Source organism: Sorex araneus, chromosome 4, assembly GCF_027595985.1.
Source record: "Sorex araneus isolate mSorAra2 chromosome 4, mSorAra2.pri, whole genome shotgun sequence".
Taxonomy (NCBI): domain Eukaryota; kingdom Metazoa; phylum Chordata; class Mammalia; order Eulipotyphla; family Soricidae; genus Sorex; species Sorex araneus.
In genome coordinates, this window is record NC_073305.1 from 109,994,827 (window position 1) to 110,139,005 (window position 144,179).

The following is a 144,179-nucleotide window of genomic DNA, read 5'->3' on the forward strand; positions in this document are numbered from 1 at the left end:
TAAGTCTCTGGATGTTGGCCATTGGTGGGATTACACAGTGCATGGGGCAGTTCCTGGGTGTGAACGCCTAGCTACTGGAAAATGGGAAATCTGGGCGAAAGAGGCCCAGTCCTGATGTGAGCAGAAGCAATAATATTTATATTCATAATAAGCAAATATTTACAGAGTAAATAGGAACAATAAATAGGCCATCACAGTATCTGTGGATAGGGTATTAGCAAATAGAGGTGTAGTATACTGGATAAATTTCAAAAGTAGAGGTGTCAGGATTAGCTTATAAATTTAATATGAAACATAAAGGTTAACAATAAAATTAATGATGGTGGCAAGAGTTATTACCCCCCAAAACTTGACAAAATTAGATTGCCATTTACAAAGATGGGGCAGATTGTGGAATGAATATTTTGGGGGGGGGACCCAAGATTTAATTTTAGGAGCATTAAAATAGAAATGTCTATTAATACCCAAGAAGAGATGTTGAGAAATGAGTCTATACTTCAGGAAGGAGATGGAAATCTAATGAGATATTAACATATATGTGGAATTTCATCATCAATGAAATTTTATAAACTCTAGCATATAAATATTGAAAAAGGAAGTGTAAAAAACTAAGGCACACCAACGGGCGCGTGTACTCTCAGGCTCTCCGGGCGGCTCTGTCTCACTGCCCGCATCCGGTGCTCCGGAACTGCTGTGTGTGCTGTCGGTCAAGGGCAGGCGATGGAAGGAAGAAGGCCAAACTGGTTGCTCGATCAGTTTATTTCGTTCTCTCTCTCTGCTTCTTCTGATTCTGGCCCCCCTTTGCCCCACAGTCTTAGTTTATATAGCAAATTACATAGGGCGGTGGCACAAAGGTGGGTTTAACATCAACAAATAAACAAAGAAGGCTAAGACCATTTCTTAACAAAATTTCATCTAAGGAAATATCATCTAAGGACATCCACTAAAGGGAGTGATTCCAAACAAGGGTGTGTCAGGGTATGAGCTAGTAATCTGTTTAAATAGTTACAGTAAATCTACTTCTAATATTTCTAGCAATGTCATTCTGTATGAGCACAGTAAGAGATATAAATTTTGGCTCTTCCTGAGGACATCTCACTATACAGTCCTCAGGCCAGGTTAGTCTTCCTAACCCCAGCAGGGTCCTAGTCTCGTCGTTACCTTTGGATCATGACAGCATTGTCCATGATCATGCTCTCAACTTATAGTTGAGTATTGTGGTGCTTTGGCCTGACCTATCTCGATGCCAGGGTAGCACATAACTCTCTGCTTGCCCTGGATCCATCCTGTCCCTCATTGGGACCCTGCTTTTGGGGTGCTAGAAACTGAGGGCAACTGAGTTAAGAAAGCAGATGCGCAGGAGTAAATATTATTGGAGTCAATCAACTCCCACATTACGAGCACAATATTGTCTTCCTATGTCCATACAGAAAGGACATTGCTTTCAGGTAAACTATGTTCCCTAAGGCAAGGCTAAAAGGACAAACCCCATGTTATCCTACAGGGAAGGAAGACAGATTCCTAAGTCAATGCAATATAAATAATCAGGAAGATGAGATGTCGCGCGCCGCTTCGTCCAGCGAAGAAACACGCAACTCGGAGATCCTTTTGGCTGCGATTTATTTAGGAACTTTCTCATGCGTTAGAGAAGAAATCAGGAACGGGGACGTGGAGTAAGGCGGAAAATGGGACGCATGAGGGAGAACCCTCTAGCTAGGTGACTTACCCCCTTATATACCTCTCGCTGCCTGCTTACGCCCACGTGTCTGCATCTGATAGGTTAGTTATACCTTGTGGGCGTGACAGGACATCCTGTTTTCTTACACCTTGTGGGCGTGACAGGACATCCTGTTTTCAAAGCACGGTGAAATTGACAAGAACAGGTGTTGTTTATGAAGCACGTCCTGTGGAGGCTCTCCACAATGAGATCTGACAACAAAGGAAACTGAGAGGTGGAATGGAAATTAGACAAAATGGCATCCCATATGCTGAGTGAAGGAACTGTTTTAGATCAAAAATAATGGACAGTCCTTCAAAAACTAGAAATTGAGCTTCCATATGACCCCACAATACCACTTCTGGGAATATATCCCGAGGATACAAAACAGCACAGAAGAAATGACATCTGTACCTATATATTCATTGCAGCACTGTTAACAATAGCCAAAATATGGAAACAACCCGAGTGTCCTAAAACAGATGACTGGTTAAAGAAACTTTGGTACATCTACACAATGGAATACTATGCAGCTGCTAGGAGAGATGAAGTCATGAAATTTGCTTATAAATAGATAGACATGGAAAGTATCATGCTAAGTGAAATGAGTCAGAAAGAGAGGGACAGACATAGAAAGACTGCACTCTGTGGGGTGTAGGGTAGCATCACATGAGGCTGACACCCAAGAACAGTAGATACAAGGGCCAGGGGGTTTGCTCCATAGTTGGAAGACTGCTTCACGAGTGGAGGGGAGAAGGCAGATGGAGTAGAGAAGGGATCACTAAGAAAATGATGGCTGGAGGAACCAGTTGGGATGGGAGATGCATGCCAAAAGTAGATAATGGACCAAACATGATGACCTCTCAGTGTCTGTGTTGCAAGGCATAATGCCCCAAAGTAGAGAGAGTATGGGAGTATGGGGAATGCTGTCTGCCATAGAGGCAGGGGGAGGGTGGGAAAGGGGGGGTATACCTGGGATATTGGTGGTGGGGAATGTGCACTGGTGGACGGATGGGTGTTTGATCATTGTGAGATTGTAACCCAAACATGAAAGCTTGTAACTATCTCACAGTGATTCAATAAAATTAATTTTTTTTAAAAGAATAATACTTTAGTCAGATTCTACTAAAGGGCTCAGAATGATTTAGACCAGGATGCGACCATTATACACAGAGCATGGAGTTCACCTTTCTAAAAGACAATTCATTAGACTGTCAAGGAAAAAATACAATTTTTAAGAGTTGAAATCAGGCTAGGAAAAAAAATGAAATAAAGAGCAGAGATTGATAACACTCCAAAAGAAGATGGATATGGAATGTCAGCGGGATGGACCATATAGGATCAAGGAGATGTTTTGTTATATTTTTAAAAGAAATGAAAATAATAAGCATACTCATTAAAGAGTATTTAAATTCTTTTAGGTTCCTTCTCCTTAGACTCACTAAATTAATTAATTGGTACAACTGGGAATAAACATGCAATTTACATAAAAATGACATTTTATTTATTTATTTATTTTTTATTGAATCACCATGTGGAAAGTTACAAAGCTTCCAAGCTTAAGTCTCAGTTATACAATGCTTGAACACCCATCCCTTCACCAGTGCACATGTTCCACCACCAAGGATCACAGTATACCTCCCCCCATCTCCCACCCACTAGCCCCCCCACCCCGCCTGTGTAACTGATAAATTTCACTTTACTTTCACTTTTCTTTGATTACATTCAGTATTTCAACAAAAAACTCACTATTATTGTTTGAAGTTTCTCCTCCCCAAAGTCGGACCTGCTGAAAAGGAAAAAAGGACATATTCTAAGTTAAAAAATTGTATTTCCACACTGACTCACTTTGTAAAGTTATTCATTTTGTAAAGTCTTATCTTTTTAAACAAATCTCAAAATCTATTTAAAAAATTATGATTTTAGTTTTTTTTCTTTCTTTTTTAAAAGTGGAGTAATACTTGTTTTCAAGAGTATAAATACTCATGTGTCTCAGGATACAATGTTACCATCACTAAAGTGTCAATATTGTAGGATAACATTGGTTCATCCTTTCTCCTCTGCCTTTTCTCCCTTGCCTCAGTGAGCTTAGGTTTATTGGGTTACACCCATCACAGTGCTCCTGAGGCACTCCCATTCCTCTGTGTTTATCTTCTACTTTGTGATCTGCTTCCCTTATCTGTTAATCACTTATATCCCCAAATCAGACTCTTTGACTTGTTAGGTTAGATTCTTCTAAGGACTCTGGATTTTGTATTTGTAAGTGAAATATTGCTTTTCTCTTTCATTTATTCTTTTTCATAATTTATTTTAGAGCAATGTCCTTTTCGTATAGATGAAGCAAGACAGTTAATGCTTTGCTTTTGTAACTTGGGAGCTAATTGACTCCGAATAATACTTACTCCTGGACATCTGTCATTTTACTTGACTTAAGCCTCAATTGCCCTTAATTCCTAGTACTCCCAAACAGGGTCCTGACAGAGGGACTTAGATGGACCCAAGGCAAGCTGTGAGCTACCCTTGTATTGAAAAGGGACAGGCCGGAGACGTCGGTGTGGCTCCAGCAGGAGGAGCCCCGCGCCACAGGACGCGCAGCCGGCCGGGCCGCCCAGGGGTCACTCCTGGCTCATGCACTCAGGAATTACTCCAGGCGGTGCTCGAGGGACCATATGGGATGCTGGGATTTGAACCCAGGTCAACCTCGTGCAAGGCAAATGCCCTACCCGCTATGCTATTGCTCCAGCCCCAGGAAGCAGGAGTACGTAAGCTACGTTGTGGTGATTCTTAATTTGGATTCAGTCGATGGCTACATGACTTGCCTGCGGGAGGACTCTCTGCTCTTATAGTTCCTGTCACTGAATCTGTACCAGAACAGGTTTTTGGGCCTGGCTGCCATGGCATCTCCATCGAGAAACTCACAGAACCGATGACGCTGCAAAGAGCCACTGCGACGCAGCTACAGCCCTGGCCAGCTGCACAGCATGGCCCTGAGAACAGGCCCCCATGGCACTGTGACCATCCCCCGTTCCACCAGCGACACCGACCTGGTCACCTCAGACAGCCGCTCCACACTCATGGCCAGCAGTTCCTACTATTCCATAGGACACTCGCAGGACCTGGTGATCCACTGGGATATAGAGGAGGAAGTGGATGCTGGAGACTGGATTGGCATGTACCTCATTGGTGAGTGAACATGTTTAGCCATACCCACTACATAGTCTCCTAGGCTAATGTTCTTGGAGTATTGTTTGAGTTTGTGATGCATTCTTCGCAATCTCCAGATAAACATGACTTTTCTTTTGTTATGAAGAGAGTGGGTGCAGTATCTAGACATGGAGAGATGTGTGGCCCTCACTGATGTGTCACTGTCACCAAATCACCACTGCTTTTCTTCTGCCACAATCACAGCAACTCTATGACAAGGCAAAAGAGCAATATCATTGATCTAATAAGAAAATCACTTTTGATTGCCCTATTAATGCAGTAGTTCATAAACCAGATGAATGATAAATAGCTTTTCTCATCCTCCTGTTAATTGGCACAGAATGTATAAAGACTATGTTATTTTAATGAAAGCTTGAACTAATTTACAATTATACATTTCCACTGGCCTCCTGTGTTGGCATTAAGGATTGGGTTCCCAAAAGGAGAGAGAACAAAAGGGAATTCCCTGCCTCAGAGACAGGGTGGGATAGTGGGGATGGTGGGAGGGATACTGGGAACATTGGTGGAGGTGAATGGGCACTGAAGGAAGGATGTAAATGATCACTGTACGACTGAAATGCAAACATGAAAGTTCATAAGTTTGCAACTGTACCTCACAGTGATTCACTAATAAAAAATTTAAAAAAAAAGAAAAGGGACAAGCCAAGTGCCATAAAATTTATTTATTTATTTTTAATTTTATCACCATGTGGAAAGTTACAGAGTTCTCAGGTTTATGTCTCAGTTATACCGTATTCAAACACCATCCCTTCACCAGTGCCCATATTCCACCACCAAAATCCCCGGTATACCCCCCGCCCCCCACCCCAACTGTATAACTGATGAATTTCATTTAATTTTCTCTTCACCTTGATTACGTTCCATATTTCAACACAAAACTCACTATTGTTGTGGGAGTTATACCCCCAAACAAGATAACACTAATAAGGAAGCATTTGATAATTAGTTTTCCATTAAAAGATCGTATGTTTTCAGGTTTTAGAAAAGGCCGTGCGGCTCGGATGTGTCCAGTCCCGAATCCTGGAGCCGTGTTAGTTGCTGCTCAGTGTCTCCAGGGCTCCATCTGGAGAAGGTGTGCTGGCGGCACCTCCTCCTTCTGGCTCCCCGGTGTTGCTGAAGTGCCATAAAATTTAAGAGCACAGTCATGGATAAATTCTGTCATGACCCAAAGAGAAGTGACTGGACAAGGACTCTGCTAGGGTTAGGAAGGAATAATCTGGCCTGAAGACTATAGTCTGGGATATATAATGAGATGTCCCCAGGAGAACTACTCTATAAGTTTAATATATCTATTACTTTGTCCATACAAAATGATTAGAAAGATTATTAAGTAAATTTAAGATAAGATGACCATTTAAGAGGCCGGAGCAATAGTATAGTGGGTAGGGTGTTTGTTTTGCATGATGCCCACCTGGATCCAATCCCTGGCATTCCTCTAACCCCCCACCTTTCCCAACCCCCCCCCCCCACACACACACACCCGTGCACTGCCAGGAGTAACCCAAAAAGGAGAAAAAAAAAAGATGACCTTTTAAATGGATATGAACTAAGGAAAAGAGAAATACACCCTTAGATGAAATTCTGCCCTTGAGTGGATCTCCAAGCAGGATGAGATCTTTGTCTTAGAAAAGCTTCCCCCAAAGGAAGAGTTTGACATATACTGATTGTGCTATCTGACTTGGTTGTAGTTGCAACCCCCAACCTTGGCGATTGGGCTCTTAACTAAAACTGGGAGACAGGAATAATGGGGGGCAGAGTGAGACTAGCATGAGGGACAGTAGGAGATGGGAATGAGGGGCAGGAGCACACTGGAATGGGGCGCTCAGTGAGGTTGGAATAGGGACTCAAGGAGGATGGAATAAATGGCTGGATGGACATTGGCATAACCAGCAACTGATCACCAGCCAGCTGGGGGCCCTGTTGCCTTGTTCCTTCCTTCATGTGTCTATCTGCAGCAGCTGGAGGGAGGGGGGTTGGGGGTGGAGAAGCGGCTTATGGCCACCGAATGCTCATGCATGCAACCTCACTTTTTTGAACACACATATATATCATTACACCCCCTTCCTTTGTCCCCTGCTCCCAGCCTCAGTGCTTTGTTCTAAAGATAGAGGAGCTAGAGAAGGAGTTTTTAAAAATATACTTTTAAGTTTCAAAAGTATGAGTTGCACGCAAATAAACTTCATTCACTGTAATCCTAAATCTTATTGACGACAAGAATAAGATCTTATTCTAAAATGAAATGATGCTGTCACCATGTTTCCCTTTTCCAATATTGGAGCTGAAAGATAAGCAAGTCTCACTGGATAAAGGTAAACATCTTCTCACACCTGTTACAGTAATGCTAACACACCAACTATTATAAAAGAGCTACACTGAATTAATGAGTATTCTAGCTCAGTAGAACATGGCCCTAGATTGATGTACCAATGCCTATTTGCTCAAGCTGGCACCAGTAACGTCTCCACTGTGAGACTTGTTGGCACAGCTGCGATAGGACACAGAATCCAGACCCATCTAAGTCCAAGGAAGTCCCAATACCAAGCCAGGGTTCAGCTTTGGACTGTCCCTGCTCAGTCAGTGAACACCTGTGCCCCAAAAGGAACTCCAAAGCAGCCAGGAGCCACATAAATCTCATTGGACCTGGCAGGTGTCCCATACTTCTCCTCCAATCAAACCTGAACACCCCCCCCAAAGCCCCACCCCACTCTGGGTTCTTCTAGCTGTTATTTGACGGAGCAAGCTGACCACTGCTGGTCTGTATGTTGACACAGTCTTGCCAGCTGCAGGGCCATTTCAGTCTTTGGCATGCACTGTGCTGTTTGGATTTGGCCTCCGAAGCAGCTGCCAAAGCTGTAACAGGCCACTGTGATGAGAGCAAACCAGAGGCCATGGAGCCGCCTTCTGTCTGTGTGCCTTGGACGTTGTCACTGTTAGGGTCCAGTGTCAATAGCTTCCCCCCAACGAATCTGCACAAAAAGCTCAGCCAGTAATGTAATAAACAAGCGGAGTTTATTAGCCAGATAGCTGGGGTCAAGCTTCTAGGCACGCAGGCCCAAGCAAGACCCTGAGCAAGGGAAAAGCCGCAAATTTTATAGTCAGTGCTTGCATCTGCTTACATCCCAACTCGCACATACTAATTTTAACAACAGCATGAGTAAGAATGTAAGTTTCATGATTCAGAAGAAAACATATTTTCAAATAGTACAAACAAGCTGTTACAGATAGGTAATCTAGACGTGTTTTCAGAACATTCTGGCAGCTACCCACCCTGCTTGTATCTGGGTGGCTTCTATAGACAGTGAATAGCGGTTATGAAACTATTTGCCAAGGCTGAGTTTTCAGCCCAGTTGTCCTTCCCTTGCAGATATCCAGGGGGAGAAGCGGGGATTTTAAGAAAAACCAAAAGGTTTAAGTAAAACAGGATGTGGAGCAGGAACCAGGCATGATGGAGTCGCTCCTGCCCCGCTCTGTGTCTAACATCACCACATCCCACACAGCCCTGATCACCAATTGCCCTGTCAACCCACCCAAAGGCCTCATGCTGCCACGGGACTGTCTCAGGCCTGCTCCTTCTTCCCCGTGTCCCAGGAAGCCAGCTGTCAGCAGCTGTTAGAACTCCAGGAGCAGAAACTCTGATACTGAGTAGGTGGGATAAGCAGTTGGGCTACCGTTAGGTCAAGATTCACTGTATTCTACTGACTGGCTTGCTTTGCAGATAGCACCATTTTCTGTCAAGTTTAGGCAATGCAAATCCTGTGATCTAGAACCATAGGAAGAGTTAAAGAGCTAAGGGGATGCCCATTACATGTTCTCAAGCTAGAGTGGTACTCATGTGGTGGGGCAGATTGTCACAGAAATAGTCACTCATTAGGTAAAGTCCAGCGGGAGCAAAGCAGCAACCCCGGGGCATCTCTTGGGAACTCGCCGTGACTGACCATAATGGGGATCTGAGAGAGACCCATGAGTGCACCTCACAAGCAGCAGAGCTTTTCTGAGTGTGAGGAGTTGGAGAGCGAGTACAGGGTTAAGGCACTGGCCTTGTGCCACCGACCCCAATTCGAATCCCTGGCACTACAGACCTAAGCACCGCTAGGAGTCACTCCAGAGCACAGAGCCGCGACTAACTAGCCCATGACCACAGGTGGGTTATTACCCGACCCTTCTAACACCTCTCCCCCCCACAAAATACCATACTGATGGTGAGAGATCAAGGGTTCAATTCTGTCCACTACTTCATGACTATTGCACCAGTCCATGTGAGTAGGGCATTTGCCTTGTATGAGACCAACCCAGGTTCAATTCTCTGTCCCTCTTGGAGAGGCTGGGAAGCTACTGAGAGTATCCCACCCTCACAGTAGAGCCTAGCAAGCTCCCCGTGGAGTATTCGATATACCAATACCCAAATATTTTTGATTTATTTGATTTCAGAAGCAGACATGTGTATGTTTTAAATCATCTCTGGGTGATTGCAATGTGCTTTTGAAGCTGAGAATCACTGCCTAACACTTAGGTTTTCCACCTCAAGGAGGGAAAAAAAATCATAGCTCTTTATGATTAAAAGGCTTGAAATTTGATCTAATCTCAAACATAGAGCAGAGAAAATAGCCACCTCCACCTGAAGTAATCTCCTACCATGGATCTCATCTACCACAGAGAACACACTACCATAATTTTCCTGATGTGGCAGCTCCATGCGCTGCCAGTGAATGTGGGAGAGGGTGACTTGGCATCTGTGGGCAGGATTTCTCTTCTTCCCTGACTGACTGAGTTGACAATTGCAGTCTCAGAGCAAATTGAAGTCTCAGAACCAAATTCGTTTTTCATTTTTGTTTTTTTTTTTTCCACTACATTTTGACAGTAGGTAAGGAAAAACTGGGCTATCACAATGCTTGTTCTAAATGTTGGATGGAAAGTGGGAGAGGCAACTGAAAAGAAATTAGGGTGAGCAGGAATGAGCAAAACAAATCTGAGCTGAAGCCAGATTTCTAGGGGCAAACTCATGTTTTGTTTCATTTGCTTAAGGCAGCAGTATAGTGTTGTTTACATTTCTGATCGTTTTGCCTTTTGTTTGTTTTGTTTTGGTGTTTGGACCACACCAAGAAGTACTGAGGATTCACATAGTGATGGGGCTCATACCTAGCGCTCCAGCATATTTTACATATGTTCCAGTCTTTTGAGTTATTTCCCTAACTCCTGTTTCTGTTTTTTCTAATGCTAGCAGCAGGATATATTTTCCTTTGGAGAGAAGAGTCCACAATAAGGATCTTTTCCTAAAATTCTGAAATGCACAATTTTAACCTAGATATTTGATTTTGAGGACAAACAGAAGTCTCATCAAAACAAAAATGAAGGACTGTAGTGACAGTACAGAGGATAGGGTGCTTGCCTTGCACATGGCAGAACCGGGGTTCAATATCCGGCATTTCCGATGGTGCCCTGTGCTCAGCCAGGAATGATTCCTGGTGCAGAGCCTGGAGTAAGCCCTGAGCACAGTCATGGGTGGCCTTCAAACAAAACAAAACAGAAAACCAAAAACCATCACCACCACCACGACCATCACCACCACCAACAACAAATAAAACCCTCCATAAATGAAGGAACTGAAGTTATAGCCCACAGGGCTGGGCTGGAGCATAAGCTCTTTATACAAAAGCCATGAGTTCAACCTAGGACAGCATGCATGGCCTGTTCACCCAGTATCACTGAGTGAAGCCTGCAGACCCCCAGCACTGTTAGGTCTGAGCACCATGGCATCACCAGCTGAGTGCTGGTGTCAGGTTCACATAGCCTGGCAGAGTTTTGCTGGAAGTGACCCCTCAAACTCCTGCACACTACTTGAGAGAGATCCCCAGACTAAAAGCAGCTGTAATGTCTAAAGAATTTCATCCCCATTATTTAGCAATTTTTCTGCTTCTCAAATCATTGTTAACACATATCAATGTTTTTTCTGTGAGAAAACCATTAGATGAACTGTTCAGTCTAGTCTTTCCTCTACCAGATATTTGTTTCTAAATATACTACATGTGCATACTTGGATCAATAAAGATCAATAAAGATCATACTCTTCTGCTACCTCAGACCATATTATCCTTAACAGTTTCACATCACCCCTCCATATGACATTTTTGATACTTAGTTTCCCTTTAGCGTCCTTTTTTCTAGTTTCCAGTCCCTTGATCTATCATATGTTTGCCTATGATCATATATTTAAGACGCTTTCTCCCAGCACAAATCATTTATCTTTATTGATATGCATGTATTTAAGAGCGATATACATTTGTCTATTGAGGGTGTGCTTTTAATTTACTTAAATAACATTAAACTAAAAATTGCTGTCAGAGTTTATTTTAATTGTTTCTTCTTGGGTAATTCTACATCTAAATATATGTAGTTTTTGTTTTATTTTCCCTTATGTTGAGTAATAGTCTATTATAGAAGTACTATTTTAGAAAAAGTCATCATAATTACTTTATTTTAATGGCTACATTCTAACAGTAATATACTATTGAAATTGCATTATTTGTCAGTATATACTCATCTATCTATAACACGTATTAATTTGATAATGCTGCCAAAAAATGTACTATATACCAGATGGTTTAAACTGAAATTTATTTTCTCACAGTTCTGAAAGTCCACGATCAAGATATAGGCAGGATTATTTTCCTGATGTCTTTCTCCTTAGCTTGCAGATGTATATATTCTTCATCTATTTTTTTCAAAGTCTTTCCCCTGTGTATTTATGTCCATGTCCTCATTTTCTCTTCTTTTAAAGACAGGTCACACATAGGATAGAACCCACTTTAAAGACTTCATTTTAGCTTAATTACATCTTTAAAGGTCTTATCTTCAAATACATAATCACATTCTGAAGCACCATGTGTTAGTTTTTCAACATATGAAATTGGGGTAGACACAATTTAACCTCTACCTAACTATATAACATATAAATAGCACTGTAGCACTGTTCTCACGGTGATTCAATTAAAAAAAATAGAATTGAAAGAGATATTAGTCTATGTTTAGTTCATGTAATTTCCTTAAGTATTTAAGAAGGCATTTGATTCATTCATTAAGTCACTTTTCTCTCTTGTTTCTATTTCCTCATTCATAAAACTAAAGAATTCTTAATCATCTTTTAACTTTTTTAACAAATAAAATAAAAATCATTAAAGTTATTTTCTCAAATTACATCACAAATCATACTCTTGTATTAAGCACAAATTTTACTCTTTGCATTCTTAAGTATATGTATATACATCTCCAGATTTTTTTGTTTCTCTTAAACTCTGGCTTGTAGTTCATTTGTAAGCTACTCTGTACCTTCTCAAGAAGGTATTTATCTTGGTTCTCTAGTTTTCTTTTCCTCTTTAGCTAATTTTAGTTCCATTATTCAAGTTCTTTGGAATTATGAAATTCACTTAGGAAATAACTATTGATCTCTTGTTAGAGCATGAAGGTGACTCTGGCTCATTTTTTGTTTTTATCATACTTTAAAAAACTCAACACATAAGAAATAATGTTACAAGCCTGAGCTCAAATTAGAAGTCAAACAAACAGCAGTCCATGTGCTAATAAGAATCATGATAGACATCATTCTTTAAACAATAGTAGTATAGTTTTCTATCATTAATTTTAATTTTTGCATGCTTAAATCATTTTCTTTTAGTCATTGAGCTATTAAGTTAGTATTAAAGTGTCTGAGCACTAGCCATAATTATAATTAATATGTTTTATATGAATCCGTAATAAAGCTCATGGAGGATCCTGATGTATTGAGTTTGACGCTGTTTGGCTAGGGCTTCGATGACCACTTTACTCTCAACAGAATCAAAGGCCTTCTTTAAATCGATGAACATTAAACAAAGCTGCATCTTGAACTTCACGAAACTTCAATGAGCTTGGTCACTGTGTGGATATGGTCGATCGTGCTGAATCCTTTTCGGAACCCAGCTTGCTCGCACGGTTGTCCTTCGTCTAGTGTTCTGCCTATTCTATTCAAGATGACTTGAGTGAACAACTTGTAGACGATGGAAAAATAGGCAGATTGGGCGATAGTTGCTGATGTGGTGGATGTCTCCCTTCTTGTACAACAGAACGGTCCTGCTGGTTTTCCACTGGGATAGAACCTTCCATTCAGACAGGTAGCGTGTGAAGAGCTGAGCCAGTGTATTGACAAGTACTAGCGGCAGATTCTTCAGGTATTCAGAGCTGACCTTGTCTGGACTGGGTGCTGTACGAATCTTTACCGATGAAATGGCGTGTCGAATTTCAGAAGGGAGAACATTAGGAACGACATATCCATCCTGCGGAATTTGGTATGTGGGCAGGTGGATGTGGCTATCGAAGAGATCCAGCAGAAGTTGTGAATAATCCTCTCCATTGCTCTTCTGGAAGATATGATAGGTCCATAAGGATGTCAGAGGGCAGACATCTTGGTCTTTGTAATTGACCAAGGAGAGGCGAGCATTGCAAATACTTTTTCCAGCTTCTACCACATCGGACAACACTGCTGCTCTTCTCTCTTGGAGGTCCTCCTTTATCACTTCTCTACACAACTTTGCGAGCTCAGATATTAGTTTGTGATTGCCTGAGGCTCATGCCAAACCACATTGGTGAATGAGCTTGAGTTTCTGAAGACAGGCGCCTGTTTGTGGCTTTCTCACTCTCAGCATTCTTCATGCAGTCATGGAGGTTGTGAAAGAATCGATCGATTGTATTCCTTGTCGATATTGCCAAGGATGGTATCTTCCCATTGAGTTTGCGTTCAAACTCATTACACCAGGAATTCCCCGCAAGCTGTAGTATGGATTTACCACCAGGATTTCAACACTCTATAAGGAAGTAATTATCAACTTAAAGAGAGGGGTTCAGCAAGGTGATGCCATTTCACTGAAACTCTTCAGTGCCACCCTCGAGAACGTCTTGTGCTGACTGAAATGGAAAGAAATGGAGTGAAGATCGATGGTCGGCAACTACACCACCTCTGCTTCGCTGATGACATTGTTCTGATAACACCAAACATTCGCCAAGGGCACAAATGCTGGCTAACTTCAACCTCAAGTGTGGAAAGGTCGGACTGCAGCTGAATCTCACCAACACAATGTTCATGAAAAACGAACTAGTCCCTGACGTTCCATTTTCTCTCAATGGAATGAACATCTCTGAATGCAGCAGCTATGTGTACCTGGGTCAAGAACTCAACATGAGGAACTACTTGGTGCTAGAACTGTGCAGGAGGAAGAAAGCAGCATGGAACGCCTTCAAGAGCATCGAAGTGGTTAAGAGGACGAAGAACCTCCAGCTCCAGGCATATCTTTTCGACTCCACTGTTTTTCCTGCACTAATATACGCCTCCGAGAGCTGGGTCCTAAGAAAACAGGCTGAGAATGCTATTTGGGTTTCCCAAAGAGGAATCGAAAGAGCTATGCTCGGAGTATCATGTTTCACTCAAGTGAGAGAAGGAATCCGGACTTCCAATCTCTGTCGACAGTCAAGAATCAGGGACACTGTCTCATTTGCCAAGGCATCATAAGTCAGATGGGCCGGGCACGTAATGCAATTCACAGAGGACCGCTGAACTAGAGCTGTTACGGACTGGATTCCACGGGACGTCAAAAGACTGCATGGCCTCCTACCTAGGAGATGGTCAGACTTCTTCGTCAAAACCCTGAATGAACGGTTTATGACTCTTTATCTTCCTGGATCAAGCAGGAGCCATTGGACTACATTAGCATGTGACAGGGACGAATGGAGACATTATGGGCACTCGCTTGAGCAAATCAAAGATCAACGGGATGACAAGTTATAAAAGTGATGTTTTATATGATATCCTAAAAATCTGAAAGATTTATGAGCATTCTCAAATAAGCTTGATCTTATTTTAGATCACCACACTGATCCTGCTCCAGATAAACTAAATTGAGGGGTTATCTTTATGTCAAAGGATGACAACACATTTACCAGGACTTACTTTCTATTATGTAGAGAGGGTGCAATTTTCCCTTGGTTTTGTGATCTAATTTGGTATATTTTTAAAAATCCAAGCAAGTTAGAACTAAGGAGAGAGATATGTTTCCTAGTATTTGCTATTAAATAAATAATAACAGAAGGACAAACCTTAGTCTAACGAAGAAACACTGTTTAGTTATAAACTCCTTGGGTCTTAAAAAAAGGTAGAATAAGAATCTACTCTGCAAAGTGAACCTTACATAAGTATGATCACTATAAAGGTTCAGACTTGAGTACATTTAAAGGTTTTTTTTTTTACCAAGTCTGATATTTCCAAAGTAAGGTTTCCATATACAATTCAATTTTGTGATATGGAATCCATAGTGATTTTATACTTATTTCATCTTCTTTCTCATTTTTATCTGCCATTTGGTTTGTAAAATAGGGTCTGCATTACAAATTTTTGTTTGTTTGATTTTGGGTCACACTGGGAGATGCTCACCAGGGATCTAACCCAGATCAGCTGCATGCAAAACAAGGGCCATAACCCCCTTACTATCTGTCCATTACCTATAAATTATATCTTTTCAGGAAATTTCACTATCCATGTTTTTATACTTTGCCATAGGAGCCATAGATGCCATGGAAATTTTCTGGGAACTTAATGAGAATATTCCTTAATTTCTGTGCTCTTTGCAAGGGCATTACATTAAGAAATTAAGTAAAGATGCTGATTAGGCTTCTGCTTCCAGGTAGGACATAAAGGAATGCCAAATAATTTTGCTCTCACAGTAACTATAAGAAATACCCCTAGAGCTGGAGCAATAGCAATAGCTGGGTAGGGCGTTTGCCTTGCACGCGGCTGACCCGGGTTTGATTCCCAGCATCCCATATGGTCCCCTGAGTACCACCAGTAGTTAATTTCTGAGCACAGAGTCAGGAGTAACCCTTGTGCATTGCCGGGTGTGACCCAAAAAGCAAAAAAAAAAAAACAAAAAAGAAATACCCTGACAAAATAAAAATCAAACTTTTTTATGAGGTTAGTGAAGGCCAGTGACAGTAAAAAAAAACTTGATAAACTATTCCAAAACAAACCCATGAGAGATAGGGAGCAAGGTATACTTGTCTGGCAAATAGCCACTTCCCCTGACCTTGGCTAGATTTAGCACCACAAATGGTCACCTAAACTGTGACTGCCACAGGAGTCACTGCTAACCAAGAATCAGGAATAGCTCCTGAACAATATGGTCCAACTCTCCCCATCCCATCCCTAAACGGAGCTTGGGGTGGGGTTGGGGTGGGAGAAATGAGTTTATCACAGGTAAGCAGAGAATGGCCTTGGTTTCTGTTCATTCCTGAATCTAGTGCCCTGGTGAGCTTCCAGAGGTGGATAGATTTTGTGGGGTTGAGGAAAAATAATCAGACTTTCCTTGGATGACTCACCTGGCAGACTGAACTGAGAATCTGGAGAACTCAGTAATCCAAGACTATTTGTTCTATCTTCTCTGAATAAGAAAGCAAAAGTGGTCCAATACCTGCATATCAGGGGACAGTTGTGGTCCTGTTGGACTCCTGGCCATCCAAATGAAAATCTCTTAAAGTCTGAAATTGCATGTAAATTCAAATACCAGTAAGATACAAAATAAGAAGATTCAATGTTCTTTTAGTCACAATTTTGTGATGCCCTTTATCTACATGAATGCAAAGGTATTATATGTATAAAAACACTTCATATGCAAATATATACAGCATAATATTTAATAAATATGAAGGGGTAATTAAGGATAAAGCTTTAGAGGATATACAAATGAGCACAGAGACAACCCAGTAAGTCAATAGAAATTTTAAAAGCAAGTATAAATTTGTCAAAGAATGAGTCGGAGAATGCATTTTGTGCATAAATAAGTGGATTTTTTTTCTTGATTCTTGATGAAACATGGAAAAACTATAAAACGACCAAATAAAATTCTAAAACTTAATAATGCAATTGATACAGGCAGGTAGACAAAAAAGGGCCCCTCATGGCAAAGAAATTCCTGGGAAGTAATAAAACCAATAGCCTACGGCTACAAAAACAATCCCACCTTGAGGATATGGTAACAAAGGCCTGATAAGACTTCACCTAGTGCCAAGAAACTAAAAGAAGACTGGAACACCCACTGCCCCGCCTGCCTGCCCCCCTCCCCCAAGCTCCAGAAGGAACAAAGGCCAGGAAAGGAATTTTAAAGAAGACAATCAACCATCAACCTCTCCCAACTCTACCGCCTTGGCAATCAACCACCCTAACAATGGACTCTTACCTAGGTAGAAGCCCCCCGCAAGAGATAGCTTGGGAAAACCCCTATAAAGCCACCTTGAACAACAGAAGGGCACACGTATGCTGCTCAAGCCTATGTGCTGCTTGTGTCTACATGTCCAAGCACATGTGGTGCCCAATCACATTCGTTGCCTGCATTTTCCCTCTTGAGATGTGTATTGGGACTCTCCTCTGAAGAAGCCTGTGTTTTTCTCTTGCGCAGGTTACTTACCCTCCCCTGGCTCCCGCTCCTTCCACTCCCTCAAAACCTCCAAATAAAATCTACTTCTGAAATCCCTGTCTGTGAGATAGGACAAAGACCAGAAAACCCTGTGTAAGGCCTAGATTTGGCTTTCCTTTCCTGTAAAGACCAATTCCTAGCTCCCTGGTTCCCACAGAAATTGAGTGGTGGGAATCAACTTCTGTGCTTGGAAGACCACGCGGACATCAGGTGTGGCTTGAGAGTCACCTGGTGGAGAGGGCAGGAATCTGGCTTGTGCCGCGCAGGGGCTCATTTTGTAGATTTCATCAGTCCTATCCTTCCCAGTGGGTCCCATCCCAGGGAGGCAGAAGCAGATCAGGAGAAAGTGACCCTGATAATACCTCTCCTCTCCGCCTCACATAAGCTACCCCTGGGGGCCACCAACTTCACAGCATCAGAAGTGCAAAATTTATTGAATGGGCTTAATAGCAAATTGGATATTGCATAATAAAAGATTTGTGAAGCCTAAGAATAAGTAAAAAAAAAAAATCTACACTGAAACAAAAATAAATGCATTTATTTTCTTTTTTCTTTTTCTTTTGTGGTGGCAGGGAGAAAACAGAGTTCTCCTGTATGTAAGGTTTGCTCTCCACTAAGCCACAGCCCAACACCAAGAAATGTTTTTAAAACAACAGAATATACCCCCAGTAAAGTGAGGGATATGACTTTAGTGGTAGAGCCCTTGTCTTATATTTCTGAAGCTGTTGGTCTGATTCCATTACATCACACCAGCAGGAAAAAAAAAAAAAAACAGAAAACAACCATTACTGTGAGATAATATCAAGACTCAAATATTATTGGAATCTCAGAAAAGTGTTGGGGGATGGGTCAAAAAGAAATTTAGAGTACTTTTCTCCTGACAACAAAGCAAGTACTTAACAATGGCCTCTCTCTCCTCCTGCCCTCTAATTGCTTCCCCAGTCACCTACCCCTTAGGCTATAAAGTAGTACTGTCTGTTTGAAGCATGGTTCATCCTGAATTAACTCATAATAAGCTTGCTCTTGAACACAAAGTGTAATAACCTCCAAGTCTGTGAAAGACAATGAGTCTCTCAGTTCCAATCTATTAAACTTCGGCATAATTCTAATTTTCAGTCAAAAAAAAATATCCCACTAGTATGAATTTTAGAGAACTGGAGGGAGGTAATCTTAAATACAAATATTTCATTAATCTCTTTTTGTGCTTTATTTGCAATTAAAAATTACAAAACTTAAATCATAGAGGGAAAGGAGCAGTAAAGCTGGAAGTGCTTCTTCTAATAATCTAGTCTGCCAAATTTTAATATATAATGAGATAGAAATAGCTAGATATGGAGAGGCTAGTAAAGAATGCAAAATCTATCTATGAAGTCCATAGGCCAGGTGAGTACATGGGATAAAGTTCAAACAGTACCACTTAGGCCTCTTAACTGACACAACCTTCCATTTCCTACATGGAACAAGGAATATTATGTCCCTAGTGGCGGGGTAGAGGGGAAGCTATGTGCTATTGAAGAGCTACTCTGGCATAACACCATTTCCATGGGCACTTTCTGGAACACTGATAAACAGAACAGAAGAAAAGCAGCAAAGCTAAAAGAATGTTTTACTCTTTTATAATTACAAAAGTAAATAGAAAAATTAACCTTTCATACCTACTCCATTTCCCAGCTTTCCAGATTGCTCTCTCTGATCCTTTGGCACAGTGACTTTCTAAGGTTTTTGAAATTTTCTTATTATACATTGTTTAATATAAGATATTAATATATAATATTATTTATATATTATATAATAATATATCACTATCATCATGAAAATCATTGTTATATAACTAATATCTTATATATTAATTAATACAATACTACATGTTAATATAATATGTTGATGTCATCAATAGAATTAGCTATTATTTTGGATGCTTATGTTTAATGAAAGAAAAGGTGATATTAATTCATTTGACAAATCTTTGAAAGAAATATGTTCTTGGGTGAATGAAGATAAAATAATAATAACACAAGAATAGCTTTAAAAATTGTTGAGGATAACAGCAAACCACAATGCATTAGAGATTCAGCAGTTCACCAGTAGCACCATTTTCAAAAGAAAATATAAAGAAGAGTATCAATGAGGATGTGAAAGGTTAGAGACTGAGAATTGGCATATGAAGGGTTGGGAATGAATGGATTTGACTGAATAATTATAGTGCAGTACAGATATGAAAATGAGTAAAATTAATAAGTAAAGTAAAAAGAGTCCAGCTAATAATATCATAGGAATTACTTCCTAGCAAATTCCATGTTATGTTACTTTCAACTTATTTTTGAGTAATAACTGCCTGCTTCTCATTATGAAAAACTTCTAAGGCTACAAACATTACTTTTCCTATTGGATTCTTAGGGCCCCTAAAAATAATTTTTGCTTTTTGAAAAACTAGAGTGTATCTGTTACCTTTCACTTTCAAGTTAAGATGAGAAATAACCTAAATAATTCCTTCTCCTTTCTACATTGTCTCCTATCTCCAATATTAATAAAATTGCCTCTAGATCTAAAATTAAAAGCATGCATACACATTAGCAGTTTATCATTGTGCTGGTTCTATTTTAAAAAATAGAATTACTTCACAACGAGAGAATGTGAAACTTTGAAATTTTATACTAGGTTTTTATCCAGAGAATAATCAAGATCAGTTGTCTTTTTCTCTAGGAACATTGACAATTCTGAAATTGTCAATTAATTTTCATTCAGGATAATACTTCTACTCAAGTTCCTGAATGATTCTCCATGGAGTCAAAATAAAATGTAAATTAAGCTTACAGGAGTTCCAGTGAAAAAAGAAACTTTTGAAGATGATAATCAAGTCAATTTGGACAACAGGTACATTTTGTTAAAAGCATATAAACGTGAAACCCAACATTGCTATCATTCCCTACTCCCAAGTTCCATGTTAAACAGAAAGAATTAGCAGGAAATTTGGGAAGAGTAATAAAAATCCTAAAAGACTTCCTTTCTCTTTAGGAAAATTATTAATGACCTGGAGGATGTAAAGTGATTTGAAAAGAGAAACTTGCTGTGTACCAGCTGGTGCTGGAGTCAACAAATTACAACATTCACTTGATATCTCACTAGATACACATGCATGAACAAGACGGGCTTCCACACTTCACAATTAGACTTTTAAATTATCTTCTGAGATGTGGTTGTAGGCAAAAATTATTGGATGCATTAATGGTACAGAAAAACAAATTTCCAGCTAAGAAATTAGTTTCATAGAACCAATTTTAACATCTTCCTTTACGTGCTACTGACACTAAAACTTGTTCTTTTCAGGGAAAAGACTGGGCTGTCCTTCAGAAGGAAGAGTAATTGCTGCTGTCAATTTAATGACTTGTCTCCCTCACTAAAAATTTTAAGCACTTCTCGGGGGCAAGGACCAGGTGTTTTATTTTCAAATCCGCATGACCTAGTAAAGAGTCTACCATCTGGTGCTTGCCCAGTAAATATTCGCAAGATGGATAGTAAGAAGATGTAACCATCATTACAACGTGGTTGAATGTGTACACAACTCCCATAACCCTGAAACTTTTAATACTAAATATGTGTTTGTTTAAAACATTAGTAATGTTCTAATAGACACAACAGTCAACTTAAAAGTACTCAGAGGGGCTGGAGAGATAGTACAGTGCATAAGGCGCTTGCCTTGCACGTGCACATCCTGGGTTTGATCCCCAGCATCTCATATGCTTCCCTTAGCCCAGTAGGAGTGATTCCTGAACACAGAGCCAGGAGTAATCCCTGAACATCTCTGGGTGTGGCCCCCAAACAAAACAACAACAAAAATATGCATTCACCACTCCCAGCTTTCATAAGATGTCAGTCCTCCTCACACTAACTAATAAATTCACAATTCTAGTAGGAAGAATAGGGAAGAGATATATAATATTTTGTATATTTTAGATTTTTAGTGCTACTATAATGTTTCCCATAAGAATAAATGACATCTTCCTTCTAAGTAATTTTAGTCACTGTTGGTACATTATTTACTGTATAGGTTTAAAATTCACCCATAGAGAAAGGACAGTGTATTTTCTTAGAAAATGAGTCTCAATAATTATAGACACATTTATTTAGCATTATTAAGAGCTAGTTCCTTAATTATATAAAGTTTACATGGTATTTCACTGATGTAGTTATGCTATTTATATAAAAGAACATATTTACAAATTAGGAAATATAGTATAACCAGTATTACTGCAAATCTATCTAACATCAGAGCTCTCAGCTACAATTGTCTTGCCCTTTTCTTGAAACCTCCTACATCATTTTCTGATTCTTGTGCCTTCACTTTCTTTAACTACTCCCTGCTACACTATGACAAAACCTACCAAGAGTAACTATACTCTCCAAGTTCTGTCAGAAGAGCAACATATAAACTACTTAGTTTTTACATCTGAAATGGATCCTTGGATTAATTTCTTTGTGATCTTATTGGTACCCTATATTTTCCAGAACACTTCACTTATTATTATTCTAGAAAATGTAGAACATAATGGGGAAATGTATCTCTAAGATTTTACCAAAAGATTTTGGAAACTGGGTAAGTTGGTTTTGTTTTGTTTTGTTTTAAGTGGAAGGCATACTTTTAAAGCTGAATCAGTCTTAAAGCTTATAATTACTTTAACTATAATATAAAGTGCCAGATTCTCAAGAAGCAAAAGTTCTTTTTATCAACTGTAGGTGAGAGTAGACTGTAAGAAACAGTTTCTTTGCTCCTTTTAGCCTCATCAGCAATTTCTTTTACCTCTCTTCTTTCTCATGTAACTTTCAGGAAATCTTAAAAATCAGCCAAAGAAAAACTAAATAACTATATACACAGTCATTTTTATTAATTCACCAATTGTAAAGGAAAAATTAAACACAAAATTCACGGGGGATGGCCTCTATAAACAAACAGTATAGTATCTCAATATATAGAATATTGACAGCAAGAAATGACATCTCCTGGCTTTGGCACCTTCGTATAAAAATTATCAAAGTGCACTTCGAAGATAAATTGCCTTGTAAATCAAACCAAGTTATACTCAAAAGAAAAGCAGCACAGTTATATATTTTTCTTTCATTGTTTCTCATGCTTTTTTTTTTTTTTTTTTTTTTTTTTTGCTTTTTGGGTCACACCTGGCGATGCACAGGGGTTACTCCTGGCTCTGCACTCAGGAATCACCCCTGGCCGTGCTCAGGGGACCATATGGGATGCTGGGATTCGAACCCGGGTCGGCCACGTGCAAGGCAAACGCCCTACCCGCTGTGCTATCGCTCCAGCCCCTCTCATGCTTTTAAATTGAAACTTGGTTAAGATCTCAAGTAAAATTTATATCTGTGACTCCTTTATGGTGATTTTTTTGAGTAAGAAAAACTATTCCACATACATATAATTCTCATATATATATATAAATAACTCATATATAAATGAGAGGTAAATATTCAGACTTCTAGAGAGTTTATTTTATGGAAAAAATTTCTTCAATCAGAATTCCATTGAGTATGGTTTTAGCCTGACACAGTAGAAGGACTATAAAATTGAAATGAATTCCATGAACAGGTTCCCTGGGTAATGACTTCAATAAAAATTCTTCAAAGTAAAACCAAGATTAGAGAAAGGGCTGCATCAAGTGGAAATTCCTCAAAGTAACTTGAAGAGGGATACCTGTTTTTAGATTTCTTTCATTATTTGGAAAGGGCAGGAAAAAAATTCTTAGGATAAATTGAGGATCATACCCTAGTCATCTCCCTTTGATTTTTTCATGGAAACTGCTTTTTTTTTTTAAGAGAGAGAGAGACAGAGACAGAGAGACAGAGACAGAGAGAGAGAGAGATCATACTGATTCCAACCAGGCAGAGAGCTTTGAGAAATTTGCTTTCACTGGGTGCCTCTGGCACCAAATGAAAAAGAGAACTTCCCAGATTTTTCAAAATGAATAATGTGGAGTGTTCATAAATCCTGGAAATTATATGCAGAAAGGGTGAGTTATACACATTTATGTCAGTATCTTATATTAAAGATGTTCCAAGTGGTTCTCAGGAGGCCTGGGCACCACCAATCCTCAATTCTCCACTTGGCTATTCAGTGCAAGTGCCAAGGATGCGATGTTGCACATGTCCCATGTTGCTAGAGATACCCAGACTGTGCTAGGGGGTTGCATTGCTCAAGGAACATCCAGAGATGCACCCAGTTATGCTCAGGGGACTTCGTGGTGGTGTTTAACAAGTCTGAGTAGAATTCATTAATCTCTCATCATACTATCTCCAGATCCCTATATCATTGTCTTAAAGACTTTTGTTAAAAGGAACAAAAAATTCACAAAAAGATTTATTTGCAATTCAGCATAAATCTCCTAATATTTTTTATTCACTTAACAGTGGAATAATTCATTGCCCCATTCCCAAGAAAGTTAATCTACAAATATCAGATCTAGAGAAAAATAGAAATGTTACATGGCTCATTTACCTGCCTTTAGACTATAGTCTATAAGTAAAATCATATTATTTTAAAATATGGTAGAGAATAATTTTAATTCTTCTTTAGCTAGACTATCCCTCATTCACATTTCTCTCAATAAGGAAGTTCTTTATGTAAAATCTAGTCCTCCACATTGCAAAATAAGTTGGTCTTGTATGCATAACAAAATTATATTTTGTGTACTGCTATAAATTCACCTTTAGTCTTCTCTGTACCAGTATTTTTGATCTTTCCACTTGAGTCATTCTCAAGCAATCATTATTTGTGACTTTCCTCTAAGCTCTTTCCAAATACTTCCGAAGTAAATACGCTGTTCAGAGATTGGTAAAAGATTTAATGAACATCTCAATACCTAGTATATAATAATAAATTACCAGACATAATTATATAATTGTTCTCTTAGGGTGAAATTATAAAATCAATACAAAATAGTTAAGAATCAACAAATTTAAGGGAAGGGTTCTATAGTAGTCATCATCATCATCATCATCATCATCATCATCATCATCATCATCCCATTGATCGTAGAATTTCTCAAGCAGTCTCAGTAACATCTCCATTTTAGAAACCTCTCTCGACTCGTCCTTCCCAATGATGCTGCACTGGAGGCTCTTTCAGGGTCAGGGAATGAAACCCAGCTTGTTACTGTTTTTTTGGCATATGTATACACCATGGGGAGTTTTGAGGCTCTCCCATGTGGGCAGGAAACTCTCAGTAGCTTGCCAGTTTCTCCCAGAGGGAGAAGTAGAATATAGATATTGCAGCCACTTTGCAGCTGCACACTTCTGGGAGCTTGCTTTTAAGTCTCTGGATGTGGGCTGTTGATGGGATTACATGGCGCCGAGGCAGTCCCTGGGTGTGACCAGCTAGTTACTGGAAAGTGGGAAATCTGGGCAGAAGAGGCTTAGTCCTGATGCGAGCAGGCTTGGAGGTCTCAGCTCCCGGTCCCACACACCTGGGTTCTTCTGCGGGTACCTTCATGTGTGAGGCTCGTCTGAATGTGTGGAGAGGGACCTTGAGCATGTCTGTGGCTAGGCTCTGGAGTTCTTTGGTCACCGGGAGCTCTGCATGGAATGGAGAGGGAAGCTGGAGCCCATTCCCTCTGTTGGACCCCAGGGAAGACAGCCAGGCGCATGGGCAAGAGACTCTCCTAGTATATAGTAGTCATAATATTAAGTATTATTGAAAGATCGATCACGAAAACTTGAAAGACAAAAAAATCACAGATTCAGTTCTTGACAGTATCCACCTGAACATTATCCAACAATCTTCACTGTTGACTTGGCTTGCACTGTCAAAATGAGAAGACTAGGATGATCAGATAACCTCAATACAGCTTCTCCTAGACTTTGGGAAGTCCTTATTTTTTTTTTATTAAACTCCTTTATTTCTATAAATCAGCCAGACTAATTTAGTGACCAGATAATGTTCTAATGTGTTTGTGTGTGTTTGTTGAAAAGCTTGCGTGGCAAAATCTGGGTTTGGAGCAATAGTACCACAGGTAGGTTGCTTGCCTTGTATACTGCTGACAAGCATTCAATCACCACAACCAGTTGGTTCCCAAACCCCACCATGAGCTATTCTTGAATGCAGAGCCAGGAGTAAGTCCTGTGCATCATTAGGTAGTCTCCCAAAAATGAGAAAGAATCTTCTACCTGGACCAAATATTAAAATGAAAGTAGATATTATTGTTATTATGCCAATGTTTACTAAGTAGAGGAAGGTTTTTTTTTTTTTTTTTTTTTTTTTTTTGCTTTTTGGGTCACACCTGGCGATGCACAGGGGTCACTCCTGGCTCTGCACTCAGGAATTACCCCTGGCCGTGCTCAGGGGACCATATGGGATGCTGGGATTTGAACCCGGGTCGGCCACGTGCAAGGCAAACGCCCTACCCGCTGTGCTATCTCTCCAGCCCCAGTAGAGGAAGTTTTTTAATTGTACTTTAGCATTTTCTTTTAGCATTGAATAATACAGATAATCAGCAGACATTACAACATTAAAATTTTATAATGTTGTAAATGTGGACAACTTTGTAACTGTGAAAAAAATAAAGATAATTGAATTTTAAAAAGCCCCAGAAAATTATTTACTGAATGGTTCATCCCTAGAAAAAGTTATCTACCTTATTAACTCAGAAGAGTGAAAAAGGATAATATATAGCTAACATACTTTATACTCATCTGAACAATGTCACTCTGAATGAAATGCTATAAATCACATAGGAAACCTGAAAGAATTCACCCAAATGTCATAAGTGGATAAATATTAAAGAGTTCAGAAGTCACTGAGGAATGCCCAAGAAATAAACCAGCACTACTGTTCTGTATTCCCTTAGAGGTGTGCGAGGGGGAGGGGTGGTAGGGATGGGTGAGGGTTGGGGCTGGTGCCGGCTCAGTTAACAAGCAGAGGATGGACCATGGACGTAATTGATAGCACTTCTTTTACCCAGAGACTCACAGGCATATTCTGCAATAACAATTTGGAAAGATTTGCCACACATTCACAGCAATTTATACCTTTCCAACCATTGATGTTTCTAGTATATTTAACACCAGAGAACATTTTCCTTCTGCATGACAAAAATATTTATAGTAATAACTATGACAAGAAACAAATTTAAAAACTGCCCAGAAAAGAAGCACAGATTGTGAATATTTTCTTTTTTTTCCCCCTGTGGTATAATGGAGCTTCATCACTTTATTCAAGGCTTCAAAAGAGTATTCATTCTACATGTTTATTGTATAAAATTCACAAGTATACCATTGTGTAAAGAGAGCTATAAAAAACTAAAGTTCCTTCCATAACAGACAGCATGGGAAAATCAAACAGCACATGCACATGAGACAAAATTTACGTGAAGTAAAATTATAAGATGGATTAAAGTGTAATCTTAGAAAATAAACAAAATATTAAGGATTCCTGAGCTATTCTTAACCCCAATGAAATTTCACTGATTATTCTTTGATCAAGACACAGTTCTGGGCATGACCCCATGAATTGTTTTGGAATTGCTGCATTGGTGCCTCTCAACTCACAATCATGCAGGAGACCACTGAAGGCAGCAGGAGGGAAGCTTCTTCATGGGAGGTTCAGGTGGTGGGAACAATCTGGTGAAGAACTATGACCATCTCTGTACTGGAATCATGAGTGGCTGCATGAAACTCTGACAATAAATAGTAACCAAATTTGGTTCAAAAACTCCCTTTAATTTGGTTCTAAAGTTATCATGTATAACTATAACAAAGTTAAAATGTATCCTCCTTGTCACCATACTTTTACAAACTGTTTTTAGTACAGTTTGCTTTGTACACTTTGTACACTATAGTAGGCTCTGCTTGTTCAAAGCAAAGCTGGATATTGCTAGCATCAAAGTAAATTGAAGTTTGGCTTATGAATGGAGACACCCCCAAAAGAAAGTTTCAAAAGTTACCCTCCACTTTTGCCTAAGGACACAAAAAAAGAGGAAATTATGGGATTTGTTCTTGGAGGATAGAAAGGGTTTCAGAGGATCCTTAACTCAAAGACAACTAATTTCCCTCAAAGGGAAATTCAAAGAGAGGAATAAATTAGTCTGACCTATACCTGTTAGGCTTCTGACCTGTATCACTGATGCAATGTAGATTGGTTGACATGGAGGAAAAGACTAGGTTAAAGGTAGAATACTGGCAAAGGGAAACCACTAATGTATTTTCTTCTTAACATGTAGTAAAAATCAAAGACAAAGGCAATTAGAAACCAGTAAGAATTTTTTGGCAAATTTAATTATTATGAATACCAAAGTTCCCTCCAAACATAATTTGATATTTTATTCTAAAAACAATGACCAGTGTAGTCGAATACTACTCTGGAAAATTAAAGGAAGATCCTAAGGACCAATATTCAGTTTTTAAATAGACACCTTCCATATCTCAAATTTATTTTGGGAGGTACTGCTATCATTACATGGATCCTTATTGAGTCTGAAAGTGCCTGGAAGTTTGGGGACCAGAATACCCTAACAAAATGCATCTAAACTGCAACTTCAGCATGACTAATACATTCACACAGTGAGAAGAGTTGAAGGTACATGATGGATTTTCCATTACAGAGATGATCTTGGTTCTTCACCAGATTGTTCCCCCCACCTGAACTTCCCATGTAGAACTTTCCCTTCTGCTGCATTACATTGGTTTTTTGCACAATTGTGACTTGAGCAGCATTGGAAGGACATCAGTGGGTGGAGGAGAATGATGCCAGAAGTAGCCCTAACTTCAAATTCAACAGTTGCAGCCTATTCTTCATTCACCAGCACTACTGAAACAGATGGGTAGACCAGTTGGATATTAAGAAGCTTTGGGGATTGGAGAACCCAAAGGATCAGCAGCCACAGGGTGGAATATGGAAAATACAATATGGTGTCGGGAATGCAGTTTACTTGGTATGTACTGTGGTCTTTCTGGAGTTCACAAAGCTCAATGACAGAGTTCTGATCAGGCGGGTATTTCATTGGTTTGAGGTATGACCTGAGGAAAATGCAGTGCCTGGGGCATAAACTGAATTTCTAGGAGACTGCACAGAGTAGATGGCAGTGACAGATTGACCTTTGCTATTCATGTAACCTTATAAGCAGAGAAATACAAACAAAAATAACAATAAAGTATTTCAACCTTTTAAAACGACTTAATTCCAAAAGGCCAGAAGCAACAGGTACTGGTGGGTGTGTGGAAAAAGAGACACCTCAGGCATTATTGATGAGAAAGTAAATTTGCACAGTTTCCAGATGTAAAATTTTATGGAGATGATTAAAAACTTAAAACAGAGGCCAGAGAGCTAGTACAGAGGTTAAGATGATTGTTCCGTTTAAGATGATTGAACCATGGTTCAATCCCTGTAAACACATGTTCTCCAAAGCATCGCCAGGTATAGTACGGATAGCTCATGAACATTATTAGATTGACGCAGGTAACTCCTGGCACCATGGGAGCCTGGTAGCACTACATTCTTAAGACCTTGCATTGACTTTCTGGTCAGTTGTGTGGTAACTGTACATGAGGCATATGTACCTGCTGAATATCACGTTGGAAGTCACCTTCCCCAAATTAAAATTTGATCTAGTATATAACCAAGGAATTTTATTCTTAGGTATCCTATCTGATAATGAAATCTCAGAAGGAGGAAGACATAACTGATAATTTCACTCATATGTGGTAAACAAATGTCTAGATTCTGACTGTATGACTAAGGCTGACAAGAAGAAGGGAGGGAGTGGGTTGAAAGGTTAGAGAGAGCCTCGGGATACCGGGGCAGCCCCAGCTGGGGCCGGTGCTCGGCTCTGGCCGGCCAGGTTTTCGGTCTGGGTGCCCATGCCTCTGCAGAGCCGGTGGATGTGGAACGAGCGGGAACCAGAGACAGCTTTAGGAATTGGGGTTCCAGCAAGTGCTTGCACCCATGTATGGAGACTTTGAACTAAGCTTTTGCCCCACGCCGGCTAACGGAGGAAATAACCTTCCTTCTTGGTCTCTCTCCCCTCCGGGAGAAGGCGTGGTGTCCTACATTTTATGGGTCCGTTGAGAAGGTATGAACTTTTGGCTCGAAAAAAAAAAAATGTGTGCTTTGAACTTGAAACAGCCTCGGGATACCGGGGCAGCCCCAGCCGGGGCCGGTGCTTGGCTCCGGCCAGCCAGGTTTTCGGCCCGGGTGCCCATGCCTCTGCAGAGCTAGTGGATGTGGAACGAGCAGGAACCAGAGACAGCTTTAGGAATTGGGGTTCCAGCAAGTGCTTGCACCCATGTATGGAGACTGTGAACTAATTTTGGCTACATGCTGTTCCAGGAAGGGAAATGATTCATTTTCAAACTTAAATCTTCTCGGACTTAATTACTATAATACAGAAATTGTAAACCGCGCGACATTTTATCTCTTCATTCTCATCAGGGGAAAACTTATTATCAAATATTTCCCTGTTAATAGAGCTGTATTCTTAGGGGATAAATTCCAACAAAAATAGTGAGTCTGTTTTGAAACTCTAACAACAATAGTGAGTTATGTGTTGAAATCTGGAATGTAATCAAGGTAAAGAGAAAAGGAAGTGAAATTATCACTCACGTACGGGGTGGGTTGGGGGGTGAGGGGTGGGATGTATACTGTTTTTTTTTTTGTTTGTTTGTTTGTTTTGTTTTTGCTTTTGTTTTTGTTTTTATTGGTGGTGGAATATGGGCACTGGTGAAGGGATGGGTGTTTGAGCATTGTGTAACTGAGATATAAGCCTGAGAACTTTGTATCTTTCCACTTGGTGATTCAATAAAATAAAATAAAAAAGTTAAAAATAAAATAAAATAAAATAAAATAAAATATTAAATTATTAAAAAAAAAGGTTAGAGAAACTGCAGTGGACTGTTGTGAAGGGTTAGCGTCATTTTGCTGGGAGGTGTTGGGTGCTAGCCTTGCATACTTAGTCACAGATACATTCAGTTTCTTCTTTTTTGATTTTGGGCCACATCCAGCTTTGTTCAGGGATTGTTCTTGGTGATCTTGAGAGACCATATGGGGTGACAGGGGTAAAAATCTTGTTTTTTTTTTTTTTATTGTGGAAAGTTACAAAGTTACAAAGTTTTCAGGTTTAAATCTCAGTTATACAATGCTCGAATACCCATCCCTTCACCAGTGCTCATATTCCACCACCAAGAATCCCAGTATAGCTCCACCCCGCCCCCTCACACCCCAAATCCCCCCACGCCCCTAGCCCCCCCACCCTAAGCCCCCCCGCCTGTGTAACTAATAAATTTCACTTTACTTTCACTTTGAAAAATCTTGTTTTAGTTGTGCAAGGCAAACCTTATTTGCCGTACTGTCTCTCTGAATACCCACATTTGAGTCTTGAAAATTGATGTTACCTCAGTCAAAAATAAAAAATAAGTATTAGCTAAATAATTAACTAATAAATTGAGGGGTCAATTTTATAGGATAGAATTAGATTTATATATATGTATATTGTTTTATTTTTATTTTTGGACCATACCTAGCAGTACTTGTGCTGCTCCCTGTGGTGCATAAGGAACCATGTGGTTCTAGGGATCAAATTTGGGACTCTGGAATGCAAAGTGTGTCTTCCATCTCTTTGAGCTATCTCCCTGGCCCAGAATTAGACTTCTACTGATGAATTTAACATATAGAATGTAATGTACATAAAGATGTTGATTTACAATGACATATAGCTAAAATTTATATTATTATGAAATGTTACTTCAATAAATGACTTTTTAAAAACTTTTTTATTTATCAAGGTTCTGTGATCAATAAATAGTTTAAAAAAACAATAAAAGTCCACAACAGTAACTGCTGTACATGTTTAGATCTTTAATTGACAAGTTTTTTATGAAGGTCTTTCTCAATTTTCATTGACAGTCTTTAGACTTGCAGGATCATAGTGATAATAAATAACAGATCAACTTCTAAGTAGTCACATAATTGTTCCCACATTTTCTACACATTATTTTGACTGTATCTGAGGTACATTGATCCCACAGACTTAACTTTCAAGTTCTGCTTCTACCAATTGGATGAAATTCAATTGCAGCCTTCCTGCCTTCCTTCCTTCCTTCCTTCCTTCCTTCCTTCCTTCCTTCCTTCCTTCCTTCCTTCCTTCCTTCCTTCCTTCCTTCCTTCCTTCCTTCCTTCCTTCCTTCCCTCATTCCTTCCTTCCTTCCCTCCTTCCTTCCTTCCTTCCTTCCTTCCTTCCTTCCTTCCTTCCTTCCTTCCTTCCTTCCTTCCTTCCTTCCTTCCTTCCTTCCTTCCTTCCCTCCTTCCCTCCTCCCTCCTTTCTTCCTTCCTTCCTTCCTTCCTTCCTTCCTTCCTTCCTTCCTTCCTTCCTTCCTTCCTTCCTTCCTTCCTTCCTTCCTTCCTTCCTTCCTTCCTTCCTTCCTTCCCTCATTCATGCCTTCCTTCCCTCATTCCTGCCTTCTCCTCCTTCCTGCCTTCCTTCCCTCATTCCTGCCTTCTCCCTCCTTCCTGCCTTCCTTACTCCCTCCTTTCCTTACTCCCTGCATGCCTGCTTGCCTGCCTGCCTTCTTTTTGTCACTCCAGTTCACGGTCTATTCCTAGTTCTGTTCATGAGATACTATATGCAATACTAGGCATGGAAACTGGGTCTCCTGCATGATTGAACTTTTTATCTGGCGTCTCTTACTCTTTAAGTAACTGTAAGCACTCTTTTCACTTTCACATATAGGTAAAATATAACTTTTTCACAGAAATTGATTGGACAAATTTTCTCTGCTCAGGACATATACATGCCCCCTTTTAACTTCAGAGTCTTCAAAACAGTACCCTAATCAGGGAATCCTGATGTGGAGCAGTCAGCCCAGCAAGACTTTAATGTTTAGATTCTTGTCTCTGTCCTATTTCTCACCCTCTCCCAAATAGCATTTGTGCTCAACTCTTTAAAGCTATCTAATTTATTTCAAAATATCACGGAACTGAACATATTAAGGACTAATATTTTATTGCCTCTTATTATTTCAATGTTTTATAACAATGTTATATAAGCAAATTTATAATTTGTTTATATACCTCTCATAGACATGAGAAATCAGTAAATAGAGCTTTTTAGAAAAACCCTAAAGCAATTTCCTTCTTCCCACTGGTTTTCTTATCTTTTCTGAATTTAGGTTGTATTGAATATGGGCTGAGAAAAATGAACTTGACCACATATTTGCCCATTACCTACATATCTCTCCCAGTGGAGATATTTAGCAAAATACAGAGTGATCTATCTTTGGAATTTTAGTCCCAACCAATTTTAACTCAAGGCTATCAATTCATTGACTTGCTTGATTTTTTTTTAATTTTTTTTAATTCTTTTATTCATTCACCATGTGGAAAGGTACAAAGCTTTCAGTTTTAAGTCTCAGTTATATAATGCTCAAACACCCATCCCTGACTTGCTTGATATTTTATGTGCAAGTTATGATATATGTTGTTAGATACATTATGTTAATTATATAAACATAATTTTGAAGCTCCAAGTGTGTAAGAAGTTAAGCTAGGTGCTAAAGATATAACGTTCATCTGTAGCACTGTAGCACTGCCATCCCATTGTTCATCGATTTGCTCAAGTGGGCACCAGTAACGTCTCCATTGTGAGGCTTGTTGTTACTGTTTTTGACATATCAAATATGCCACAGGCAGCTTGCCAGGCTCTGCCGTGCAGGCGGGCTACTCTCGGTAGCTTGCTGGGCTCTCCGAGAGGATGTAGAATGTATGTCATAGAATACAAGCAAGTATGTTAAAACCAAACACATGTGTGCTGCTTTAGGCACATCAGTGGGCTAGACTATAAGAGGTCGCGTGGCCTAAAGTGGCCACCTGCTTCCCAGAGCTTTCTTTTATATAGTCTCTGGATCTTGGCCATTGATGGGATTACACGGTGCTGGGGGCAATTTGTGGGTGTGACTGCCACACTACTAGAAAATAGGGGATCTGGGTGGAAAAGGCCCAGTCCTGATCTGAGCAGGCTTGGCGATCTCAGCCACAGGTCCCACATACCTGGATTCTTCTGTTGGTTTCTTCATGGGTGAGGCTCATCTGAGCATGTGGAGACTGGGCTTGAGTATGGCTGAGGCTGGGTTCTGGAGGTTTTTGGCTGCCAGGGCTCTGTTTGGGGTTTGGAGGGAAACTCAACTTTACAATCATACTTTTCAGTACAGAATTAAATTTAGTAAACCTGCTAAGAGCAGTCTATAACCATATGTCACAATGATAAAACTTTTGTCTACAGAACCTGGCAATTCTAGGTTAAATCCACATCTCTCCCAATTAAGTGGTAGTAGAATTGACAATTTACCCAATTTCTCTGTGTCTCCTGTTTTCTCAAAGTTAAAAAGCAGCATGCATTTCCCAGAGTTATTTCTTAAGGGTGAAGGTTAAAAAAGGTGAAGACCTGAAAACCTGTTACCTAGAATATAATAAGTGATATTTATCATTTACTAGTATAACACTGTGCTATCCCTCCAGTCCACTAATATAAATATTAAAAATAATTAATGTTATTCTCATTTTGAACACCCATTAAATAGTAATTATAAATAAATTGTAAGATTATTCAGTCTTTAAAATTTCAAAATTAGTGTTCTGATACTTGAATATCAAAGTATTTTATTATATCAACCAGAATCCATCTGGAAAACTATTATGTATTTCAAATAGAGGGAATTGAAAACAAAGGGGTTGGCAGGATTAGAAAAAGGAAAAAGGAAGAGGTGGGATATTGGGAGGACAGGAACATTCTGATAGCTACACCAATATATATCTACTGCTTTGCCACTTACAATGCTACTGCCATTACCAGTAGCAGAGTTACCTGACTGGTGTGGTCTGGGCTGAAACTAAACATAAAGCTTTCTCTTTACCTACGGACTCCCATCACTGCCATCCCAAAGCAGAATGTGACAGGAAAACAGCTGGCAAGGGAGTTTGAGAAATATTTGTCAAACAACAACCCCAGAAATAAAGAACAGAGAAAGTAAGGTAAGGAGCTAAGAAACAATAAGTCTTGGCACTTAAAATAGTACATACTTAGAGTTAGCATCAAATCAGAATTGAAAATAGTCAAGAAAATTTAGTTCTTCAATGTTTAAAATGAAACACATAGTGATTTATCTGGCCCTCTTTCTGTTGTTTTTGGATATTATAAGTCTCATATTTATACTGGCACACACTCCACCAAGCAATCTATTAGCAATTTCTGCTTATTAACACTTAAAATTTTTTTCTTTTATTTTTGGTGTTCTAGGGTTTAAACCCAGGGTACTCATAAGCAATGCATTTGTTCTATTACAAAGCTACATCTTGACCCTCTGTAGATAATTATTTAAAAGGGTTTTCAAATTAAAGGATTTTAACATTTTGAATGAATTTTAAAATAGCTTTCTACTGTCTACTAATCACTGATGGTATATTCATATTTTAGCAAAAAGCACTGCCAATACATTGATAGTATCCTACCAATCAGGGTAACCAAGTAGATTATAAAATTATTTTTTGAGTAACTTCAAGAGAAAATAAAGGCCATGACAAAAAACTATGACAGATAATGATTATTGACTAAAAGACATGAAAAACAACCTTTGAAAAAGCATGGCCAGGTGGCAGGGCAGCACAACTTCATTAAACAGTCAGTCAGGGAAAAATTAAGCTAGAGAGTTTTCCTACCTACTTAAATAACTTTAACTTTGTTGTATTCAAAAGAGAAGTAATGCAAGGCAGTATTTGTTTAGACACTTGAAAGACATTAGATGCTTTGGCTTGCCCTCCACAATGCCCTCCTCATCAAAATTATTCCCATTATTAGTTCTGAAGCAGCTGGTGCTATTAATTAGAATCTGTGTTAATGAACCAATGACAGACTTAATCCTTAATTGGGCTGATTATTTTTCCATGAGATCAGGTACAACTAAAAGCAATAGGATTCAGATATCAGTAAAAAAAGAATTAGTTACCACGTGAGTCAAAATGGGCAATCATTGAAGTGGTGGTACTTTGTTTGAGGAACTTCTCTTCCTCTTTCCCCCACTTGTTAAAGTTCTTCCTTAATATGACCATTTCCTTCATAAATTAAAGCTTGTCATGATCCCACTCAATCACCTCATAAATGTAGATTAGACCATACGAAATAATATGTTTTGTGGGGTTTACATATTGACTACTAAGTAACAGAGGACTTGAGGGTTCTTTATATCAGTGATGTTAAGGATATAAGAAAGATATGCCAGAAAGGAAAATTAATTTCAAGTTACATCCAAAAGACGTCTCATCCAATACATCTATTGCTGTAAAAAATATGGTACTCTAGAAAGAACACAGTCCCTGCGTCATTCAGATTAGAATCTAAATATGTTTTTTTCCCCATTTGTCTGACTCCTAAAGATAATATATGTAAAATCAGCAAGCACAGAATAGACCTTCAATGAAAGAGAGCACAGCATTCATTTTTGATTGTGTACACATAAAGTGCACAATTGGTTGTCATGACTTAACAGTTGACTTTGTAAATATAAAAAAAAATGCAGATCTGTCAGTGAGGCATGAAGTTTTCTTCCATGCAGCAGTGAGAGCAGCGTTCACGTGTGTTTGTACAGCTGGCCCCCCAAACTACAGTTTGTCAGTGGAGTGGTTAGCTGAGAATAAGTCTGACATCCAGGGATCACTCAACAGCATAGAATAAAACACAAAGAATTGCAAAAGGATAATCTCCCCTTGTGCTTATAGGTTTTTATAATCACTGATAAAAATAACAATCTTAAAATCTTGGATGTGATTGTTATATCTCAAAAAATATTTTGATAGCACTAGTTAATCAAAAAAATCATGGAAAGAGGAGTTAGGAAACCTGGTATATGTGAAGAAAGAAGAAGGAAGACAAATGCTGTCTGGTCTCATTTATCGGTGGTATATAAAATAACGAGAACAAGGGAATGAAAGGGATGTCAAGGGGGCTATGCTAGATTATCCTGATCCTAGAGTATAGAACTGAGAAAGATAGGGAAGGATATAAACCAAGGAGGTGCTGGAGTAATGGAAGATAACAGAGTCAGGAGACAGGAGACTCAGACACATTGGTGGTATAGAGGGGTTGTATATGTATATATCTGAACCAAAGAACAAACAAAAATGAAAACATGCAATCCAAACTAATAATTAAACTTAAAAATGTGCCAGTACAGTAGGCAGGCTGGGGAAGTTCCAGCAGGAAAACTACAGACATTGATGGAGGGAAGTTGACACTGATTGTGGGGTTGGTATTAGAATACTGTATGCCTCCAGCAAAAGATACAGGGACCAGAATACAAAGGCAATATACTGAATGGGAAAGGATGAATACCCAATACCCATCTTATAAGGGGTTGATATCAAGGGCATTCAAGGCACTGGTTGACCTCTACAAGAAGAAAACATACAACCCCATCAAAAAATGGGGCAAAGAAATGAACAGAAACTTTCTCAAAGAAGAAATACAAATGGCTAAAAGGCACATGAAAAAATGCTCTTCATCACTAATCATCAGGGAGATGCAGATCAAAACAACTATGAGATACCACCTCACACCACAGAGACTGGCTCATGTCCAGAAAAACAAAAGCAACCTCTGTTGGTATGGATGTGGGGGGAAAGGAACCCTCCTACGCTGCTGGTGGGGATGCCGACTGGTTCAGCCCTTTTGGAAAACAATATGGTCGCTTCTCAAAAAATTAGAAATTGAGCTCCCATTTGACCCAGCAATAACACTTCTGGGAATATATCCCAGAGAGGCAAAAAAGTATAATCAAAACGACATCTGCACATGTATGTTCATCGCAGCACTGTTTACAATAGCCAGAATCTGGAAAAAACCCGAATGCCCTAGAACGAATGACTGGTTGAGGAAACTTTGGTACATCTATACAATGGAATACTATGCAGCTGTTAGAAAAAAGGAGGTCATGAATTTTGTATTTAAGTGGATGGGCATCAAAAGTTTCATGCTGAGTGAAATGAGTCAGAATGAGAGAGACAGACATAGAAAGATTGCACACATCTATGGTATATAGAATAACAGAGTGGGAGACTAACACCCAAGAATTGTAGAAATAAGTACCAGGAGGTTGACTCCATGGCTTGGAGGCTGGCCTCACATTCTGGGGAAAGGGCAACTCAGAGAAGGGATCATCAACTTTAATGCAGTCGAAGGCCATGTGGGGGAAGGGAATTGCGGGCTGAATGAGGGCTAGAGACTGAGCACAGTGGCCACTCAACACCTTTATTGCAAAATACAACAGCTAATTAGAGAGAGAGAACAGAAGGGAATGCCCTGCCATAGTGGCAGGGTGGGGTGGGGGGAGATGGGATCGGGGAGGGTGGGAGGGATGCTGGGTTTACTGGTGGTGGAGAATGGGCACTGGTGAAGGGATGGGTTCCCGAACTTTGTATGAAGGAAGCATAAGCACAAAAGTGTATACATCTGTAACTGTACCCTCACGGTGATTCACTAATTAAAAATAAATAAATTTAAATTAAAAAAAAAGTTTGAAAACCAAAAAAAAAATAAATAAATAAAACCAGTAGATCAGTATTCTTTAGCTGTGTCTCTAAAGACTGCTGGGGATAGGCCATATTAAAATGTTATTAATCATGACAGAGATATTTTACATGAAATAATTACATGTGTGGTAGTGTGGTATCATAATAAATCTGTCCATGTGAAAAAAAAGACAATATGGAGCAAAGTATGGGATGGTTTATTGAAAGAAACTACAGTAAGAAAATATTACAACTGCAAATATCTGTGAGAGAAGTAGGTTTCCAATGTTCAAGGAACAAAGAGTTGGTTGAATTGGCATGAGGGTATCAGGAGTAAGAGGGAGCATGGTTTGAGTTGAGTTAAAATAACATAGGGTGGGGGAAGAAGAAGGAAGAGGAAGACTCAAAATAACATAAAATCAGTGATAATGCATCTTGGGCATGTTGGAGGTGATGAGGGGCAGGAACTGTACACCTCAAAATAATAAACACTATTGTTATCATGTTACCTAAACTACAGTCCTTCTGTTGCTCATTGATTTGCTAAAATGGGCACCAGTAATGTCTCCATTGTGAGACTTGTTGTCACTGGTTACTGTTTTTGGCATATCGAATACATCACAGGTAGCTTGCCGTGCGGGGGGGATACTCTCGGTAGCTTGCTGGGCTCTTTGAGAGGGGCAGAGGAATCAAACCCAGGCCAGCCACATACAAAGGTGAATGCCCTACCCACTGTGCTATTGCTCCATCCTGACAGTTTTAAGGAGGATAAATACATTAATTTTTACTATAAAGTAAAAGACTAGCAGTTTTCAACTATTACTTTTACATTTAATACTAGTGATATAAATTACAATGAGTTCTACACTTCCATGTGTGTCTACTTACCTAAACTACAATAAAAATAAAAAGAAATTAAAGAAGGAAAAAAGAATATGCAGGAATTTGTTCATATTAGATCTTAAGCTTTTTTTTTTTTGGTCTTGGGTTTTACTCAATAATCAGTGGTAAATACTTTGAAAGTCTTGGAGACATGGAGAAAATGATACAAATAATATTTTGATGAAGAATTAGAAGAGAAGCAAAGAGATTATTTAAAAGCACTTTAGACAATAGATGACAGTGGCAGAGTCTCAGATGTCAGCAATGAAGAGCTAGAGAAGGGCATAAATTCTGGTTAGTATTGGGGTAACATCGTAAGTGAACTAGATGAGTAGGATGATGATAGACTGCTCATAGTCTTGGAGCAGCCAGAAAGTCATCACCATCATCATCATCCTGTTGATGGTTGAATTTTTAGAGCGATATCAGTAACATCTCCATTTGTCCAAGCCCTGAGATTTTAAAAGCCTCTCTCTACTCGTCCTTCCAACGATGCTGTACTAGAGGCTCTTTCAGGGTCAGAGGAATGAGATCCAGCTTGTTACTGGTTTTGGCATATTAATACACCATGGGGAGCTTGCGAGACTCTCCCATGTGGGCAGGAAACTCCCAGTAGTTTGCCAGATTCTCCCAGAGGGAGAAGTAGGCTATAAGATATAAGTAGCACTTCCGGAAGCTGGCTTTTAGGTCTCTGGTTGCTGGCTGTTGACAGGATTACACTGCACCCGCCCAGCGGCAGTCCCTGGGTGTGACCGCTTAGCTACTGGGAGATGGGAAATCTGGGCGGAGGAGGCCCAGTCCCGATCCGAGCAGTCTTGGAGGTCTCAAAAAGAGCTTTTTGACTCAACATATTTTTTTTAAGTAGCTTAGATTCTTAGGAAAGAAATGTAGAAAAAGGCGATGGAAAGTGAAAAAAAATGGAATCAATAGATTAGAAATCTGTATTTTCAGTCACTGAAATGAATTATAAGAATTATCATCAGATTTTTAAACTTCAATAGATTAAAAATTTTTCAACAATTTTTATCTTTCCTCAGAAAGATAGCTCAAAAAATGGAGCTCATTCTTTTATGCAGAGGTCCCAGGATTAATCTATGTAATGACATGGATCCCTAAACAAACATGGATTTTGCCCTGATGACCTTAGATCATGACCAAAAGAAGCCCCCAGGACTCCTGAGTCCTATGTAAATCTATAGAAATTATTCAGAAACTTTTTAAGGTTTCAAGCCTTTTTTCTGGAAATCAGGAGTAACAAGTTCTACATTTCATAGCTAATAGTATTTAATTAGTGTTATCTACACAAAACATTCAATATAATTCTTGGTATTTGGCGAGTGCTCATTAAATGCTATCCATAATTTTTATTTGTATAGGGGTGGGCGGGTCTCAGCCTGTGGTTTTCAGTGGTTTCTCTTGGTCCTGTGTTCAGGGGTTACCAGAGTACATACCACACAGAGGGTTTTGAACCAAAGTCAGTCACATACAAGGCTAGTGTCTTAACTCCTCTACTACCTCTCTAGTCCATCTATAATTATTATGGTCACCTTCCCTTTCCAACCTGGCTGTGCCACAGATCCTTTTTTTTTTATTTATTTGTTTTCATTATTATGGTTATGGTAACAGGTTTGTAATAGCATTAATGTAGTTAGTATGGTTGCACAATTACTATACGTTACTAACATCAAGAACATGTTAAAAATAAAACTTTGGGGATAGGAAATAAAGGGACTTTTTTCCTTTAGTATCTTTATTAAGAATATTTCTTATGGATTTTGGTATTTGCATGCACTTCGGTAGAAACCATCCTGTGATCTCTTTTTATAAAGGTGCTACTTGTGTACATGAATTATATTTCAAAAATGGAGGCATTTTTAGATCAAAGAAGTTGCATTGTCAAATCTGATATAATCTTTCTGTATTTTTCTTATTTCATTCTTTTTCTTTTAATTTTAATTTTTTTTTATTAATGAGTCACCATGAAAGTGCAGAGTTTCATGCCTGTGTTACAGTCATACAATACTCGAGTACCCATCCCTCAACCAGTGCCCGTTTTCCTCCATCGATGCCCCAAGGTTCATCCCTCCCCCCTCCCCATGCTATCCGGCCCCCTGCCCCCCCACCCCCGTGACAGGGAGTTCCTTAGTTCCTTAGTGTTCTCTCTCTCTCCTTTTGGGTGTTATGGTTTGAATGAAACACCTATAAAAATTCTAATTCGAAGATAAAGAATTTCAAACACCCAGGACTAGTATCACATTTTAGCATTTTAGTTCAGAATTTTGTCCCCAACAAGTTCCATTTTGCAAAGCTTCATTTTTTAAAGAAATATTGGGAATCATCTACATCCTAATTTAGGAGCTCAGACAACTCTCAATGTAAATGTCAAAGGCATCATGTACCAGTAGGGTCCACATTTTATCTCATCGACCTTATGACACTTTCCTCTAACTGGTCCTCCAGGATAATACTCCATATGTGATTTGGAGAACACTGTTCTCCAAGGCCAGGTCTCTGGGATGGTCAGTCATTTTCAAAGTCTGTATTGACCTTTTAAGTGCCGTATACCGGATTAAAGATTCAATAAGTTAAATGGCACTATAGAGATCTGCTCAGATAGAATGTATCCTTCAAGGAGAGCTCAAGTTAAAAATTTGGTTGTTTTTTAGAAGAATAAAGGGAGCCTTAATATTTTCATTTGTCTTTATAACATTTCCCTAAAAGACCTTGTGAATTTGTTGAACCTCATTATGAATCTAGTATCTAGAGACAGGAAGAAAACCTTCATAGTGCTTATAAAAACTATATTAGTCATATGATATACTATATTGTTTAACAGGATAATGGTAAACTAATTTCTGAACTACTAAGTTTGGCCCTATTCTACAGCAAATATAAATATAGAAAAATAGAAATGTTTATTAGTGATCTAAATACATATGTTCTCAAATTAATTAGTGTGTATTTTTAATAGCAAACTCTCAGTATCTTCATGTGCTAAATTATCCAAGAACTTCATGTGGCTTAATGGTTTCCTCCTTTAAATAACTTGTGATTCTATTATTCTCATTCCTGTGTTACAAATACAAAAATTACTGTGCAGTTTTTACATGCTTATATAGCTAACATGTAGTGAGAGCAGTATTCAAATCCATACATTATAGCTTCATAGATTGATATTTTAGTCATTCACTATTACCATGTTTCACATATTTTGGTAATAATTAACAGTAAGAAGTAATGTCACATTGTAAGAAAGTAGTTTTACAACAAATGCCTATTCTAACAGCACAACTCAATGTTTTTCTTTTTAGTCTATTCCATCCAATTTTTAATAAAATGTGGCTGAGATTCATTTCATCTAATTTTATAACACTATAATGACTTGTGGTCTTCAATTTTCCAAATATTGCACTAATTATGCTGTCTCCTAAACAAAGTAACCCCAGATAAATATGAGAGTTTTTATCTAGAATCTAATAGAAGCTGAAATTTTCTTCTTTTTCATTTCCCAGTATGAAACTGGGCAATTCCCACCTATGCCCAGTTAAACAATCAGTTTGCAGGAAAAGGTCAAGAAGAAATGAAGAATGGAATTGCTCAAATATCTTTAAATCCTCCTTAGTTGTTTACTTTATTTTGTTATATCATCCAAATTGTGTCAGAACCATTTTAATAGGAAATAGAAAATATCACTCAAAAATTCAATTTTCAAAGCCCTAGCCTAATGGCATTTGTTACTAATGGAACATGCAAACTACCGTCAAGTCCATTAATATTCTCAATTTTTAATCTCCCAGATGATAGAACATTAAGGTTTCCATGGCAGCAGTTTCCAGCTGTTGGGGGATCCTGGCATTCATTCCTGTGACAATTAGTGTGAAGCATTGCTGAGACTTTCTAGTATTTCTGTGTCTTCATTAAGCAGCATTCAAAAGCACTGATTATCATGATATATTAGTTTAAGGAGCTTGATATGATGGTAGCTATCCTGGGAAAAGACTATCATTTCTTGAAGCTTGTCACCAGGAGTTGTTTCGTATGTCTGGAGTGATGATCTGAGTATAGCATTATATTCAATGCTTGGCTTATAAATGAACAAAATTCTCGGTGAATTCAATTATGGACTGTTTGTTCCAGGACTAGAAATATTTTTGAAGAGGGCAAATAAAAGGACCAAAAAAAAAAAAAGAGGAGGAAGGACTTATTTGACTAGTTTTTATCTAGCAATAGGCCTTAATGGTGGGGTGAAGCCTAGCTAGGCTTATAAACAATAACAAGATTTTGGGTTAAATATAACAAAAGAATGACAGACACCGAAAGAGTGGGAGAAAATTTGGACTATTTCATTTAAATCAGCTACTATGTAATGCCACTGATCATACTGCAAACAGTAAAAAAAATCTTGTTCTGTGACAGAGATAAAACCCAAAGAGCTAAGAAGATGCTCTATGCATCCAATGTCTGAGTTTAGATCCCAAGCACAGAGCTGATGTAGCCCCTGGTCACTGCCAGGTGTGGCTCCAACCACAACAAAAGAAAATATTCTAATTGGAGGGTGCTGCTGATGTTAATTTTTATAAAGTATACTTGGGTAAGAAGAAAAGAAAAGGTGGATGCAGGAAGGATTTTCCCAGTTTTCAAACATGATAAAATGTGCCAGGAATTTAAGTATTGCTTACATAAATCACAGCATTCACACACAACATCTTGCAGCATTAACATTTAACAAACATTACCTGAACAGGTGAATTAAAGTCAAAATCAGCATATTAAATCATGTTGATAGTATGTTATAGTATAGAACAAGATGATGTTCATGAAAAATGAACTGGTCCCTGAAGCTCCATTTGCTCTCAATGGAACGAACATCTCCGAATGCAGCAGCTATGTGTACCTGGGTCGAAAAATCAACATGAGGAATGACTTGGTGCCAGAACCACACAGGAGGAAGAGAGCAGCGTGGAATGCCTCCAAGAGCATCAAAGAAGTGGTTAAGAGAACAAAGAATCTCCGACTCCGGGCACATCTTTTCGATTCCACCGTTCTTCCTGCACTAACATATGCCTCAGAGACCTGGGCCCTACTCAAATAGTATGAGAATGCTATTAGGGTATTCCAAAGAGGAATCGAAAGAGCTACGCTAGGAGTATCACATCTCACTCAAGTGAGAGAAAGAATCCAGAGTTCTGACCTCCGTCAATGGTCAAAAATCAGGGATGCTGTCTTGTTTGCCAAGGCATCAAAAATCAGATGGGCCAGTCATGTAGTGCGATTCAGAGACGATGGCTGGATTAGAGCTGTTACTGACTGGATTCCATGGGATGTCAGAAGACCTCATGGCCGCCCACCAACTAGATGGTCAGATTTCTTCGTCAAATCCCTGAATGAATGATTTGAGGCTTTTCCTGTTCCTGGAGCAAGCAGATATCATTGGGCTGCACTAGCTCGAGACAGGGACAGATGGAGATGTTACTGGTGCCCGCTCGAGCAAATAGAAGATCAACAGGACTACAAGTGATACAAGTTGATAGTATGCAACCTTGACACGATGTGATTAAAGTGGTAATTTAAGTCTGAGTCTTTCCAAATCCTCATAACCTCAATCTAATCATAAGATGACCCCCTACAAATTCCTATTGAGTTGCATTCTACAGAATATCTGATCAGTACTCAAATCTGTTACAGTCCTTTAAAACACGGAAAGTCTGAAAAGTCAGTATAGCTAGAAAAACCTAAGTTATGAAGGCAAAATGAAATTTTGTAACCTTGAGTACGAAAGAAGTATTTAAATAAAAACAAAGGCATCAGAATAAGTGACTGACTTCAATAAAAAATAATTATTAATATTGGTTTATTCAATGTGCCATCTGTGCCATACAAATTTATGAACTTCACTTGTATCACTTGTCATCCCGTTGTTTGTTGATTGTTCTAGCGGGCACCAGTAATGTCCCCATTCGTCCCTATCGCATGCTAGTGTAGCCCAATGGAATTGGCTCGCTCCAGGAACACAAAGAGCCTCAAATCGTTCATTCAAGGTCTTGATGAAGAAGTCTGACCATCTCATAGGTGGGTGGACATGCAGTCTTTTGACGTTCCGTGGAATACAGTCGGTAACAGCTCTAGTCCAGCGGTCATCTCTGAATCGCATTACGTGTTCAGCCCATCTGATTTTCAGCACCTTGGTAAATGAGATAGTGTCCCTGATTTTTGATCGTCGACGGAGGTCAGAACTTCGGATTCCTTCTCTCACTTGAGTGAAACATGATACTCCAAGCATAGCTCTTTCTATTCCTCTTTGGGAGACCCTAATAGCATTCTCATCCTGTTTGAGTAGGGCCCAGGTCTCTGAGGAAGGAAGAACGTTTAAGTGCAGGAAGAATGGTGGTCGAAAGATGTGCCCAGGGCCGGAGGTTCTTTGTCCTCTTAACCACTTCTTCGACTCTCTTGAAGGTGTTCCATGCTGCTCTCTTCCTCCTGTGCAGTTCAGGTACCAGGTAGTCATGTTGAGTTCTCGACCCAGGTACACATAGCTGCTGCATTCGGAGATGTTCGTTCCATTGAGGACAAATGGAACATGAGGAACTAGTCCTTTTCTCATGAACATTGTCTTCGTGAGATTCAGTTGCAGTCTGACATCTCCACAGTCATGGTCGAAGTCAACCAGCATTCATGCTGCTGGGCTAATATTTGGTGTTATGAGAACGATGTTATCAGTGAAGCGGATGTGGTATAATTGCCGACTGTCTTTCTTCACTCCCATTTCTTCCCATTCCAGTTTTGGAATGGGAATGTTCTCGAGTGTGGCACTGCAGGCTTTCAGTGAAATAGTTTCACCCTGCCAAACCCCTCTCTTTATGTTGATGATCCCTTCTTTGTAGAATGGTGAGATCCTAGAAGTGAACCCCTAATACAGTTCACGGAGGATCCTGATGTATTGAGTTTGAATACCCTGTTTGGCTAGGGCTTCATGACTTCAGTCTCAACAGAATTAAAGGCCTTCTTTAAATCAGTGAGTGTTAGACAGAGCGGCATCTTGAACTCTCACGAAACCTCAGTGAGCTTGGTCACCATGTGGATATGGTTGATCATGCTGAATCCTTTTCAGAACTCAGCTTGCTCTCATGGTTGTCCTTCATCCAGTGTTCTGCCAATCCTATTCAGGATGACTTGAGTGAATATCTTGTAGACTATGGACAACAGGCAGATTGGGTGATAGTTGCCGATGTTGTGGATGTCTTCCTTCTTGTACAACAGGATGGTCCTGCTGGTTTTCCATTGGGTCGGAACCTTGCATTCAGACAGGTAGTATGTGAAGAGCCAAGCCAGTGTATTTATGAGTACTGGTGGCAGATTCTTTGGGTGTTCCAGTCTAACCTTGTCTGGACCAGGTGCTGTACGCATCTTTACTGACAAAATGGCATGTTGGATTTCGGAAGGGAGAATGCTGGGAACGACATATCCATCCTGCGGAATTTGCATGTGGGCAGATGGACGTGGCTATAGAAGAGATCAGAGTAGAAGTCATTGGATAACCTTTTCCGTTGCCCTTCTGGAGGATTTGAAAGATCCATCAGGATGTCAGAGGGCATTTATCTTGGTCTTATAGTTGGCTAAGGACAGGTGGGTGTTGCGAATCCTATTCTTAGCTTCTGCTGCATCGACCAACACTGCTGCTCTTCTCTCTTTGAGGTCTTCCTTTGGCGGCAGTTGGGTAGTGGAGGTTGGCCGATCTTATGAAGCTAATAATAAGAAAAACTGCATTTGGATATATAGAAACTCTGTACTGTTCATGCAATTTTTTGCAAATGTATCTACAATTTAATTTTAAATTTCGAAAGTTACAATTTAGTTTCTTTAATTTTAAGGAAGATTAGTATGTCATTAATATTATTTGTCCTTTTGTTAACTCTTATTCAAGCTAAAATGAAATGGATTCAAAGGCATATGTCCATGTTAAAAACTATGATGCCATGGCATTAATTTATCAAAAAGGTTTCTTAATCAAAAGAATCTAAGAATATTGGCATTAACAAAGATTTAGTCTCTCAATAAAGTACTCAATTAAGATTACTATTTAAATTCAACAGACATCTAATAACTACATAAGAAAAACTAAGTTATTTTTCATAATTTTCTGGACAATAATCAATATATGATATTTTCCAAATCATTTATCACAAATTCACCACCAGAAAAATTTCTTTTTAATATAAAGTGCTTACTGAGAATGCAATGGCACAGCATGGACAAAAAGAAAAGCTATTTTTAAGCAAGCCCATTATATTCCTCTTGAGAGCAATGGTGTACATATTCAAGTAAATTCATTAGGACATGGGGCCATTGATGAACAGATCTAATGAAAGTCACTGCTGTGGTTTCTCATTAGTAAGTTTGACCATCAGTGAAAAGCTAACCCTTTGGGAACACCAAATATGAAGTATCGAAGGAAAAAGAACATCATATTTCTTTCCTAAAATAGAGCTACCATTTTCTAATGCTACATGTATGCAATGAATGAAGAAGCAGTGGGTGGTAATTATTATGGAGATTCTCAGATGATAGCTTTTGGGGAAGGCTGATCTTCAGCATAGAGAAACGGTAGATGAAAGACTATTAGTATCTGACACGAAATATGTCATACACAAAACATCTCACAACTTATAAACAAGAATCAACTGCATAATAGGAACTAGAATGTAGATCCTAGAAGTAGAGGAAAGAACTAGAAGAACTTGAAGGAACTAGAGGCAGAAATTAGGTACTAGAAGAAAAGGAAATGAAGATTGTAATTTTTTTAATACCTATAGCTATTTGTCAAAATTTTCAAGAAGTGATTTAAGAAAAGATAAGGAAGAAATAAATTGAAATTGGAAGAATCTTCTTGATTTAGGCTTCAGTTTTTAAATTCTAAAAAAATGTTCAAATACCAAGAAATTCTCATTGAGTTGTTTTATGCTCTTGAACTAAATTGTTGTTCCTGCCAATATTTATCACTTCTCAAGATATGATCCATTATAATAATTTTTATATAACTTTATCATTACTGAGAATGAGAAAGGGAATAACTGGACATAAAATGATGATATATTTACATAGTGGAATGCTATGAAGTCACCAGGAAAAACAAAGTCATTAAATTTTGTTATAAATGAATGGACCTGGAGAGTATCATGCTGAGTAAAATAAGTCAGAAGGAGAGAGACTGACATAGAATTACTGCACTCATCTGTGGAATATAAAAAAGCATAACTTGAGATCCACAGAATAAACAAGGGCCAGAGGACAGATTCATGGATGGAAGCTTGTCACAAGTGGAAGGACAAGGGGAGGGTAGTTAGGATAGAAAAAAGAGCAGTAAAACAATGATAGTTGGAATTCTGGAACTCTGGACAAGAACTGGGTGCTGAAAATAGGTAAAGATATGATCATCATCATCATCATCACCGTGTTGATCATCGAATTTCTTGAGCAGTTTCAGTAACGTCTCCATTCGTCCTAGCCCCGAGATTTTAGAAGCCTCTCTTTACTCATCCTTTCCAATGGTGCCACATTGGAGGCTCTTTCAGGGTCAGGGGAATGAGACCCATCATTGTTACTGGTTTTGGCATATGATAATGCCATGGGGAGTATGGGAGGCTCTCCCATGTGGGCAGGAAACTCTTGGTAGCTTGCCAAATTATCCCAGAGGAAGAACTAGGCTATAGGATGTCATAAAGGCTATAAAGTAAAGAAATATACAGGATAAACCCTCAGTACCTATATTGCAAACCGTATTGCCCAGAGGAAAGAGAACTTTAGTTAGTGACACTTACAAATTTAGACAGGGTGGGTTCATCAAATAGTTTTTTTATTCGTTTTTTTCAGAACTGTCAATGTATATATGTATATTATTTCCTGAATAATGAAAAACATTATTTTTCTACAGAAGCATATATAATAAATTTCTGTTCTATTACAATTATCAGGGTTATTAAGGAATGCATAATTTTAACTATAACATTTAAATAATCTTTTTCAATTCCATTTTTTAAAAGTTATTGCAAGTTTTTTGCTTGCTAACTGAAATATTTTTATCTTTCCAGTAGATGTCTCATATTTTAGTCTTTAACTAGAAATGTTTTAACAAATGGACATTGTTTTAAGAAAACATAAAAAGTTTTTCAAAATAGAATTCTTCAAAGTTTATATCTACAGAAAAAATGTCTATATATAACTTTGATGCTTTTAAATAAAATGACAAACTCTAACAAAGAAGAGAAAGTACCTAGTCCTAGTGAAAACCTGTTTATTTGTGGCCTCAAAGTGAAATAATGCTGGAAATTTCTCAGTAACCAGATTTTGACATTAACACTTGTTATAGATGCTTTCTTCAAAGAAAAGAGATCTTCCCCCCACTGCACCCACCCAAAAGCAGCCCTCTCTTTAAGATAAATCACTCTGCTGTGGTAGGGAAGGGCAGTGATGCAGCACTGGACAGGAGTGGGAGTTCTCTACGATCTCCCTGGAAGATTTGATTCTTTCTATTCAAGGTCACTTTTTTTCTTTTCGGTTCATAATAGCAAGGTAAGTGGTAGCTAGATGCATAACATGTCTTTCACAATATTTATCATTTTCTTAGATTAAACCTTTCTATTGAAGAAACACCTAAAATTTTATTTATTTTAAAATTTAAATTTTCTTTGTATATTCGCATTTAACTGTCCTTTGGATTGTATAGATGAAGATGTTCTTCCTTAATCTTCACATATAGAAACTTAAATTAAGTAACATATGTCATTTAGTGAGCCCACTAAAGAGTTGGGGTAAGGAAACACCTTTTCAGACAAAGCTTGTATTTGTTTGGTGGGGAAGAGGTGCACCTAGTGGTGCTCAGGTCTTACTCCTGGCTCTGCATTCAGGGATCACTTCTGGTGGTGCTCTGGGGACAATATGGGGTGCCAGGGATTGAAGCTGGACATACTGTGTGCAAGCTATTTACTCTATGTACTATCTCACTAGTCTCAACGTCAGATAAATCTTAAACCTAGAGATATTTTAAATAAATTAAGAATTAATTCACTGGAAACCATTTGTGCCACACTAGTGAAATTCTCAAATTATCAACTGGTATACAAAAACAAACATAAATAATAAGTAATAATGAAATGTCATACGTGCCATCAGACAGATCTTGCAAAATGACCAAGTTTGGCTAAGGACATTGGGATCTCTGGTCATATTTGTTGGTATAACTGGTAGCCAGGTTCATCTGAAGATGTGCTTTCTTTGGAGCTCAATAGATATTGGTTAGTGAATGAATGGAAATGGGTGTCTCCATTTGGGATTATTGATTGACAAAAACAATGGCAATAGAAAAATTATGACTGTAGATGTGCCTTAGCCTAAGAACTAAATTGTTTTAATATTCTTATTGTTCCTAGTTCCTGAGAGAACTAGGTTTCCTTCTAAATTGAGAAGTAAAAAAAAAAATCCTGTTAAAAAGTACACAATATACTTTGGCCTTGCCAGTCATGACACTAAAACTTGTGCATCATAAATTTTGAGCAGCAAGAGAGAGAGTGTTCCTGATTTTAACAAGACGTGCAAATGCCCTAACAACCTTCTGTAAGGGTATAGGTTCACATTTTGTTGGAGCTGAGGAGCTGAGCAGGCACATATAAAGAAACATAGTAGTGGGATTACAAACGCCCAAAGGCAATAGAAACAAAGAATATGAGAACTGGTCTTCAGTAGGAAGGGATAGGTGAAGACAACCACTGATTTTCAAATGTATGGTTTTCAAATAATCTAAAGTGTTTTTTATTTTTTAAAAATATATCTACTGTTAACGAAACTGAGTCCACCAAAATTCATACATTAAAACCCCAATCCTAATACCTTAGAATGTGACTGTATTTGGAGATAAGGCCAGGCCTCTGAAGAGGTAATAAAGTTCAAATGAGGTCTTTAGAGTGGACATGACTCCAGTACAATTGCTATCCTTTTATGAGGAGAGACACATGAGGGGTTTGTGAGCTCAGAGGGAGGCACGTGTGCCAGGGCAGTGAGTAGGTGAACATCTGTAAGCTAAGGGATGAAGAACAATCCCACATTTCTTAGTTTGTTCTTCTAGAATAATCTAAGCATCTTTAAATTAGTATTTATGTTGCGGATTAAATTCTCTCTGTTTCTGTGTTGCAGCCATAACAACAGACTCCAACTGCTGCCCCAATGAGTTCGTAAGAGAGCCTCACTTTTCTGGAACTTTAAGTTCCTGCAGAACTGTAGGGAAATTAATGTCTGTTGCTTAACTGACCCAGTCTGAAAATTTTATACATTGAACTAATACAATTCCCAAAACCATCCCCACTCTAGCAATAAACAGTAAATTCACATTTTCTGGAGCTGAGCAGGCACATATAAAGAAACATAGTAGGGGGATTACAAACGCCCAAAGGCAATAGAAGCAAAGAACGTGAGAACTGGTCTTCAGTAGGAAGTGTGGTGGGGGTAGAGGGAAATAGGACAAGGAAGAGACTACAGTAATGGTGGAGAAAAGTGTTTAACCAGAATGAAGAGAGGATGCTGAAAGGTAGTAATTAAAAAGTATGCACAAAACCTTATAAGTAGCAGTACTGTAACCACAGTGCCAAAAGGGATTAAGAAAAAGTTCACTCATAGAGACAGGCTGGTGGATGGGAGGGAAATAAGAAACATTAGTGGAGAGATGTGGACACTGATGAGAGGATTATTTGACTAAAATCCAACCATAAATATCTTTGTAAATCATGGTGACTAAATAAAATTTTTAAAAATCATACAAGCGTATCTCCAAACCTGATGTAGGGACCTTGTGATAGTGGTCTGGGATGGAGGTGACTCCTTTTTCATTAAATCATCTCACTAATGGGATTAAAAAATGTGATCACTCTTTGAGTTTCAGTATGATAATTAATACTGAGAGTAAACTTATTGACCAAGGAAAATTTAAATTCCTGTTATAGAATCCGGCTTGTTGATTTGGTTATTGTTTAATACAAAACATTGAAATTAATTCTCTAGCACAATAGACTTTCCTTTAGTTATTCACCCAAGACTATTATTATAATAGTCACAAGTGTCACAGGATGAGACACTTTTATCCAAATCCAGGTTTTTTAATCAAATTTAGCAACTGGAAAATTTTTATGTGATGCATTTAAGGATGAAATTGATCTGAAATAGTATATAAGAAATTAGATATATTTTATAGAGGACTTTTCTGATTGAGCCCTTTTGAAGACTTGTCTCTACATGCCTGGATTATCTCTCCTGTAGAAGATTAAAATAAGTCTAATTCTAGAATAGGAACTATTTTGGGCTGACTCTACTGCTTTCCAAAACTCTTTTCTCTTGGAAAGCAAAACTATAAATTTCTACACAAAGCAACAGCCAGTTAGCAGGCACAAATCTAAGTGGGAAATTAGAGTGGGTGAGACAGTCTACTAAAATTTTGACTACCTTGCTAAATTTAGCCAAGGAAGATCCATCTATGCCAATTTAAAATGGTTTCCAGGAGCTACTTGATCACACATTTTAGTAGGAGACTGAACACAAAAATAGAGAAAGGAAATATAGTTATCCCCTGCATCTAAATGTGTTTCTAATTAGGGTATCTATCCGTACCCTGCTTTAGAGAAGAAATAAATAGCCCTTTTCTGCTGGACAAGGATTACAATATTTTGTAATGAATTCATTCTGGCTGGCTGACTCTTCTTCACTTAGCCATAGAAACCCAAATGAGCTGGAGCTGCAGGAAAAGAGAACGCAGAACTACCATTATGTCAGTGGGAAATTGCACCAGCATTTTTTCCCCCATGAATTTTAGTTCAGTATTAAAATGCATCAGTAGAAATTTGTTAAATGTATTAAGTCACTCTAGCTCTTCTCGCTCCAGTTCTGGCTTCACTCCAAAGTCTACTTTATCAATATAATTAGTAGTTTCTTTTCACAGATAAGTTTTACTTCATGCATCAACTATCACCAGCATAAATGAGAATGTTACACATAAATGATTGCACAGGTGTGAGCTTAATTCAGAGATTTTGAAAATGATATTTTCATTATTCTATTTTAGTAAAAATCACCACATAAAGTATGTTTTTTGGTTGTTTTTCACTTTACAAGACTTATGGATTTGGAATCATGATTCTAAAATAAATGTATGGTTCTGCTCTTGACTTTCTACATAACCTTGACAAAAACATTTAGCATGTCTTGGCTCAGTTCCTGTGTCTGTAAAACACGGATAAAACTATTGACTTTTCTAATAGGGTTTTTGTTCAGATTAGTTATCCTAGCTTTGCAAACTGCTTTCAAAAATCATCATGCAGCAAAAGTTGCAGTCACACAATATGAATATGAAAAATCTGCTTTTTAAAAGTCTACTCTTCACGGGTGGAGAGATATTAAAGGAGATAAAGGTGTATTCATACCTTGCCTATGGTTGACCCCAGTTTGATTACAAGCATCACATATGGTCCTCTGAACATCTCCAGAATGATCCCTGAGCACAGAGCCAGGAACAAAACATTCAAATGTGGTTCCCTTTACCCTATAAGGGAGCTTACAACTAATTTTTAGACATTTTGTTTTTGTATTATGTCAACATTGTCTTCATAATTATACTTGTTATTACTAAATGCTTATCAAGTCAGGAACAGTGCTAAAATTTTAATTGTGTATTAATTACCTCATCTAAACCACAGTAATTCAATGAGAAAATCATTGTCATTATTAGTCCCAGTTTACTAATAGGGTTGAATCACAAAGTGATTAAATTATTTGAAGTTGCACAGGTTGTAAGGGTAGAATTAGAACTCAAACTTGGTCCTAACTTATCCCAGAGTCTCAGCTTTGAACAATTTTCACTATATTCCCATCATGCTAAATTCATGACTAAATTTCTGGGCAATCAAAAGTGGAATTGTAATTTGATGCAATTATGCAAAAGAAGTATCAAGAAGCTAATATTATTGCATGTGTAGAAAATGCCCCAAATTAAAGGAGTCTTCCAATTAGAAGAATTAAATACATATATACCTAGAAGAATAGAAAAAATTGACCGTAAGATGGCATACCGCTAATTTTTCAAAAAAAAATATGCTTAGATCATTCTGGACCCCAGTGTTTAGAGAGGATACAAATAGAGAAGGAAATAAATCAATGGGAGAAGAGGAGAACAAGAAATAAAGGGGTTAACGGGCATGAGGGCTTCAGTTACATTGGTGACATGAGTGAGGGGTATAGCCATATACCCAAAACACAGATTCAACAAAATTGAAAACATAGGATGTAGCAGCTGCTGCTGAAACTTTGGAATGTGCCAGTCAAGTTGACAGAGGGGTGGAGTGGGGGTTGAAATTGGGATAGAATCTGGGAACACTGGTGGAGAGAAGTTGACACTACTGAAAGGACTGGTGTTGAATGCCACAAATGCAACTCTATGTAACTTTGTAAATCTTGACTCCTTAATAATTTTTTAAAAAATTGTGTAAAAAATATTTATATAAAACATATGTAACATTACTTTTCTACATGCAACCTTAATTAAAGATATAAGTAATGGTTTCAGTATAAAAGTTAAATCTGCAAAGAATATCTTAAATACAGTACATTAAAGCAGATAAATTCTAAACATTCTTTTACCTAAGAAATTTAAACCTTTTTTGAATGATAGGTGAAAATATAATTGAATTTAACAGTCATCATAATCATTTTCTTGTTGATCATTGGTTTTCTCTAGTGGTCTCAGTAATGTTTCCATTCGTCCTAGCCCTGAGATTTTAGAAGCCTTTCTTTACTCATCCTTTCTAATGGTGCCACATTGGAGGCTCTTTCAGTGTCAGGGGAATGAGACCCATCATTGTTACTGGTTTTGACATATGAATACGCCACAGGGAGTTTGCCAGGCTCTCCATGCGGGCAGGAAACTCTCAGTAGCTTGCTAGTTCTCCAAGAGGGAGAACTAGGCTATAAGATGTCGCTTGGCCAAGAAGCAGCTGCACGCTTCTGAGAATTTAGTTTTATAGTCTCTGGATGTTGGCCGTTGATGGGATTACATGGTCCCAGGGTCAGTTTCTGGATGTGACCGCCTAGATACTGGAAAGTGAGGGATCTTGGTGGAAGAGGCCCAGTCCCAATCTGAGCAGGCTTGGAGAACTCAGCCCCGGGTCCCACACACCTGGGTTCCTCTGCTGGTTCCTTCATGCTTGAGGCTTGTCCGAACATGTGGAGAGGGGCCTTGAGCATAGCTGTGGCTGGGTTCCAGAGGTCTTTGGCTGCGGAAGCTCTGCTGGGGGCAGGGAGGGAAACTCAACCCATCCCCTCCAAGGGGCCCCAGTGAAGACAGCCAGCCTCGGGGACAAGAGACTCAGTAATTTTCTGTGCATACATTAGATAAGTTAAGTAAGGACACTTTCAGGTCTCTCATGAAAGATTTTTTAAAATTTCCCACTCACCACTGATTTTCTATGATCACTTAGAATTTTTTCCCTCACTAGGAAACTTTCATTCATATTTGTGTGAACCAATCATTTGTCATTCTCTGCAGAAAAATTTTAAAGAACCTAAAAATTGAAATTATATAACATTCTAGAAAATATTTACTGACTTCTTGTTTTACTCTACTGATAGACTTATGCGCGTTCCCCCGGAGATCTCTCCGGCCCGAGGAGAGACAACAGTAGAAAGCGCTCCTAATTAGGTGGATTCTGTGAGGGTCCCGATCTGAAATAAGACTAGTGAGGTTAGTAAACAGGGGGCCCAAGACGACACATGCCGATCAAGGGCAACTTTATTAACTGCCACGCTGGCTTTATACTTTTCTTAGCAGGGGGTTGGTACAGAAGTTGTCAATCATCAGGGAAGTGTCTTCTCAGACCAAATAAGGAAAGGTTCGGGGTGTATTAGGTGGGCTTACAACATTCTTCAAGAGTAGATTGAGAAATAGTGGGGAGGGGAAGGCAAGGGTCTATCTGGCAGGAGCATCTGGCAGGAGGAATGCACAAGGTAGAGGAAGGTATTCAACTTAGGGGCTTAATGGCGTCTCTTAGTTAACTGCCCTGGGCTACTTTGACCTCTTGAATTTGGCTATTTCCTTTGTCACAAGGGCACCTGTGCCTCAGGTTACGCAAAGCTGGTAATGGAATTTTCCGGTTTGTCCAGGTAAAGGTTTCGGGGTCCTGAGCAGTCCCCAACAGACTTAGTCTTACTTAGAAACTATTCTGAAAATAATTTTTTAAAAACCAAAAAAATCCATATATTTGAACAAATTTATTTGAATTATTGAAATTTTAAAATAATATTAGCATAATAATTTTATACTACAGATGTTATAAGTATTGTTAGGTTTGACCTTTTCTAAAAGTTGCTTAATTACCTTTAATTTTTTTCATGAAATTGTTTTCAATCTTCTTCAAAATGCAAGGAGGTTGAAAGTAGAGACAAATCCTAGACTTATAAAAATTCTTGCCAGTTTTGGATGATAGGAATACCATGTTGACAGAGTCATGACTCTGTGGAAGAAAAAGAGGGAGCACCTTTCAAACCAAAAAAGGAAATCTGAGGGAAGTCCATAAATTTGAAGTCAATATGCTGAACTATAACTGAAGCCACTGCAGAAACTGACAATACTTGGTATATGTCTGGAGCATTGCCAACGCCATTCCTCACCATGAAGCCAAAACCAATTTATGTAGCATAAATTTCAATATTCATTAGAAATAGTTCCCACAAGGTAGCTAGATCCTTTGCCATTGCTACAGGTGGATGAGTAAGGATAAATGTTTCTACCCTTTAAAGTCCAAGATTATGTTACGTAGATAACATCCTTCCATTGGTATGTGAGAGGGCTTATGCTTGGCTGCTCTAACTGTTGTTGTATTTCTGTCAACAATGGGGATTTATAAACTGTCCAACATTTCAGGATGCTTTGCTCTGAGTAAATTTTTTTTTGGCTTTTTGGGTCACACCCAGCGATGCTCAGGGGTTACTCCTGGCTTTGCACTCAGGAATTGCTCTTGGCAGTGCTTGGGGGACCATATGGGATGCCGGGGATCGAACCCGGGTCGGCCACGTGCAAGGCAAACGCCCTACCTGCTGTGCTATCGCTCCGGCCCCGTAAATTTTTTTTTTTGTATTTTGTAGAAGGAATCACAATGTTGAATTTCTTTAACAGTGAGAAAAAAACTGCTCCTGAAATTCACCATTATCCACCAAATAGGAAAAACAAAATTTTATTGGGCTTCTTGTTTCTGGAAGTCATTTAAGCCTTATATGGGTATAAACAACTTAACTAAGTATATATATATGTATATATATATATATATATAAACTAAGACTTCTAGTTTATATATATACATATATATACACACTTTAGTGTTTATATAAGTAACACAAAATTTATTATCTTTTGAGAATAAAAACGCAGATCAACACTCTAACTGGAAGCTGTCCAGCAAATGGTAGCAGATTTTCAAGGCTTGGGGCACGCAGCTCTAAAAATGCTTTTGTCTCTCTGTATATGAGTTTTCAAATGATCTTTCTGACAAAGAGAGACCATCACTATTCAAAAAGTGTCCCTTATAGGTTAAAACTAGTTTCTTCTGTGACACAGTTACCCAGAATACTTTAGCTGACTATTTTATTACTTCCAGACTTCCTCTATTTGCTTATGACTTCCATTTATCACTTTCCCTGACAATTTCATTTCTATAATCTAGGGCCAAGTGTTTTCCTATTTTTAATACTGTCCTTTCCTTTGTCATGTTACTCTATATTCCACAGATTAGTGAAAGGATCCAGTTGAGTGTTTTTCTGACTTACTTGATTTAACACAACATTCTTCACTTCCTTCGAAGTTACAGCAAACTGCATGATTTCTTATAGCTGCATAGTATTCTGTTGTGCACATAAAATACTGCTTCATGATACATCTACCTGTCATTGGATAGTTGGGTTGTTTCCATATCCTGACTATTGTTCTAAATGCTGCAATAAACATAGGTGTGCTTATGCCATTTTGTATGTCTTACGGGTAATATGAAGAAATGGAAGCAATTTAGGTAAGAAATCAAAGTTACATAATTTTGAGAAGAAGTCAAATTGTCACCATTTAAAAATGACCTGATAATTTATATAGAGAGCTTCTAGTTAAAACTTCTAGTTAAAAATCATAGAAAAAATCAACAAAGTTGCAGGCTACAAAAATAATTGTACAAAATAATCTGTTACATACTTATGTCAAATAATGAGCTAGAAGAAAATGAGATCATAAATACTTTATTAAAAATATTGTCCTCACACATCAAAAATCTAGGAAGCAACCCAATAAATGAAGTGAAAGACAGTTTACCTTGAGAAATATGTCACTTATGAAAGAAATAGAAAAGTGACCTAAAGTGCCTTGCACGCGGCTGACCCAGGTTCAAATCCCAGCATCCCATATGGTCCCCTGAGCACTGCTGGGAGTGATTCCTGAGTGCAGAGCCAGGAGTAACCCCTGTGCATCGCCGGGTGTGACCCAAAAAGCAAAAAAAAAAAAAAAAAGAAAGAAGAAAAAAGTCAACAGTGGCAAAATGACTTTCTACTTAAGTTATTATAGATTTAATGTAATACTCATCAAAATCCCAATGACATTCTTCAAAGACTTGGAATGTTCACTGATAATATTTGTATAGAATTGGACACTATAAAACACCAAAACCCCGAAATAGCTAAGTCCATACTGAAAAAATAATGAACTGGGAGGTATTGCATTACCTGACTTGAAAATAAACTATAAAGCAGTAGTAATCAAAACAGCATGGTACATAGTGGTGTATTCACCATTCTGACAAATGAGATAGAACTGGTGAAACCAGCGGTAAACCCTCAGATTTATGGAGAGCTAATTTATTAGAAAGGAGCTGGATTCATAAAATGAATAGTCTCTTCATCAAGTGACTATGGGAAAACTGGATAGCTACATGCAAAAAATATATGAGGATATTTTATATCTTACTCAAAAAGTCAACTTGAAATGGATTTAATACCTCAAAATGAGATCAAAATTCATAAAATACATTGAGAAAAATATAATCAGAGTACTTCAAGACTAGGATTTCAAAAGTGCTTATAATAATATGGTTATATTGACAAATGCAACAGGAACAAAAACAAATGGGACTACATCAAGTTAAAAATGTTTTGAATGATAAAAGAACTTATTATTCAAGTATTTCTCTAGAATGTGTGTTCTATAATAAATATGGGCTTAATACCTAAAATAAACTAGGTATAAGCATGTAAGTACAAATTTCTCTATGCAGATAGATCATTCTTTGAAATTATACCAAAGATGAATAGCTTGTTAAAGATGTCAGATTCAAAAGTAAAATGGCCTTTCTAGAACTTGCATAGGAGCTCACTTGATTGTAACACTGCACATACATTTTGTAGAATTGTCTTTTAATATTTAGAAGTTGAGATGAAAATATGACTTAGTAATGGTAATAAAACCCACTAAGAATTATGGTAGTGGAATTTAGTCCCAAATCACAAAACAAATGTCAAAAAGTACATCATCAGAAAATGCTCTGGAAGGCCAGTTAGAATAATTTTATTGCTGGATATAATGTAAAATTTAAAAAGTACTACTCATAAAATTTCAAAACTTTTGCAATTCATCAATGTAAATTATATAGTTAGTGTATAAATTGTGAAATCTGATCCTTCTCTTCATAAATGCAGTTGTACTTTGAGTTACCAATTTAAGAATGTTTATGCACTTTCCTGGAACTTGGTGGCCTTTGCTCCAATCTGTAAAATGGGAATATAAGTAATACATAAGTTTATTAACCATTATTATAATTAACATATAGACTATTTGGAGTTGTGCTTGGAATTCTAAATAATCTACATTTTAACTGCTCAATAATGACTAGTCTATTGAGTACGAGCATTTTAAATTGGAGTGTATGAATGAATATGTAAATAAATGCCTTAAATAAGTAGAGAAGCCCAAATGTCAGATAATTGGATGACTAAAACTCTTCTATTAGAACTAAAATACTTACATTTTTATTACATTATAAGTGACAGAAAAGTCATTGGGAGAGTAGAATGCTTTCTAACAGATATGAATATAAGCAGTCATTTAAAATGCATATCATGAGATTTTTAATAGCCACAATTGTAACTAAGGTCATCACCTAAACGAGCATATGCTGAGCTATGAAATTTTCTTCTGCTACTGTGGGAGCCTAGTTTCAGCATCTGACAAAGAGAAGGAAATATCACTAAGGTATGGCAATTCTGGGAGTGTGATGAAGAGTGTTAATATTGTGCGTATCTCACAACTCCCCATGTTCATGTCATTCAATTTTCCCATGTCATGTCATGTCATTCAACTCCCCATGTTCATGTTATTCAATTTTCTATTCTCATTATGACCCTTGAAATTTTGTTTTTGTTTTTGTTTGGGGACCACACCCAGAAGTAGTAGGAGTTACTACTGGCACTGCACTGGGAATTTTACTCCTGGTAGGCTCGGGGTACCATAGGGGATGCCAGAAATAGAACTCAGGTTGGCTGCATGCAAGGCAAGTTTCTCACCCATTGGTCCCAGATCTTTGAGATTTTTTTATCTATCTATGAAGAACTTTTTTGCTACAACTGTACTGATTATTTTCTGTAAATATTTTTCATCCCTTTTGTAATATCTTCCAAAAATTAAAGATCAAGGCATTATATCTTCAGAAGAGTCTATTTCCATATATTATATACATTTTTACATTAATAATAGTAACAAATAAAAAGAAAATTGTACTAAAATAAATAAATCTTAATAAATCTGACACAGTAAAAATCCTTTTTGTCACACAGATAGAGAATTGATTTCATCTGAACAATCTGGTTCATTTTCAGTCTGTTAAGAATGTTGCTAGAGGCTCTCCACTGAGATGTGACCTGAGTGGCCGCATGTGTGCAGCCTGTCCATTGCTGGATGACCATGATCCTGGAGGCCACCTATCTACATTTGGCAGCAGCAGCTTCCTGCAGAAATGTCTCCAGACTGTGAGCATAAGCCACAGCCTATGTCGCCCCAGGAGGGGAAAGTTTCCTCTCTCTCGGCTTTTCCTTTCTGGGGGCGGGGGTCTGCGTGATGACTGCCATCTTATAAGGACCACTAAAGAGAGATACGAGCTTGCAGCAAAGGGACACGTGGGAGATCTCGGATGGGGGCGTTATCAGTGCTGCTATCTGCTGAGATGTGACCCGAGAGGCCGCACACGTGTGCGGCCTCTGGGTTGCTGAATGACCATGATCCCGGAGGTCATCTATCTACTTTTGGCACCAGCAGCTTCTTGCAAAAATGTCTCTAGACTGTGAACTAAGCCATGGCCCCATGCCGCCCCAGGAGGGGAAAGGTTTTTCTCTCTCTCGGCTTTTCCATTGGGGGACGAGGGAGGAGGAAGGGAGGCGGTGTGGTGACTGCCATATTATAAGGACCACTAAAGAGAGGTATGAGCTTGCAATGATGCAATTTATGACAGAGATTTCCCTGGAATTAGTTACTAAAATACTAAAATACAGAAATCCAAAACCACATGACTGCTATCACGTCCCTGTGACCTCATATCTCTTCATTCTCAGCAATGGAACACAAATTATCAAATGCTTCCTTTTCAGCAGGCCTGATTTTGGGGGGAAACTCCAATGATAGTGAGTTTTTTGTTAAAATATTGAATGTAATCAAAGTAAAGATAAAGTAAAGTGAAAATTATCAGCTACGCAGGTGGGGGGTGTGGGTGGGATGTGAGGTATACTGGGGTTCTTGGTGGTAGAAAATGTACACTGGTGAAGGGATGAGGGTTTGATCATTATATGACTGAGACTTAAGCCTGAAAGCTTTGTAACTTTCCACATGGTGATTCAATTAAAAAAATAATAAAAAATAAATTTAAAAATGTTGCTAGAATCAAAAGAAAAACAGGAAAGTCAGGACTTTTTCAATCAAAACAAAAATTCACCTTAGATATCCAGAAATATTTGAACAAGTCTGGAAGATGAGTGAATTTGTTAAGGACAAATGAATCTTTGAGGGCTGGAGCGATAGCACAGCAGTTGGGCATTCGCCTTTCACGCAGCCGACCCAAGTTCGATTCCTTCGCCCCTCTCGGAGAGCCCGGCAGGCTACCCATGCATATTGGATATGCCAAAAACAGTAACAAAAAGTTTCTCAATGAGAGACGTTACTGGTGCCCACTCGAGCAAATCGATGAGCAATGGGATGAGAGTGACAGTGACAGATTCTTCTGTAGTGTTGAGTTTCAAAGGTAACTTCAGATGCATAGCTCTGATAATGAGATTAATGAGATGACATTATCTAGGAGAAAGCTCGTCATGAAACTGACTCATCGATGCCAGCTTTCACTATCTTTCTGGGCACTGTAACATTGAGCACCACTTCTGCACTGGACTGCCTGAGCTTAAGTTTTGGCTCTCCATTTATCAGCTACAACCTGTTGTAATGGTTCACAAGCAAGGATAATTTGTTCCCTCATGGGACATTGGCAATGTCAGAAGATATTTTAATTGGTCTGATTTGGTGGTGGAGGTACTAGTGGAGCCTGGGATACTACTAAACATTGGGTGCTCAGAGAAACCCACCCCCTGCAATAAGAAATTAACATCTGAAACGAGAATGTTAGGTCTGAGAGTAAGAAATCCCACCCAAGAATGAGTGACTTCATCTTTTTCCAAAGTACATGTACTGATAGTGCCTACTTAGCTAGCACATATAGTAAGCACTCAGGAAAATTATTCATTTTGTTAGCACTCAGTGAATGCTAGTTTTATTCTTCATGTAACAGATATGTGTATATCAAAGGCTTTCTTAGTGTTGGGCACTGTTTAAGCTGGTAGGGACATGGACCGGATCCCCACCCTTCAAGAGGCTCTCTGTTTATGTTTGTAGGACTGCTACAGAATCCACTGATCCTTAGTGCAGCAGCATCTATCTCTGGTGCAGTTCCCTGAATTTAATCCACCTTCCACCTGAACTGGAGCAATAGCACAGTGGGTAGGGCATTTGTCTTGCACACAGCTGACCCGGGTTTGATACCTTCATCTCAGAGAGTCTGGCAAGCTACCGAGAGTATCCCGCCCACAAGGCAGAGCCTAGCAAGCTATCTATCGCATGTTCAATATGCCAAAAACAGTAACAACAAGTCTCACTAGGAGATGTTACTGGTGCCCGCTCAAGCAAATTGATGAACAACAGGATGACAGTGTGACAGATAGATCATATTTTCTCTAAGACAAATTCATTTTAATGTTTTTGTCCTTTCCCTCCTCTACAAATTTTTATTTTATTAAAGCACTGTGAATTACAAAATTTTTCATTGCTGGGTTCTTGACATACAAAATCCATACCAATCCAATTACCAGTGTCAATTTCCCTTCACCAGCATTCTGAGGTTCCCGCTCTTACTTCCTCACCCCCAACTACAGCTTTCAATCTTGATTGACACCTTTTTAGTTTGTTATTAAAGTTTGTATCTTATGATTTCCGTGTTGCTGACTCTGTGGTTTGGATATTTAGCATTCTCTTTCCTTTTAACACCACCAATGTACCTGAATCCCCTTGATTTCAGTTCCTGTTGCTTCTCATCTATCTGTTCTCCCCCTCCCCTTCACTCTATTTCTTTTCTCCTTCCCATACTCCTGAGCCAAAGGTGATCTAGGTGTCTCCCCTCTAAACCATTGCATTTCTGTGTCCAGTTACTCTACCACATATAAATGGTATCCTCCTCTGTTTACTCTTCTTATGGCTTACTTTGTTTAATATATCTTCTGGTTCATTTCATGTTAGAGCAAATTGCATGATTTCATCATTCGTTACAGCTCCATAGTATTCTATGTGTACACACACACACACACACACACACACACATACACACACACATACCCCATCTTCATGATCCCCTGATATGTTGCCACACATCTAGGTTGATTCCAAATCTTAGCAATTGTACTGAGTGCTGCAATGAATCATGGTGTGCAAAACTACTTTAGAGCCCAGCAAGCTACTGAGAGTATCGCACCCGCACGGCAGAGCCTGGCAAGCTACCCGTGATGTATTGGATATGCCAAACACAGTAACAATAAGTCTCACAATGAGAGATGTTACTGGTGCCCGCTCGAACAAATCGAGGAGCAATGGGATGACAGTGACAGTGACAGTGACAGTGGGTAAGCTTGCAGGACTTTCTGAGAGGGATGGAAGAATTGAACCCAGGTTGGCTGCGTGCAAGGCAAATGCCCTACCTGCTGTGCTATTGCTCCAGTCTAAGAGTTTCCCGCCCACATGGCAGAGACTGGCAAGCTCCCATGGCGTATTTAATATGCCAAAAACAGTGACAAGTCTCACAATAGAGACATTACTGGTGCCCCCTAAAGCAAATCAATAAACAACCACATCCATGCCATCACAGATTGTTCCCATTACTTTTGATATGTGCCATTATCATTAGTGTCATTACCTTGATTTGGATTTCCCTAATAATAAGTGACGATGAGCATTTATTCATGTGCCTGTTGGCCATCTGTTTGTACTCTTAAAAGAAGTCCCTGTTCATTTCCTCTCTGAATTTTTGATGGAGATTTTGGAATTTTTGTTGTTAACCTTTGTGTAATATTTAAATATACAAATATCCTATATACCCCTTATCTGATGTGCTAAACACAAATATTTTCCCCTATTCAGTCCTTTAGTTTTAGCTTGTGTTTCTTTTGCCATGTAGAAATCCTTTAATTTGATATAATCCCATTTGTTTATTGTTTATTTTACCACCTTTGCCAGTGGCATTGTGTCATCAGAGACACATTCGAGGTCCAAATCTTGGAGAATTCTACGTATATTTTCTTCCATGAATTTTATGGGTTCTCCTCTAATCTCAAGGTCTTTGTCCACTTTTGAGTGAGGTGTGAAATGCTAAAAGGTTTTTGTTTCTTTCTCTTTGACATTTAATTTCTCACTCCATCTAGAATTACATCACATACAATTTGTAGTAGAAATAATTTTATGTAGGAAATAATTTTGTGTAGGAAATCATCCTCTAAGCAAAACAAAACAAAACAAACCAACAAAAAAAACCTTCCAAGGTCACAAGAGTCCAAATGTCCTTTGAGTAAAACAGTTTAGATCTTAAAATATATATCAGGTAGGCTAAAATGCATCCAGAGACACCAAAACTATGGTATGGAGAGGATAGAATAAAACAGTTTAGAGTCTTTTAGATGTAGAAGGCAACATAATAAGAAATAGAATAACAAATTATCATGATTTTATACTTTAGGGATACCTATTGATTGGCTATGTGAAATATCTCAGTCTCTACTTTTAATGTATCCATTGCATTTTCTGTGCTTATTAACTTTTCTTAATGTCTCTGTCAATTAAAACAATAATTTGGTTTTTTTTGGGAGCTAGGTTGGGGGAGTAATATTGTATTGAATAAATACAGTCAGTGAGTTTACTCTGGGCAGCTCAGGCAACCCTAAAGCTTGGAAAGTCCTTGTGTGTTTGTCTCATTCTCTGCCATTGATCCACCTCTGGATGGAGGTCAGAGGTGTACAGGGTTTAGTGTGGTCAATTGTCACAGCGCATAATACAGTCAATTTGTTTAACTGTAACTATTAAACCTTACCCATATGATTTTCCAAGCCGTCTCTACCAAATATCAAAATTTTATACATGTACAGGAATTTCAGGGACTCTGTATTCAATTTCATGCATAAATTCATCTCTCCTATGAGAATAATACATTTTAATAGGGCTCCATAAATCTTTATATCGAAATCTTTATATCGAAATCTTTATATATCCTTCATTTCTTTAAAAATAAGTGTTTACGACACACACCATGACCATGCTGCCAGATCCTGTGCCAGGCTGTATCATTTTGGGCATCTTGGAGTGGGACAGGTGAGACCCCTCCCCAACTCAAGGGCCCCAGCCCCAGCAGCTGAAAACCTCCAGTATTCAACTGCTGCCATGCTCACGGCCATTCTCCACATGCTCGAACCGAGCCTCACCCACAACTGAACCTATTCTTGGATCATGCAGCCCTGAGACAACTCAAACCTCACACCACCCATACTCCAAGAGTATACTGAACCACAATTGATGGGGTTTAAAGTAGGAGGCAACACATCTTAGGGGGAAATATTTTTTTTACACATATATATGCATATATGTAAAAATATTAGATATAAGTATGAATAAATATGGAATATTTATCTGTTACTGGACTGGAACGATAGCACAGCGGGTAGGACGTTTGCCTTGCATGCGGCCAACCCAGATTTGATTCCTCTGTCCCTCTCTGAGAGCCCAGCAAGCTACTGAGAGTATCTCGCCCACATGGCAGAGCCTGGAAAGCTATCTGTGACGTATTCAATATGCCCAAAACAAGTCTGACAGTGAAGATGTTACTGGTGCCTGCTCGAGTAAATCGATGAGCAACGGGAATGACAGTGACAGTGATACAGTAATACACACACACACACACACACACACACACACACATATATATGTGCACACAAGGCTCAACCTTGAATTGAACATGTTAGTGATGTCTTTAAGAAGGGCTTAATGGCCCCTGGGTGAAATACAACAATTTTCAATCTTCACACTATTTCCTCTATGGAAACTTTTGTAGCATTTTCAGCGGTTTTTCATAACAAACAATACAAAATAAATTATTTAGGCTCTGCTTCGGTGCAGGAGTTGGGGTTTGGGATGAAAACATCTGAAATATGGTGGTGGGAAGGTGTAATGGTGGTGGGATTTGTGTTTGAATATTAAATGTAATCAAATATTGTGAACTGTCACTGTCACTGTCATCCCATTGCTCATTGATTTGCTCAAACGGGCACCAGTAACGTCCCCATTGTGAGACTTGTTGTTACTGTTTCTGGAATATCAAATACGCCATGGGTAGCTTGCCAGGCTCTGCCATGTGGGTGATGTATTCTCGGTAGCTTGCCAAGTTCTCCGAGAGGGGCGGATGAATCAAACCCGGGTCGGATGCATGCAAGGCAAATGCCCTACTCGCTGCGCTATCACTCCAGCTCATTGTGAACTACTTCATAAAATAAAAAAATTAAAAATAAGTGTTTAACTAAGGATCTTTGTTTTTCCCTGGGGTCTTCTGGAATTTTAAATCTATAGATTTATCTAGTAAGAATTAAAATCTTCTTGATGTATTCCTATAATAAACATAAGGATATTTCTAATTTTAAACATTGTTTAAAAATCAACAATATTTTATAGTGTTCAATATAAAGGCTTCACATCTAATCTCTGATTTATTCCTAGATATTATGCTTTACAACTTATTATTCAAATACTGTCTTTTATAATCATTACTATTCAAATTATTTTTGGCTTTTAGAAACGTATTCAATATAGGCATGCTGATATTTTTGTTTTGTTGTTGGGCACCACATGGTGGTTTTCAGGTATCATATGTGGTAAGGTTCAGGGAATAATAAAGGGTGTCCGGGATTTAATCCAGGTCAGTTATGCGTAAAGCAAGCACTTTACCTGCTGTACTATCTCTCCAACTCCAGATATATTGATTTTATGTTCACATGATTCGTTTACATTTTCCTTTATTTTATATTTTGTAAGCTTCACTTGAGGGGGTTTCAAATAAAAAAATTGTGTAATTTAAATTGGCAACTTTCTCTCCTCTGTATTCTTAGGATCTTTAAACCTTTGTGTTAGAAAAATGGTTAAAAGTTCCTGTATGATATAGAACAAAAATGATGATGTTTTGTTAAAATTCAAAGATCAAAATTTTTGTTTGTTTTTTATCTTGGGACCATATTTGACAGCATTTGGAGGCTACTCTCACTGGGGCCCAAGTCACTCCTGGCAGTTCTGGATGGGTCGGGAGCATGTGGTGCCAAGGATTGAACCCAGGAATTCTGCACATAAATCATGTACTCCACCCATTGAACATCTCTCTGGCACCCAAAAGGTTTTAATTTCTATTGAAAAATACAAGTTAATGTCTTTCTGACTCTGCTGCAAAAAAAAAGTGGTGACTCTTAAATCACTACCAAAAAAGAAAAACCTGATAAAATCAAAGAAAAAGACTGGAAACTTAATATTAATTATAAGTTAAGAAGTCAATAAAAATGGAAAAAACTGGCAAAAACCACTACTGAAGCAAAAATCGGGATCACTGAAAAGCATGTGAAGTAATGCTCAGTGTAATAGTAATCAGGATATGTGAAGCAAGAGCAAGTTATTTCATATTTATTCAATGAACAAAGTTAAAAATCTGACAATACCAAATATTTCAGGTCTTATAAATCAAGGACTTTCACATATAACTGATGTGATTTGTGAATTATAATCATCAATAATATTCAAATTTTAGTGATTCAAACATTCCAATAGATGGTAAAAATTGCTAAAAAAGTATGTTGATAAATTACTTTCCAATTTATATTTTATTATATATTCAACCAACCAGCAATTCCACAACCAGGCAATTGTCAAAGAGAAGTTTAGTATATTGTGTGCTAGAAAATAGCTATTAGTACTGTTCATAATAGGACAAATCTCGAATAACCCAAATGCCTATTAAAAACATTTAAGCAAATACTGTAGCATAAATGACAGAAGTATTAAATATCAATGAAAATTAATGAATCAAATTACATAAAATACAAGTACTGGAGCTATAGCACAGCGGGTAGGGTGTTTGCCTTGCATGAGACCATCCTAGGTTCGATTCCTCCCTCCCTCTCGGACAGCTCTGCAAGCTACCAATAGTATCCTGCCCACACTGAAGAGTCTGGCAAGATACCTGTGGAGTATTCGATATGCCAAAAACAGTAACAACAAGACTCACAATGGAGATGTTACTGGTGCCGCTCAAGAAAATTAATGAACAATGGGATGACAGTGACAGTGACAGTGATAAAGATGGATATTATCATAATAATGGATGAAAAAAGTATGTCCTCAATGAGATATATACTAGAATACCCTTCTTTATCAAATTAATCAAGAAGGTAAAATTAGACAAAATAGTTTAGAACTATATATATATAATTTTTCTTTAAGGCAAAATAAAGATAAACATAAAAATTTAAATATTGACTAATCCAAGAACAAACAAAAAATGGAGAAGAAAAAAGCACATTAGATTCTAATTCTTGAATTGCTCAATATTTTTGTGTGATTATACCATATTTTTAATGAATACACAAATTTAAATAAGGTACATGAAGTTCATTGATATCATAAGGTCATGGACCAAGATTATGATTAGTAACATTTGGTGCCTTAATGCAGGGGGAAAATGACAATAATAAGTGCACAACAACAGCATTTAAATGAATGAATAAAATTCCACTTAGAAGTTCCATCTTGTCAAGCTAGAGGCAATTTATTTTCAGGTTTTGGAAGAACTTTCTTGTTAGCATCTTGCAGAAGTTCTAGGAATCTTATCAAAAATAAAAAGCATTGAAAAGACCTTCTTAGTCCCACAGTTGCCATGGTTATTACTGATTGTTGTCTAAGTTAGATTTAAACTATTCTTTTTTCCATCACATCACACTTTGTAGTTTATAAGCAATTTCTTCTTCTACTATGTAACACGACCCTCCCAGAGGCAGGTTAAGGTACAATGGCTTTTCTATCTGGCAGGAGTTGAAAAGGAAAGAGAAATTGAGAAGATAAGGGAAAAATAACAAGTTAATATTTTTTAAAAATTACTTTACACACCACTAAAGAGCAATGTGTAATGTGTTACATATTATACTTACTCATATGTATGTGCTTATTTATATGCTTTAGTAGGACATTTTTCTTTTTTTTTCCCAGATTTTCCTGGTCCAGTTTATTGCATTCTGTGCTATACCACTAAACAGTTGTTTTGCCCCTAATTCTAACTCTTGGGAACTAAACTTGAAGAAAAAATTAATTATAGCTTTATACACAACTTGTTTACTTCCAGAAGCAGAAACTATTACAATAAATGAAATAATGAGCAAAGACATTGAAAACAAATTAAGAAAAATGTTATATCAAGTTAATAATGGGCCCTTTTGCAAATTGTTTTTATTGTTTTGCTTACTTATCTGAACAGTTTATTAGCACTACATTGCCAAATGAAGCAGCTGAGTCTAATTCGAGCTTATTACTAATATTATCATTCTGTAATAATAAATTTATAAGTCAAACAAGTATTTCATAATATATCCATGATCCAAACTGTGACCTACATTACAGCTATTTAATGAAGGATGATCTTGGGTCAGCTTGCTAAAAATCAACACTATGCTTTTCCTTATAACATAACTTCATTCTCTCACCTGACATGTTTTCCTTACAACAATTAATGAGTTCTTCTATTTTTGTCTTTTCTATGTTTAATTTGCAAAGAGAAAAAACATCAAACTTGATACATCTGAATGTCAGGTAGAAAGTTGCTGTTAAGCAAAGAGATAGGGACTTGAAGCAAACATTTCAATTTTCAGACAGCTTTGGAAAGACAGTGGTCGAAGAACATAAGAAATCTCCAATTGGTGAGGAAGCAGATAGGAAGGTGATTATTTTCCTTAATATGATCCTACACAAAAACCTTCTCTCATTAACTCAATGTAAGACATCAATATTCCTGTCCCCAACGAAACCTCAATAATAAAACAAATTTCCTTCTGCCTTCAAAATAGATATCCTATTGCTGTTGTCATTACTATTGTAAGCACTGTAAGCATTGGGGTAGCAATGTAGCACTGTCGTCTCCTTGTTCATCAATTTGCTTGAGTGGCACAAGTAATGTCTCCATTGTGAGACTTGTTGTTACTGTTTTTGGCATATTGAATACGCCAATGGGTAGCTTATCGGGATCTGCTATGCAGGTGGGATACTCTCAGTAGCTTGCTGGGTTCTCCGAGAGGGACAAAGAAATTGAACCCGGGTCGACTGCGTGCAAGGCAAATGCCTATCCGCTGTGCTATCACTCAGTCTTTGCTATTGTTGTGCCCTATGACTAGGATGATATCCAGTGGTACTCACTGACAAATATTGTACCTTTGGGGGTACTGAACCCAGGGTCTAACATACGTTTTCTGCCATTTGAGCCACATGCTTGGCCCCTATTATTGTGTGTGTGTGTGTGTTTAATGTTAACAAAGAACAACTAAATGGTAAATGTGGGTTTAAAATGAAGTTTCCTGAATGAAAGCAATCTTATGTATTTTCGTTTCTAAGGATCTTAATGAATATAACAAACAAAGTTATAAAATTTGCTTACAAATGAATGAACATGGAGAATATGCTAAGTGAAATAGTTGGAAGAACAGTAATAAACATAGAAATATTGTACTCATTTGTGGGATTAATAAATTTAAGCACTATAGCACTGCCGTCCTGTTCATCGATTTGCTCGAGCAGGCACCAGTAATGTCTCCATTGTGAGACTTGTTACTGTTTTTTGGTATATCGAATATGCCATGGGTAGCTTGCCAGGCTTTGCCGAGCAGATGGAATACTCTCAGTAGTTTGCCTGGTTCTCAGAGAGGGATGGAGGAATCGAACCCGAGTTCATACTTCGGGTATGCTTCGGCTTCATACATGCTTAAGCCCTGCCTTATCTTAGAAACAACTGTTAAATTTTATTTATTTTTTCTTATTTCATTGATATACAATATCACAGAATTTCAGGAAAACGGCTTAATATTTTCATATGTGTATAAAACTCACCATTCATACCAAATTTTCTCTCTGATAGCCACCATAATTTTCACTGGTTGGTTTGTAAATCTTTTCAAGTTGTTGCTTTAGTTACTGATATTCCTCTTATGAGTGAAACTGATTGTTGCATTTTACTTTTAATTATATATTTCAATTATTATAGTCATCTGTCATCTCAATATCTATTCATTTTTCCCAAATGCACTATTTCACATTCTTAAATGGCATGGTAGTAACCTCTTAAAAATATATACTATTGCTTATTCTGTCTTCTGTTGATAGGCACTTAGGTTGTTTCAATGTTTTTCTATGGCAGTTAAGGCTTCTATGAATATGGGGATGCAAATATCTCCTCAAATATGTGCTTTGTAATCTTTCCGATATATGCACCAAGAAGATAATTTCATCTTTATCTTTTTAAGGAAAGAATCACTTTTAAAACTATCAATAAATGCTTAGGTCTTTTTTTTGTTTGTTTGTTTTGGGGCCACACTCAATGATGTTCAGGGGTTATTCGAGGTTCTGCACTCAGGAATTACTCCTGGCAGTGATCAAAGGACTGAAATTGAACCCAGCTTAGTTGCTTTCAAGGCAAGCACCTTACTTGCTGTACTACGTCTCCAGTCCCCAAACTTTGGATTTAATTTCTTTTTCCATCACCAAGAGTGTGGGTACAAGAGAATTTTGTCTCATTCATCATTAATCTTATAAATACAAGAGAGGATAGTAAGACTCCAGGTGTTCTTGATTAAACTTTCAACTTCAACGCTACCTGTCTCCCTAACACACAGGTCTAAAACATTAATTCTGAGAAGAAAGAGCGTAATTAGGACTGATCACACATTTTCCTCTGAGATATCATTTGGTAGAAACTCATCCTGCTTAGAATCTTTGCTTACTTCAGGCACTGATAGAAACACAAAATTCTCAAGTCATCTGTCATCACCCACACTTATCCCTTTTAAACAGCTGTGTTTATTTGCTAATCTAAAATCTTCTTTTCTCTGGCAAGCGTTTGTAGTTTATTCTTTTAAGATCACTCTCCTCCTAACCCTTCTCTAAATAGCCTAACAGGTTGAATTTATAAATTCACTTAATATAAATCAAGCTATTCTCTGAATACACTGCTTCTTCTGTATATAAAAGTCTGTTGTTTTTTATTTTCTCGCATGCCATGTGTCACTATAGAGCTACAGATGGAAGTGATATCCACTCAATTCCTTTTTTGCTGCTTCCAGAATCATACACAATGGATGTTCACAGTAATGCTGGAATAGGAAAAAGCTGATAGCAACCTGAATATCCCTAAATATTAGAATGGATAAGCAAATTGTGACATTTTTATATAATGGAATACTAAGCAGTAAAAAGAAACAAAGGACCAATATAGGCATTAGCAGGAACATATCAAAAATATAATTGAGTTTAAAAAACCAGATTTTGAAAGTATATGCAGTAGATTCAGCTTATATAAGTGTTCTTGTTACTAGTTGAATAACAGATTATGACAAAAGTAGATGGCTTAGGGAAACAAAATTTAGATATGTTACTCTCAAATCTGAAATTTGAACATGTATCTCTGAGCATGGAATATCTCCACTCAGTTGGGCAGTTCCATTAGAATTGTCAAACTTACTATGACTCATAAGTGAGTCATATTGCTTGCAAATTGGTCTTGGAGATTCCAACATGTTAACTGTAAACAATCAACACAATTGACCATAGTTTCTTCTCACATGACTTTTACTATAGGCTGCTTGAACTTCCTCAGAGTAGGTCAGACTGTTCTCAGAATGGTTACCCCAAGGTTCAAGGAAGCACAAGCTGTTAGTTTCTTTAAACATGGGCCTGAAATTTGGCATAGTGTGATTTTCACCATACTCTATTAATTATGCTCTTAACAAACACTTCATACTCAAAGTTAGGAGATACAGGTACCACCTCCTCATAAAAGGAGTATCTAAGAGTATGTTCAAAGGACATATGTATGTCCTTCCAAAGAACAAAGTATGTTCAAATCTGCAAGAATAATTGTATTAGAATATAGAAAGTTCATCTATGTTGACAGGAATTAGGACAGAATTTGCCTTGGGGTAGAAAATGTGGCAAGGGTTGACTGGCAAAACACAGAAGTGAAATTTATCAGTGGTACATTTTTCTGTCTCTTAAAGTGGGAGTTACTGAGTTGTTATAGTGTATCAAATTAAAAAAACTGTAACACCAAAATTATAGATAACCTGGTTTAGGTCTCCAGCACCACAGGGTCACCTGAATGACTCTAGATATGGTCCTAGTGGTCCCCAAGCACTACTGAGGTGGACCTGGATGTTACAGGCTGAGACTGAATCCAGAGTTCCCACACATTTACTTAGGTGGCCTCCCCAGCAAAAAAAAAAAAAATAATAAACAAATAAAATAAAATATTTTTAAAATTATTTAGAAGGAAATTCTTAATTTTTTAAGTTTTTGGGCCACACCTGCTCATGATCTTGGTTCTGTGCTCAGGGATCACCACTGTTGTGGTGCTCAGGAGACCATATGCAGTGCCAAATCCAACAATGTTGCCTGTGTGCACAGCAAGCCCCTTACCTGCTGCACTATCTCTCCAGCTCCCACAGATACTTTTTTCTTAACCAAACATATTCACATTAGCTTGATATATAGAAGATAGTTTATTATAATAAAAGAAGTGTAGACAAACTTTTATTTGATCATAGTTTTGAAAATTTCCCCAGTAAAATGCTGGAGCAATAGCACAGCAGGTAGGGCGTTTGCTTTGCACACGGCCCACCTGGGTTCAATTCCTCTGTCCCACTCAGAGAACTCGGCAAGCTACCGAGAGTATCCTGTCCACATGGCAGAGCCTGGCAATCTACCCGGGGCATATTCAATATGCAAAAACAATAACAACAAGTCTCACAATGGAGACATTACTGGTGCCCTCTCGAGCAAATTAATGAACAAAGAGACGACAGTGCTACAGTGCTACTCCAGTAAAATAAACTAGAAAAAGATTGTTTCTTAAATAATGTTCAAGACAACTTTAGGTCAAATTAGCTCGTAACAGAAAATTCTGAAAAGAGACTAAACAAAAATAAAAATTTTAAAAACCCATAGAAACCATGGTTTACACTGTTGTTAAAAGTAGGAATTCAAGCATAATGTAGTCCAGCACCACACCTTCCCCCAGAGAGTCTAACTCCTCACCATTGTCCCAGTGTTCCCCTATCCTAATTCCCTTATTGCCCTTCCCTGTAGCAGGCTTCCTACTGAAGATTAGTTCTCAGAAAATAAACTTTTACTTAGCATAAACGTTAAAATGATATATATGTATATTTTTAGGTCATTTAGGTACATAATCTAAAATCATGTATCCATATATGATTAATTTTGATTATTATTATTTTTTAAATTTTTTTGAATCGCCATAAGATAATTACAAATTTTCATGTTTGAATTACAAACACACAATGATCAAACACCCATCCTGCCACCAGTGCACATTCCCCACCACCAATATCCCCAGTATACCCCCCTTTCCACCCTCCCCCTGCCTCTATGGCAGACAGCATTCCCCATACTCCCATACTCTCTCTACTTTGGGGCATGATGACTTGCAACACAGACACTGAGAGGTCATCATGTTTGGTCCATTATCTACTTTCGGCATGCATCTCCCATCCCAACTGCTTCCTCCAGTCATCATTTTCTTAGTGATCCCTTCTCTACTCCATCTGCCTTCTCCCTTCCACTCGTGAAGCAGTCTTCCAGCTATGGAGCAAACCCCCTGTATACTGTTACTTATGGAAACTGATTCTAACTAGTGGAAATGAGTCATAGTAGGAAACTTTTAAAAAATTATAGATTATCCCATGCCTACTCTGGAATTTGATCTATGAATTTTGCAATCCTCCCTCCCTCCCCCACATCTTTTTTTGGTTTACCAAAGAAAAAGATGCTGTACTTGAAAGTCAATTCAGAGGATTTCCAATATATTTTACAGTGTGTTGAGAGTTGGTGTCTGAGGAAAAAAGGGTTAATATAAGAATATTTTCATTTATTTGTTTTCAAGAAATTACTGTAGAGTTTTAAAGAATTGGGGATACTGTGTATTTGTTCTACTTTAAAAAATATAAATCAGTCTTTTACATTTAAATATAAATATAAGTATATAAGTAGTAATACCTTTTTCAGTTTTTTAAATATAAAAATATTTACATATAAGTTAGTTAAAAATCTCTATCCGACCTTCTAGAAAGACTTCATATTTAACCAGACCTGTCTGAGACCATCCCAATTGACTTGTTTACTAATTAAAGCTATAGGGTACCTCTGAGCCCCTGATGCCTGTGTGATGATAGATGCCCGTCCTAATTGGTTAGTGCCCGCATGTGACTGTGTTGCTGATTATATAAGTTTATGAAAATATATTACCGTATATTACTGCATACTTTCTGCTCATTATCTGCACCTTACTCAATGAAGTTAGCTGTCCTGAAAACACAAATAACTACATAAAATATTCTTCCATTTTACCTTTGAATACATTATGTGATTTTTCAACATTTATGCATTGAGGTTATACCTAACTGTCCTTTGGGTTAAAAAGCTATGATGTTCTTAGGCAAATAGAAAAAGTCAACTTTTAAACTCAAGCTTTTATTTCCCCGTATGCAAAATAAACAGTATCCAAGGAAAAATAAGAGTGCATACAAGCACTCTTTCCTACACCAAGCTCTGTTATCTTGTTAAATCCCCACAAAATCCTCTAAATATCATGATTTCTTTATACAGTGTCAATTTAATCCAAAGCTGTACTTCTAATATTACACAGCCGTCAAGCACTAGATTTAGAGGTTATTTGTTTCATGCATCTTCAAATTATTGTGAAGAAATATTAATGTGCTCATTTTATTTTAGAAAACCAAGACTTTGGTTAGATAAGCAGCTTGTTCAGAACCAATACAAATACAGAACATATCTTACGTGACAAATGAAGTTTTCAGTGTTACAATTCAGATTTTCAGAACCTGAAAATATGAATTTGACAATATCAAAACCACTCTATTTGAAAAACATGCTCTATTCCAGCTATTGCCTCTATTTCAAGATACTTCTGGGCTTCTGTATGCTTCCATCCCAGTCTCCACTTCTTGTTCCATGGTGCATCAGAGTCTTATTATCTATCTGTACTTTAGTTATTATCCATGATGGGGATGATGGGGTTCTAAAGGCTGTCGGTGTCACACACACACACATCACTTGCCCTCTTCTCATTTAAGCAAAACTTATATAAGTTCATGTTTTCAAAAGTCTGAGGATTTTATATTTTTATAAAAGGTGCCATTTTTGGTTGCTTTCAGCCTTTACAGGACAGAGAAGAAAAGTTCAATGTTTTCAGCAATTCTATGTACTGGGAAAGGAAGCCTGTCTATGAGAGTATGCAAACTCTCATCTTCCCCTCTCTGGGTAAACAAATTAATCTAATAATGAAAAGACATGCTAACAAGAGAGGGAGTAAGTGAGATTGAAGACCATGGGGTAGAGAAGGACAAAATTGAGGAGGGAAAAGGAAGGAATAAAGACTCCAAGCAGAGTTTGCCATGGAAGAAGATGGAAAGTTTCCCAGAGTAAAGGAATCTTATTGCAGAAGAAAAACTACTTCTGGCTGAAAAGTCAGCCTCCCACTGTTAGACTATTTAGCTCAATCCAGTCTCCAGGGGTCCCATCCAAATTCATTTCATTTCTTTGTCAGAATCCTCCTGTCTTTAGTTACTGGATGTCTATCCTCTTTGAAAGATCACAGGGAACTGCAGCTTGAGTATCCATTTTCCGGGTTACCTTGAGCGTTTAAAACCGATCTCTTACACTGAAGTAGTTCATCCAAGGATTTAGGATTGAAAACTAATTGGCAAGAGCCATCCTTAGTACTACTGAAAAAGCCAGAAACAAATGGAAAATGCGAAGCTAATTTTAAATAGAAAAACTATTTTTATAACTGTTAATCCACAATTACCATGTTCTATAGCACTGACAAAAAGTATCTCTACTTCGATTTTTTCCTTAGAAAATCTACTTTTAAGTAAACTTCACATATGTCAAATAATTTAGTCACTGTCACTGTCATCCCCTTTGCTCATCGATTTGCTTGAGCAGGCACCAATAACGTCTCCATTGTGAGACTTGTTGTTACCATTTTTGGCATAACGAATACACCACAGGTAGCTTGCCAGGCTCTGCTGTGCAGGCGAGATAGTCTCGGTAGCTTACCAGGCTCTCTTAGAGGGGCAGAGGAATCAAACCCGGTTCTGCCTCGTGCAAGGCAAACACCTTACCCGCTGTACTATCGTTCCAGCCCAATAAATTTAGTAAGTAAAATTTATATGAAATGTAAATCAGTTGTTCAGCACCATCTTCAAATAACAGAATTGTTTGTAGAATTTAGCTATGCAGAATATAATTGAGAAAATCTCCTTTAACCTCTACATTTTTAAGAGAAAAGCTGGGTCACAAAAGGTCTGAAATTCCTTGCTGTATTCCCTGTTAATTATGATTAATGCTAAAAATAGAACCTGATCTGAGTTCTGCTTCAATGAGCTGGACTCCCTCATTGTAAAATTTGAAGACAGAGAGGGTTAACAGACAGTGTGAAGCTGTCTTATATTAATAATAAATCCACAAGTATAAACATGTGACTACTTTGCAAATTTCTGTTCTCTTTCTTTCTAGCTCTCAGGTTTTGCATTAAGAAATAAAAGCTGTTCTTGGGCTGGAGTGATAGCACAGTGGGTAGGGCATTTACCTTGCATGCAGCCGACCCGGGTTCGATTCCCAACATCCCGTATGGTCCCCTGAGCACTGCCAGGGGTAATTCCTGAGTACAGAGCCAAGAGTGACCCCTGTGCATTGCCAGGTGTGACCCAAAAAGAAAAAAAATGCTATTCTTTATATAACTTTACAAACATTAAAAGGGAAATGTGTTGCCTCAAATAAAATACAATCTGTTTCCTAGTCAATTCTCAATGTTCAGAGTTATATATTCTTCTGCCTTGATATTTTTCTCTCCTATTACTCTGGATAATTGTGTGTTTGCAAATAAAAAAACAAACATACCTACAACAACATTTTTAGATATAGTTTTTTAGTTTCCCCCAAACTACTGGAATTTTAATAATCTCATCATATCCACATTTAATTTTTCTTTATCCCACACTTGAAAATTGGCTAGTTTTCACTCCAATCCTCTTGCTTCTTCTACTTTGTTTAAATTTCACTCAAATTTTTCTTCTTTATTTAGTTTTCCTTCTGCTGAATACTCTCCAAATGTGAATGCTACTCAAATGTTTGATTTTTAACCCCTCTTTTGAGAACAGTCTTCATCTTCTTAATTTAGCTCTTTTTGAGAAGATAACATCACCTTTATGTATTCATTTCCCCAAAATTCATTAGTCTTAACTGCCCTTATTCTTCTATTTTGTTGAAATATATCATTAATTCACTGTCACTGTCACTGTCATCCAGTTGCTCATCGATTTGCTCAAGCAGGCACCAGTAACATCTCTTATTGTAAGACTTGTTACTGGTTTTGGCATATCCAATATGCCACGGGTAGCTTGCCAGGCTCTGCCTTGCGGTCGCAATACTCTCGGTAGCTTGCCAGGCTCTCCAAGAGGGGCGGAGGAATCGAACATGGGTCGGCCGCGTGAAAGGTGAATGCCCTACTGGCTGTGCTATCACTCCAGCCCATATCATTAATTATATAATTTAAACTGTCTTCTATTTAAATTCAAATATTGTATAATATTTGTTCAAAGTACTGTGCTAGGCTCAGTGTGTCTCAGAAAATGAATAATTAGTTACTTGTCAAGTCCAAATGTCTTTTTTAGAAAAGAAACAAATGGAGTTGATACAGTGTCTAGAGGAGTATTTGAGAAGTGATCTTATGTAAAAAGTTTCAGCATATAAGTCCTAGTGTAATAGCTGAAATTATCTTACCTTCACTTTTATTGACAAAAAAATTACTTGACCTTTTGCCTTCAAACATAATGGTAAAAATTTCAAACAAAAGCAATTAAATAATATATGCCACTATTTTAAACCATGATTAAATGTAGTTGTGGCATGCTGACACCATTTTCCCTGATATGATGCACTAAGCTGGGCACAATCAGACTTTTCAAAAGCATTAAGGCCATGAAAAACAAACACTGGAGAATATCCTGTGAGTGGGGAAAGTTCATCATCATCATCATCATCACTGTCATCCCATTGATCATTGATTTTCTCAGGCGGTCTCAGTACCGTCTCCATTCGTCCTAGCCCTGAGATTTTAGAAGCCTCTTTTTACTCGTCCTTCTCAATTGTGCTGCATGGAGGCTCTTTCAGGGTCAGGGGAATGAGACCCATCATTGTTACTGGTTTTGACACCAGGGGGAGCTTGTCAACCTCTCCCATGTGGGCAGGAAACTCTTGGTAGCTTGCCAGGTTCTCTGAGAGGGAGAATTAGGCTATAAAATGTCTTCCGGGAGCTTGGTCTTATAGTCTCTGCCGTTGGTGGGATTAAATGGCTCCCAGGACAGTTTCTGGCTGTGACTACCTAGCTACTAGAAAATGGGGGATCTGAGCGGAAGAGGCCCAGTTCTGATCCAAGCAGGCTTGGAGGTCTCAGCCCCGGGTCCCACACACCTGGTTTCCTCTGCTGGTTCCTTCATGCGTGAGGTTTGTCCGAACGTGTGGAGAGGGGTCTTGAGCATGTACCAGAGGTCTTCGGCTGCAGGGCCTTGGCTGGGGGCGAAGAGGAAAACTCAACCCATCTCCTCCAAGGGACCCGGGTAAAGACAGCCAGGCGTGGGGGCAAGAGACTTTGCGTCGCTCTCTTCTGGGAGCTTGGTCTTATAGTCTTTGGATGTTGGCTGTTGGTGGGATTACACAGTGCTGGGGACAGAGTCTCTTGCCTCTTGGAGACATAAATAAATTAAATATCTGGGTGGAGAAATGGTCCTGAATTATCAAGATGAGCTCAATATAATCATGAGTACTTATAAAAGGGCAGCAATACGATCAAATGCAAATTAAAGAAATGAAACAAAGGTCACAAACGTTATGGTAACACGTTTGAAGATGGAGGAAGAGCCCATAAAAAGAAATGCAGATGGGTTTTAGGAGCTGGGATAAGGAAATAGATTAGTCTCAGAAGCTTACAGGAAGAATATAACCCTATCTGCATCTTTATTTCAGATTTTTTTTAATCATTAGAGCTTTAACATAATACATCAGTATTACAGCAAACCACTAAGTTTATGACAATTAGTTACAGCAGCTGAAGGAAACTAGTTCATCGTCTGTTACTTTACTTTGGACCCATTTCAGATTCACCTCCATTTGAACTACTATATAATTTTGTACTTGTGCTCGCTCTTCACTTCTGTCCTCTATTCCTCCATTCCACAAAATGATGATAGATTAACCTTTCGCAAGACCAGGATGAAATATGTTATTTTTTTTCTGAACCAAAGCTTGTAAAAGTCCAGTCCCCAGTGCCTGCTAAAAACATTCTTACCTCCTATCCTGACATTAAACAATCTAGCCCTAATGTGAAATTCCAACTCGGTGTGGATGTCTTTGCAGTACTATATTTTCAACAAGGCAAATGGACTTATTCACATTCCCTAGGGTCTCCCTCCTGAATTTCAGAAAACCACTATTAAATAATATCCAAGTCATGTCGCTACTCTTTTATATCCCAGTCTCCTAGTTCACATGATTTTGCTCTTCACTGAATTTCTACAGTTTTCGTTGCATGTGCTTCAACGCCTTCATGTTATCTGTTGTTAGTGCCCAGGCCAGAATTAAATGGTTCTCTGAGCTTACACCAGTTATCATGTCTGAAAATTAAAATATTAAAAAAAAACTGTAGCACTGTCACTGTAGCACTGTCACCCCATTGTTCATTGATTTGCTCAAGCGGCACCAGTAACATCTCCATTGTTAGACTTGTTGTTACTGTTTTGGCATATTGAATACGCCATGGGTAGCTTGCCAGGTTCTGCTGTGCGGGCAGGATACTCTTGGTAGCTTGCTGGGCTGTCTGAGAGGGACGAAGGAGTCGAACCCAGGTTGGCCTCGTGCAAGGCAAATGACCTACCTGCTGTGTAATTGCTCCAGTCTTAAAATAAAAAAACTAATGGACACAATTGCTATTAGACTTGCTTCAGAGTTTTTAAGTTTGTGGAAATATTGTAAAGACTCAAAACAATGAAAGTGTAGAAAATAGAATTCAGAAACCAGAAAAAAAATCAATCAAAATATGTATTCTTTATAATATAATTTAATGGCTAAATGTGTGGTCATTTTTAAATTCTGGATCTTTCCCTTCACATTTTTATTACCATAGCTAAAATTTTGATAGATTAAATCAAAATAAAAGTCTTTACTCAAAATATCATAACCAAAGCTTCTGATCACAGCTTTTGGTTTCACAAATAAATTTTCTTTTTTTATTTTTATTTTTATTATTATTGTTTTTTAGTGAATCACCATGAGTTACAGTTACAAACTTATGAGTTTTCATGATTGCATTTTGTTTACATCTCTCCACCAGTGCCCAGTCCCCTCCACCAATATTCCCAGTATGCCTCCCACCCTCCCACCACATGTCCCCCACCCCACCCCACCCCTGTGGCAGGGGATTCCCTCTTGATTTCTCTTTCCCCTTGGGTTCTGTGGTTTGCAACAGAGGTACTGCGTGGCCATCGTGTTTGGTCTGTATTCTATTTTCAGAGTGCATCTCCCATCCCGTGCAGGTCCTCAAACCACACTTTACCTGGTATTCCCTTCTCTGTGTGAGCTGCCCCTTCCTCCAGCGTGTGAGGCCAGCTTCCAAGCCGTGGAGCCAACTTCCTGGTACTTATCTCTACTATTCTTGGGTCAGATTATCTATGTAGGCCCTTTCTTCCTTCCTGAGGAATGCTTGCAAAGCTATAAATTTTCCTCTTAACACAGCTTTAACTGCGTCCCATGGTTCTTGGTAGCTCGTGTCTTCATTCTCATTTGTTTCCAAGTACCTTTTGATTTCATCCTTGACTTTCTTCCTGACCCATTCACTGTTCAACATTGAGTTGTTTAATTTCCAGGTGTTTGATTTGGTTCTCCTCGTCTGTATGTGATTAACTTCTATCTTCAGCGCATCGTGGTCTGAAAAAATAGTTGATACCATTTCTATCTTCTTGATTCTATTCAGGTATGTTTTGTGAGCCAGCACATGGTCTATTTGGGAAAATGTTCTGTGGGCACTGGAAAAGAATGTGTATCACAAATAAATTTTCATACCAAAAGAGAATGTTCTCACACAAACTGTGGTTCCCATTATAAATTTCTAAATTGGCATTCGGTTTCATACATCAGTATTTTGTAAGTTTGGTTATTAAGACAATCAAGCCTGGAATTTAAAAAAAAGTAAGCGATGGAACTGAAACAACTTGCTGCATTATTCTGGCCTGCTAAAACAACTTTCACCGTTTGTATCTAAATTATCTAGGCCAATGTCTGTAACGATCAAATTCACCAGGATATTATTCAATTTTTCATTGTAATTTACATAGTTAGCCTTCTTGTACACCTGGCATTATCTCTGGAAAGGCTGGACAGCTGTTCTATTAGAAACAATAACATATGTGAACCTTAAATCATTTCATGTTTTAGAAAGATGACAATAACATGATATGCAAGCATTAGACTGGAAATTTCTTTTGGACAATGCTTGTTGAAAATACAGAAGAAGAACAGAGAACCACATAATAGTGTTATGTGGCTTAAACTTCAGTTAGAAACCAGTGTCACTCCCAGAGAAACTTGACCATCTTGTTTCTGAGTGTCAGAACTCATGCTATTATAGCATATACCTTGGATCCCCCAACATTTTTTTCTAAATGAAACTGAAGAGTAAAGAAAAGATTCTTAATCTGACTCATTATTCTCTTTGCATTCTTCAAATAACAGTCACATCAATGTGTCTTGATGAAAATTCTATATTTTCTCATTCAGATTCTATGAAAAACTATTGTAGAATTATTAAAAATCCCAAATACCAACATGTGGATTTAGCAAACTATGTGGGTATGTGTACAAATGTCTATCCTGTGATATTTTCTCATTGCATTATAGTAGCATGCTACTTTCATAGTACAGTATAAAATTGCACTCCTAAAATTCAATCTTTAGAAAGAAGAGTGATCAACTTGGAAACTCTCAGATGAGTAGACATTTAGAGACTGTTGGGAGTGACAAATTCAACAAGTTCTCCAGCTGACCTTTAAATTATTTTGATGAAGAAAAAGGGCAGCTCACTTGAGTAAGAAAAAGAAGTGCTCAACTAAGTGAAAATATTTGGCAAGCACTAGGCAAACACCTGTCACAGAGCTTCTTTTACTTCTGCTACATTGGGATTTGAAAGCAAAAGATCTCTGTTAAATCCAAATATTCCAGCTATGGAAAACCTTCACACATTGTCACAGGATCCTTCCAAAATCTTGCCTAAAACTCTCAATGATGACATATGTTATATTCTTGCTCAAAAGTTATCAGTAGATTTCTGTCATCTCTGGTACGGAACGCTAGGTCGTAGTAACATAGTCATTCACATTTTGAACTTGACATATATTTTTTTGTATCTTATTTTTAAAGATTTTTTAAATGAAATTTTGTTGGGCTGGAGCGATAGCACAGAGGGTAGGGCATTTGCCTTGCATGTGGCTGATCTGGGTTTGATTCCTCCATTCTTCTTGGAGAGCCCGGCAAGCTACAAAGAGTATCTGCCCGCATGGCAGAGCCTGACAAACTAACCAGCTATCCATGGCATATTCAATATGCCAAAAACAGTAACAACAAGTCTCACAATGGAGACGTTACTGGTGCCCACTAGAGCAAATCGATGAACAACTGGGTGACAGTGCTACAGTGCAGTGCTATAAAAGTAATACAAGAAGTGTAAATATTGAAAAACAGAAATAAACATTATTATTTATATATTATTTTCCTGTAAAATATAATGAAATTTTATATCTATAATATGTGTGATTTTTTTTTATTTTTGCTTTTTGGGTCACACCTGGCGATGCACAGGGGTTACTCCTGGCTCTGCACTCAGGAATTACCCCTGGCCGTGCTCAGGGGACCATATGGGATGCTGGGATTTGAACCCGGGTCGGCCGCGTGCAAGGCAAACGCCCTACCCGCTGTGCTATCTCTCCAGCCCCTATAATATATGTGATTTTAATTGAATTAATTTTAATTTAGTTCTATTTGTAATACATATAATTTTATTTATAATTATTTACAATTATAAAGTATGACTACAATTTATATTTATTATAAATACATCATGATTATTATACATATGACTTTAATAAATCAAATTAATTTTAAATTAAAACCTAATTTTATTTATATTACTTTTAATTTTCTTTTTATTTATATTATATGGGCTGGAGTTATAGCAGAGAAAGTAGGGCATTTACCTTGCATGTGGCCAACCCAGGTTCGATTCCTCCGGCCCTCTCAGAGAGGCCGGCAAGCTACTGAGAGTATCCCGCCCGCACAGCAGAGCCTGACAAGCTACCTATGGCGTATTTGATATGCCCAAAACAGTAACAACAAGTCTCACAATGGAGATGTTACTGTGCCTACTCGAGCAAATCAATGAACAATGGGACAATAGTGCTACAGTGGTATATTATATTTCTTATAGTTGATTTTTATTATAAGTCTATGCACTCTCCCCAGGTTCTTTTCTCCATCTTTTTCCCATCAGTCCTTTCCTCTAAGGATATTCACAGAGTATTTTCACACATGCACATCTAACAACCCACTACTTCGAAGTTCCTAAGGGGTTATAATAATGCCACTACCATGCTTAAGCTATCGGACCTAGCTACAGGAAGATAATGCTTTTTATGCTATCCCACTAGTTTTTATTTTCTCCCATTTTATTCAAGGATATTTATTGCTTTGAGATACAGATATTAGAACAAAAATCAGGAAAGGAATACTGTTACCTGCAATTTATGATAAAATCATGTAATTTTCTGTCAGCTGTTTTGAACTGGATGATATATTGAGCATAGGAATTTTGAAGAAAGACAAACACAGGATGATCTCACTTATTTGTGATATATAGAATAACCAGAAGAAATGTAATGTAGTAAAGGGAGTATGCCTAGATCACCCTTTCCCCAGAGTTTAGGGAGAAGGACAGAGAAGAAAAAAACCACTGGAGGAGGCTTTGGTGTTAGGGGGTAGGGGTTAGGAAGAAGAGAAAGGGAAGTAATGGGGGTACATGAAGGAACATTGGCCAGGGTTTCCTGCGTACTGTAGGACATTGGCATAGCTATATATCCAAAGCACAGATTCAACAACACTGAAATAATGAGATCTAAAGAACTACTGAATTTGTAATGTGCCTGTCAAGATGGCAGGCAGTAGGTGGGGTGGGATGGAATATGGGAACCCTGGTAGGAGGAAGTAGATAATAGTGGTGGGATTGTGTTGAAATATTTTATGCCTAAAACTCAACTATCAATAACTTTGTAAATCACCATTCTTTAATTAAATTAGAATTTATTTTAAAAAGGAAGGAAATCACTGTATCACTGTCATCCCGTTGTTCATCGATTTGCTCGAGCGGGTGCTAATAATGTCTCCATTCATCCTAGCCCTGAGATTTTAGCAGCCTCTCTTTACTCGTCCTTCCAAATGGTGCTGCATTGGAGGCTCTTTCATAGTCAGGGGAATGAGACTCATGATTGTTACTGTTTTTGGTATATCGAATACACTATGGGGAGCTTGCCAGGCTCTGACATGTGGGCAAGATACTCTCGGTAGCTTACCAGGTTCTCCAAGAGAGAAAACTAGACAAAAAGAAAGGAAAAGATTGTGATTATTTGTATTTTTGATTCTGATTAACAGGAAATCTTAACAGAAAGTTCAGATGCAAGAACACTCGAGAGGAAATGATAGAGAGGAATATAGAAAAAATCTTTATAGAGCCAAGGGGAACAGACAGAGGACACTGATTAGGACCAGTGTTTTGAAAGTAAAAGACTAGGCTGTCAACACAGAAATATTTTTGCCTTCATCTCTGTGCAACCAAGGTTAATGGGAGGACCCCTCAAATGACTGATCACTCATTCTCTAAAACCATGTTTCTGAAACTTTTACTGACTATATCACTCTTAACACCCTTTTTTCCTTCTGAGGCTCTGACCTACCAGTTAGTCTTATGCTGTGACTCCACATTTATGTGTGTGTGTGTGTTTGTGTGTGTGTGTGAGAGAGAGAGAGAGTATTTGCCCTGTGTTCTTTACTGTCCTACTGTCCTACTGTCACTGGGGCTCCACAGCCCACTTCTCAAGAGTTGCTTTTTGCCTTTTTGATGTTCCTTTGTTCTCAGGTCAGATGGGTGAGAATTGCTGTTCTCCAGCCTTCTGCCTGGTCAGACGTGAGAGATCAAAGAGAAATTTCCCTTTCCTGTGCCCCTTTTATATGTTTGCTATCTCTGCTTCTTAGCTCTTTCCATTATCTGATGCTTTCCCTTCATGTTGCCAAGATTTAAAGTGAACTGCTAACTTGATTACCTTGCATTCTCTATTCCTCACTACATCCACCAAACGATTTAACAGATAAAGAAACAGAACTCCACTTCATAATGGTGTCAGAACTAATGAAAAATATTCTCTATAGACTATTATCATTAATGGCTTGGAATAATATAACCATTATAAAACCTATCTTATGGGTATACATAGAAATATTTCTAAAGGGTAAGGAACTTTATAGAGTTTTGAGGCTTTACCCTACTTAAGAGGTAGAAAATGATTCTGTTACTATTTCATGGAGGACAACAAACAGCATCTAGGGCTCCTGGAACAGAGAAAGAGACATTATTACTTATAGCAAAAGCAGTTGTCAGAGATTCACAGTAACTTGGTATACCTCTCAGTACTAGTCAGGTTACGCCAGGGCAACAAAAAGCTCACCTGATTGATGCCTGCAAACAAAATGGGATATTTCCTAGGCTGAAGCACAGAGCTTGGCTATTCATTGCTGTCGTAACAATTATAAGCAAACCTGTTATCTTTTTGTGGGGTAGATAATATGTCATCTCTCAGGGTTGCCTTCTGCAAACAGAATAAATGTGGTAAAGAGCAAAAAAGGGGTTTGCCTTTTTGTCAGGCCTTGCAATAAAATGCAGGAGTACTCAGGGCCCACAGCACATTGCCTACCCCAATAGCTATCATTCGAAATGAAAAGAAAAGAAAAGAAACAACCTAAGAGGATACATTTGTCTCAAGATTTCCCATTACTTCTGAAAACTGAGATTTTTCTCATCACACCATAGGGAGAAATGTTTCCAAATGCTGTGGTACTTTCTCCTTTATGAACTTTTAAAACTACTTATTCCATATCAGTATTAATGTGTGACAGCTACACAATGGTGACATTTCAAATATCTAATATGAGTGCCAGTCAATCAAAATAGAAAACTGGTTATAAACAATGCATATACAGGTGTGAAGTTTAAGCTTTTGCTAAAAATGCAAGAAGCTGGACACCAAATTTTACTGGGATATATTGAAAGGTCCAGCATTTGTTGGGGAAAAAGTAGACATCTGACTGCATGTTAATGACCACAGTTCTAGTCTATTTAATCTAATTCAATTTTAAGTGAGTTCAGAAAATAACTTTCTGGCTCAAAAATCTCTGCTATCACTACCCCTACTTTGAAATGAATGAGAGGGAACATGTTTGCACAGAAATTAGCCTGTTTGGAAGGCCAGGGTAAAATGTAGTTTTAACTAAAAGGAATTTCCTGGGAGCAGCTATTTAAGAAAGGTCAAATAATTATTTTAATTTAAAAAAAAGGGGAAAATAATTTTGGGTGATGTTTTTATAGTCTTGAAGAAATGTTATGAGTGACTGAAACTCTGGGGACAAAACAATGTCACTTAAAATGGTTCTTTTACATATTGTTAGTGGAGTTATCTAGTTAGACTCTGTAGGAGGTAAAATATAATTGACAGTGTGAAAAATTTCCCAAAGAAGCTATGTTATTTTTCATTCTAATTTGGAGAAAGTTCTAAGGCTCATGCATTGCTCACAGCCACTCAGTAACTTGCAAAACCCAGAAACTAATCAAGGAAAAAATTTTTGTTTGCTTCCCTCTTTTTTTTCAAGGAAAAATATTTCACAATATTTTTTGAAACATACTTAACCTTATCTTGTCTCATGAGTCTAGAAGATCCCAATGAGGAAGGCATAAATGACTTCATGTAATGAGTAGGAAAATTAAAGTACAGAAATGCTGTGAAATTCATTAAAGAAATGCAGCACTATGAGACTCATGTTCCAACTGAATTTAAGAATTATCTATAAACAATAATCTGTTGAACAGTATTAAATCAGACCGTTGTAAGAATCTCTGCTTCTCATACCTGGAATCAAGTATGAGTAAGTAGAGAAGATAAACAAATCAAATATGTCTCAAATCTTCAGTTAACACTTAACCTCCACCTGATCACCAGCCCCCAAATAAACAGAAGTGATTTACCAGGTAATGGAGATCAGGATAGATATTTCACATAGATCATTGTATTGCCACAGCTATCCATAAAGTTGGATTATGATAATCAGATAGTTAATGCATTATTAACTGTAATAATTCACCAGAAAGGATGATAGGGAGATATTTTAATTTTAGCATAAATATGTGAATTTTCTATTTAGAAGTACCTATTAAAACATAGTGGCTGAAGAGGGAAATTTTTATTCTTTTTAGCATTAATAAGTTATTCATATTTTAACCATCTCTGGTCAAACTACAAAGTTTGCAGTTGTATATTAGTTTCCTGTGGCTGTTACAATAAATTATCTAAAAGTTAGGAGCTCTAAAAATAACAGAAAAATATTTTATCACAGTTCTTGGAGCAGAAGCCTGAAATTAATGTGTCATTCAGGTTATATTCCTTCCTAACATTTTAGGTGAGATTTTTTTTGTCTCTTTTAGGAAGTCATATTGCCTTCAGATTTTACTTGGCTTATAGTACCAACTCTGAATCTATCTCAAAATGACCTTTTCCCCTGTGCATGTAACTTCTCTTCTATCTCTTCTGAAGGTCTTTTTCAATTGACTTAGGAATCATACAGATAATCCAGGATGATCACATCTCCAGATACTTCAATTAATTACATCTCCAAAGACCCTTTCCCAAAGGTTACATACATAAATTCTGAAAATATATATTTGTCAGGAGTCCACCCCTCAATCTAATCCTATTTGCTTTTCCTGTGAAGTGAGATTTGATATTGTCATCAGATTTTCTTCCTTGTTTTTTTTTTATATTATGCATTTCCTTTCCCATGTACTTAGAATACATTAAACAAGAAAAACTGAAAAAAAATGTGCTATAAACACAGTGCAATAAGTTAGAAGCATGTTTATCTGCAGAAGATACTTGGGAAAGTATAAATAGTAATAAATCTCCATTAAAATTTTTTAAATTGAATCATCTTGAGATACACAGTTACAATGTTGTTCATGATTGGGTTTCAGTCATAGGATACTCCAATATCCATCCCTTCACCAGTGTACATTTCCCACATTTCCCACCTGCAGTGTTCCCAATTTCCCTACCACTCTCTATGGTTGGCACTTTTGCTCTCTTTCTCTCTTTCTCCTCTCTCTCACTTTCTGGGCATAATGGTTTGCAATACAGGTGCTAATAGATTATCACATATATCTCTTCACATACTCTCATCACTCAGTTCTTGTCCAGAGTGGTCATCTCTAACTATTGTTATCATAGTGGTCCCTTCTCCTTCTTAACAATCCCCCTTAATGTGTGGCAAGCTTACAACAGTGGACAAGCCCTTATTTTTACTGTCCTTAAATGTTAGTCTCATACTGTTTTGTTTTGCTTTTAAATCCCCAAAATGAGTGCAATTATTCTATGTATGTCCCTTTTGTTCTGACTCATTTCACTCAGCATGATACTTTCCACATCCATCCACTTGTAAGCAAATTTCATGAGTTCATTTTTTCTGGTGACTGCAATGTATGACATTGTGTATATATATACACACACCAGAGTTTCTTTATCCAGTCATCTGTTCTTGGTTACTCAGGTTGTTTCCAAATTCTGGCTATTGTGAACAGTGCTGCAATAAACACAGAGTTGCAGATGGCATTTATGCTGTGTATTTTGGGGGTTCACAATGTATATTCTCAGAAGTGGTATTAGAGGGTTACATGGAAGCTCATAGTTTTGAGAAACGACCGTATTGTTTTTCAAAGAGACTGGATCAGTCGGCATTCTTACCAACAATGAATGAGAGTCCTTTCTCCCTGCTTCTGTGTCAGCACTGGTTGTTTTGTTTTTCTTGATGTGTGCTGGTCTATGTGTTATGAGATAATATCTCATTGATGATTTGATTTGCCATCTCCCTACTCCTCCCTCTACTTAATGATGTAGAGCAATTTTTTACCTGTCTTTTGGCCATTTGTATTTCTGCTTTGAGGAAGTTTCTTTTGATTTCTTCTCTCCATTTTTTGATGAGGTTGGATGCTTTTCCCATAAAGTTCTACCAGTGCCTTAAATATCTTTGATATCAACCCCTTATCATATGGGTATTGAATAATAATTCTCATTCTGTAGGCTTTGTATCTTGTTCACCATTTCTTTTGAGTGCAGAAGCTTCTTAGTTTAATGTAGTCCTATTTATCTTTGTTTCAAAATTTGTTTGGTCAGTGGTTTCTCATCTTTAAGATGCCTTTGGGCTGGAGCGATAGCACAGCACTTAGGGCGTTTACCTTGCACACAGCCGACACTGGTTCAATTTCTCTGTCCCTCTCGGAGAGCCCAGCAAGCTACCGAGAGTTTCCTGCCCGCACGGCAGAGCCTGGCAAGCTACCCGTAGCATATTTGTTATGCCAAAAACAGTAACAACGAGTCTTACAATGGAGACGTTACTGGTGCCCGCTCCTGCAAATTGATGAGCAATGGGATGACAGTGATACAGTGAAGATACCTTTAGTGTCAATGTCATGGAAGTTTCTGTCTACATTTTCCACCATGTTCCTATGGACTCAAATCTGATATTGAGGTCTTTAATCTATTTTGATCAGACTTTTGTAAGTGGCATTAAAAAGAGAACTGAATTCAGTTTTTTTGCATGAAGTTGCCCAGTTTTCTCAGCATTTTAAAAGAAAGGTAAATAACCATGAAGTTGAAATATCTTAACCCTCTACAGGAAAAATTTAATTAAAAGGAATGATATTTCCTTATTTTCAAAATTTTCCTCTTAAATGAGTAAAGACTATGTCATTCTTCCTCCCATTATTGGAGCAGCAACACTACTATTAATAAAGCACTAGATGCCAGAAGCTCCAAAGGTCAAGAGAGACAATTTTCTCTGTGGCTTGTGTGAATCTCCTTAGGGGGAATGCAGGTGTTGCCAATCTCTTGCCCTCTGCCCTCAGGCATCTGTGCCAGTGCTCATGATGTTTTGATACACCAAATCAGCCTCCACTAGTTCCATTCTCTTGGACTTTGTCTTCATTCTCTTTCTTTATGAGATTTTTACTGACTTTAAATACTTTTCCACTTCAGAGGGAGTATTATTTTAGCATGTTTATCTTAAAGATCTCCATTTCATCTACACTAATAGCGTCCAATTCAGAGAGGATTACCGGAATGGATTTCACTCTAAAGGATTACATGAATAAATTAATTAAAGCCCCTGATATCCAATAAACTTCTAATAAAAGTAGACTTTTATTATTCTAATCATTATGTGAGAATCATCTCATGTGTCATCTTTGTCATTTTTATCACCGACTTTTATCATTTTACCAAGATTTAATTTTTTAATTTAATTTTTGTCATTGTAACCTTTTATTTTCTCCTTCCAAAATCTTAGTATTTTTTCTGTTCTTTCATCAACTTCTTAAATTTCATTATTGCCATTAAATCTTGTTCTTTCATGATTGTAGTTGTTTTATTCCTACCCTTTGAACCATTTTTTCCTTTTATATTTTTCTCTCATTATAGGATTCTTTCCATTTCTAAGTATCTAGGTTTTTTTCTAACTTGTTTTAAATTAGTTTCTACTTTATGACATTTAAAATAAATTTTTAATTTTTTATAGACACTTTGATTTACGTTATTGATAGTTGAATTGTAGGCATGCTATATGCCAGCATCAGCCTCACTGTCAGTGTCAACTTCTCTCCAAGGACATTCCCAAGTTTCCACCTACCCTGCAACCTGCCTCCTTGACAGGCACATCTTTAAGTTGGGTTGTTGTGACTTGGACTATATTTTTAATGATTTGTAGTTCAGCATTTTAAGTACCTCTTAATTATTTTTCTGTTCTTTCTTATTCTGTCCTTCACACTATTGTAAATTTGCTCTCTTTTCAACTTTTTTCTCATTAAATTTTTATATTCCCAAAGTCCTTAGTATCTTGATGCCAATTCTTTGACTTTCTTAACTTTGTTTCATGTAAGTCCAGTAATATGGGAAATAGGAGTACTGCTTAGTGTTCACTTGTCAAACATCCCTGGGTTTTATTTAGACTACCTTCAATGATGGGCTGGAGTGATAGCACAGCAGGTAGGGCATTTGCCTTACACGAGGTCGATCCGGGTTTGATTCCTCTGCCCCTCTCGGAGAGCCTGGCAAGCTACCGAGAGTATCTCGCTCCCATGGCAGAGCCTGGCAAGCTACCCATGGCATATTGGATATGCCAAAAACAGTAACAAAAAGTCTCACAATGGAGACGTTACTGGTGCCTGTTTGAGCAAATTTATGAACAACGGGAGGACAGTGCTACAGTGCTACCTTCAATGATGCTCCAAAATAAAATCACATAATAGGTTATTTGGAAGACCAACAAGCTAAAAAAGAAATCTTCCCTAGCACCTAGCAAATTTTAGAGAAACAATATACTCAGATTAATGAAATGATGCTAAGTTTTAGGGCTACAGAAATAGCATAGGGAATAAGGTACTTGCTTTGCATCCACCAACCCTGGTTTGAATTTTGAGCACCATGTATGTTTCCTCAAGAATTTCTGGGTATTACTCCTGAGCACAAAGCCAAGAATAGACTTTGAGTGTTAGTAGGGGTAGACCCAAAATAACATCAAAATAATAATGTTTGATTTAAAAAATTTATTTGTTTTTTTGGGAACTCCTGCAGAGGCTCTCGGGACTTCCTTCTGGTTCTGTACTCAGAGACCACTCATTGTGAGGCTCAGGTTTCCATGTGTGGTGCCAGATTGAACCCAAATGGGCATGTACAAGGCAGGCATCTTACCCGGTGTTCTATCTCTCCAGTATTAAAGGGGAAATCAAGACGGTAGACTGGTAGGATCCCAAAAATCGCTTCTCCCTCACAAATATAGAAAATCTGCATTTCATTTTACTACACTGACTTTGGAAAAATAATGGAGTTGTTCAGTATCCATGGAAAGTATACAGAAAAGGTGAGAACCATGAGAACCACGAGGATGGGCAGGAAAATCTCAAACAAAGTATTGCTAGAAATGCTTCTAGGACACTATAAGCCAAGGTCAGGAGGGGAATCAGATATGTGCAGTCTCTCCCTGCACTTATTGGAGGGTGTATGTCCTCATTAGGAACTCAGAAAGGAAACTGCATGTTGTGTACCTGCATGCTAAGTATACACCATGCAAGTCCTCATATTGAGTGCCTAATGTATAGCAAACAGAGGACTTTTCTTCAGAGGACAATGGCAACAGAGATCACTAAACAGTGGTAGTACAACAGGTAACCATTGCATGTAACTGACCCTGTTTTGATCCTCTGGCACCCATATGAGTCCAGGTAGGAATGATCTCTGAGCAGAGAGCCAGGAATAAACCGCGAGCTTTGCCATTGTGCATCACTGTATCACTGTATCACTGTCATCCCATCATTCATCGATTTACTCAAGTGGGCACCAGTAACATCTCCATTTGTCCCAGCCCTGAGATTTTAGTATCATCTCCTTATTCATTTTTCCCAACGATTGGAGGCTCTTTTCAGGGCCAGGGGAATGAGACCTGTTATTGTTACTCTTTTTGGCATATCAAATATGCCATGGGGAGCTTGCCAGGCTCTTCAGTGCAATCTGCCAAATAGTTAAAAATAATTGGAAAGATTTTCAAAAACGTTTTAAAATTTTTAGTTCTGAAATAAGCAGAGTCACAGGAAGTTACACAGAGCAGTCCTTTACACCCTTCAGTTTCCCAGTGATTCCAGCCTGTGGAACTATGTCCAGAGACCAGGAATGACATTGGTAGCATGTGTGCGAATAGGTTTATGTCATTTTATCATATGGGAAGACTAATATTATGGGTTACACCCAGCAGTGCTCAGGGGTTATTCCTGGTTCTGCATTCAGGAATTACTCCTGGCAATGTCCGGGGGACCAAATGGGACACCGGGGATCAAGCCCGGGTAGGCTGCACCCACTGTATTATTGCTCTGGCCCCTCTATGACAATCTTGGTACAGAACTGTTCCATCATCAGAAAGATTCCAAGCTATATTTCAAAGGTGGGAAATATCTAATCTATGGGCTATAATAAGGTCGACCACAGACAGTATAGATCTGTATGATTTCACTGACTGTGGTCCATCTGCCTGTATTTTATCACCTGAGAATGATGTGATAAACATCCAAATGACACATGGCAGAAAAAAAGTAGTCATACCTGCTTTCTCTTTCTAATCACAGCAAAAAGAAATCTAATATGGTATTAATGGATCTATACAGGGACCACAATCCCCCATAAATCAAATCCTCAATAAAATCTTAGCAAACCAAATCCAATGGCATATCAAAATATATCATACACCAGAATCAAGTGGAATTTATTCCATGGGTGTAAGGACAGTTTAACATATATAAATCAATTAATATTATGCACTGTCACCCATGATAAACACTCTCAAACAAAAAGGAGCAGAAGGAATCTCCCTTAAGATAATAGTGGCTGTCTGTAACAAGTCCACATGCAGTATCATTCTCAGTAGTGAAAAACTAAAAGATTGCTCTAGAAACAGACCTTCAAAGCAATGGAACAGAGTTGAATATCCTGTCACAGACCCCCAAATATATGGCCACTTAATCTTTGATGAAGGAGCAAGAAATGTGAAGTGAAACAAGGAAAGCCTCTCCAACAAGTGGTGCTGGGAAAATTGGATAGCTACCTGCAAAAAAATGAACTCTGACCTCTGTCTTATGCCAGGCACAAAAGTCAGATCAAAGTAGATTAAAGACCTCAATAGCAGACATGAATCTATAAGGTACATAGAAGAAAATGTAGGCAGACCTCTCCATGACATTGAAGTTAAAAACATCTTTAAGGATGAAACAGCACTGACCATGCAAGTGGAAGCAAAAATAAACAAATGGGACTATATCAAACTAAGAAGATTCTGCACTTCAAAAGAAACAGTGACCAAAATGCAGAAAGAGCCCACAAAATGGGAAAGAATATTCACCCAATACCCATCTACTAAGGGATTAATATCTAGGATATGCAAGACACTAGTAGAATTGTATAAGAACAAAACCTCCAACCCCATCAAAAAATGGGGAGAAGAAATGAACAGAAGTTTCCTCAAAAAAGAAATACAAATGGCCAAAAGGCACATGAAAAAATGCTCCACATCACTAGTTATCAGGAAGATGCAAATCAAAACAACAATGAGATATCATCTTACACCACAGACACTGGCACACATTCAAAAGAACAAAAACAACCAGTGCTGGCTTGAATGTGGGGAAAAAGGGACTCTCTTTCACTGTTGGGGAGAATGCTGAATGGTCCAGCCTTTCTGGAAAACAATATGGACAGACCTTCAAAGAGTAGAAATTGAGCTTCCATATGACCCCCAATACCACTTCTGGGAATATATCCCGAGGATGCAAAAAAGCACAGTAGAAATGACATCTGTACCTATATATTCATTACAGGACTGTTCACAATAGCCAAAATATGGAAACAACCCGAGTGCCCTAAAACAGATGACTGGCTAAAAAACTTTGGTGCATCTACGCAATGGAATACTATGCAGCTATTAGGAGAGATGAAGTCATGAAATTTGCCTATAAATGGGTAGATATGGAGATTATCATGCTAAGTGAAATGAGTCAGAAAGAGAGGGACAGACATAGAAGGACTGCACTCATTTGTATAGTATAGAATAACATCACATGAGGGTGACACCCAAGGACAATACATACAAGGGCCATACAAGGACAATATATACAAGGGCCATACAAGGGCCAGGAGGATTGCCCCATAGCTGGAAAACTGCTTCATGAGTGGAGGAGAGAAAACATATGAAATAGAAAAGGGATCACTAAGAAAGTGATGGCTGGAGGAATCAGTTGGGATGGGATGGGAGATATGTGCTGAAAGTAGATAATGGAACAAACACGATGACCTCTCAGTGTCTGTGTTGCAAGCCATAATGCCCAAAGGAGAGAGAGAGTATGGAGAATATTGTCTGACATGGAGGCAGGGGGAGGGTGGGAAAGGGGGGATATACCAGGGATATTGGTGGTGAGGAATGTGCACTGGTGGAGGGATGGGTGTTTGATCATTGTGGGATTGTAACCCAAACATGAAAGCTTGTAACTATCTCATGGTGATTCAATAAAATTAAAAAAGAAAAGATTACATCTGAGATCAGGTATAAGGCAAAGAGATCCAGTTTTATTCAATATAATAAAAGAATTTCTAGTTACAAAAATTAGGCAAGAAAAAATCAAAGAGATCCAAATCAGAAAATAAGAAATCAAATTACCTCTTCTGACGATAATAATGCTATACATAGAAAGTGTAAAGAATTCATTTACAAAGTTCCTAGAAATAATAAACCAATACAGTACAGCTAAGCAGTCAGCTACAAACTTGATACAAAATCTTTTGCATTCTTACATACAAATAATTAACCAGAAGAGAAATATATCATAGAATTTATCACATTTAAAATAGTATCCAAAACATCAAGTATCTAGGAAGCAACTTAAAAGAAGTGAGATATACATACCATGAAAACTATGAATCACTTAATAAGGAGAGAGAAGACCTTAGGAATTGAAAAAATACTCCATGTTCATGGTTTGAAAAAATCAATATTGTCAAAATGCCCATCCTATCTAAATTATTATACAAATGCAATACCATTCTCATTCAAATTCAGATTAGATTTTTCAGAGATTTAGAATAGTTGATAGTACAGTTTGTATGAAAACATAAAGCACTCCAGATAGCCAAATCTATATTGAAAAATAGGAAACAAAGAGATATTTCATTACATAACTTGAAATTACACTATATAGCTAAGGTGACCAAAACTGCATGGTATTGGAATGAAGACAGACTCTCTAATGAATGTATAATCCTCAAACATATTCCAAGATCTATTGTCAGCTGATCTTCAACACAGGAGCTGGGTACATGAAACGAAGTAAAGACAACCTCTTCAGCAAATAGCATTTTGAAAACGACATGACCACATGTAAAAAAAAATTGAAGCTGAGTCCATATCTCACAACTGACACAAAAAATCACTTCAAAATTAATTAAAAACTATTAAAAAAACAGAACCCATAAAATGCATTGAGAAAAACATAGGCAAAGCAATGCAAGATTTGAACTTCAAAGGTGTTTTCAATGATATGATTCTAATGGCAAAGTCGGGCAATAGGACAAAAAAATAAACAAAATCTAATTAAGGAGTTCCTTCATGACAAAAGACACACAGGCTAAAACTAAAAAATACCCAAATGAATAGTTAAAATATTTTCATTCAGCATACTAGACAAAAGGTTTGTAGCAATATATATAAAGTTATTCACAAATATCAATGACAAGAAAAAAATTTTTTAATAAACAACTATCAAAAATGGGTAGAAGAAATAAACAGACACTTCTCTGAAGAAAACAAGTGGAGGGTCAATAAGTTGATGGAAAATTGCTCATCATCACTTAGTAGCAAGGAAATCTAAACCAAGACAACAGTAAGATATCACTCACACCAGTGAAAATGGCACATATTAAAATTATTAGAGAACAATTGGTGTTGGTGAGGATGTGTCAAATAAGGACCTCTCCATCCACTATTTGTGGGAATGCTGTTTGGTTCAACCCATGTGGAAAACAGAATGGAGATTTATCAGAAGAATTAAATTCTGCAGTATGACCCAGCAACCCCACTTCTGAGTAACTACCTCCAGTACAAAAACATTCATTAAAAAGGACATATGTGATGCCACTATTCATTGTAGCACTTATCACAATAGCTAGACTATGGAATCAACCTAGGTGTACAAATAGGGAAGAGTGGATTACAAAAGTGTCAGACACACATACATACACACACACACAGCTGCAAGAAATGATGAAATTATGCTAGTTTCTGCAGCTTGGATGGACTGAATGATATATGTTAAACGAACTAAGTCAGAAGAAGAACATACATAGGATGATATCACTTGTCAATGGTATACAGGCTGAGAGGACAGGGGGATGTAAGGTATTGAAGGGGAGACATTAGATCACCAATGACTAGGAAGGAAAAGGAGAGGGAAGGAAAGAAAATGATAGGGGAAGTAAGAAGATGCAGACAGAAAGTAACAGGGGCAAGGAGGAGGGCCTCAGGCATATCAGTGAGATACAGGTATATATATGAATATCTAAATCATAGAACCAACAACACCAATAGTTGAATTTTAGACATATAATATTTCACTTGCCTAAAACACAACCTTCAATAAGTTTGTAACTCATAGTTGTTTAACAATAATAGAAAAAAATTAAAACAACAACACTTATAGCAGGAGATAAAAACTACAATAATAGAACTTAATAATGTGACTGTCAATAAGGCAGGTTGTAGGGTGGGAGGGAACCTGAGGCCACTGATGAAAGGAAGTTGACACTAGTAGTGGGATTAGTACTGGAATTTTGCCTAAACCTCAACTATTGATAACTGCATAAAAAATAATAAAATCTTATCAATTTAGAGATGTATTCAATACTGTGTTTATTGCAGTGCCGTTGACAATAGCCAAAAACTGAAAATAATCTGTTCACTCACAGATGATTAGGTGAAGATGTGACATATATAGATATATGCATTTGTACATATATGTATACATATGAATGCTAGCTATAAAAATATAAACTTGTCATTTAAACAGGAATAGAACTTGATGAAACTATTTTTAGCAAACTTAATCAGAAGGAGAAAGCAAATACTGGAAGGTTTCATTCTTATGAGAAGCATTAAAAAAACAAGCAAACAAGAAAACAAAACAAAACAAATATTTACATTGTCACTATAGAACTGTATAACTGTGGTTATAGAATGAATGCAAAAGGTAGATGGGCTTTAGTGGATTGTGGTGGAGAATTTGGTGGTAGATCAGTTACCATCATCATCATCATTATCCCGCTGATCGTTGAATTTCTTGAGCAGTCTCAGTAACGTCTTCTATTTGTCCAAGCCCTGAGATTTTAGAAGCTTCTCTCTACTCATCCTTCCCAATAATACCATACTGAAGGCTCTTTCAGGGTCAGGGGAATGAGACCCAGCTTGTTACTGGTTTTGGCATATTAATACACCATGGGGACCTTGTAAGGCTCTCCCATATGGGCAGGAAACTCTCAGTAGTTTGCCATCTTCTCTAAGAGGGAGAAGTAGGCTATAAGATGTCTTCTGGGAGCTTGCTTTTAAGTCTCTGGATGCTGGCCATTGACGGGATCAGTCAATGGATGCTGGCCATTGTGCCGGGGGCAGTCCTTGGGTGTGACCACCTAGCTACTGGGAAATGGGAAATCTGGGCAGAGGCAGCCCAGTCCCGATCCAGAAGGCGGGGAAGTCTTGGAGGTCTCAGCCCTGAGTCCCACACACCTGGGTTCCTCTGCCGGTTCCTTCATGCATGAGCTTGTCCAAACATGTGGAGAGGGGCCTTGAGAATGGTTGTGACTAGGCTTCGGAGGTCTTTGGCCACCGGGAGCTCTGCTGGGGGCGGGAAGGGAAGTTGGAGCCCATCCCCTCCGAGGGGGCCCCAGGGAAGACAGCCAGGCACTCAGGCAAGAGACTCTCTGCGTCGCTCTCTTCGGGGAGCTTGCTTTTAAGTCTCTGGATGCTGGCCATTGACGGGATTACACAGCACCGGGGGCAGTTATAGTGACATATATTTTAAAAGGTATGAACTTATACACTCCAAAAAATAAATATTGATTCTACAAATCAATATTATCTCAAAAAATTAACTTTAAAAAGAAAAATTTTATTACTTTTAAATATTGTAAATTGGAAACTTTGAGAATGTATTAAGAAACTAAATTTCAACATATAAGCCCACTGTTCAGGCTGATGCTATGCAAACGAATTCAACTTTCTGAGAACTAGGCTAAGTTCTAAGCCACAAGTCTGAGGCCTCCATATTTGCAGAGTTCTCTTGGTATAGGTCAAGATAAGAAATGGAAAACTGGACACTCAATCACAAGATATGATTGTGCTTCTCTGCATGATGGCAATATTAATTTCATCTACCCACATGGTTTAGCCAGACATCTATAAAAGGAAGTTTTCACACTTGCTGAGCAGAATCAGGAATATGTTCATGCATATTTGTTCATGTGAGAGGTGAGATGCAATTTGATCCTCTCCTGTCTTAAAAAGTGGTGCGCTCTCTCACTCACTCTCTCTCTCTCTCTCTCTCTCTCTCTCTCTCTCTCTCTCTCTCTCTCTCTGATGCTACAATTGTGGTAGTGTTTCTGGCACTGGTTAGGAATCCTGGCTTAATGAATTCCAAAGACATCTGAATCTAACTAAAATGATGACCTCACAGTTTCTTAGAAGAACTGGAAGAGAAGAACATCAGAGGAATTACAGGAAATGAAAGATATATATTCTGAGCTATGGTTAGTGTTCCCATATACCTCCACCAGTGCTGATCTGCAAGGCTTTAGGACTATGTCAAATTGCCAGTACTTGACTAGAAAAAGGGCAATTTAGAGATTTCATAAGACAAACTCATACAGAAATAAAATATGCCTAAAGAGCTGATTTCTTCATTGGCATCAGGGAAGCTCGTTATTGAGATTTGGTTGGGGGAGGGTTCAATATTAATGTGTCCAACAATTTTCCTCACTTCCCCGCCTTCTGGAGGGAGCCCTGCCATTTTCTGAAGATGAGAAGGCAATCGCAGGCAGACTTTTTTTTTTAATCCTCCAAGAGTTTCTGCTCTGATTTCTCTAGCTCCCTAGTAATTTCAGCAGCTGTTTCCTCTGTCTGAACCACTGCCTCCTTTATGACATCCAGATTCTTTGCCTGCCCTTAGCTGTTTGCTGTTGCAGTGACTTGAAATCACACATTTATTTGTGCCTTTTAAGGTTGCACATGTTTAACTGTTGTGCTGGTGCATAAAATTTGTTATGGAGTGAGAGGATCCCAAGCAGCAGTGCCCCAGGGTCATTCACACACAGCATGTGGATGGTGCAGTGGAGTGAATGAGTGTTGGCCTCATGCTGATAAGGCAGAGACTCTTCCACTGAGTCACTCCCTGGACATGCAGATTCCTCCATGAAATCTCCCCAGACTTCCAGATGGACAGTTACTCTTCATCTTGTTCTCAAAGTTTCTCCCCAAATGCACTAGGGGGAACCTTAGGGAAGCAATTGATAGGTAAAGCAATATTGCATTTATTTCCCAAGCAGCAGAGATGAGGCCTTTATTCATGGCAACAATTTGGTCAATGAAAGTGAAATGGAAAATCAGTTGACAATTCAATGTCTTTAGAGCTCTGAAAACTTAGGCCCCGCACGGCAGAGCCTGACAAGCTACCCGTGGCATATTCACTATGCCAAAAACAGTAACAAATCTCACAATGGAGACGTTACTGGTACCCACTCAAGCAAATAATGAGCAATGGGATGACAGTGATACAGTGAACAATTTTCCACCCAATACTTATATTACAAGTCTTTTACTAGACAAGGGTATTTCGCTGATCATTATAAACACGATCTTTTATAATCTGGGTTAGAGGTAACAGACAGATATTCAGTTAATCATAAACTATTATGTCAATGCCATTACCCATGGAAGCCAGGTGACGTAGAACTTTGTGATTTTGGGTTTTGGACTCAACGGAACCTGGGAGCAGAGGTCCTCTGCTTGCTTCCTCCAGTCTCTGGTGACCCAGGTGTCACACCCATAATCCACCTCCTGCCGGTGCCAGATAATCTCCTCATCAGCCACCCTCTAGAACTCATGGCTGCTTCTCCCGGAAGGAGCATAAAACGAGGCCCCCATAACCATGGCACCGGACTTCATGCCAGGCTGTTTTCACTTGGGACGCCCCAGAGGGGGTGGGTGAGAGCCCTTCCCGTGCCAAGGGACCCAGCCCCAGCAGCCAACCTCCACTACCCAACCGCTGCCACGTTCCGGGACACTTTCCATATGCTCGAGCCGAGCCTCACACATGAGCGAACATATTCCTGGACCATGCGGACACATCATAAGATGCTCCCTACCCATTTTGTATAATTACCACACCATATTTGATAATGTTCAGACAGTAGGCAACAAATCATAGAGGGAATATGTATGCCTCTCGGAGAGCCCAGCAAGCTACTGAGAGTATCCTACCCGCACAGAAGAGCCTGGCAAGCTCCCTGTGGTGTATCCAATATGCCCAAAACAGTAACAACAACAGGTCTCATTTCCCTGACCCTGAAAGAGCCTCCAATCATTGGGAAAGAGGAGTAAGGAGAGGCTGATAAAATCTCAGGGCTGGGACAAATGGAAACCTTACTGGCACCCACTCGAGTAAATTGATAAACAATGGGATGACAGTGATACAGTGATCAATGCCATGACAGGGGATGAAGAAGCTGTAGTAAAAATACATTAAAATTACCTAAACCAAATTGGAACATCTTAATCATGTATATTTGGAGGGTGTGAATAGCAAACTGTTACCTATTAATGGAGATGTGCAAACTGTACTTTGATACCAAAGAGAGCTTGATGCCTAAGATGAACTGAAAACACTTTAGTATAGATGGAGAACTGAGTTAAAGAGGTTAAGAAATAAGATGTGCAAGCAGAGTTTGCATATATAATTAGACTTGGCAAGGAATCTTGGCAATAAGTAAGAACTTATGGTCAGTCACAGCTATATTATGACTTATAGTTGAGGTGGTAGAGGGTTTCGGTCTTTGTTCAAAAAATATTGTGTATAAGCTTGGAATGAGAAAGGAGAAGAAAGAACAGAGCAGAATGTATGTTACACATATTAGTAAGAATAGCTATCCAGAGCTCATTGAAGGACAGATTTATAATAACATGACTAACTTACTGTCCTACTAGGTGAATATATGGCAGCATAATTATGATGGATTATGACTGAAGCTGACTGGAGAAGATAGAACCTAGATTGGAAGACAATAATTAATAGTTTCTCCTGGGGAAAGAGACAGAAACTAAGTGACTTCCTAGTCTAGAATTGTTCCTCCACGACTGAGGTCTAAATTTAACTTGTTTTTAAAACATTTTTAATAAAAATTAAATAGTTTCAGTTCTCAAAAAGTACTTTTCTGAAATTAGTTGTGCTTTAACAAAGTTTTATACACTACAACATATTTCAAGAATTCTATTCTAAATGTATTAGTTCAGCAGAAGCAGAAGAACTTTTGTTTCATTTTTTATTTCTTAATGTGGTTTACAACAATTTCCTTTCATTATTGTCCTATACTTGCAATGTGACTTCACTATCCCCACTTTCAGAGTGCTGGTCACCCACTACCACAGTCGTAAGTTTCCTCTCCCACTACACCTTTGCAACTAGAGATCACTATTCTTTTAGCACTGTTTCAGAGCTTATTTCTATTGGGGGCTCTCTTATCTCTTGCCTTACTTCTTTACATTCCACATCTGGGTAAAATGATTTAGTAGTTATCATTTTCCTTAGCATGATACTCTCTAACAATATTCAGGTTGCAGCAAATAGCATGTTTCATCTATTCTCACCAGTAAATCTTAAATAAACAAAGGCACATATAAAACCTAACATATAATGTAAGATATCACATTTTTATGATGAAAGAGATTTTTTTAAGTTTCCATTACACATTCATTAATTATAAACACATTAGGAGCTCGAAACTGAAAAGAACTTTTATTCTAGACAGATGGTGTGAGCCCAATAGCATGAACTCATGCTACAGAAATAGAAATGTGTCTTCGTAAACATCCATTATGCATTAATCTCAAATTCTGCAAACTAGTAACACAATGTAGAACATTTTATGTAAACCAAATAAAACAGTAAAATCAAGATTTATCTCTTCTCTAAACAAAAATGAAAAAGTGTTGGAAACTGGTTTTTTTATATGCATATACTCAAACACTAATTTTCAAACAGTTTTCTTTGAATGAATATTTGATGTCACCTTACTCTCACATTTAATGAACATTAAATGGGATTATTTAATAGCATTTGTAAAGTATCATATCTCATTACTAACTTGGAATAATTCCAAGAAATAAGTATTTAAATTTTGAAAAAGATAATTATCCAAGATTGATAATGAAATTAGAACTCACATCTATATCTCAATAACTCTAAATAAAATATTATTTGCAAACAATGCATTGATATTTTTTTCCAGTGAGTGGTTTTGACTAAAAGATACTTCTTTGCATATCTACTACTTTCATCAAAAAATCTTCAATGTTTTAATCTATTACTATTTTGTTTTTAGGCTACACCCGGTGGTGCTCAGGGACTATTTCTCCCTCTACCCTGAAGGATCATTCCAGATTGTGCTTAAAAGACCGTATGTGATGGATGGAACTTGGTTCAGCTATGTGCAAGGCATGCACCCTTCTCTCTGTACTACTTGTTGGCCTCAGTCTATTATTTTAAGCTTCAGCAATAGGACACAAATTCTCTTCTCTCTGCTATATGTAAATGTGCTCAATTGGGACAAAGCTCAATTGGGTACAGCAGATCAGGCTTTTACCTTGTTCGAGGCTGAACTGGATTCATTCCTCGACATCCTGCATGGTTCCCAGAGCATCACCAGGAGTATTTCCCGAGTGCAGAGCCAGGAGTAACCCCTGAGCTTTGCCGGGTGTGATCCAAAAAGCAAAAAAAAAAAAAAAAAAGTGCTCAATTTTCACAAAAACTTCTATTGTTCCAACTTACTCTTGGCACTGTGCAAGAACCAATAGACAGAATCCTTGCTCTACAGTTATTTTATTAATGTTAGAAGAACAGGTTAAGAACACATACATTGCAGTATAATGTGCCTACAAAAAGTTACCATGTTTACAGTAACAAAGAGGGATTAATTCAAATAATTAATTAATTAACACAGCTGTGTTCCTGTCCAACAGGTAGGATCCAGGGAAACTGGATTGGAGTTAGATGATCTGAGTTGAACTTGCCTAAGGTAAGTGAAATGAAACCAGGTCAGCAAAATCGTAGGTGGAATTATGAAATAAAGATACGCAGACTGGCACCCTCTCTTTCTCTCCACTGCTGCTGCTATCTTCTGCGGCTCTTGGCAATGCTTGTGTGCTCCTCTGGTACCCCTTTTGTAAAGTAGTTGCTGAAGAGATTTTCAGCATTCGAAACTGCAGTCAAAAAACCCAAGGAAAGTGTGAAAACCTAGAAAAGGGTCATATTAATTTGAAGGTAACGGGTCAGGATAGTGCCGTGGTGCAGTTAAAGATTAAGAGGCATACACTATGTGTGCTGAAAGTAGACAAAGGACCAAATATGATGATCTCTCAGTATCTGTATTGCAAACCATAGTGCCCAAAAGTAGAGAGAGAGTTAAAAAGAAAGTGCCTGCCACAGAGGCAGGGGATGGGATGAAATGGGATGGGGGTGGCAGAAGGGATACTAGGGACATGGGTGGTGGGAAATGTACACTGGTGGAGGGATGAGCATTCAATCATTATATGACTGAAAGCTTTGAAACTGTATCTCAAGGTAATTCGATAAAAAAAGAGGCATACAACACTTAGTAAACGAATGAAAGCATATTGTGAACAACAGGGTTTGTCAAGGAGGCAGATAAGATTCCAGTTTCACAGGCACACAATTAATGAAGCAGACACTTCTGCATAGCTGTAAATGGAGGATAAAGATACAACTAATGTGTTTAATAGCAGACAGGAGGAGTCTACTAAAGAGAGACCTACTAGTTTATTCCAGAACTGATTTCCTCCAGACCAAGAAGGCTTTCACAATTAGAAAATTGCAATTTGGTTCTACCACATGCTGACTACTACAGTATCATTTGTCTATTCTTTCCTTTTTACCTTCTCCATTCCTTTGTTGAACATAAAGTAACTGGTGTATGTGCATAAGCATTGCATCTTAAAAAAAAAGACTAACTGGACAATGGTATGTTTGATTGACATCATATGGAGATGGGATGGGGAAAAAATATTGGTTCTGTGTAAATACCCTCATCTCCATAGTAGCAAGCTCATTAAGTTTATCTTTATATTCCAGTAAGTAATTTTTTTCTCAATGTTTAACAAAAAGGAACAATATAAAAATTTTTCCATACCTTGATTGATTAGAGAATTTTAATGTTTTTCATTTCATTTATCATTGTAAGACCAAAGATAGTTTTATAATTTTTGTATATATAGCTATTATATGTAGAACCACCATTTTATCAGGTCATGATATCAAATTAAGCTAGTGTGTTAAAGAAGCAAATTAATTGTATTTGAGGAAACATTATAAAATATTAGTTAAAAACTGACACAAGTATAAGTATAAATTGATGAATAATCTACTACAGTTAAATAATCCTTCCTACCAGTAATATACAGTTACAGCAGATAGAATATCAGTAAAGAAATAGTTGAACTCACTGGCATCGTTAATTAACTAAGTCTATTTGATAGCTATAAGCTATATCCTGCAACAAAAGCCTAAAATGTATTTTTCTTTTTTTTATCATCACTAAAATCATATATATAAGTAAGTAAATCCAACTAAGAACAATCATATGACTAATACAACATTCCAAATTATATCCTCATCTCTAGTTGACTGAAGCCACAACCCAGGTGCTCTTAATATGACGTGTCTTAGGCATCAGGTGAGCTCTTCGGTCTCAGCTCAGGGTCATTCAGTCTACCTGATGTGAGGTTGGCAGCGGGACAGGGGTTGTCAGTGGAGCCATCCCTCCAACAAGTTGGAGACAAACCAGAGTCCATCCCAGTCCCTGGCACATTGGGGCAAGGCAGAGATCCATGGGCTCACACCAGGTCCCAGGTATATTGGAGACATGAACGAGATTCAGAAGTTCTGTTGGAGTCTGACAGGAGCTTTCAGAAGCCCGTCATTCAAGGGTCCATTGACCAGTCATTTGGGATTGTCATTAGCCAAATTATCCAGTCAGAGTTCAAGGTGGGAAATATCTACCCATCATTGATAGCCAGATGTTTCAGGGTCAGGATCCATGTCTGGTGGCTTTGTAAGCACCTTACTATCTAACTATATCACACACAAAATTACGTTTCATAAAATGATGTAGCTTTTTGCTTTTGCTCACAGAGAATAAAATGCTTTTATTTTTAATAGTAGGGTGTTATAAAACTTGGGCTAATTTGACAAATATAAGTATTCTAGTACTTGGAATTCTGGTTGGATCAATATTGCAAAGGAATCTCTTCAGAGATTTCCACTGTTAGTGAAATCTCTCCTTCTTTCCACTGTTAGTCAAAACTAGGTTAATCTAGGGATATCAATGCAAGACAAGCATTTGTGGCCATATGGCTATAAAATGTATTTTTCTAAAGCTCACAGTGAATATTTACTAATAGAAGAATTTAAAATAAAATAAATTATATGAATCCTTTCATACCACAGTGAAATTAAGTATAGATACATAAGAAACTATAGCTGAAAAATCTCCAAATACCTGAATATTAAACAAAACATTTCTAAATATCACATAGGTAAAAGAAATTTCAAGATAAATAAAATTTTTGTATTTTTAAGTATGTGAAAATGGTGATATAACTTATTCAAATGTGTGAAATTCCACTGTGGGTACACAAGAGGAGATTCATAGCATTGAATGCATAACCTAGAAAATAAGAAATACTTAAAATTAATAATCTAAATTTCCAGCTTAGAAAACATAAAAAATGGAGAGCAAATTAAATCCAAATAAACAAGAAAAGAAATAAAAAGTAAAGTGGCAATCAGTGAAATTTGAAATATTAGTAGTAAAAATTTATAAAACCCAATCTGCATATTTAAAAAGATGAATAAAATTGGTAAGCCTCAGGCCAAGATAGCAAAGGAGGAAAAGGAAAGAGAACATAGTGACAAATTACTAATTCAGAAATGAGAAATAGGACATCACTAGATATCCCATGAGCATTACAAAGACAATAAAAGAAAATTATAAACATTTCTGCTCACAAACTTGATAGTCTAGATGAAATTCGAATAAAATACAGAACATGCTAAATCTCACAGAAGAAAAATATTATCTATGAATATGAATAGTTGTATCTATTAAAGAAATTGAATAAAACATTTTTTTGAAATAGAAAGCAGTCAGTCCAAACGTGCTCACTAATGATTTATACCAAATAATCAAAGAAGAGTATAATAGTTATCTACATTATCCTCCAGGAAATAAAAGCAGAGAGAATTTTCTTCTAATTTAATTGATGAATTAGCATTGTCTAATTATCTAATACCAAAAGCTAGATGAAGACATTAATAATAAAATTGGAAATATTTTTCTCAAAATTCAAATAGATAATATTACATCTTTAGTTCTGGCACTAAACCATCTAGCCTGTTTGGCCTAGTACCATCATCATGTCCCCCTGAGCACTACTTAGGAGACCTCTCAAAAAAAAATCAACCTGAGGTTATCTATATATTTAATCCAATTATCATCAATTTCTTATCTAAGGTTGTTTAATCAATCCAAGCACTGAAGGGTTTTGAAGGTGGTTATCCCAAAAGCTTTTAACGTTGCCAGTATAAGGAAGCAGAGCATAAGGGCAGACACCATCATACTATCTCAATAAATTTTGATATATAATCACTGGAATGTTAATTAGCTATTATTAAAGATGAAATCGTACCTTTAAAAGTAACATGGTTTGAACTTGAATATAATAAACAAAGAATTCTCATACTCTTTTTGAAGAAAAAAATTTTCCAAATAAATAATGGAACCAATATCACCCTGACACCAATGTTAAGACAATACATCACAGAAGAATAACCAATAGTTTTGATGAAAATTGATTTAAAAAATCAACAAAACAAAATATGAACAAGTTGAATTCAACATTATATTAGAAGAATTATATAAATTAATGGAGTTTCTGATAGGAAAATGAGGGTGTTTAAATTATACAAATCTTGGGGCCAAGTAATAGTATAGGCAGTAGGTGTTTGTGTTGCATGCAGCTGACATGAGCTCAAACCCCTGGAATCCCTTATCATATCCTGAGCAGCACCAGGAGTAATTCCTGGGTAAGTGCAGAGGCAGGAATAACCCCTGAGCATCATTGGGTGTGGCCTTAAAAGCAAAATAATAATAATAATAATAATAAAGTGTAATAAAATAAAACGTTAAAATCTGAAGAGAAAAAGGTTTGGGGAAGGAGACAAGAGGAAAGGAATATTTTTTTAAAGAACTAAAATAGTAAATAGACAAATTTGCAATTAGAGTTGAATATTTCAATGTTCAGCAATCAGAGCGAGTTAATAGATAGTCAACAAAAACAGAAAGATCTGACTTCAGGGTACTGACAAAATTTATAAAACTTGAAAAGAGGCACTTCTTTCAAAGGAACTATAAATTTGGGGTCAGGAGATTTAGTCTCCTGAGCTTCAGTTTCTTCCTCTTCATAAAGATTATTATGAGGATTAATACATATTATAGCAGATGTGAAAGTGCTCACTCATGCAACTCAACATTCTTATATAAACAGGCACAGAGCAAAAGATGAAACAATTCAAATCTGCCTTGAAAACAGCCTGAAATACCCATATTGCTGAAAAGGATTTGGGAAGAATCAACTAGTTCTGGGAGGTTATTATAGAGAATTTGGGCTAAGAGGTCAATAGTAACTTCAGAATTTGTTATTGGTGTTATGGAATGCAAAAAGGGGTCAGGGTGCCTCTTAGAAAAAGGATAGCACTGTAGGACTGCCGTGCTATTGTTCATCTAATTGCTCCCATGGGAGCTAGTAATGTCTCCATTGTGAGACTTGTTGTTACTGTTCTTGGCATATCGAATATGCCACGGGTAGCTTGCCAGGCTCTGCTATGAGGGTGGGATACTCTCGGTAGCTTGCTGGGCTCTCCAAGGAAAATGGAGGAATTGAACCCGGGTTAGCCGCGTGCAAGGCAAACTCCCTACCTTCTGTGCTATCGCTGCAGAACTAACTTATCACTGTATCACTGTCATCCCGTTGATCATTGATTTGCTCGAGTGGGTGCCAGTAACGTCTTCATTCATCCTAGCCCTGAGATTTTACTAGCCTCTACTTACTTGTCCTTCCCAACAGTGCTACATTAGAGGTTCTTTCAGGGTCAGGGGAATGAGATCCATCATCGTTACTGTTTTTGGCATATCGAATACGCCATGGGAGCTTGCTAGCCTCTGCCGTAAGGGCAGGACGCTCTTGGTAGCTTGCTGGGTTGTCCGAGAGGGAGCTCTAGATTATAAGAGTTCACGTGGCCACCAATGCGGCCGCATGCTTCTGGGAGCTTTGTTTTATAGTCTCTGGATCTTGGCCATTGATGGGATTACATGAGTCACTGAGACCAAAGATCCAGGATTGGAAGCCATCGGCTTGAAGTTTATAGGCTAAAACAATGGAATACAGAGGCAGAGATCAGAGAAAAGCTGAGGGCTAGGAGGCAACACCTCTGTGACTGACTGCCTGAAATGCTGAGTCTCCTAAACAGCTGATGGGCTGTAAAATAAACTCTGAGCATCTGTCACTCCAAGGGCTGCCTGTTATATCTTCCTCCTCCAATTTAAACTTGAGGCAATTAATCAAATGAGACAAAAAAAAAACTCCCAGAGATTTGTCCTTTTTTTCTGTACTAACCCAGCTTCCTCCCTAGGTCTTTCTCCAAGGTCTTCATAGAATACCTTAATGAACCTTTTGGAACTTTGACCAGCTGTCACCTTCAGCAAATATCTGTCAAGGGAAGTCTTCCAGTGTGTGTTATCTAACAAGCTGGCCATGTAAGCTGTTATTGAAATAGGGTCTGTAGACATGAAGCACATGATAACCGCTCTGGGATAATTATAGGCAAACATTTCAAGGCATTTCTTTTCAAGATTTTTCTTTGTAATTCCAGGACCATTGACCTCATTAACTCTGAGGCTCTCAACAAGATTTGAGCTCAGTTCCTTCTCAATTGTCAGAGGTAAGCAATAGCCTTTCCTTTCTGCTCTAGTTGTGTCTTGGGTTTTCTGTGACAGGTATAGTTACAAACCCTTACATTTTTCAATTTTTTTCAAGGTCAATGAATTTCAAAATGTGAGTGCTAAAACACAATTTTGAATTTTCTTTTATTATTGATTCTTGCTCCCCATAACTTTGCCAACATCTAGTAATTCTCTGAATCAACAAGGCTGTGGGGAGTTCTTTTTGCTGGTCCTCTGATTTCTGCTTTGAGTAAGTAAATACCAGGACAATTCATCCACATGTTTCATTCCCCAGTGGTCAAGCTGACATCCTCCACCAGCATGTGTCAATATTAGCTGCCCTAACAGAACATAGACTTAGGGCTGAGGTGTCCACAGGGATTGGAGTCAAGAGCTCTTGGCACCAATAGAGTCCGTTTTAATGTATATTCACAATTCAATTACGAAGTTGGGAAATGCTCTTTTCCACAGAAACAAATGCCAGTTCTGTGTGTATCTTGGGGGTATCTGTATACCTTCATATAAACAAAGAGTACCCCCAGAGACCAAGAACTTCATACTAAATAAAATCTTTGATTTGAGTTACTCAGAGTCCAATTCCACTTTAAAACATTGGCTCATTTTTCACACACTTTTATTAAGTTCCTTGTATAGAATTGTGCTAAGCATTGTGCAAAGAAAATTAGAAAGATATGATTCTAATCTCTAGGCATTTATAACTAAAGAAAATAATGTCATTGGAGACAGAGGGAATAATTCAGGACATAGGAGAAATTTGAAAATTAGTCCATAGCACTGTAGATGAATTAACTACAAAAGTAAATGTGCTATTAGTTCTCTACTAACAGCAACAGAACCGCCTTTCCTGTCTGAGGATGGAATTTTATACAAAAATGTATCATTTGTATCACCTATCATCCTTGTTCATCAATTTGCTCTAGCGGGCTCCAGTAACATCTCTGGCAGCGCTATACAAAAATGTAGCACTGTAGCACTGTCAATCTGTTGTTCATTTATTTGCTCAAGCAGGAACCAGTAACATCTCCATTGTGAGACTTGTTACTGTTTTTGAGATATCGAATATGCCATGGGTAGCTTGCCAAGTTCTGCCGTGGGGGCGGGATACTCTTGATAGCTTGCCGGGTTCTCCAAGAGGGACGAAGGAATCGAACCTGGGTCAGCCATGTGCAAGGCAAATGCCGCTTTGCAAGGCAAACGCCCTATCCACTATGCTATCTCTCATAAAGTAAATTTATTGGTCACTGAATCTAGTCTTTCTTATTCTTTATTTGCCATTTTAACATGATAAACTAAGCACAAGAAAAGTTTTTAATTAATAACATACATCTGTTCTAACATTCTGTAGGAAGTACACTGAGTAGAGAGATTCTTAAGGAAGATTCTTTCCCTTCCTTAACAACCTTAGCATGGCTAATTCCTATGTATCCTCTCTTAATTAGCTTCATTATTTTCATAATTCCTACTTGAGAACCATTCTGCCTTCTCTGTACTTCATCCTAAAATCACTCAGAAAAAACAAAGGCCATTTTCAGGGAATGGCAAGGGTCATTAGGATCACCATCAGTTAAAGTGATCCTCAGGTCTTCAGAGAACCAAGAACTATATTCTATATAATACTTTTTAATAACATAACAAAGTAAGAAGTAAAAATAAGGGCTTACATCTGGGGCCTGACAAACAGTTTAAAGGAGGAGTATAAAGTTCTTATAGCTCCTTTATAGAAAAACAGCATACATATTATATTTTTTATGACAGTGAGTCATTTAGGTTGTGAATGTCACTGTGAAATAGATTTATTCTTAGAGGAGTGTATGACAGATTCGCTTCAAAATTCCTGATTATTATAAAGTCATATTTATTTAGCAGCTAAAATGGGTAACTTTGGCTCCCCCAATATCCTATGTCCCGAACTCATGCTAGATTCAGGCTGCTTCTGGTGTAGGTTGTCTTTGGTCTGTGCTGATATCTACTAGTGTAACCCTTTGATGTTCACGCTGGTTTCTCTATCCTCCCAGTCTGTCCTGATGCTCTAGAATCTCTCACTGAGTCCCAAGGTTTACCTCACAGACTGTTACCTAATGGTCCTTTATCCCTTTGGCTTTCCTTGGTTTTCTAGACATAGCCAACAGTTATTCCTGGGTAAAAACCACTGTTGTCTTGCAGTCTGCTTCAGAATACGTGATTGGTAAAGAGGAAGTTGGGTAAAGGGGACAACTTCCTTTTCTTTTTTACTATTTACTACCCCCAGCCGTTTTCATTTATTTATTTAACTGGTTACCATGTGTTCCTTCTATCCCTTCTGCTTCCATCTAACATTAACATGCTAGTTCAAATTGGAAGAGAGAGGGAAGTATCTAAAATCATTGTTGGGAGTCAACCAGAGAATTAGAACAACATCTCAGATCTTACATGGGACCAAAGACTCAGGAGGTCATTGCAGTCATTAGTTTGGATCTTCTCTAATAGAATCTGTGCATCTATTATCATATATTTTCAGTCCCCTAGAATACCGTGCTTTATTGTATTTCTGCTCCTGTGTGGGAAACAGGCTTCTTTCATGACATGACTAGAAAGAGTCAGACACCAGTCCTGTTCTGAGTCATGTCATCTTCTCATAAACTGCAACAGGGCAAAATAAAAGACCCTGCTGTTTCTGGAACCTATGTATTTCATCCCACAAATTGCACAAACTTTCCTGCATCCTTTGTTTTGCAGAATCTCAAAGATTCAGTCCTCCATGCTGTTGACCTCCAAAGCAAATTACCAATCTCCTCAGTGAAATTAGGGTTTTCAAAAATCTAGGTGTATAACTTGTAAGAAATGTCAACTTTTGGTCCAGAAATGCAAACTATTGCTGAGGTAAAGAGTTCAGAAATCTGCCTACTCACCTTAAATGATAGAAGAGGAAAATTCATGAAAATACATGAAAACATACATTGTCATAAGAGGAAGATTATAGGTATTATGTGGATACAAAGGTAGGGGTATAATTCTACTAAGAGCCCCAATATGGTTTCACAGAAGAAGTATATTATGATGAGTTTTCAGATATACTAAATCTACATTTGAGCTTCAGAAATATATACTCAGAAAATTTGGAGAAACCTGACTACATTTTTCTTCCCAATTCACAAATTATATTCCAGTTAATCCTGTACTATAACAAAAAAAACACATTTTTTACAATATGGTAATATTTTAGTAATTAATGCTATATAAAAGCACAGAATGGATTAACTACTTTAAAAGTTTTCTGACAACCAATTACATATGTCCATATGCGCACAAAATGTATACATATGTGTATCACTGTATCACTGTCATCCTGTTGTTCAATGATTTACTCGAGCGGGCACCAGTAATGTCTCTATTACACTCAGTCCTGAGATTTTAGCAGCTTCTCCTTACTCATCTTTCCCAACGATTGGAGACTATTACAGGGTCAGGGGAATGAGACCTATTGTTACTGTTTTTGGCATATGGAATACACCACGGGTAGCTTGCCAGGCTCTGCCATGCGGGTAGGATACTCTCGGTAGCTTGCTCAGCTCTCGAGAGGTATATATATATATATATCTGTTACTGTATTTTGGGTATTAGTACACCACGGGGAGCTTGTCAGGCTCTCTGAAGTGGGCAGTAGACTCTCAGTAGCTTGTCAGGTCCTCTAAGAGGGAGAATTAGGCTATTAGATGTCGTGCGGCCGCAATGCTTCCAAGAGCTTGGTTTTATAGTCTATGGATGTGGGCCATTGATAGGATTACACGGTACCGGGGGCAGTCTCTGGGTGTGACTGTCTAGCTACTGGAAAATGGGAGATCTGGGTGGAAAATGCCCAGTCCCAATCCGAGCAGCCTTGGAGATCTTGGCCCCTGGTCCCACACACCTGGATTCCTCTGTCAGCTCCCCCATGCGTGAGACTCGTCCAAACATGTGGAGAGTGGCCTGAGCATGGTTATGGCTGGGTTCCAGAGATCCCAGTATATATGTGTGTGTGTGTGTGTGTGTGTGTGTGTGTTTGTGTGTGTGTATTCATGTATATGAAAGTTTATCTGGAGGAATTATAGATCAAGTTAGTACTTGATAGTTCCTGCTCCTAATTGTAACATACATAGAGACTGACATAAGTTGGAGTGACTGAGTGAAATCAAATACACTGAACATCCCATGTTCAGTAATTAATAGCTTGTCAAATAGGAAGGTAGTGATGCACTCAAGTAAAATGTCTAAGAATAATTATACAGTGGCCGGGTTAGGGTTCAATAAGTGATACTGTCTTATTGGTCCAGAGGTTCTGACATTACCTGTCAAAATCAATTTATAACAGAAATGACTCATCTACCCTTTTCATTCCAAGATCAAATGTGTGTCCTCTGCTCTGGTAACTTCTAACTTTCTTTGGAAAACTGACAAAGTTAAGGTATAATTAACATGATGATAAATTACATGAAAGTCATTATATATTATCTGATTCTGAGATAATCTATTCCATCCTCTGTCATTTGTCTCATTCTCTGTGGCTTTATAGGATCAATACAGGTACTGCCATAAACTAAAATACAATGTTCCTTCAGAGGGAAAACTCAAAACCTAATTTTTGTAAAACAGCACATGGGAAGAAAGAAAAACAATGAATGTTAAGTGTCTTTAAGATATAAGTTGACAAGGTGCAACATCAGTTTATGAACAAATAAATGTTCAATAAAATGGGGATTTAAGCCACTTCCCTCAACATTGTTAAAGTCACTTATCACAAGCCAACAGCAAAACTCATATTCAGTGATTAAAGACTGAAAGCTTTTTTTCTCTAAAATCTGGCACAAGACAATAGTTGCCACTCTCACCACTACTATTCAATATAGTTCTGGAAGACCTGGTCATAGCAATTAGTCAAGAAAGACATGAAGGGCATCAATATTGGGAAAAATAGTAGTGGGACTCTCACTACTTGCAGATGGCATGAAACTATACTTAGGAAATCCTAAAGACTCTACAAAAAAAAAGCTTCTGATAATAACAAACTTGTACAGTAAAGTAGCTGGCTATAAAATCAAAGTGCAACTACCTATGGCAAAATAATGAAATAGAAGAGAAAAAATACTTTTTAAAAGTCCATTCACAGGTACCTGGGAATCAGCTAAACAGAAGAGGCAAAAGGCTTATATAAACAAAACAAACAAAAAACCCTATTAATAACTAGTAAAATAATTATAAGAAGACACAAGAAAATGGAAATAGAGCCTTTGTTCTTGGACTGGTGGAATTAATATGATAAAAATAACAATCTTTATTATACAGATTCAATGCAGTCCCTATAAAAATACCATGGTATTTTTTCAAAGACACAGATGAAACACTGTTGAAATTTATATGGAGTAATAACCTCCCTATCGCCTCCCCCCCACTGTGCACACACACACACACACACACACACACACACACACGCACGCACACACACATAAATAGCCAAAGCAAACCTAGGGAAAAATAAAGTTAGGAACATTTGCTTAGGCAAATTAAAACCACATTATAAGTTACAGTAATCAAAATAGTGTGGTACTGGGAGGAAAAGGATAAACTCTCAAACCAATGGAATAGAATTGGGAGTCAAGAGACAGATTCTCAGGTCCATGGACAGTTACTCTTTGATAAATGAGCAAAAGTATGAAGTGTTCTCTTCAACAAATGTGTTGAGAAAACTGGTCAATCATATGCACTGTAGCACTGTAGCAATGTCGTCTTGTTGTTCATCAATTTTCTCCAGCGGGCACCAGTAACATCTCCATTGTGAGACTTGGTGTTAACTGTTTTTGGCATATCGAATATGCCACAGGTAGCTTGCCAGGCTCTGCCGTGCAGGCAGGATACTCTCAGTAGCTTGCCAGTTTCTCCAAGAGAGACAAAAGAATCGAACCCGGGTTGGTCGTGTGCAAGGCAAATGCCCTACCCGCTGAGCTATCACTCCAGCTCTGGTCAATGATCCCACTGTTCATCGATTTGCTCGAGCGGGCACCAGTAACATCTCCATTGTAAGAATTGTTGTTACTGTTTTTGGCATATCAAATATGCCATGGGTAGCTTGTCAGGCTCTGCCGTGCGGGTGAGATACTCTCGGTAGCTTGCCAAGCTCTCCGAGAGGGGTGGAGGAATCGAACCTGTATCGGCTATATGCAAGGCAAACACCCTACCCACTGTGCTATCACTCCACCATTTTTTGCATATGTTCAATCATATTCAAAAAATAAATGAACGGATATGTTCAATCAAATGAAAAAAATAAATAAACAAGTAAACTCATCCCTTTCTAACATCATGTGTAAATGTCAATTCAAAATGAATTTCAGTCCTCAGTATCATACTTACAAATTGGGAGTGAATATTTACTCACCACTCATTTAATAAAGTGTTAATATACAAGATACAAAAATCACTTGTAGAACTTTATGACTAATGCCCCCCATAAATAGAAATCTCTTCAAAGAAGACATATAGATGACTGAATGGTATACAAAAGAAATGCACGGCATCACTTACCACTAGTTAAATGCAAATCAAAATAACAATAAGACATCATCTTATACTAATGAGACTGGCACAAACAACAAAAACAATCTTGAGATGAATGTAGTGGGGAAAAAACCCTAATTTATTGCTGGCAGGAATGTCAACTGGTCTTGCCTTTTTGGAAAACAACATAGGCACTTTTCAAAAATCTAGGAATTGAGTTTTCATATGATTCAGCAATTCCTCTTAACCGCCAAAAAAGAATCTATTCAGAGAAGACATTTTCACTCTTATGTTCATTGCAGTATGATTCACTGTATGTTCACTAAAAATAAATTATGAAAGGGCAGCACGCGGCTGTCTCTCTCTGCCACCTGCGTTCATTAGTCTCAGGCCACTTTCCCCACCTCGGGGAGATCGATGGCGATAGGCAGGTGAAGGAAGGAACAAGAGCCAGGCTGGTCAGTGTCAGTTGCAGTTTATTCCTTTCCCATCCCCATTCTCTTCTGATTCTCCTCTGCTTCTTCCTCCTGCCTCTGGATTCCCCAACTCCCTCTTATAGCTTAGTTAAATCCCAAAGCATGAGGGGTTGGGGCTTACACATAGGTGTGGTTACAATCAATAGAGGCAAAGTCTTTCCCCCAGGGGATGTTTCTTCTCGGACAGATACTCATTCAGCAGGACAACTCTCCCAAGACTGACATTTCAACTATGGGTGTGTTTCTCCTCTCCTTAGTCCAAAAAACATATAGGTATTCATAATAAAAATTTTGTATGGACAGTCAGAGATACATTCAGCTTATAGAATTTCTCTTCTGGGGTTGTCTCAATCTCAGACTGCAGTGCTCAGGCCAGATTAGTCTTTCCTATCCCAAGCAGGGACTTAGTCTCGTCGTTACTTTTGGATCATGACAGCATTTGTCCAAGACCATGCTCTCAACTCATAGTTGAGTATAGTAGCGCTTTGGCCTGGCCCGTTTTGATGCCAGGGTAGGTCACAGCTTTCCCTAGGTCCATTCAGTCCCTTGTTGGGACCCTGCTTTTGGGGTGCTAAGAACTAAGAGCAACTGAGGCTTAAGTCAAGGAAGCAGATGCCATGGAGTGCGGATTGTTCGGAGACAATTTACTCCCAAATTACAAAAGCATAGTATTAATTGTCTTCCATTGTCTATAAAGAAAGGACATTGCTTTAAAGTAAACTATTCAAAAGACATAAGGAGAGGAAAAAGGCAATATTTCACTCATATATATAAAAATCATAGATTTCTGAGGAATCTGACCTTACAAGTTAACAGAATCTGATTAGGGGAAAAGCTGATTAACTGGTTGGGGAAGAGAGCATGGAGAAGTGGTTACAGATAAACACAGAAGAATGGGAGTGACTTGGGAGCACTGTGATGGGTGTAACCTGATAAACCTGAGCTCCTTGTGGCAAGGGAGAAAGGACTAACCAAAGATATCCTACAATTCATGACAGCCAAAATCTGGAAACCCAAATGTCCAAGAACAGATGACTGCATAAAGTATCACTGTATCACTGTAACACTGGCATTCCATTATTCATCGATTTGCTCGAGCAGGCGCCAATAACGTCTCCATTTGTCCTGTTGCATGCTAGTGTAGCCCGATGGCACATTGGGGCTCTTTCAGGATCAGTGGAATGAGGACCGTTGTTGCTACTCTTTTTAGCATATCAAGTACACCACAAGTAGCTTGCCAGACTCTGCCATGCGGATGAAGTAAATATATAGAAACACAATTGAATACTTTCCAGAATTAAGAAAAGATGAAATCATGCAATTTGATGTTACAGGGATAAATCTGGAGAATATAAAGCTATGTGAAATTAGTCAGAAGGAGAGGAAACGACAGAATGATGTCTTTTAAAACATTTTTTTATTAGTCAATCACCATGAGTTACAGTTACAAACTTATGAACTTTCGTGTTTGCATTTCAGTCATACAGTGATCATTTACCCATCCCTGCACCAGTGTCCATTCTCCTCCACCAATGTTCCTAGTATCACTCCCACCACCCACACCCCATCCCCCACCACCCCACCCTCCCCTCCCTCTGTGGCAGGGCATTCCCTTTTGTTCTTTCGCCTTTTGGATGTTGTAGTTTGCAATAGAGGTATTGTGTGACCAGTATGTTCGGTCTATAGCAGAATGATCTCTTTTATATGCATAATATAAATAGTAGGGGAATAGCAAATATCCAAAGGCAAAAGAAACAGAATAGTTAGTAGGAAGCTTACCCCGGAGAGAAATGGAGTGAAATAGGTTGGTGAGGCAGCAGGCAGTGATGAGAGGGACTGGTATAATGGTGGAAGGAAGTGGATACTCAGGTGGTGCTAGAATGCTAAATGCATAGAACCCTATTCATTAACAGTATTGTAAACTATGGCGCCTAAAATTAAAATAAAGGAAGAAAGAAATCACTGTATCACTGTCATCCCGTTGCTTGTTGTTACAGCGGGTAGGGTGTTTGCCTTGCACGTGGCCTACCCAGGTTCGATTGCTCCACTCCTTTCAGAGAGCCCAGCAAGCTACTGAGAGTATCTCATCTGTAAAGCAGAGCCTGGCAAGTTACCTATGGCATATTCAATATGCCAAAGCAGTAACAATAAGTCTCACAATGAGAGATGTTACTGGTGCCCGCTCAAACAAATCGATGAGCAACAAGATGACAGTGATTTAAGATTATTTTAAAGACTCATTCTACCAATCGGCTTCTCTTTTGGATTAAACCATTCAATTGAAAGTGCCTTGGACTGCCAGAAAGGAATTGTTTCAAATGTCTTAGGAATCTGCAGAGACCCTAGTTCCAGTAGCAGAAGCAGAGGTCCAGTAAATGCTGCAAAATTTAGAAAACTTAGTTTATTTGTTCAATCTGCACTTCTTTGTTTACTGTGTCCAAGTCTGCAGATATGAGATCTGTTACTGAACTTCTTTAAGTTTTCTCATCTCTAAACTAGGGGCTTAAATGGAATAATTTGTTAAAGTTCTTACCAACCACAGTGATTGGTAGGTATTAGGTATTCAATAAGATGTTATCACTGTGCTAAACCACAGTGCAAAACATTATTAAAGTAAGTGGCTCTCATAGAAGCAGGTTGGTGTGGGGATGTGGTGAAAGGAAGCGGACAGTAGTGAAGGGATGGATCAGTGTCGAAATATTGTGTGCCTGAAACCCAATCATGAATAACATAAATTCATGGTTACTAAATTTAAAGGTTAGTTATCATAACTACACTAACATCACTCAGATAGAAGGACCAGGAACATGACAAAAGTAGGACGGAAAATGAGAGAACCTGTGCTTAAAAACTGAGAGCTATAGTGAAAAATTTACTAGAAAGTTCAATGGTTTCAAAACGATTTCTATTATGTTGTCTAGGTCAAAAGAGATTTATAACTTATATAATGCTAGAAGCAATTTCATTCTTCAGAAATTTAATTCTACATCCTCAACCTATGTACGCACCATTAAACAAGCTGTTTATTACAATACTCCGTGGATGAAGTCATACTATATAATCTGGTATTTCAAATGCTACTCATAATAATTTTGCTGTGTTCTATGCAAGGAACTACTTTTTTTGAAAACGTCTAAACAAGTCAGCACTTTATACAGAAAATTTCACTTTATAGAAAAATAGCTCATGCTTCAAATACAGTATAAGGCTTACTTTAATTTGGACAGCTATGGAATAAGGCCGTATTAATTATTGAGAGTTTTGAACTATGTCTTGAGTCAGTTAAGATCTCAGCTCAGAGGCTGGCTCTGTGTAAGATTGACCACTGGCTATGCTCAAGAGACTGTAAGTAGTGCTAAGAACCAAACCGAGGTCAGCACATGCAAAAAAGTACCTTACATCCTATACTATTTCTGCATCATAACACTTGTAATTTTGATGTATACAGTTACCTCATCTGACCACCACAAAAGTTTCCAAATTCCTCCACCAATAATTTTTGTAGTGACATTTATTGATTAAAGAAATTTATTTATTACATTAAAGGAACTATTGATTAAATTAAAGTTTGAATTTATTTATTTATTTATTTTATTATTATTTTTAACAGCACTGTGCAGCTTTATTATAACCATTCAAGTAATGGTTATAATAAAGTAGTAGCATCTGGTAAGATTGGGATGGAATTGGGATTTTTTTTAAGATTATTGGTAATATATATATATGTGTGTATATATATATACATATATATACATATATATACATATATATATATTGAATCACCATGTGGAAAGTTACAAAGTTCTCAGGCTTATGTGTCAGTTATACAATATTCAAACACCCCTCCCTTCACCAGTGCCCATATTCCACCACCAAAAACCCCTGTATACCTCCCGCCCCCCACCCCCCCACCCCCAACTGCATAACTGATGAATTTCACTTCATTTTCTCTTTACCTTGATTACATTCCATAATTCAACACAAAACTCACTATTGTTGTTGGAGTTTCCCCCCAAGAAAGACAGCCCTACTGCCAAGGAAGCATTTGATAATTAGTTTTCCATTGCTGAGAATGAGGAGATATGTTCCAAGTACATAACTCCTTTTTTTCCCGTTTTTCCTTTTCCATTTTTTTTCCCTCATCCCCCTTCCCGAGCCTCATAGTATGGTGGACGCCATGCCCCGTTTCTCCCCGAAAATGAGAAACAACCGGGAAAAAAGGAATATTTACTCTTCTCGGCCTGTGTGGGGCTGTTGCTTAGTTCACAGTCCAGAGAAATGGCTGCTACTTTGATTACCTTCAATATTTCAACAAAAAACTCACTGTTATTATTTGGAGTTTCCCCCCCAAGTCAGACCTGCTAAAAAGGAGCCGTTTCACATTGCTGACAATTAAGAGATGTTAATTGGTTTGGGATTTCTGTATAAAGTCCAGGGAAAATTCTGCCAGAAATTGCATAGCCCATCTCACAGTCCCAGTGCATTGCTGTAAGAAGCTGCACTGGATCCCCACATGTGTTAGGTTTCTGGAATCAAAGTCTTTAGGCGGAGAGGGTCCATTTCGCTCTCAGCAGCTCCAGATTTATCTGGGCCGAGGGCGTGCCAGTTACACCCACTTACCATGGTTCCCTTGGAGCCCCAAGTGTGAAAACCATATACCTCTGGGTTAGGAGTCTTAGAAAATGGCTCCTGCCATGTGGATATTGCTGCCGCCACCATTTTCTGTGCAGAAAGACAGGGTGGAGAGGAAAGATCCATCCCCGGGCAGCACGGAGTTGTAGCCTAGCTCACAGTCCCAGTTCATTGCTGTAAGAAGCTACGCTGGATGCCCAAATATGTTAGGTCTCTGGAATCAAAGTCTTTAGGCGCAGAGGGTTCCTGGAATTGGGATTTAAAAATGAACAGATATTCAGCATCTAATAACAGTTTGAAAGAAGCCACTACCTTCTCTTCACAAACATGTTTCACAGAGCCAATACAGTACTAGCCACTAACTTGGTACACCAGGTGTACTGAAGTAGAAAAGATGCAACAAGAAAAACAGCTACATTAGAAAGACTTCAACACTTTAGAAAAAGAGTAAAACACTTTTTGTTTCTCCTCTTAGCCCCTAAAACAACATTATACAGTCTGACCTACCTATACAGTCCTACATCAGCTTCTAGAATATTTGTCAGGAGGGCAAAAATAAAATGACACTGGCCAGTACAGTCTTTGGATATTTAGGAAGGGGAGGGGGAGAAGTCAGTTTTCAGAACAAATTAGTCAGCTTCAGTCTCATCAGCAGGATCTTTGGATTCTTTGTTCTTCCACACTTTTTCAACATGCTTGTCCTTCGCTCGCAAATGCTCCTGTTTGGCAGCCATCTGTGCCTCTCGGTTTTCTTTGTTGGCTTCCATTTTGTGGGTCAGTTTCTCTTCCGCCATTTTGCTGAAGTTGTTGTTCTCTTCTATCGCTTTTTGAAGCACTTCTTTCTCGTGCTCTCGCTTCTCAGCAAACTGCTTCAAGACTTCAGCTTCATGGGACTTTCGTCTTTCTTCTGTAGCTTCTAATTTCCTCTGGATTTCCTCCAGAGAAAGATTCATCTTCTTTGGGGGAAAAGGGTGAATTCAGGGACAGATTCTTTTGATCGAGGGCTAAGAATCAGTTCAAAAGCCTGGCCAGTTGCATGTTTCTCCAGTTCTTTCACCTGGATATCAGAAGAAGCCATAGTGAAGAGAGGACAAGAGATTGGCAGTGTTATCTACTCAATCCACTGGCAAGGAAAGCCCTGCTAGGTCTGACTCTCCTGGTCACACTCTCGAATTTATTTATTTTAAAACATTATGATACAGAGTATGGTAGTTTTTTCATCAGAAAATCCTGAATATTTTAGTAATCCAGTGTTTAATACGTCACTGTGTCAGGATATGAATGATATGAATTTAAATAAGAATTTATCTTAATTATTATTTAGGGTTACATTTGTTTTTTTCTCTCCTTACCTATTTTTACTTTTTTTTAAATGTAGGAGTACTGCTTTTTATTCAGTCACTGATTATGATGATAGAATTGGGCGTGAACTCCATATTACTTTTGGTAAAAATTTTTAAAAACTTTAAAAAATTGAATATCCAGGAGATAGACCATTACAAAATTGTTCATAATTGTTGAAATGATACAGCTCCCATCCCTCCATTAGTGTACATTTTCTACCACCAATATCCCATTTCCCTATCACCATCCCCCAAAACCCCACCCCTTCACTTCCAGTCTCTCTCTGTGGCTCTCTCTCTCCTTTTCCTTTTGTGCATTATGGTTTGCAATACAGGTGCCAAAAAGTCATGGTGTTTATTCAGGGCATTTGGTATTTTTATTAGGACAGTAAGGCTGGAGCAGCTTTTGAATTGGGTTCCCACTTTGAAGTGTGGATGTGATTGCCTAAGTTTCTGGAGGTACAGGGAGGTGCGAGGAGGTAGCCCATCCCAACCCCAAGAAAGCCTGGAGATTTCAGTCACAAAAACAGCATATCCAAATTTTCAGCAGATTATATCTTGGTGAGGTCTGTCCTGAGACGGTGGAGTTAGGCTGCAGGTACAGTGGCGATTTTGGATTGTGGAAGTAAGTGGCTGCTGGGGGCTCTGTCTGGGCTGGCATCAGCCCCGCTCCTATTTACCCTGGTTTGTTTAGCCATGTACAGGTCCAATACTAACTGTGGCTTTTGATATCTTTCAAGATTTATTTATGGGTCTCTGAAATAAGGCCAATAAATGAGCTTGTATAGGTGAGCCGGAGGTTGTTTGTGGGCATGGCTCCCACATACCTAACTTTTGGCTGTTTAATTTTTTTGGTGAACTTCGCCCTAAGTTGTTGGGGTTTAGCCAAAGACACAGGGGCAATTTTGGAGTATCAGGAAGCCTGAAGGCACCATCAGGCTGCTGATACACTTGCCCCGAAGGTACAGGTTGATCTGTTGGTGGCACCATACCGCCATTCTTATTTTTACTTTAAAAGGAGTAAATCCAAAAATATTTATGGGGTAATTTCTCATACAAGGTGCCCTGTTAAGCATTACCAATAGAACTTGAGGTCTGAAAACTTAAAGAACTTACATGAAATAGTATGGTTTAGGTGGGAAATAAAAGTGGATTAGGAATCAGGAGATCTATCCTTCATTCATAACTAATTCACTATTATTTCCTTGGACCAACTCTGAACTCCACCTTTTCATTTGATAGCAAAGAGAAGGGACTATTTGGCCCCTTCAGTATCTTTTATTGTGATTGATATTGTAACTAATATGAAGGCTCATGAACTTATTTTTCTATTTTTCTATCCTAGTTTCCTACTAAAAACTTTCCCAGTTCTTAGGATTACAAAGATGAGGAACATATGCCCTCTCCTCTAAGCAGCTCATACAATAGAGAAAGCAAAGGGTGATATATTCTCTACATACTATAATTATTTGTAATATAATTATCTGCATTTTAATTACAAATAACCAAGGATCTTAAACCAATGTGCTGCTTTTCCACTCTTAGAAGATAAGTGATATAAATAAAGTTATTATCTGGGACTATAGAAAAGACAAAAATCATCATATGATCTGAGCAATACTGACTCATGTTATAAAATTGGCTTTTGGTGTCACTCTTCTTATCAACTGTCATTTTAGGAATACAAAATGCTGACTCCAAAATAAATTATTTTTCCTGATTTTCTACTCTTAAGGTCATTCTATGGCCCATAATCATCAAGTTTTAATAACTTTACCTAAAAAGCTAATGCACTGACTCATTGGAACTTTGTAAAAAACTTTATCATAGAAAAGAATATCAAATGTACAATATAGGAAAATTTTATCAAACCCCTTTCTTGCTTTACGTTTTTCAACTATCTCCATCACAAGGGTCTCTTTGACTCTTAAGGCTAATATTTTAAATTTCAAACTATCTTCTCATTCAAGTAATTTCAATCCCAGCTACTTTGTACCAACATTTTTAACCTGATTTATCTCCTCTCTCTCTCTCCCAAAACACCATGAGTATTCCTCAGAAAACTAAAAATTGAGTTTCCATGAGACTTAGGGGTCCCAAAATACACAGCAGAAATGCTAACTCCACTTCTATATTCATTGTAACACTATTCACAATAGCTAGAATCTGGAAACAATTGGAGTGCCCTATAACAAATGACTCGTTAAAGAAACTATAACACATCTACACAATGGAATACTATACAGCTGTTAGAAAAAATGAAGTTATGAAATTGTCTTATAAAGGGATGGACATGGAGAGTATCATGCTCAGTTAAACAAGTAAGAAGGACAGGAAGAGACACAGAATTATTGGACTCATTTATGAAATATGAAAAAACATAAGAGACTTTATATCCAAGGATACTAGAAACAAGGTCAATAGAAACAAGAGCCAGAAGAATTGGTGCATGGTTGGAAGCCTGTCTCAGGTGGTGGGGGAGAAAGCAGTTGGGATAGAGAGGGGACCACTATGACAAAGATAGTTGGAAATGATCACTCTGGATAGTAACTATGTGCTGAAAATAGGTAAAGGAGAAAACAGTATTTGTATGGCAAACCATAATGCCCAAAGGGGTCGGGGGGGAGAGAGAGACAGAGAGACAGAGAAAGACAGAAACAGAGAGAGACACAGAGAGAGACAGAGAAAGAGAGAGAAGAGAGAGAGCGAGAGAGAGCGCACATGTGCACCAGACAGACAGAGAGACAGATAGATAGATAGATAGATAGATAGATAGATAGATAGATAGATAGATAGATAGATAGATAGATAGATAAAGAGAGAGAGAGAGAGAGAAGGAAGATGGCTACTAAAGAGTCAGGCTGGGAGAAGGGCAGCAGGAGAGAAGGGTACTGAAACATTGTCTGACTGAAACCCAACCTTGAATAACTTTGTAACTCTGTTATCATATGTGATTAAATTTAAAACATCTCCTATTTTTAATATGCTGTGTTTCTTTTTGTTGCATAAGCTCAAAACTTAAAGTCAAACTTCTCATTCCTTCTTCTCAGTTCTCATTGTTTCAACTCTGCATACACTTTCACTGTTGTGCCCGAATTTCAGATCCCCAGTTGCGGAGAGACCAAAAGCGTTAATCCACACACGTTAATGCAAAAGCAAAGGAACTACTGCTAGCTTGAGCCAGGGTCCAAGTCTCATCCAACACAGTGGAGTCTTGACAAGGACGCTGAGTCTAAGTTGCTAGCAGTTTATATAGGTTTCAAGGTTGAGAAAGTACTATGATAACAGTGATCAAGCAACAGTGGTCAGCAATTTGTTAACGCTTTATAACAGCCAGTTTGTGGTTGTTCAAAAAAATGGACATAGTGACCCCTCATGATTAGTCAGATGATCTAGCAGTTCTTTGGGCAGGTTACTCAACTAGAAGTTTACCAGAAATTGCAAGTTCAGTTTCTGGGAAACAAAAATTTAGGCCTAGTCAAAGTTAATGTTAGCTGCGGCCTGTCATGGCATCAGTTTGTCCTCACATCACCATGTGTCTCTTTATCTGCCATAAAATTTACAACTTTGTTGGTGAGAATTGGTGAAAAGAGAACTCATATATTGTTCCTGAGTATAAACTGATTTAACGATAATGAAAACCAATATGTAGTTTATGAAAAAACTAAGAACAGTACCTACTATATGATGCAGCATTTCTATTTAGGGGCAGATACAGAAAAGAACATTTCAATAGATATATATACTCAAATGTTTAATGCAGAATAACTACAAAAACAAAGATATGGAAATGCTGTAACTATCTCAACCAATAAAAACAAAAATATATGGTACATATATCTAATGGACTATTCATTAATAGGAAACAAGAATATTCTTTCATGGATCTTAAGCACAGTGTAATAAATGGGATAAGTCAGAAAAAGAAGAACCTGTTCTATGATATCACTTGTATGTGGAATTAAAAAATATTAAAACTGTTAGAAAAAAGAGAAATCTGGTAATTACCAGTGTGTGTGTATGTATGTTGGGAGGAAGAAGAATAGAAGTAACAAAGTAACAAAGTTAAATAGCAAAATCTTGCAATTATTTATTGTTTAAATCATTAATAAAGTTCTAATGCACAGTATCACAGTATAATGACCATAGCTGATAATAAAATACTATACAATTACCCTCATGGACTGACATGACAATACATTACATAAAGCAACAGACCTAGCTTCCATCTCCTGAACTCAATATGGTGTACTGAACCCTGTTAAAAGTGATTCTTGATTGTAGACTCAGAAGTAAGCCCTGAGCACCACAGAGTATGTGCCTCTAAAACCAATTACCATCATGACTATTTTTAAGTGTTCAGTTTAGTAATATTAAGTATTTATACATTTTTTGCAATCAATCTCCATAATCCTTTTTACATTAAAAAACTGAAACTCTAAACTCTTTAAACAACTCCCCACTATAATTCCTCTACAACTATCCTCTAACAACAATTATGGCTTTGACTACCCTATAGGTATCTCATATAAGTAGAATCATACCATAATTGTTGTTTATGATCGACTTATTTCACTTAGCACAATATTCTAAAACTTTATTTGTATTGTAGCATATGCCCAATTCCCGTCTTTTTTAAAAAAAGATTTCTTTGGCATACCACATTTTGTCATCGAAGTCCTAGGCAAACAGGGTGTTCAAACGCAGTACATCAAGATCCTCCGAGAGCTGTATTATGGATTCACCACCAGGATCTCACCATTCTACAAGGAAATGATCATTGACATAAAGAGAGAGGTTCGGCAGGGCGATACCATTTCACAGAAACTCTTCAGTGCCACCCTTGAGAACGTCATGCGATGACTGGAATGGGAAGGAATGGGAGTGAAGATAGACGGTGCTCAGGGGACCATATGGGATGCTGGGAATCGAACCCGGGTCGGCCGCTTGCAAGGCAAGCACCCTACCCGCTGTGCTATTGCTCCATCCCAAGAAATGATTTTATTTTAACTAATCAATAATCATAAAAACAACCATAACTAAGCTTACCAAAGGGCATAGGTGTGGGGGAGGGGACCTAGGTCCTTTCATGGAGAATAGGTGGTACTATGGTAGTCCACGTGGTGCTAGAACACTGTATTCATGAAATTCTGTAACTAATAGTATTTTATTTTTTTTTTTTTTGCTTTTTGGGTCACACCCAGCAATGCTCAGGGGTTACTCCTGGCTTTGCACTCAGGAATTACTCCTGGCGGTGCTTGGGGGACCATATGGGATGCCGGGGATCGAACCCGGGTCGGCCGCGTGCAAGGCAAACGCCCTACCCGCTGTGCTATCGCTCCGGCCCACTAATAGTATTTTAAATCATGTTACTTCAACAAATTTTGGGGGGAGGGAGGAAGAAATCATTTGCGTTGGCACACTCTTACTGAACAGGCAAAATGCCCTTTCCAAACTAAGTGCCTACCAGTCTATCATTCATCTATGCAGTTTCAAGCACATAAATAAGAACCATCCTCAGAAAACTTTACCATCCTAGAAAGCATACTCATAATTTAATTTTCATAATTTAATTAATATTTAATTTAAAATTATATCAGTTTTTATATAAATAAAAATAATTTATTTTATCTCCACTACATGAAAAGCTTTAATGACAGAGAAGAGCTCTACTGTATTTGCCACTAATCCCTTGATATTCTGTTAAAATAAAGAGGGAAGACCTGGTTGTTGTTAAGAACAAATAACTTGATATTTTTCCTTTTTTTTTAGGTGGAGACACATCCACTGGTGCTCAGGGTATACTTCTACCTCTGCTCTCAGGGATCATTATTGGCTAGGAGAGGGAGCCTGGAGTGCTGGGATGGAACCTGATCAGCCATATGCATGGCAAGCCATGCAAACCTGCTGTACTATTTCTCCAATTTTAAAAAATTTGAGCTCAGGGCTGGAGCAGTAGCACAGCAATTAGGGCGTTTGCCTTGCGTGTGGCCGACACAGGTTCGATTCCCAGCATCCCATATGGTCACCCGAGCACCGCCAGGAGTGATTCCTTAGTGCAAAGCCAGGAGTAGCCCCTGTGCATTGCCAAGTGTGACCCAAAAAGAAAAAAAAATTTCGAGCTCTTAGAATTGAATCCACTTCATATATAAACTCTCTGAAAGCTCTCTCAGTATTCCTAATCTAAGGCTTAAATCAACAAGTTTGATGGTATGTATTGATCAGTGTTGAGATACAAAGGTTAAATATCTGCTAGCGCTGGGGCAATGTAGAATCAGGCATCAGAGATTTTTATATTGTACTTTCAGCAATTAGTGCTTTTTCCCTTAATTAGAGTCAGTGTCTTCTAAATGCTCTTGGCTCAAGCTAAAACTAAATTATGATTATCTACTATTGAAAGAGTCTCATGGAACTAGTTTGAAGGAATATTGTTCAGTAGGCAGAGTACTATTATCACAGTGAGAAGTCTATAACTTCTCTCTTTTTTAATTGTTTTGTTTATTATTAATTTTCCTTCTCCATTGAACAGAATACAAAAACCAATCTCTGCTATTATAGTGACATACAACATAAAAATAAGTTAAATTAGAGGAGAACTTTAGAATGCATGGTGTAATTTTAAAGTAAAATTATAATCCATAATAAAACACAAAATGAGTTGCAGCTGTGGTTAGAAATTTTTAAAAATATCATTGAAGATAAAATTGACTAGTGAACAGTCTCCCACACACTAGGAAATCAGAACATAAATGGCAAATAAAATCACTCCATGTTATAAAAGGTTAAAGAGAAATTCATAGACCATGTAGTACAGATCCAGTTTTCCAGAATAATTATAAGAGAAAGAGAGACAGGACCAAGCTCATTTGAGCTAGGGTAGGAGAGAAACAGGAGATAAATATAAGGTCAGTGATTAAGGAGGAGGAAGGTTAAATAAAGGGAGGAACAAGAGCCACTATAAACAAGTAGGGTACCAGAAAACCTTCCAGAGAGGAGATGGGGGCTGAGAACAAAGGTAATTTTCAGAACTCAGTGAGAAGAGGCATTCAGATCCATTACCAGAAGCCTTTAACACTTTGTCCTGGGAAGCCTACATTTCTCCGAATGTGGCTTGATACTTTTCAGCAGCCCGGAGTCCCATCTTAAAGGAGTCAAATGAAGCTTTACACATACATCTGTCTTTTACCTTCTAATTTGATTATAAGCTTCCTGGGGACAGAGTCCGGCCCTGAGTCATATTTGTAAATACTACAACTTCAAGAGCTTATTTGCCATAAAGTTCTTTGTGCTTAAGAAGTACATTAATATTACACTATCTTAGAGCCCAAATGGAAATAATAATTCAGAATAACCTATAATCTGAACTCTTTATACATTTTAATATGCTTAGGATAGTTCCAGTTAACATCTGGTGAGAAAGTTTGGAAGACAGGTTTTATGATATTAATGATAGACTGAGTATTAATTTCCAGAATTTCCTGTCAATTTTGGTGCTAGCTGGCCATTGTCATTCCTGATCAAAACAGATTAGATTAATTAGATTATAAAATGTATTGTCATTAATAATATGAATGTGCATTGCAGGTGAATTTGGTTATTATATTGTTTTAGTGAGGTATTTTTTTTTCTTTTTGGGTCACACCTGGCGATGCTCAGGAATTACTCTTGGCTCTGAACTCAGAAATTACTCCTGATGGCATTCAGTGGTCCATATATGGGATGTTGGAGATCGAACCCAGGTCTTCGACGTGCAAGGCAAATGTCCTACCCACTGTACTATCGCTCCTGTCCTAGGCAAATTAATTTTATTTAGACAAAATTGTTTAGTGACCTATGAAGTGAAAGAGAGGGAGAAACAGGTGCATGCTAAGGAGAGAATGCAGACTACTTCAGAGGGGCAGAAAGCCAGGACTACATACTTCATATAGGGCAGTCTTCACGGGGAGAATGTGCACTTCAGGTCTTTACAAAATTGATTTTAAAGCAGGGCTTCTCCAAAACTACTCCCACTTAAGTAACAGTCTATTGTCAGGGTATCATAAAGAAGAGCCTTGAATTCTTGACTTTAATTTTATGTTCTTATCATGGCCTTCTGCATCTCTGGAAATTTTTCCTATTCTTTGGGTTTCTGCATTTGGATGGTGGTTTATTTTCTTCATCTTCAAACAACTCAATATTTGCATCTCAAGAGGGCATGTTTTTCTTGCTTTTGGTCTATTTCAGGTCTGATGATTAGGCAACTTTCTCTTATTTTTTATTTCTTAAAAATCTCATTGCAAGGACCTTCTTTTTACCTGCCTGGAAACAAAATAATGCACTTTATCTCTGAACCACATCCCTGGCTCCTCACCTGTATTATTTTAAAAGTTATGGAAAAGAAAAGTACAAATTTAAAAATTATATTGTTATGCTATTTCCTTTAAAGTCAAACTGAAAATTGCTCTACAAATATTAAAAAAACAAACATTTTATATACTGTAATTAATTAGGGAAATATTGCCAACTGGTTCAATAGAGGTTCAAAATACCAGATGTATGTATGTTTAGATGTATGTATATATATGATGCTTAGTTATTATTATCTTTACTTAATAATTTTCTTCTGAAGAAATTTTTTAAACTCAACATTAGCTACATAAGCATTTATATTAACAAAAATGTGACATCTTACTTAACTTTCTGTGATGTCAATATAAACTATGAAATATGAGGTTGTGTTCCATGAAAAATAAACTCCATGTGTACATGTATAAATATATGTTTTTGGAAACAAACATTTTTATGCTTCAAGAAATATGAGGCTACATCATGACTACCTTGCTCAATAAGTTAGATTTCTTGTAAAAAAATAATAATAAGGGGTAATTTTACCCTTACATTTTATTTTTGAGAGGTTGGAGCAATAGTACAGTGGGAGGAGCAGGGAGGGCTTGCTTGCCTTGCACGTGCCCGACCCAAGTTCCGTCTCTGGCATTCCATATGGTTCCTCAAGCACTGCCAGACATAATTCCTGAGTGCAAAACCAGGAACAAGCCATGAGCACTGCCAAGTGTGGCCCAGCTCCCCACTTCCTCCAATACTTTTCAATTGTTTTTTAAAAATATCCTATTTGGTATAGTAATATTGAACATGCATGTCATTTGTAGAAATTAAAAGAATAAAAGCTACATTTCTGGAAAAAAACAAGTTGAGAACTAGTCTGGCTCCTGCTGAATTTCATCCTTCACACATCTTTGAAAACAGGAGCAGTGATCCTGATTCTAAAATTAAATTTTTCAAAGTTAATAAGATAGCTGCAAAAAATTTGCCTTGGAAATAAATGATAATACTTATAATCCTATATCATCATTTAAACTTCCAAAGTTATTCATCTAAGAGAGGAAAAAATAGGAAGTTTCATAATCTGTATTTCTGAGTGCAGTAGAGGAGGATTCTGCTGTGCAATGTAGGAAAGTTTTTGAATTCTCAATGTGAAAAAAAAAACAAAATTTGATCATACTTTAAATATACAATTCAAATAAGTAAATATCTATGAACTTAAAGTTGCCAGAATATTTATATTTTCAGTATTTTATGCCAAAAACCAAAATATTAAAAGAAGGAAAAAAACAAAGCTTGAAAGCCTCTCTCTTCTTGAAATTAAACCTTCAAAATAACAGAATATGCCATGGTCTCTTATGTGAATATCTATTAAACTTGATAATAGGTGTTAGAGTGATATAAGTGGTTTTAAAAAAACAATGATGATTTTACTGAGAACCCTGTATTCTATTTCCCATGGTAGAGAGGGTTCTCAGTAAACTTAAAATTGAGCTACCATGCAATCTAGAAATTCCACTTTGGGGTTCTTACCCCAAAGAAAAATATTTATTTTAAAAGATATGCACACATTCATTGAGGCACTCAATACAATAGCTAAGATTTGGTATCAATCTAGATGTCCAACAACTGATTAGTATATCATGTAGATGTGATATATATACACAACGGAATACTATGCAGCTATAAGGAATAATGAAATCATGTAATTTACTACAACATAGAACTGGAAGATATCATGTTAAATAGATAAAATAAGCTAGAAGGAGGACAAACACAGGATAATATCACTTATATGTGGCATTTAGAGTAACTGGATAAGGAAATTCAGTGGTTTAAAGGGAGATATCTAGATCATTCTCGACCCCAGAGTAAAGGGTGGAGAAAGAAAGAAATTAAGTAAAGGGGAAGAGGAGGAGATGTATGAGAAGAATGGGGTGAGGTAAAGGGGATTTGGGTACATTAGTGGTGTTGAGGAATGTTACTGCTAAATATCCAAACCACAGAGTTAACGACAATGAAATCAAGAGACTCAAACTTTAATAACCAAATTTAAAAGATGTCAAGATGACAGGCTGTGCTGGGGCAGGGGTGTGGTGTAAGAAAGAGAACCTTGAAGCATCGATGTAGCAAAGGTGACACTGATGATGGGAGCAGTGTTGCATCATTAGCACTGTAGCACTGTCATCCCCTTGTTCATCATCAATTTGCTCTAGCAGGCACCAGTAACATCTCCATTGGGAGACTTGTTACTGTTTTTGGCATTGTATCTTAAAAATTCAACTGTTCCAAGGACAATAGTAACAGGGTCAGGAGGATTGGTGCACAGTTGGTGGCCTGCTTCAAGCGGTCGGAGAAAAGGCAGTTGGGATAGAGAAGGGACCACTATGACAAAGATCATTGGAAATAATCACTGCAGATAAGAACTACATGCTGAAAGTAGGTAAAGGAGCAAACATGATAACCCCCCAATATCTGTATGGCAAACCATAATGTTCAAAAGGAGTGAAGAGAGAGACAGACAGATAGACAGAGACAGAGACAGAGACATAGAGGAGAGAGAGAGAGAGAGAACTGATCTCTACTACACCTGGAACATTGGATCATAGGGAGCTTTATAACTGTATCTCACAGTGACTCGATTAAAAAAATACTTAGCCACGAATAACTTGAATAACTTTGTGACTCACAGTACTTTAATAAAATAAAATTTTAAAAAACCCGACAAACTACTAGTGTATTACTGAAGTAATATAAACAAACATCGTTTCTTCAACAAAAGTCCAAACCTAAAACAAAATCCATTGTGACTATAGACAAAAAATGTTCAACTTCTATCGTTTCCACAATTTCCTAAAATAACATGGAGCCTGTTTTTTCTTTTAAAATGATGATGATTGTGAACATTAATAATCCATTGAAGACCTAAAACCAAAAATACTAAAATGCTTGAGAGGATATGATTTAGAATGTGGCAGTACACAGTAGATGAGATGGAGCACATTTTGCAGAATATGCTGACATGTTCACCAAAAATCTATAAACAAGAGGTATTTTTTTGTTTTGTTTTTTTTTTTTGGCTTTTTGGGTCATACCTGGCGATGCACAGGGGTTACTCCTGGCTCTGCACTCAGGAATTACCCCTGGCAGTGCTCAGGGGACCATATGGGATCCTGGGAATAGAACCCGGGTCGGCCGCATGCAAGGCAAACGCCCTACCTGCTTGTGCTATCGCTCCAGTCCCCAAGAGGTATTTTTTAAAACCTAGATAACATATAGCAAATGTCTTCCCTAACTTATGACACATAGAAGTCTGGTTTTGTGCACTCAATACATGGGTACCAGTACTTACTGGTTTAATTCTACTTGATACTATAGTAGTAGAGAGTCTCTTGCCCACATGCCTGGCTGTCTTCCCTGGGGCCCCTCGGAGGGTATGGGCTCCAACTTCCCTCCCCACCCCGAGCAGAGATCCTGGCAGCCGAAGACCACTGGAACCTAGCTACAGCCATGCTGGAGGTCCCTCTCGACACATTCGGACAGGCCTCATGCATGAAGGTACCGGCAGAGGAACCCAGGTGTGTGTAATCCCATCAATGGCCAACATCCAGAGAGAGACTTAAAAGCAAGCTCTTGGAAGCTTTAGCCTTTATATCTTTAGCCTACTTCTCCCTCTGGGAGAAACTGGCAATCTTCTGAGAGTTTCTTGCCCACATGGAAGCTTGCAAGCTTCCCATGGTGTATTCATATGCAAAATCCAGTAACAAGCTGGATCTCATTCCCCTGACCCTGAAGAGCCCCCAGTGCAACATCGTTAGGAGGGCCGATGTCAGGGTCCTGGCCATTAGACCCCGGCAAACTGGAGTATGATCCCCCAGCCACCGGACTTACTCCCTATAGGAGAGGGAGTGGGAAGGGAAGAAGCCTCTGCCCTGCCTCCCTGCGCACCGCGGCCACCCTACCACTGCCACCGAGAAAGAACCACGCAGAGGGGGGAGAGTTGGAGGTCAAGTAACTCTTGATTTTATTAAGCTCACACGCCAATATTTAAAGAAGAAATTTTAGGAAGGAGTGGGCATTATGAACATCTGGTTATCAGCTCTGAAGTAAACATTTTGCTAGGCCCTTTACAGATGTTAATTGATGATCTATGTTCCCTCCTTTTAAGGCCGGTATGCTTAGCTCAGACAACCGGTGACTTTCAAGTTTCATCCCACTATCTTCTCGACCAGGGAGCCCTTCTGGGTGGAGTGCTGGCACCGGGCCTTAGGGCCCTGTTTGAAGAGAACCTGTTTCTGTCTCTAAGGGCAGGGAATTTGGCCAGGGTCTCAGACTGGCTGCTGAGACCCCAACAGGCCCAGTCGAGATAGACTTCTAAGATCTCAGGGAAAGGACGAAATGAGATGTTACTGAGCCTGCCCGAGAAATCGGTGATTAACGGGATTTCATGATTTCGTGATTCATGACTATAGTAGCAACATAAAAACAAAACAGCAAAACAGATTTTAGCAGAGATGTTATAGCTAAAACAGTGCCAAATATATCTATATCTGTGTCTTTCTATGTGTATATATCTCAAAGTGATTTGTTTGTTCTTTATTTTCATTATTACAATGGTCTGTACATCTAAATAATGTAGCACTGTAGCACTGTCATCCCGTTGTTCATCAATTTGCTCGAGCGAGCACCAGTAATGTCTCCATTGTGAGTCTTGTTGCTACTGTTTTTGGCACATTGAATACGCCATGGGTAGCTTGCCAGGCTCTGCCGTGCGGGCGGGATACTCTCAGTAGCTTGCCAGGCTGTCCGAGAGGGACTGAAGAATCAAACACAGGTCAGCCACGTGCAAGGCAAATGCCCTACCCACCCTACCTATGGCTCCAGTCCTCTAACTTACAAAAATTATTCTTACTTCAAAAAAATTTTTATTTTCCTAAAATAAGAGCAAAGCATTCAAGATCTGGATGCACTTTTGCTGATAGACAAACCAGATGGTATCCGTTGTACATACTTGTGAAGAACTGAATCTATAATCAATAGTCCTCAAATAAACATTACAGGTTAAACTAGAAAGAGATTAACTGTTCTGATCCTGCAGGTTTGGTATCTGACTTTTCTGAGATTTTATTCAAAAGTATTTTGAATAGAATTGCTTGTAGGCATGTTGTTTATACTCCTATGTCCTCTTTCATTAAAGTTTCTTTTATACTTATCTTACAGTTGGCATTGTAATTAATGTGTCAATTCCATTACCTTTTTTAGTCTCTTCTCTTCATTCTAGTACTTTGAGACCTTATAATATGTTTAAATGTAACCTCCCTTCTCCCATTCTCGACAACTACCCTAACTTGGACAGCTACGATGCCAAAATCTAGCTATGTGCTTCCTTTTGCCAAACTTTTTAATTCACGAGTTTTCAGATAAAAATTAGATTCCTATCTCTTAATCTCACACACTCAATTTGAAATGTTCGAGATATGTGGCTTCAGCTTGCTCCAAACATTTCCTATGGTGATTTTTTAAAAATACATTCTCAAAAACAGTGACACTATTCAATAAAGGAGAACAGGAGTGCTCTTAAAGAGGAAGTGTAATTCTTAGCACTAAAATAAAATTAATCACAACAATAAATTTCACTGGCAAGGAAACAGACTCTGTGAGGCATTATGAAAATAGAGTGGAGGTAAAGAAACTAAGGAATGTTAATATGTGACATGTGGATATGTGAAAATATGCTCTATAGAGTCTGGAATTGTAGACCATAACCATTCCTTACAGAACTAAAGGCACCTACATCCTGGATTTAGAGTAGAATAACTTCTAGCAGATTCAATGAAGTGAAACATTTTTTAATTAAAGATACTATTATAAATAACAAGCTAAAATGCTAGCAATATCTATCAAGACTTAGTTTTGATGCTCATCTGTTGGATATGTATTCTTATTATGTCATGGCAATATTTATGTGCAAAATGGAAGTGTTTCTGAGCAGTCACTCATTTTTCAATTTAATTTTCACTGAAAATAAAGTGTGCTTATTTGATCACTAAACCAAAGGCTCTTTTTAAAAGAGTGACTAAAAGTAGTAATTGTAACTCTGTGCAACAAAGGAATAAATACATGAATTATCTTTTCTGAAAAGAAGGATAATCATTAAATGGTTTCTTGAAACCATCAAGCAAATAGTTATTTGAAAACTGATGATTACAGACTTTTAGTTAAGGATAGAATCAGTCAAATTCCCTTTTCATCTTTTCTAGTGAATACAGAAACCAATCCACTAACCAATTATGAATAGCAAATAGTTTAAACTTACTAATGCTAATCAACTCTTCTTTTGCACTGCTTAACTCATCTTCACTTCATTCCATAAACTCCCCACTTGATTCTATCTCAACACATTTTAGGTTGCTATCTGTGAAAGCCAAAACACAAACCTCTTTGATTTCATGTAAACATGCTTTGGCTTCTAATTGTGTACTATATTTCTGGTTGACAAATATAAAAATGATCACCAACTTCCACTATAAATGGGTGGGAAGCAGAGCTGATAGGAATAAACACATGTATCAGAAAATATTAATAAATAGGTAGTCATAGCAAATGGCATAACTCTTCTTAGAGTCAATTAAATCCTCCTTCTCCTCCACAACATATAGAGGAGAGAGGTCACTAAAAAGATAAGCTGTGAGCCTACCAATTTGGAGTTAAATTCTTTGCAGTTTCATACTGATTTAATAACTTTTAACATTAATTTCCTTGTTTTTTAAGAGGAAAATATCAATCACAGGACTTTATTCAAGAACTTGTACATTACAGAAACTGATGAAGTTCCTGGCACATTCCTAGAACATAGGTACTCAAAAATAAGCATCTTGATTGATAGCAGGAATTGCTTGAATAAAATCACTGAGAAAAACAAGGCTTTTGACCTGAGAGATAGTACAGCAGGTAGATCTCAGGTGAATAGAACTCACCTGAATTCTATTCCTTGCCTTGTATAATGTCCCCAGAACACTGTTGGTCGTGATCCCCAGGCACAGAGCTAGGAATAAACCCTAAGCATATCCCGGTACAGCCCAGAATCTCCATTCCCCAAGAAAAAAGGAAAAAGGCTTATTTTGACAATCTGCATAGATCTTTTATACCACAACTTCAAATACCAGCTTAGGGAACATTTCTGAAGATACTGCAATACTACATTCGTGTTCTTCAAGAACCTAATAGGAAAACCAGAATAGCAAAGAAATGTGAAAAATTCCTACAATAATAATATCCACAACTATGAAAAAGAGCTAGGAAAACTATTAAGTGTTCCTTTTAAAAATGTTTAGTAGGATTATTAAGGGTATCAACAAGGGATAACCAGATCCATTAACTCCTGTGAGTGAAAGCCCTAGGCAGTTACTGAGCCCATTAAATAGAAAAACAAGACAACCAGGTCAACTCAGAGTTAGTTTGAATCCAGAAGCCACAAAGTAGATACCATAAATATGTGTTTTATGCTTACCATCATATTGTTCTTGGATTTCCTGGTAAATTTGTTTTATTTGTATGAGGATGAATAATCTTTGTGAATGCAAGATCAGCTGATAAACTATTTGGAAATTATGAAAAAAAAATCCCTACAAGAAAATCTCTTGACTATGTATATGCATTTGTTGGATGACTTTGCTTATTATTTTTTTTTTCTGATTATTCTATTTGTCATTTTTTTCTTTTTTTTATTAGTGAATCACAGTGAGGTACAGTTACAGATTTATAAACTTCCGTGCTGGCATTTCAGTCATACAGTGGTTGAGTACCCAGCCCTCCACCAGTGCACATTTTTCACCACCAATGGTCCCAGCATCCCTCTTACCATCCCCACCCCATGCCTCCTCCCCCTACACCGCCTCTGTGGCAGGTCATTCTCTTTTTCTCTCTCCTTTTGGGTGTTGTGGTTTGCAATAGAGGCATTAAGTAACCATCATGTTAGGTCTATAGTTTGCTTTCAGGGTGCATCTCCCATCCTGAGAGGATCCTCCTAGCACCATTTACTTAATTCCTTCTTGATCTGAGCTGTCTTTTCTCCCAGTATGTGAGGCCGGCTTCTAAACTGTGGAGTAATCCTCCCAGTACTTATCTTTAATAATCTTGGGTGTTAGTCTCCCATTCTGTTACTTTATATTCCACAAATGAATGCAATCTTTCTATGTCGGTGCCTCTCTTTCTGACTCAATTTCACTTAACATGATACTTTCCATGTTGATCCATATATATGCAAATTTCATGACTTCATCTTTTCTAACAGCTGCATAGTATTCCATTGTGTAGATGTAACAAAGTTTCTTTAGCCAGTCATCTGTTCTCAGGCACTCCGTATTTTTCCAGATTCTGGCTATTGTAAACAGTGCTGCAATGAACATACAAGTGCAGATGTCATTTTGACTATACTTTTTTGCATCTTCGGGATATATTCCCAGAAGTGGTATTGCTGGGTCAAGTGGGAGCTCAATTTCTAATTTTTTGAGAATTTTCTATGTTGTTTTCCAAAATGGCTGAATCAGTCGGCATTCCCACCAGGAGTGAAGGAGAGTCCCTTCTCCCCACATCCACACCAACAATGGTTGCTTTTGTTCTTTTGGTTGTGGGCCTGTCTCTGTGGTGTGAGGTGATATCTCATTGTTGTTTTGATCTGCATCTCCCTGATGATTAGTGCTTAAGAGCAATTTTTCATGTGCCTTTTGGCCATTTGGATTTCTTCTTTGAGAACGTTTCTGTTCATGCCATTGCCCTATTTGCTGATGGGGTTCGATGTTTCTTTTTGTAGAGTTCAATCAGTATCTTGTATATCCTTGATATCAACCCTTTATCAGATGGGTATTGGGAATATGAATATTTCCCATTCTGTTGATTGTCTTTGAATTCTGTTCACTGTGTCTTTTGAGGAGCAGAAGTAAACTTAAACTCTACTACAAAGCAGTTATAATTAAAACAACATGGTACTGGAACAAAAATAGAACTGCAGATCAATGAAACAGGGTGGAATACCTTTACACAAACCCTCAAATATATGATCACCTAATCTTTGATAATGGAGCAAGAAATGTGAAGTGGAGCAAGGAAAACCTCTTTAACAAATGGTGGTGGCAAAACTGGATAGCTACATGCAAAACAATGGGCTCAGACCTCCACCTCACACCATGCACAAAAGTCAGATCAAAATGGATTAAAGACCTCAACATCAGACCAGAGTCCATCAAGTACATTGAAAACATGGTCAACAAAACCCTTCACAACATTGAGGTTAAAGGTATCTTTAAAGAGGACACTCCACTGGCCAGCCAAGTGGAAACAGCGATAAACAGATGGGACTACCTCAGGCTTTGCTCATTCTTTTTTTTTTTTAAATTTAAATTTTATTGAATCACCATGTGGAGGGTTACATAGTTCTCAGGATTATGTCAGTTATACAGTACTCAAACACCCTTCCCTTCACCCATGCCCATATTCCATCACCAACCACCCCATTATACCTCCCGCCCCCTCCCGCCCCCCCAGTCCCCGCCCTTGTAAGTGATAAGTTTCACTTCGTTTACGCTTTATCTTGGTTACAGTCCATGTTTCAACACATAATTCACTATTGTTGCTAGGGTTTCCCCCCAAAAAAGAGAAGACAGTCCCACTGTCAAGGAAGCATTTGATGGCTCTCCATTGCTGAGAATGTAGAGATATTAAGTCCCGCTGTTTGTTACATAACTTTTCTATTTTTTTCCCCCCTCGTCCCTCGCCACCGAGATCACGCCTGTTTAGTAATCACCACGCTGCCTGACAAAGGGAAAACAAACCAAAAAAGATGGTTATTTCCCGTCATCAGCCGGCGTGGGGCTCTGGCTTAGTTGATAGTCTGGTAGAATGTCTGCAAGCAGCTTCTGGAACCAAAAGTAATACGCTGGTATCGGCCCCGGCTCAAGATTCCACCAGCGTCCCGCTGTTCCAAGTACATAATAATTTATTCCCTTGTATCCCATTCCCACGCCACCAGGTCCGTGTCAGCTTAATGGACATCATACTATGGTTAACACCACGCCGCGTTTCTTCCCGAGAAAGAAGGATATTTCTTCTCAGCAGGCGTGGGGATATGGCTTAGTTCAGTCTATAGAGATGGCTACCACTTTGGTAGCCTTCAATATTTCAGCATAAGATTTACTATTCTTTTTTTTTTGCTTTTTGGGTCACACCTGGCGATGCACAGGGGTTACTCCTGGCTCTGCACTCAGGAATTACCCCTGGCCGTGCTCAGGGGACCATATGGGATGCTGGGATTTGAACCCGGGTCGGCCGCGTGCAAGGCAAACACCCTACCCGCTGTGCTATCTCTCCAGCCCCAAGATTTACTGTTCTTGTTAGGATTTCCCACCAAAGTCCGACCCGTTAAAAAGGAACCATTTCGTATTGGTGATGATTAAATGACAATAGGTTGCGCGGCCATGGCAGCGGCCTCGCGGCTTTGAATTTCTGTATAAAGTCCAGGGAAAGTACGGCCAGAAATTACACATCGCTACAAACTTTAACCCTATTATGGTCCCCCCAAAGTCCAACCCATTACAAAGGAACCATTTCATATTGCTGATGATTAGATGACATTAGGCTGCCGCGGCCGCGCGGTTTTGGATTTCTATATAAAGTCCAGGGAAAATTCTGCCT

The 144,179-nt window shown here is 38.1% G+C and overlaps 2 pseudogenes; one reads left to right on the top strand and one right to left on the bottom strand.

Moving 5' to 3' along the window:
- The first annotated feature begins 4,698 nt into the window (after positions 1-4,698).
- On the top strand, positions 4,699-106,937 carry LOC129404356 (small ubiquitin-related modifier 2-like; annotated as a pseudogene).
- Positions 106,938-124,238: 17,301 nt separating this feature from the next.
- Positions 124,239-124,970, bottom strand: LOC101557977 (stathmin-like; annotated as a pseudogene).
- Between the last annotated feature and the right edge of the window lie 19,209 nt (positions 124,971-144,179).